General features: G+C 33.1%; 9 protein-coding genes and 1 non-coding gene across 24 annotated transcripts in view; 6 read left to right on the top strand and 4 right to left on the bottom strand.

Annotated features, from left to right (window-relative positions):
• The first annotated feature begins 17,728 nt into the window (after positions 1–17,728).
• LOC7463331 (beta-glucuronosyltransferase GlcAT14B) lies at positions 17,729–21,664 on the top strand. Its single transcript, XM_002313515.4, has 4 exons — positions 17,729–18,588; positions 19,420–19,495; positions 19,940–20,055; positions 20,856–21,664. Exons 1-4 carry the CDS (start codon positions 18,009–18,011, stop codon positions 21,398–21,400), a joined length of 1,317 nt encoding a protein of 438 aa, XP_002313551.2. The 5' UTR covers positions 17,729–18,008; the 3' UTR covers positions 21,401–21,664.
• A 9,856-nt stretch (positions 21,665–31,520) lies between these two features.
• On the bottom strand, positions 31,521–33,243 carry LOC7463332 (protein RGF1 INDUCIBLE TRANSCRIPTION FACTOR 1). The gene is made up of 4 exons (XM_024607979.2): positions 33,105–33,243; positions 32,837–33,013; positions 32,513–32,734; positions 31,521–32,011 (listed from the first exon to the last, which is right to left on the bottom strand). Exons 1-4 carry the CDS (start codon positions 33,105–33,107, stop codon positions 31,796–31,798), a joined length of 618 nt encoding a protein of 205 aa, XP_024463747.2. The 5' UTR covers positions 33,108–33,243; the 3' UTR covers positions 31,521–31,795.
• Positions 33,244–47,664: 14,421 nt separating this feature from the next.
• LOC7496466 (serine carboxypeptidase-like 51) lies at positions 47,665–57,479 on the top strand. Its single transcript, XM_024609103.2, has 13 exons — positions 47,665–48,153; positions 48,248–48,342; positions 48,412–48,519; positions 48,600–48,846; positions 48,938–48,981; positions 49,094–49,161; positions 49,249–49,354; positions 49,447–49,658; positions 49,755–49,824; positions 49,999–50,049; positions 50,480–50,532; positions 50,662–50,797; positions 57,044–57,479. Exons 1-13 carry the CDS (start codon positions 48,000–48,002, stop codon positions 57,170–57,172), a joined length of 1,473 nt encoding a protein of 490 aa, XP_024464871.2. The 5' UTR covers positions 47,665–47,999; the 3' UTR covers positions 57,173–57,479.
• A 1,995-nt stretch (positions 57,480–59,474) lies between these two features.
• LOC7496467 (uncharacterized) lies at positions 59,475–83,266 on the bottom strand. 15 transcript variants are annotated; one of them, XM_024608672.2, is made up of 25 exons: positions 82,734–83,260; positions 80,697–80,864; positions 77,994–78,068; positions 75,671–75,749; positions 75,272–75,336; positions 74,975–75,064; positions 74,753–74,842; positions 74,521–74,607; positions 74,120–74,203; positions 73,210–73,329; positions 72,939–72,967; positions 72,711–72,843; positions 71,503–71,976; positions 70,720–71,249; positions 70,546–70,609; positions 70,332–70,428; positions 70,024–70,196; positions 65,883–66,008; positions 65,080–65,150; positions 61,982–62,044; positions 61,439–61,511; positions 60,388–60,507; positions 60,195–60,272; positions 59,947–59,997; positions 59,475–59,839 (listed from the first exon to the last, which is right to left on the bottom strand). In XM_024608672.2, the coding sequence occupies exons 1-25, from the start codon at positions 83,004–83,006 to the stop codon at positions 59,738–59,740; spliced, it is 3,315 nt and encodes a 1,104-aa protein (XP_024464440.2). In that variant the 5' UTR covers positions 83,007–83,260; the 3' UTR covers positions 59,475–59,737. The 15 variants fall into 15 exon arrangements, 10 of the variants coding, with proteins under 10 accessions (XP_024464440.2, XP_024464441.2, XP_052311728.1 ...); XM_024608673.2 differs by lacking the exon at positions 75,671–75,749 and having other exon boundaries at positions 75,272–75,331; positions 82,734–83,261; XM_052455768.1 differs by lacking the exon at positions 77,994–78,068 and having other exon boundaries at positions 82,734–83,261.
• A 3,756-nt stretch (positions 83,267–87,022) lies between these two features.
• On the bottom strand, positions 87,023–88,258 carry LOC112328672 (uncharacterized). The gene is made up of 4 exons (XM_024593460.2): positions 88,199–88,258; positions 87,920–88,077; positions 87,283–87,798; positions 87,023–87,158 (listed from the first exon to the last, which is right to left on the bottom strand). The coding sequence occupies exons 1-4, from the start codon at positions 88,256–88,258 to the stop codon at positions 87,023–87,025; spliced, it is 870 nt and encodes a 289-aa protein (XP_024449228.2).
• Positions 88,259–91,050: 2,792 nt separating this feature from the next.
• LOC127905763 (uncharacterized) lies at positions 91,051–94,849 on the bottom strand. Its single transcript, XM_052455786.1, has 4 exons — positions 94,576–94,849; positions 93,742–94,392; positions 91,987–93,651; positions 91,051–91,886 (listed from the first exon to the last, which is right to left on the bottom strand). The coding sequence occupies exons 1-4, from the start codon at positions 94,847–94,849 to the stop codon at positions 91,051–91,053; spliced, it is 3,426 nt and encodes a 1,141-aa protein (XP_052311746.1).
• A 19,908-nt stretch (positions 94,850–114,757) lies between these two features.
• LOC7496468 (vacuolar protein sorting-associated protein 41 homolog) lies at positions 114,758–123,012 on the top strand. Its single transcript, XM_002313517.4, has 19 exons — positions 114,758–115,107; positions 115,186–115,458; positions 115,546–115,725; positions 115,871–116,131; positions 116,867–116,999; positions 117,089–117,179; positions 117,632–117,734; positions 118,504–118,607; positions 118,688–118,781; positions 118,869–119,024; positions 119,107–119,169; positions 119,310–119,375; positions 119,779–119,979; positions 120,635–120,712; positions 120,822–120,941; positions 121,045–121,125; positions 121,233–121,318; positions 122,040–122,121; positions 122,211–123,012. Exons 1-19 carry the CDS (start codon positions 114,850–114,852, stop codon positions 122,637–122,639), a joined length of 2,859 nt encoding a protein of 952 aa, XP_002313553.4. The 5' UTR covers positions 114,758–114,849; the 3' UTR covers positions 122,640–123,012.
• A 2,535-nt stretch (positions 123,013–125,547) lies between these two features.
• On the top strand, positions 125,548–128,318 carry LOC7463334 (uncharacterized). Its single transcript, XM_052455785.1, has 9 exons — positions 125,548–125,928; positions 126,055–126,241; positions 126,327–126,460; positions 126,541–126,653; positions 126,759–127,005; positions 127,095–127,250; positions 127,340–127,419; positions 127,520–127,569; positions 128,194–128,318. Exons 1-9 carry the CDS (start codon positions 125,548–125,550, stop codon positions 128,316–128,318), a joined length of 1,473 nt encoding a protein of 490 aa, XP_052311745.1.
• A 5,546-nt stretch (positions 128,319–133,864) lies between these two features.
• Positions 133,865–133,936, top strand: TRNAC-GCA (transfer RNA cysteine (anticodon GCA)). The gene has a single exon. It is a non-coding gene; the product is annotated as a tRNA-Cys (tRNA).
• A 7,395-nt stretch (positions 133,937–141,331) lies between these two features.
• The window catches only part of LOC7463335 (uncharacterized), a 3,490-nt gene continuing 642 nt past the window's right edge, over positions 141,332–144,179 (top strand). Inside the window, exons 1-7 of the mRNA XM_024608385.2 lie at positions 141,332–141,840; positions 141,942–142,128; positions 142,260–142,393; positions 142,504–142,616; positions 142,721–142,964; positions 143,792–143,944; positions 144,055–144,134. Of these exons, the coding sequence (XP_024464153.1) occupies positions 141,433–141,840; positions 141,942–142,128; positions 142,260–142,393; positions 142,504–142,616; positions 142,721–142,964; positions 143,792–143,944; positions 144,055–144,134 (1,319 nt within the window). The 5' untranslated portion in view covers positions 141,332–141,432. The remainder of the gene's footprint in view (positions 141,841–141,941; positions 142,129–142,259; positions 142,394–142,503; positions 142,617–142,720; positions 142,965–143,791; positions 143,945–144,054; positions 144,135–144,179) is intronic.

Raw genomic sequence — 144,179 nt, 5'->3', positions numbered from 1 at the left:
ATTTCAGAAATTTAGCTCCTCTAAGTCAAAGCTTGAAGATTTCATGGAAGTCTATTTCTTCTTTTTTAGGGAAATAGTTATTGAAGTACTTAAATGTAAACTGTCTACTTAAGGGAGGACTATTTTGTAAAATAGAGACTAAGGTTTCCTAGGATATAAAAAGAATGAGAGAAGAGAAGGGGGGCAGCCAGCCAAGAAGAGAAAAACACCCCCTTCCTCTAAGAAACCTGAAATCATGCATTCCTCCTTTTTTTATTAGTTATTCAACAAATATGCAAGGTTAAACTCTTTTTCTTGGTTGCAAGGACACGGAAACCTTCGGATTTCAAGAACTGTGAGTTTATTTTACCTTTTCTTTCCAGTTTGTATGATGAATATGCTTATTCTCCTATGCTTATTCTTCCTATGATTGTTTATTTTAATTGCTAGAGCGGACTCTAAGTTATTATTGTAGACAATCTATTGCTAAGTTTGATATCAAAACCGGAGTTGGGGTATATGAACTTGTGAAGCAACTGAGTTTAATAATTGTGGTGGATCTACGTTATTAATCTTAGGGAGAATATTCTATCAAATCAAACATAGACTGCAGACAGTTATGTTTTCTTGATTAATCAATTTATTTAGCTCTTAAGGTTGCCATTGAATTAAATTACTAGTATGGATACTGTGGTTGTTTGATGGTTAGGGTTAGTTATACAGCGGATCCGTTAACTAACCAATGTTAAGAAGAGATAAATATTCAAAATATAAATTGATGTCTCATTTCCATGATCAGTTCTGATTTCTGTAGGTGGACGTTTACTTGTGACCAAGGTTTGTTCTCTTGATTATTTTCTGATTTTATTTAATTTCGCTTCATAGTTTTCTGTTTTCTTTTACTTTAGCCTAGATAACATCCAAACCCCCCCAAATTGCATATCATCTAGCATAAAAATCTGACTTCAACCTTCCTCGTGGGATCGACCCTTTACTTGCTCAACACTATCTTGTGTGTTGTGTTTTAAGTTAGGGTAATTAATTTATGCGACCGCAACATCGTAACATCAACCCTCTTCTACTAAAAAAGGTGATGAGACTTTCCCCCAAAAGGTTCCAAACCTTAGGGTACAATTAAGATTACTTAGGACACCTTCAAATTAGGCAAATGTACAATGTCCTATATATTAGTGACCTTGGCCAACTCTAAACAACCAGGGAATTTTATGGTCTTATTACCGAAGGCTGGTGATCAGGTCACCAATAAGCCTGTTAAGGGTAATTTCATCATTAATGCCCTCATATGCATGTATGAGTTTGGGTACTCATTTTCCTTATAAAAGTTTGTAAGTGATCTTCCATATTAGGAGGTCCCAAGATTCCAACTCCAACCTCAATTATCCTGGAGGTTGTCTCCTAATGAATAAAGAGAAGGATCTTTATCGAATCTGATTTTGATGTAGAGGTGATCCCTTCGCCCACTAGACTGGTCCTCATGCTTACTAAGTCCTCAAGTCAGGTGCCTTATGCCGTGGGGTTGAAGGACTTCTTCTTGAGGTTAAACCTAGATCGTGCTCTCTCAGGTTTCCCAACCTAAGTTTGGAAGAAATGAGCATAATAAAGACTATTCTTTAAGGGAGGTCTACCCTTGGGCTTGAAGGATTAGAGGTGATGAACACCTTGGACAAACTCCTGACTTTCCCCTCTGATGTTAGAGCGTTGATAAACCCCAGCTACTAACGCTTTAGTTATTACTAGGCACATGGCCTTCCAGGTATGAAGAGTCCTTAAGAAATTTCCCTTTTCTCATGCATTGATTAATTTTCAGAACTTGGATTACATTTTCATTTTTTATTGTTTATAACTTTATGATGTACGCCTATTCAAAAAGTCGATGGTCTAAAGAGAGTAGGGCCACGAAAATAGCTATTAAGAAGTAATGTGCTGATAAAATAGGGGTGCACAGGCTAAGAAAGGAGAATGCTACTCAGAATGCTAAGATAAAAACTCTCAAGGCTGCTTATGCTCAGCTACAAGCGGGAGCTGAAAGCATAGGCCTACCTAGGGGTGATCATTTTTTGTTCGGTTTGGTTTTTACCTATAAAATACAACCAAACTGAAATTTTGTAAAATACAAAAAAAAAAAACAACCAAAATCAGTTCAAACCGACAAGACAGAGGTACGCAGGCTTAGGAAGTAGAATGCTACTCAGAATGCTGAGAAAAAAACTCTCAAGCCTGCTTATGCTCAGCTACAAGGGGGAGCTGAAAGCATAGGCCTACCTAGGGGTGATCATTATCGGTTTGGTTTGGTTTTTACCTATAAAATACAAGCAAACTGAAATTTTGTAAAATAAAAAAAAAAACCAAAACCGGTTCAAACCGACCAATTTCAGTTCGGTTCAGTTAGGTTTTTTATATTAAAAATTAACACCCAATCAACCGGTTTTAATTCGGTTCGGTTTGGTTATTTTATAGTAAAAACCAAAAACAACATTATTTTTTGGGGTTTTTCTGGACTTTTTTAATGGGTTTGGTTTGGTTTTTTTCCAGTTTGGTTTGGTTTATTTTTCTGGTTTGGTTCGATTCGGTTTTTTGATTTCAAGCTTACTAAACCGAAACCGAAACCGAACTGAACTGAATATTTTTTTAAATATTCTAATCGATTTTTTTTCATGGTTCAGTTTTCTTGGTTATTTTTTTCAGGTTTTCTTGGTTTAATCGGTTTTTTAGTTTTTTTGCTCACCCCTAGGCCAACCTCTTGGAGTCTATTAAAGAGAAGTTTGAGGAGGTATACAGTCGGATAGACTCTTTAGAGAGAGAGGTAGCTGAGTTCAAGTAGGTAGTTGTTACCTATTTTTAGGACGGTATATAAATAAAAAAAAATTCAAAAAAGAAAAAAGAAAAGAGAAAATACAAAAAAATCAAAAAATATTTGAAGAAAATAGAAAAATATATATCACTGAGAAGAATATACCAGAATAGCCAGGAAATTGACAAAGACTAGTTGAGGAGGATCAAAATATATAAAATGAAAATTTTAACAACGCATTTTCGATTAATGAAGACCTTATTAGCAAAGAAAATCTAATTTGAGGAAAATTCAAAATTGTATGTTTAAGGACTCAATTTGAATTTTTCAAGGTTTAATTGAATTTCTTGAAGGCTTAATTTTAAGAAAAATTGATTCTTGAAGTCAATTTTGGCTTTTATTGGAAGAAATTAAAGTCTAGGGGTCGAATTGCAATTTTTAAGAGTTAATTTGATCAAATTAGTGGCTTAATTCCATAAATATTAAAGTTTAATGGGTAATTAGGGACTTAATTGAACAAATTAGAAACCGAGGACCCACTTGTAATATGCACAAGACTCTAAATTTTGAAATTATTGCAATCAAGGGCTTAATTAAAAGAAATTTAAAGTTTGAAGGTTGATTAAGGGTCTAATTGAAGAATTTCATGACTAAGGACCAACTTGTTAAAAGCTCGTGACTTCGAGGACTGAAAATATTGAAATCAGAGGCCAAATTGAAGAAAATTAAAAGTTCGATAGTCGTCTGGGGTCCAATTGAACAAATAAAAAACCAAGGATGAAATTGTAAAAGGTGCTCGAATTTAGGGCTGGCAATTAAGTTTGGTGAGAGTGAGATTGCATGAAATTTAGATTTCATAAGGTAATTATGGGTGGAATTAAAAGAAATTGGAAGATTAGGGATTAAATTGAAGTTTACCAAATCCCAAATTAAAAGCCCTAATTTGTAGGGTTTAGCCTAGACAACGTCTCGTTCTGCTATTGTGCATCCCCTTCTTCAGCCGAAGAGGCTAATCGAGCTGTAACATTTAAGCGAATGAACGTAACATCTCCAACCACCTCAGGGTCTCCAACCACCACCATGCGACAGAGGAGGTTTCCTTCCACAAGGTTGTGTCACCTTTACTCAACTTTTATACCTCACCTACCCCATGAAAGTCCTTAACTTCTTGTCCCAAATCGGCCTTGACTGTTTTAGAAAAATTCGACAGTGTTGAATCCAACTTTGGATTGACTGTAAGGAAGCTACATACCACTAAATGAAGTGTGGCTTGTAAGTAGTTGGATAATAATACCTATTTTATAATGTCTATGGTTTGTTTTGCTCCAACAAACCCCCATTGTCCACGATTAATTCATAGAACATGCACCTTTAATTAGCCATTTATGACCAAACTTCAACTACTAAGTTCCCAACAAGAAAGAAAGAAAAAACATTTCTTTGAAAAAAAGATCCTCTATAACCTAGTTTTAAAAAACCACCCAAAATCCACAAGTGGTTTCCCAACCACCTATCTTAAGAGGCTATAAAAAAGTAAAAAAAAAATCACCAGAAAAGGATTGAAGGGAAGAGAGATGAGAATCCAAGGAAGAAATTGTTATTTATTTTGCAAGGTAAACCTCCCAAGTTTGATGAGGGTGGAGCTTAATGAGCACACCCCCTTCCATCCCTTTTTAATTCATGTTATAGCTATTATTTGATAGTTTAATATTCATATTTCTTGCTTTAATATGTTAATGTTTGAATTAAGATGCATTTCTACCTATTTTTAGAGTAATAAGCATATATATGCTTATTTTCAGATAATGCATAGTTTGTCGTGTTATGATTTTTATCTTAATGATGAAAGTTTCTTTTAGATGTTGTTTTGCTAAGATTTGTTTTATTTTGGTTATTTTTAGGATGTTTATTCAATCATTTTGAATGTGTTTTTAGGTCTGAATTTTCTTATTGGTTAAGTATTTTTTTTTTGGGTTATAGTCGTCTTAAGTTTATGTATTTGTAGTCTAGAATGTGTGTTGGATTAATGTTTTTAGCTTATTAGATTTCTAAATGTATTTGTTATGGGGGTTTGAGTATGCACTGTTGCATTTGATTCCTGTGTTTTATGAATTTTTTTTTATGTTCGTAGAAGTTTGTGCAAGTATGTCTAAGTTAGGGCTGCTAAGTTTAGGTCTATTTTCAGGGTTTTATAGCATTTTCTAGGTTTGTACTTTGGTTTGATGCAGTTCCTGGGTTTGTTCTATTTTTTGGGATTGACATTCAAACATTCATTCATTGAACTTTGCCTCAAGTACTAGTTTTATGTTCTGTTTTATTGTGTTTTTGGTATCCAAAGTTTAATGGGTCATCATACGTTTACAATCTAGGTTTTGATTGATCAAAAACATGTGTTTTAGTGCTTTAATCTTAGGTTTTTGTCTTGATGGACCGAAACTTACGAAGACAAGATTGCTCTCTGTGCTTTATAATTGTTGAGTTTGGTCGTTTGATTTTTTATTCTTGCATGATTTGTAAGCTTCTGGTGCCTTTTATTTCACAAGATCTAGCTTGATTTGAAAGTTATGTTTCTGGATTCTCTTTGGTTGTTCTTCATAAAACCATGTGTGTTTGTTTTGGGTTGTGTTTGTGGGCTTGGGCCCCGGGCTAGGAAGCCCAGCCCATGTGACTAGACTGAGTCTATTTTAACCATAAGGGTGTCTTTGGCATGCCCATATTTTCCCAAAAAAAAAAACTTTTTTTTTGTTTTTAAGGCGTGTTTGCCAGATATGACTTAAGGTATTTTTTAAGTCTTTCAATTTTTGGTTAAGGGCGTGTTTGCCAAACACGCCCTACCCTTTTTCCAGTAGTTTTTTTATTTCTTCCTTCCTTCTTTTTTTGCCAAACAAATCGTCAAATAATTTCAAAAAAATCTGAACAAAATTCAAGGATCTTTTATGACTTATTTGTAGGTCCCTCACATTTGTTTTAGCTTTTTTTTTGGTATTTAATATCAAGACAATAAACTTATATTGTAATGTATTGACCCGGTATTAAAATACTTGCTTTTCTTAAAAAAATTCAAATTTCTTATTAAAAAATAAAATAAAATTGTGTGTTTTGTTTGTGTGCATATGGCCAAGAGTTTTAAAAATAGATTATATCTGTATATTTTCTCATATAAAAATATCATCACAAAATAGTTTTGTTATTTTGCATGTATTTTTTGGATTTATTAACTAATTTATTAAAGTCAAGAGAACTTGACTTATATTTCAAAAAATATTTTGTTTCTTTTTAATATATTAGATTACAAACTTATACGTAAGACGTATTCCTGATATTAAATTCATAAACACTAAAAAAATTTATTTTGTTTTCTGTTAGTATCCAAGATTATGAACTTATATGTAATATATATTCCTGATATTGAATAAAAAGACAGTTTCTTTTATTTTTATATTGGCATTAGAACGGTTAGGTTTTTAACCTGATAAGATAAGGATCTCCTTTATGATGAGAACTTTTCTTCAACCTTAGACAAACCAACGATTAGAAAACACAACAATACCTTAGTTTATATTAGGCAAATAAACAATGCAGATTACTTCATGTAAGGTGTATTACGGGTGCTAATATCTTCCTTTTACATAATCAGTCTCCGTACCTGAACTCTGAGACCAATTAGGGTTCCTAGTAGCCAAAATATTAGGTGATGACTGTCATTCCCTTCTTTTATATCGATAAAGGACAAGAAATCCTTGTCTTTTCCACCTTTATCATTCCTAACCATCTCGACCCGAGAGAATGATCACCGTACACATGAGACAGATGTCTTGAGGGGAAAGTTGAGGATGACCAAAGGCGATGCTTATAATCCCTGGTTGAGGATGGAAGCAATGAAGAACTCCTCCTAAGAATTCTATGCTAAGTTTGAAGAGTTTGTCTCTTTGATAGAGACCATAAAGGATATACTTTTCTTGTCAATTCCAACTTGTATTTCTTTAACCTCTCTCGAGGAATACAAGTGGACTTTAGCGAGTCCTTTTCCAATGGCCAAATTCTTGATTTTGAAGACATCTTCCCTATAAGAGCCACTTCAACCAAGGACCATGTCTACCTCGTCAAAGAATTTGAGCATGGATATATGATTGCTTTTATGTTTGCCTTAATGGATTTGCTTTATTATGTAATTGATATTTTAGCTTTTGAAGCCTTGGATTTGACTATAAAGCCTTTATATATGTGATTTTGAATTGTTTATGTTATATTTTCTAAGTATATGCATATTTTTTTTAATATAAACTAAGGTTTTCTCTTTATAGGCCTTTTATTAGCATCAACCGGTCCAATGTCCTATACTTAGAAAAATATATGAGAGATGTTCTTAAGTAACCATTATAGGTCCAACACCCATACTAAAAATAATAAAAGCGATTTTCTTAAAAGCCCATGTTTAGGAAAAAATCAAAATGCAAACTTTCTAAGTTGGTATATGGGTCTAACGCCCATATTATGTTGGTGAGGTTAGCAAGGTAGTCTTTTGGCATTGGCTATGTGATGTGGCAATTATTGTCTCCATGCGTGGGATAAATAAGAACTCTTAGTTGCAGGTATACTTATGATGCTTTTTAGTTTGGCTAGTTATGATGAAGACCCATGTCTTTGGGCATTACTGAGGAGTATATCAAGTGAAGATAACATTGGAGATTGTGAGGACTATTGCCCTTAGAGAGACCACATACCAATATCTCAAAGAACGAGGGACAATGATGAAGACATGATTAAAAAGAAATAAGACATTTATAGATGAAAATATACATTCTTATTCACTATGATACAATTTTAAATTGTCAGAGTGCCAAAATTATGGGAGATTCTTCCCCTTCATATCTTGTAAATGATAAGTGTTCTCCTTAACTACTCTTATTACTTTGAAAGGACCATTTTATTTTAAGGCCAGTTTGCCTCAACTTTCTCTGTTGCTTGTGGTCTCTAGTTTTCTTAGGACCATCCTATTTGTTATGCTGAGTAGTTTTGAGCTAGTAGGTATCATTTCTAACTATACCAATCAGGTGAGACTCCTCTAAGAAATCAAGATTGATCCTAAGACCTCGTTCATTGTCTTATGAGGTATAATGAACAACTCGGTGGCTTGGACATCCAATCTCAGCTAAGATCATTGCTTTAGTCCCATACGTGAGGAGAAAAGGAGTTTTACTAATGGATTGTCTTCTGAGTTGTTCTAAAAGCCCATAAGATTTCATTCGGCAGATTTGCCCATTTTGACATGGCTTCTTTCTTGAGTCTATTTAAAAAAACTATGTTAGTCCATTCATCCTAACTGTTGGTCTAAGGATGTGATACAAAGAAGAACCAATAATCATTATGAAGCCTTTGACAATGTTATCTTATCTTGTGGTTATCAAACTATGTTTTATTGCCTATTATCAAGACTTTGGGAAGCTCAAATTGGCATATAATATTCTTCCAGAAGAATAAAAGTATTTTCTTGATGGTTATTTCTGTTAAGGCCTATGCTCCAATCCATTTAGTAAAATAATTAACAACCATTAAGACAAACTATCTTTTGCTTGTAACTTTACGAAATGGACCTAGGATGTTTATCCCCTATTGTATAAAAGTCCAAAGAGAGGTTATGGCGACCATCTCTATATATGGCTAACGAGAGACTAATACAAACCTCTAACATTAATCACATTTCTTCACTATGTCTGTGGCATGATGGAGTATGGTTGGCTAGTATGAACCTACTCATGTTGTCTAAGCAACAAGAGCTCTGGATCCTGTATGTAAACCACATATACTTTCATGTATCTCTCTTAAAACACAAGTGTTTTCTTCTAGAGATAAGCACTTTAGTAAGGGAGTGGAGGTAGATCATCAATAAAAGACATTATTAATTACACAATAGCCTATGGCATTCCTAGTCACGCATATGGCTTCGTTTCAATTTGAAGGTAACCCCTTAGTAAACATGTAATGCATGATTAAGGTTCTCTAATCTTCCTCAATATTGATGGGAACAACCATTAACTCTTCTTTACCCATACTCGGTTTTTCCAAAACTTCAACTTAAACATTCACAATGAGGTCTACAGGATTGGAATTTTCCAGCTTAGACAGGAGGTATGCATGGTGATTATCTTCCATTGGAATGTGAATGATTGAAATGTTCTTGTCTCCATCTTTCAAATAAGGCTGAACCTTTTGAAGATACTATTGAAAGGTCGACTCTTTAGCTTCATACATTCCTTAGCATTGACAAACCACTAACTAGGAGTCACTATAAGCTTGAAGTGGGTATGCATTCAAGGCGTCTGTAAGGAGTAATCCTGCTAGAAGAGCTTCGTACTCTAATATATTATTTGTAGTTGGGAACTCAAAACAAACTTTATATTCAATTATTTGTTCTTTAAGACTAACAAACACTATCCTAACCTTTTCCATTAATATTGGAAAGACCATTAACATAAAATTCCCAAGTAGGGATCATTAGAGTTTTTTCTTCTAGGGCCTTTGATATAGTAAAAGAAGTTGTGGTTGAAGATGGGGATTTAGATGTCTCTATAAAACCTTTAAAAGAGCATTCAATAATAAGTATTTCAAGGCTTGACCTTTTAATCTCTTCTAGGTTTATATTGAAGGCTATACTCTCTTAATTTAATAGTCCATCTAGCTAGGTGTCTAAACATTTCTGGCTTGCAGAGAATCTGTCACAAAGGTTGATTTGTTAAGATTATAACTTGGCAAGCTTGGAAGTATGGTTTCAGCTTCCTGAAGGCACTTACCAGAGCAAGAGCTATCTTCTCTACTTTCAGATATATTGTTTTGTCATCATAAAGAATATATCTGAAGTAGTAAACTGGATGTTGTATTCATTTATCCTCTCTTACCAGAACAAAGCTCAAAGCTAAATTTGTCACCCCTAAGTAAAAAAAGAGGTTTTCATTCTCCCTTGTTTGAGACAAGATCTTAGGAAATGAAATATGAATTTTAAGCTTCTCTCAAGCCTTCTCACAATCTAAAGTCCACTCAAAGTTAAAGGAGGAGTCCTATTTAGTAAGACTTGAATTTTTTCTGGATTTAGTTCGATTCCCTTGGAGCTAACTAGAAAACCTAAAAATGTTTATTCTTTGATGGCAAAGACACACTTGAAAGGATTAAGTTTCATCTGGTGATGGCTTAATATGAAAAAAACTTCTTCTAGGTCTAGGAGGTGTTGCTTAAATGCCATGCTCTTTACCAACATACCATTAATATATCCCTCTATATTTCTCCCAAGTCAATTCTTAAAAATCTTATTAACTATTCATTGATAAGTAGCTCCAACATTCTTCAGTCTGAATGTCATTTCTCTATATCAATAAGTTCCTCATTTAGTTATGAAGGCTGTTTTTTCCTTATCATCAAGGTGTATGGAGATTTGATGATACCTAGAATTAACATTCAAGGAGCTTAAATATTTAAAACCTGTAGTGGCATCAACTAGACAGTCAATCTTGGAGAAATGATAACTATCTTTTAGGCAAACTTTGTTCAAATTTGTGACGGCTACATATATTTTCCATTTATCATTGCTTTTCTTGACCATCATCATACTCACTAACCAGATATGGTACATCAGTTCTCTAATAAAACTAGTAACCAAAAGTTTATCTACCTCTTGTGTCATTGTTTTATGTCTTTCACCCTTAAAATTCATCTTCTTCTAGTGGATTAGATGAACATTTAAATCAACCTTTAATTGATGAATTACAACTTTTGGACGAATTCTTGGGATGTCAGAGGTGTTTGTTGAAAAAATAAATCTTTTGATATAAAGGAGCTTTGTCAATGACTAGTATTGTGCTAGTGTTAACATTCTTTAGTCCGAATGACATTTCTCTATATCAATAAGTTCCTCATTTAGTTATGAAGGCTGTTTTTCCTTATCGTCAAGGTGCATGGAGATTTGATGATACCCAGAATTAACATTCAAGGAGCTTAAATATTTAAAACCTGTAGTGGCATCAACTAGACAGTCAATCTTGGAGAAATGATAACTATCTTTTGGGCAAACTTTGTTCAAATTTGTGAAGTCCACACATATTCACCATTTATCGTTGCTTTTCTTGACCATCATTATACTCGCTAACCAGATATGGTACATCAATTCTCTAATAAAACTAGCAACCAAAAGTTTATCTACCTCTTGTGTCATTGTTTTATGTCTTTCACCCTTAAAATTCATCTTCTTCTAGTGGATTAGATGAACATTTAAATCAACCTTTAATTGATGAATTACAACTTTTGGACGAATTCTTGGGATGTCAGAGGTGTTTGTTGAAAAAATAAATCTTTTGATATAAAGGAGCTTTGTCAATGACTAGTATTGTGCTAGTGTTAACATTCTTTAGTCCGAATGACATTTCTCTATATCAATAAGTTCCTCATTTAGTTATGAAGGCTGTTTTTCCTTATCGTCAAGGTGCATGGAGATTTGATGATACCCAGAATTAACATTCAAGGAGCTTAAATATTTAAAACCTGTAGTGGCATCAACTAGACAGTCAATCTTGGAGAAATGATAACTATCTTTTGGGCAAACTTTGTTCAAATTTGTGAAGTCCACACATATTCACCATTTATCGTTGCTTTTCTTGACCATCATTATACTCGCTAACCAGATATGGTACATCAATTCTCTAATAAAACTAGCAACCAAAAGTTTATCTACCTCTTGTGTCATTGTTTTATGTCTTTCACCCTTAAAATTCATCTTCTTCTAGTGGATTAGATGAACATTTAAATCAACCTTTAATTGATGAATTACAACTTTTGGACGAATTCTTGGGATGTCAGAGGTGTTTGTTGAAAAAATAAATCTTTTGATATAAAGGAGCTTTGTCAATGACTAGTATTGTGCTAGTGTTAACATTCTTTAGTCCGAATGACATTTCTCTATATCAATAAGTTCCTCATTTAGTTATGAAGGCTGTTTTTCCTTATCGTCAAGGTGCATGGAGATTTGATGATACCCAGAATTAACATTCAAGGAGCTTAAATATTTAAAACCTGTAATGGCATCAACTAGACAGTCAATCTTGGAGAAATGATAACTATCTTTTGGGTAAACTTTGTTCAAATTTGTGAAGTCCACACATATTCACCATTTATCGTTGCTTTTCTTGACCATCATTATACTCGCTAACCAGATATGGTACATCAATTCTCTAATAAAACTAGCAACCAAAAGTTTATCTACCTCTTGTGTCATTGTTTTATGTCTTTCACCCTTAAAATTCATCTTCTTCTAGTGGATTAGATGAACATTTAAATCAACCTTTAATTGATGAATTACAACTTTTGGATGAATTCTTGGGATGTTAGAGGTGTTTGTTGAAAAAATAAATCTTTTGATATAAAGGAGCTTTGTCAATGACTAGTATTGTGCTAGTGTTAGGGTGGAGCCCATTTTCATGACGATTTATTCATTTTCTTCTAGAAGCACATCCCTCAATTCTTCAGTAGCTTCAGTTCAAACCTTTAATTTTTTTTTCAAGGATCTTTGGTGGTTTAATACTAGGAAATTTTTGCCCTTCAAGCAAGTAGAGACATATTTTTTTGAAGTTACCCTCACACTGTATTCACTCTCTTTTGAGTTAGGAATTTTAGTGCTAAGTTCCTAGGGTTAATGATTGCATTAATCTAATGGAGTGGTCTACCTAAAATGGGGTTATAGGTCAATGTCATGTCAATAATCATAAAGGTTTGCAGAAAGGAGACACATTTAAGAGGAATGCCAATGGTGACTAGGATTTCTATGACGCCCTACATTGGCATGCCCAAGCTTTATATCCCAATGAGGAGAGTCTTCACTGGAGTTAGTCTTAAGAGGTGTATCCCCATCCAGGTCATTACTTAATTGGAGAGAATAATGAATGCACTACCATCAACCACTAACACTCGATGTACTTGATGGTTGGAAAGAACTGTAGTGATGACTAGAGCATCTTCGCATAAGAAAGTCATTCCCTTTTCATCTTTAGGGGTGAAGACGATGGGCTTGAGCTATTGGTTTAATAGATGAACAATTATGAGGGCCTACTTCCTATACTTTCTTTTCTCATTATTAGAATCACCTCCTCTAGAGGTACCACTCAAGATCATATTGATTTTGGGTATTGCTGGCATAGATTGACCTGGCTCTTCTCTGTTCCACTCATGGTGAGAATCCCTCTTTAGAAATTGGTTGAGGTAGATTTTAGTTATCAATCTTTCAATCTCTTTCTTTAAGATATAATAATCCTCTATGTCATGTCTTTTGTCTTTGTGGAACAAATATCACTTCCTGGATGTATGGGTATTGGGTGGAGATTTCATGGGTGAAGGATAACGAACAAACTCTTTACCTTTAATAGCCATTAGGACTTCTATAAGGGTAATGTTCAATGGGGTGGTACGCATTTTAAGGTAGCCTAGACATTCTCTGATCAGTCTATTTTAACCTTTCTTAGGGTTACTGTCCATCCTAGGAAAGTGATCCCGCTTGGAAGACCTTTCTGGCTATTTCTTTTTAGAAAAATAGGAAGGACCATGACGTAACACTTTTTCTTTCTCTACCTAAATATGATTTTTCATGGATTGCTTTACTTTCAACAAGCTTCTATTCGGTGAAGCATACAATTCTTTCGATAGAGTTTTTCCTTCACTCCACCGATTAGATCTTTAGAAGCTACAAGCTCAATCAATTCTTCGACCTTAATTCCTCATTAAACCTTTTCAGGTGTGCTTGTGTGGACTCATCACCTACCTGAGTAACCCTAAAGAGTTCAATAGAACTCTTCATTGTTGGAATGCTTGTGTTAAATCATTCCACTAGCTTAGTACATAGATCATTGAAGCTTGTAATAGAGCCTGACTCTAAGTTGTTGTACCCTGCATATACCAACCCCTTAAAGGTTATGTGGAGGATCATACATATGACATGGCTATCCTAGAGAACCAGTTTCAAGCTGCTTCACATATTATATACATGTTTCTTTGAGTTTGTGAGACCATTATAGTTATCCAATGTCATCTTGGTAGAGATGCAATCATTAGGTATACGAGTGTTCAACACTTGTCTTAATAGAAAAAAATCTTGAATTTGATGCGGAAGGGTAAGCCTCTTCTTACATGTATTCCTTTTTAGGTTACTATCCATTCTTTTTTGCGTATAAAGTGATGAGGAACTCTAAGTTTCTAGAGTGATATGACAAGATTTATGGCTAGGCTCCTTCTCATGATGGCCAGATAAATGCCTAGAATATCTGTTGCATGCTCGAGTGCTTATTGGAATGGTTAGATGATCTTTAAGCTGAAAACCTCTTATAGATTCATTCTACCCATATTCCTCGAGGTAGTGTAACTGTCTATGGGCACTAGTACGACCTGGTGTTGTGGAGGTGGTAAGGAGGATGTGAAAGCTAGTTGAGGTGGTACTGAGACTTTTTGAGGTGTGTTTTCTTTTATTTGTTGATTCACCAACACTACTTAGGTGAGAAATTGCACCTAATCAATAAGTTGTTGAAGGGTTGGATGTGCAGAAGTATCTGTTGTGACAGAGAGATCAATTACATATCCCATACAAGAGTGTCTTGATTGTTATCATTAATAATAAATTGGAATCTCAATAAAACAATAGGATAATTAATGGCTTTTTAAAAGTGTTTTCCACAGACGGCGCCAACTGATGATGTCCTAAAATCTAATATGCTCAGGAATAAGGTTATTTGATATTTGGATAATGGTTAATCAGATATTCATGTAAATATTTCCTTTTCCTTTTCCTTTTCCCATAAACTTTAAAATTGATGGTAGAAGTCCTGGCATATGCAAAACAATCCTTATCGATGAGACTTAAAAACCACCCGATAATAAAGTCAGTAACTTTAAGCGAAAATGGTAATAAATGAAAGAAAAAACCTTAAATTTCAACAACAAGAATGTTTGTTCTTGTTTTTATGTGATTAATAGTCTAAGCACTAAGATATATAAGTTTGGAGAATAGAAAAAGTAAACATTTTACCTAGGAGGTTAGGGGGGTATTCATAGCCCCCAAATCTTGTTATCTTTAGGGAGTAGAAGGACCGAAAAGTTATTAGCTTTTGATAACAATAATGAGGGATAAATATTCCTTACACATTATTAATGACGAGTAAATATCCCTTATATATAATTAATAAGATAGAAATATTAAAGGTCATTGGAAAATCTTTTATACACCTACAAGTGTATGGAGATGATTATTTCTAACATGAAATTGTCATATCAATAATCTTAAGATAGAACTCTGTGGTCCTAACATGGATTTTAAAGACTAACTGGTCTGATGTGTAGCCAAACCTATGAGAAATGGGTCTGGCAACTGATCAAACCCATGATGCCTTAGACTCAGCTCATGACTGAACCCAAGTGTGTTGAGTTTGACATCTTGTCAAATCCATGATGACTTGGGCTCGACTCATGATTGAACCCAAGTATGTAAGGTCTAACATCTTGCTAGATTCATGGTGACTTGGATTTAGCTCGTGGTTGAACCCAAATGTGTTAGGTTTGGCATCTTGCTAGACCCACGATGACTTCGGCTCCGTATATGGCTAAACCTAAGTGTATTGGGTCTGGTATCTTACAAGACTATGAAGACTTGGGCTTAATTCATGGCTTACCAAAATGTATTGGATCTGGCATTTTGCCATACCCATGATGACTTGGGCTTAACTCTTAGATGGATCCAAGTGTGTTGGGTCTGGTATCTTGTCGAACCAAGGGTGACATGGGCTCAGCTCATAGCTCCACCCAAGTATATTGGGTTTGACATCTTGCTAAACTTATAATGACTTGGGTTCAACTTATAGTTAAACCTAAGTGTATATGAAAACATGGGTTCAACTTATAATTGGACCTAAGTATGTTGGGTTTGATATCTTGCCAAACCCGTGTTCAATTGGGTTAACACCCTATTATGGGTTTGGGTTCTTTCAAAGCATGGAAATATTGAGTCGAAAATACGAACTCGCCAACCTACATCCTAAATCAAGTTCTTTAACTTGGAAAACTATTTTTCGAAATAGCAACGCGGACTAAGGATGGGAAAAAAACACCACAACTTAAATTTTCATTGTCTGTCAGAATACTTGATAAAATGTATAGTGTGGATATGGTTCCTCAATTCTTAAAGTTTACACTCTAAATTATAGAGAAATAAACTAGGGTTCTCATTCCTAAAGTTACAACTCTTAACTGTAAAGAAAAGTTTCAAAACTTTATAGTTTTTAAAAAATATTTACTTCATAAATTATTTTATGAAAAATAACTTACAAGGCTATTTCAATACAAAAAAAGTTCTAATTAGTAAAATTCAAATTAAATTGAAAGTTCTAATCTAAATTGAAAAGGAATAAAAAACAATTATGAAATAGTATTTGAGTCTGAAAACTAAAGTAACAAGTTTACTAGTTGCCTCTATATAATTAGATATTTAGAATTATTTAACAAAATTTCATTCCGATCAAATGGTTGAATAAAAATTTATACCTATTTTTATAAAATTAAATATTGAACTTGTTCAGAACTTGAAACCTAAAACGTTTTAATAAATTTGAAAGTAAAACAACACAAATAATTATTACAAAAATAATGAAGCAAGTGTTAGATAATAATATAAAACATATCTTGAACCTCACCTAACAATTTAAGTTATTGGGTTGAGATGATTCTTTAACATGGTATCAGAGCCTTGATGACTAAGCGGTCACGAGTTCAAATCTCATCATCTCTATTTATTTGATAAAAAAAATGAAGCACAAAGTAGTGTGAGTTTGTGCAAGTTTCAAGTCCAAAAAACTTTCACTTGAGGATGTGTGTTATAAAATAATATAAATTATATCTTACACTTCACCTAACAATTTAAATTATTGGATAGATATAGTTTTTTAACAATAAATATCCACCTCATAACTATCCTAGAAGTTCAAGAACTCTGAGACTAAGACAAAGGTCGTTCAAATAATTGGAGATACAGGAGTTCAACAAGCAGCAAGGTTCTCAATAGGAGGACTTTCCTTTTCAAGAATCAAAATGGTACACAAACACGTGGCTTTGGTGAATTTTTGTAGAAGAAGTGTGAAATAATGTGTACAAGATACTGAACAAAGAACACCTAGAATATGCTACAAGAACTTGGGAAAAAAACTAATAAATCACTTGGAAAGACGAAGGATTGAAAGATTCTACCAGGCCATTATTTCAAATCAAAATTTAGCATTACGCCATCATTTTATTTTAATGAAACAATGTCAATTGTAACCGGTTAAATTATGGCTTCGGGATAATCGTATGTTTTCCCTATAATTTTTTATATATATTCTAAAGATTTATTGGTGCATAATTTTTTTAATAGATTTTATCTTTTTATTATTTTATCAAGTTATTTTTCATTCCATCCAATTTCATTATCTTGTATATCACATGTCAGGATTTTATGGATCTATGATTAAAAAAGAATTACGCATGAAAAAATTAAATAATGACATGTAAAGAAAACCATTGAATACCAAAAAAACTCAGAGAAATATAGGAAAAGTGGTTGGACTATTTTAAAATATTTATTATATATTTATTTAATATCAAATTTAATCAAATTAAAATTATTTGAAAAATATTACATTTTCTCTCTAATTGAAAAAGAAAAGATAGTTTTTTTAAATAATCTTTAAGGTAATTTATGTTTTTTTGAACTAATTTTAAGATAATTTTAGCAAAATTAAATTAATTATATACAAAACATACAATTCTTTCCCCATCTATTAGGAATTAAGATCCAGCTCTTAAGCTTGGAATCTAAATTAAAAAAAAGAAGAAGAAAGAAGCATGGTGCTCATCGGGTCCCTTTACGATGACAACCGACAAACCCCCCCTCCAGCTAAATACATCTTGTTTATAGATGTGACTGTTATTATATATATATATATATATAAGTGTCTTTTTTAAGAAATTGAATAAAGTGACGGCATTGGTCTTTATGATGAGTCAACCGTCTTTCTTTCATCAACCTTTTTTAAGATTCCGAAATCCTCCCTCCGGTGGCGGTTGGCACACCACGTTTCCACCGCCCCTCCGGTGGTCTTGGTTCTCAATTATACTCCTACAACCACTGCTACTGCAAACTAGTTAAAGTCAACAAAGTTAAAGAATGGAAAACAACAAGTACTTGAAGTTGCTTCTGCAACAAAAGAAACAGAAATGGTTGTTACTGTTAATATTATCTTCAACCATCTTGCTTCTTACTACCATAGCATCATTCTCATCTTCCCCTCAATTGCTATACAAATCACACGGCAACAAATACCATTTCCAGCAGGTTCCACGCTTTGTGGAACCTAAATTGAAAAACTCACCTTCTTCTCCCGTACATAAAGTACCCCGCCTTGCCTACTTAATTTCAGGTTCTGCTGGAGATGGAGTGAGCTTGAAACGGGCTTTAAAAGCACTCTACCATCCGAGGAATCAGTATGCTGTGCATTTGGACTTGGAGGCCACCGCGGAGGAGAGGTTGGAGCTGGCGAGATGGGTGAGTGAGGAGAAGGTTTTCGAGGAGGTGGGAAATGTGAGGGTGGTTGTGAGATCCAATTTGGTAACTTATAGAGGTCTAACTATGGTTAGCAATACGCTTCATGCTGCTGCAATTTTGCTCAAGGATATTGATGATGGGGAATCTTGGGATTGGTTTATCAATTTGAGCGCTTCTGATTATCCTTTGATGACTCAAGATGGTAATAAATGCATAATTTATATTATACAATACTTTGTAATTAATTACTACTTGATTATTAGTAAAGTAGGTTTGGTCCTCCTTTGGAGTCGGTGATTTATATATTATATATATATCTTTGTTCATTTTCTTAAGAGAAGGGGGAAGAACGGAGTACCTAGAAATCCATTTGCTTTAATGGGCATCTCCTAGTTTTTGCTGTCAACAGCAATTCTGCTTGCTAGCTTAGCCACAAACATAAATTCTGTTGTCTTCTTGGCTTGATTATGATGGTCACAGTTCCATGTTAACAGGATCAGTAAGTATTAAATTTGCAACTATCTAGGTGGTGGTACAGTGGTAAAAGCTTGGGATCAAGAGGTTTGTTTCCTAGCCCTGTGGTTGCTCATATGATGGTTATTGGAGGCTTATATGGTCGTTAACTTCAGGGCTCGTGAGATTAGTTGAGATGCGCGCAAGCTGGTCCGGACACCCACGTTAAACTAAAAAAAAAATTTGCATGAGTACATGCCATTTTTAGCAACTGTTCGCACTATTTGCTCTCGTTACTGATTACGTCGATATTTTAGGGTTATGTTTTTTGTTCATATTGGTGAGTTCAAATCATCAGCTAGCGTAGCTATAATAAACAGATTATAGTTTAACTTCATAACTTTGAAACCTGGCGTTGGCAAGGCTTATTCTATTTTACCATGCATTCATTGACATGCAAACAGCTGATTTCATTAAGTTTTTTAGCTATAAAATTTTGGGAAGTTTTAATTGTACTCTGTGCAGGCCCAGATTGATTTCTGATGGCATTAACTTGTGGTTTCTGTTTTCTTCCTCACAGATATTCTTCATACACTCTTTGATATTCCAAGAGACCTTAACTTCATCGAGCATACCAGTGACATTGGATGGAAAAAGTATGTGGTTTATCTGCTCTCTATACCTTTCTCTCTGTTTTCTTTTTGGAATGTTTGCGGCGTGAGATTGGATAAGGATGGAAGAGAGGGGAGGGATAAGGGAGGAGGAATTGGGTGTCCACTTTGTTTGACAACAAGGATGGAGGCCTAAGGAAGGATCAAAAGGATCCTTTCAATCTTTCCCTACTTGTACTTCTAATATGGCGAATTGGCTCCTATAATTTTCCTTTTTTGTAACTCTTAATGCTCTCAACTTCGATGGATTGACTCTCATCCTTCTCCTCCTTTATGTACCAAACAACCAGATGGATGATTCCATCCTCTCTCCTTTCTATCCTTCCACTTTATCCAAACATAGCCTAAGGGAGGGTGCGGAGGGGAGTATTCATCTTCAATTTTGTATTTAAGTTTTTGCTAAAAATTGGATTTTTCTGAACCCTGCAGAGATCAAAGAGCCAAGCCTGTCATAATAGACCCAGGGCTATATAGCCAGCCAAAATCAGAGGTTTTTTGGATCTCGGAGAAAAGGAGGTTGCCAACAGCATATAATTTGTTTACTGGTAAGATATAGAAGAACTAACAAAATATCTTTCAAATCTTTTTTGTCCTAGAAACCAAAGCAGTCTCTCACAATCTTAACAGAAAAAAATAAACATATAAACAGCACAATGTTATTAAGAGTACAGCCTATGTATTTCTCCACCGCTGAGTACTTGGAAACCAGGTCTTTCCTAGATTTTTTCCGATGTATTTGATTAAGAATCTACGAAATGAACTCCTTCGTTCCAGTCTTCCAGAGAAGTCTCATGTTTTGCATCCTGCATCAATGCCCCTTTCCAACTCAAACGTCTCCCGAATATGTTAAACTGATTATAAAATTCAAGTCTGTGGTCTCAACTACATCAACTCTAGAAATCAGAGCTACTTCGTGTAGATGTTGTCTGGTTGTACACTAAATCATGACAATGACTTTTCGTGATATTTTAATTTATCAGGTAAACTAGCTAGCATTCTCCACATTTACAAGTAGCTCGCATTGCAAATTTATGGTAGGCATTAGAAGAGATGATAAACTCCTTACCCCTCTTTGAGTTTTAAATTCTTGGGATCCAGAGCATCGTATTCACTTTCACTCACTCCTGTTAGTATGGAAATTATTTGGATGAGCTTCTGAGTATGTAGAGATTGAATTGAAATGTCATTAAATTGTCAGTTTAAGCTAATAAAGTGTCCAACGTTTTCAAGACTGAACTTGAATTGTACTATGGTACAAGCAATTTAGTTGCAAGAAGCTCATCTATCTGTGTGTATATTTATAGAGAGAGAATTTAAAAATTAGTTGTGGTACTGATTTCCTCAGGTTCTGCTTGGATGATGCTCTCTCGACCTTTTGTGGAGTATTGCCTGTGGGGCTGGGACAACCTCCCAAGGATAGTCCTCATGTACTATGCAAACTTTCTCTCTTCACCTGAGGGGTATTTCCACACTGTAATCTGCAATGCTGATGAGTTCCGAAACACTACTGTTAACCATGACCTTCATTTCATATCTTGGGACAACCCTCCTAAGCAACACCCTCATTTTCTTACAGTAGATGATTATGAGAGCATGGTTGAGAGCAATGTTCCCTTTGCAAGGAAATTTGGCAAGGACGACCCGGTTCTTGACAAGATTGATTCTAACCTTCTGGGACGCAGAGCCGATGGGTTTGTGCCTGGTGGATGGTTCACTGATGAAGGAAATGCAAGTACAGTTCTCCCTCGTATTAATTTAAAGAACACGACTGAGCTTAAGCCTGGCCCTGGTGCTCAGAGGCTCAAGCGCCTGATGAGCAGTTTATTGTTAGCGGATGATTTTGACTCGACACACTGCAAAATGATGCCAGCTGTTTCGAAGATGAAATAGTTACGAAGGCTTTCTTGCCCTTACATAGTTTATGATGATTCCTCTGTTTGATGAGAAATTGCCTGGATATTGCTAATACACCAAATAAGCAGGCTATATGAGAGGAATGGGAACTCTCTCTCTCTCTCTCTCTCTCTCTTGAAACAAGAAAGAAAACCGCCCATATTTAGAAGATTTATTTACAATCTAGTCCATATAGTTTTGAATTAATTACTTAATCCTTATAGTATAAAAAATAATTGAACAATCCTTTGATCATTCTCAGTTTAGCTGTGTCTTTCCCAAAATGCTTTCTTGCTTTGTCAAATTTCTACTTCTTGCACGCTTTTTTTCTTCCTCTTAATTTTTGTTTTTTAATATATATTCTCAAAATAACATAGAATTGATAAATTATAAACAAATTTAAAATCATGATTATTGAATATATAATTTTAATATAGCTTGTGAAGAACGAACAAAGACACTGTTCAAGCATAGGATATTGATAATAGTGCATTAACATAATTAGAAAGCGAAACACTCATATTCATCAATTTTCTCCACATACTTAAGTGATGAAGCAGAGGCAATAATTAATGTCAAATAAAAAAAAGTATGTGTATATCAGAAGAAAGACATTATAATTAGAGGTAATTATTTTCGATTCGGTTCGGTTTTTATTATAAAAAAGTAACTAAACAAAAAAAAAAATTTTAAAAACCAAAACCGGTTCAAACCAACCGGTTTAATCTCTGTATTTGGCTCGGTTTTTTCAGTTTGGCTCGGTTTTAGCTTGGTTTTTTTCTGGTTTGGCTCGGTTTTTTTCCCATTTTTTTCGGTTTGGGTTCGGTTCGGTTCGGTTTTTTCGATTTTAGACTTATAAAACCGAAACCGAACCGGTCAGTTATTTCAAAATTTTAATCGGTTTTTTTTCACTGTTCGGTTTTTTCGGTTATTTTTTTTCTGATTTTCTTGATTTTCTCGATTTTTTTGAATTTTTTGCTCAACTCTAATTATAATGGTGTTTAAAAGCAAACACACAACAATGAGCATGATTCATTAAGTAAATAGTGGAGGTGATAACATGATCCTAAAAATAGAATAGCATAGCACGAGTTTTTTCTAATATGTTACAATTTTTATATTCTACAACACTATTTTGTTGAGAGTATAAGAACATGTAGTTCCATGAATGTTACCGTTTATCTTAAAAAATTCGTAAAATTGATGATAAATGAATTATCTATCATTATCAAATTGAAAAGTCTTAACGATGGATGGATGAACACTAAGTTTGAACCATTTTATGAAATTCATAGAAATAATTAAAGACATCACCTTTAGATTTTATCAAATATAACCGAGTGATATGAATACAATAAAAAAAAATACATATCATAAACTAACAATAATAAAAAATAAATAAAACTAGAGATGGATCCATGCATTCGAATGGACTAATAAAAACTTATTAACGTCTTATTAAAACTAAAAGAATAAGAAAAGCGATGACTATTAGCCAAAACATAAGTGTCACATGAAATAAAAAATACTATAGTTTGAAAACAAATAAATGTTTCAAATTACCAAAAAATACATCTCCTAATTGACGATGCCATAACAATATCTAATTTTTCAAATGATGACCTGAGCCTATAGTAGAAAAATACTTGCTTGAAAAAATATTATTAATATAATCTTAGTTTTAAAATCCAGCCCGGCCCGGCGGGTTGATCCATGACTCGGCCGGAACCGGGCCAAATTAAGAAAAAAACAGGAAAAAAAAAATTTAATGTGACCCGGCAAGATCCGTTAGTCATAAATCAATATATAATACAAGTATATATAGTGCTAAATTTGAGGGCTCGGTAATAGAGATAAGAGCATGAATACGCAAAGGTTTAAATAATTTGGAATCTAGGAAAGAAATAGTCAAACATATCTACATGTAGTAGTGTTATACTTATTATAGCTCTCCCAACAGTTAGGAAAGCAAGTGTCTATATATTATATATGTATTTCGAATTGCTACAATATGAACAACCTCCTTTAGTAAAGTTTGAAGAGACCCATGTAGTCCTCGTACTTATATATTTTTTTAGTTTAACGTGGGTGTCCGGATCAGCTTACGTGTACCTCAACTAATCCCACGGGCCCTGAACTTAACGACCATGTAAGCCTCCAGTGGTCATCATAGGAGCAACCACAGGGCTCGAACCTGAGATCACAGAGGGAACAAACCTCTTGGTCCTAATTCGTTATAGCTATATTAATTTTATTGGAGCATGATATATATTAATTATGACATTGCTCCTCACCTCTGCCTGTAGCAAATGCCCTTTCATGATTAGGGAAGGATTTAGCACGAGGGATTTTACTTCGAACAGGATCATATGTGTCATCCGCCATATGATTAGCTGGCGGTTCCCGTTTATCCTAGATGTGTCTGTTAACTTTTATTTTTGTATATATTAAAAACAAAAATGAAAATCCAAAATAAAATGTCTTTTATGTAAATTTAGTTGATTTTAATAATTTTTGCTATCCTGGTCATTTTTATTAAATTTATGTGTGGTTAAAAATAATCATATAAAAATTGCAAAAACATAATAATATGAAAGTACCGAAAATGCATATCTAGGTTTTGAAACTAGACCGATAATTAAATATAACAGGTGAAAACTGAATTTGAGAATTTTTGGGTCATAATTGAGTTTTGAATAGTAGAAAAAATTGAGAAAATGATTTAATTTGGCTAAATCGAAAGAAGTTGAAAGTTCAAAGACGTGTTTGAAACAAATAGCTAAGATTGAAATCAATTGAATGCATAATTGAAGAAGAAAACCAAAATTGGGAGTTAGATTTGTTAAAATTACATAATTTAAAGAACTAAGGATGAATTTGCAATAAGTGGTTAAATCTAGAGATCTAAATTGATTCAATTAGATATGCAATTAAAAAAAAAGAGGAATTAAGAACAAATTCAGTTGAAATTACAGGAATTTAGAAAACAATGACTAAATTAGAAAGAGGCTAGATTGCGAAGATCAATTTAGGGATTAATTTGAAATCAAATCCAAGATTTAAAGCTCTAATTGAATGAAATTGGAAACAATCAAAAGAGAATGACTGTAATAAAAAGGAGAAAATATTCCAAGGACCAATTGATTATTTATATAACTTCATTTCAGGACTATTTGTTTCATTCCAATTCAATCCAATTAATTCCACTACAGTTCAAATGAATTGAATTAATTCAAACCAACCCATTTAATTTATATTTTTAGTCCAACCGTTTCCAATTGATTCAATTCAGTCCCATGGGTTCATCCAATTAATGCAATGTAGTCCTGAATCCAATTGAATCAAGCAATTTCAGCAATTAAACCCAAATTCCATTCTTTCAATTCAGCTCCTCAATTCTAAAATTCTAGCAAATCAAATCAAGATCCAAATTCCAGCAATCAAAATAAAAAAACCCCAAGTTTCCAAGCATTGAAACTCCAGAACTTCAGTTCCCTCTCTATTTTTAAAACACCAGCACATGAGGACGGGAGGACAAGAACCAAAACCAATAGTAACCATCTTCCTCACCACAATAACACTAGAAAATCCCTTCCATTTCCCACAACACCATCAACAGTAACCATCTCCCTCACATAAACCCAGCCAATGCCCATTTTAAAAACAACAAACCCTTCCACCCATCTGACCCATCACTATAATTGGTCTCTAGATTTTTCCCACACCACCGGTAGATCTTTTCTTCCTAGAAGATCTATAACCTTTCCAGCCATTTTTATGACATTTTTACCCCAAGATCAATATCATACCAAAAAGAAAAGTGATGAATATTTTTATTGTTTCTGCGTTTAACCCTGTTTATGTCAATAATTCTTGTCTATTAATATTTGTGGTGTGAATCAAATATTGTTGGTAATTGTATCTTTATAAAATAATAATAATAATAATAGAAAAAAATGAATAAATAAAAATTATTTAATTTATTGATGTAATTTTTTTTATATGGATATTATATATAATTTGGGTCAGGTCAACGTGATCTCATCAAAGCTCATTAAATAAGAATGACGACTTTCGAGCATGTTTTAGAAACTAATTGCATTAAATGGGTCAAGTCCAATTCAAATGTTACCATCCTTATAGGTCTATACCCACTTTATAAACAACTAAGGGTGTGTTTGGGTGGAAGGTGTGGTAGCTTTTTTTTTAAGGTACACACCACACTTTCTAAAAGCAAAAAATACATGCTTTTTAGTAAGAGGTGTGGTAGCTTTTTGAAAAAAAACAACCACACCTTCCACCCAAACACCCTCTAAGATGACAAGTCTTCTTTTTATCATAGTTATTAAACCCGGATCAGTCTGGCAAGTCGACTTGGGACCCGGTCAACCCAGTGGCTGGACCGTTCCTGGTTAGGCAAAAGAATGGCAAATGTAAAAACCTAGCAAAACCTGTTTGACCCGACTGGTCGACCAATGACCCGAGCAACCCAGGCGAGACCCAGCATATATATATTAACTTTACTAACAGCAAAAGGAAAGAACAATGTGTTCTACCCTAATTTCTTTGAAGTTTGAAAACCAAGAGATCTGGAATCTCAGGAACGTAATCCAAATAGATGAAGCCATTGCTTTCCTAAAATTTTCAAGCCAAGGTAAGAACCATGTATTATTTAATTTTAAATCTTTCTTGCCCTAGCAATTTTCAAGACTCTTCCCATATAGCAATAGATAGGAAAATCATGGGTCATTATAGCAAATAGATAGTTAATTAGTTATGGTGAGAGTCATTAATCATATAAGGAAATGATTAGTGGTTATTGAAGTACAACCTTTTCGATTGGTGAAGCTTAGGATTCCAATGTGTTGCATTGGTTTTTAAACTTGGTTTTGTGAATTCACGGAACAACTTTTGAGTTGTTTAGATATTAGGAAAATCAGTTTATATTTTGCTTTTTTATGTTTGTCAAACAATTGAGAATCTACTCACTGTGGAAGAGGTTGCTTGCAAGCATTTAATTGAATAGAAGTTTTTCCATTAATTAGTATGCATTTCTATGATCTTTATTTATATTTTGCTGCTCATGTTGTTTAAATAATCGAGAGTTTACTATTTATGTTGCAGCCACTAAGTTGAATTGCAAACTAATGTACACATATGCAGTGTTGCAGCTCGTAAAATGATCATTCGTTGTATTAAATTTTTGTATGAGAGTTTTACTGTGTTAGGTAACTGAAATTTTCACACTATATCTTAGGCAAAGCATTCAAATAAGTAAATGGTAAGAAAAATTTTGCTAATTGGAATGGAATATGAGCAGTTTTACACATTCTAATAGATAGAGCAGTTCGACAACAATTCATTTGATTGAAGGTCAGGTCTACCTAGTGGAGCATATTTGTGTACACACAGGATTTAAAACCCATCATTCTCATACTGATTATCTGTTATGATAAATTTCTCTTTATAAGATCAAACTCTTTTTTGCTATTTTAATAAGATAAACTAAATATCTTTTAAGTAGTGTTTGATTTGGTTTATTACAGATCTTAAAAATATCTTCTCAACATGGTAGCACTTCAAATATTGATCCTTCAACTACTTATTCATCCAAACCTTCAATTTCTATGTCAACATCAAGTGGTATAAGAGAAAAAACATATTTGGCATGAGATCATTGTAGAGAAGCTCCTGAACTTGGTATGGAATGTAAGAAAAACAAATTAGTATGTTTATATTATGCCAAAGTTTTTAACGGGTGAGGTCATTAAATTGATTCAAGCAACATTTGGCTGAAACTAAAAGAGAAGTTGAACAATGTCACAAATGTCCTCCGTATGTTTGTCATTAAATGCTTTTGAATCTTCAGGTGAATGTTGAACAGAAAAAAGAGCTAGAGAAATGAAAGCAGATTTCAGTTCATATAGTGCTAAACAAAGAGAGTATGAAGAGATGATGATTAGACAACTAGAAGATGATTGTAAAGGTGATGACGATGATAATGATGATGATGATGCTGAAGTCGATGGTAAGAAGCAAATGTTACCACCGAAGGTTGCCAATAAAGAAAAGAGTAAAATCACTGGTATTGTTAAACAATCGACTATAAGTTCTTGAAAACATAAAGAAAATGCAAAATTAGGGACATTTTATTCCAAGATCAACTCATAGTGCTCAAAAGTCTCTCCAACGTTGTTGGAAAAATGAAGAAGTTATTGAACGATGTGATCTTGCTATAACAAAATGGATGATTGATGCATATGTGTCATTCAATGCTGCTAACTCTATTTACTATCAGCATGCTATAAATGGTATAACAGCCAAAAGACCAATTTTTCATGCTCTTCGTGGTTATTACCTGGCAAAGGTAATTGATGAAGTGAAGATTTTTGTTGAGAGTTATCGAGAAACTTGGAGGAAGACTGGTTGCACATTGATGGCTGATGGATGGACAGATCAAAAGAGGAGAACTTTACTTAATTTCTTAGTATATTGTCCTAAAGGAACTATTTTTTTTTTAAATAATAGATGCATCAGAGACCTTAAAGACTGTTATGTTGTTGTATATGTCGTTTAAAGAGGTTGTTTTATTTATTGGGCCTGAAAATATCGTGCATATGGTGATTGATAATGTTTCTAATTATGTTGCTGCTAGCAAGTTATTGGTGGAAGAATTTCCTTCAATATTTTGGTCTCTTTATGTTGCTCATTGCATCAACCTCATACTCCAAGATGTTGGTAAGTTATATAGTTAGTTTGTTCTGTTGTTGATCATGCTTATAGTATTACAAAGCATATTTATAATCATTGTTATCCATTGCATTTGATGAGGAAGCTCACTAGAGGGAAAGAAATACTTCGGTCAGCTCCTTCTCGCTTTGCTACTAATTTCATTACTTTACAAAACATTTTAGTACACAAAGATAATTTGAGAGTTATGGTGAGATCTAGAGAATGGGTCTCCTCTACTAATGCTAAAGATAGCAAATGAAAAAGGTTTGTTGATAGTGTGTTGAACTCTATATTTTAGGAAGAATGTGCATCAATTGTACGAATGACCGAACCATTAGTTCAAGTTCTACGAATTGTTGGTAGTGATGATGGACCTGTTATGAGATATTTATATGAGGCTATCCATTCTGCAAATGAAGAAATGTTGGGGAGATTTCAAAAGAAAAGGACTAAGGTGCAACCTTTCCTAGACATCATTAACAATAGATGGGATGGACAATTGTAAATGAAGCTTTATATAACGGGATTTTGGTTGAATCATCAATTTCAATATGATGTCAATCTAAGGTGCAACCTTTCCTAGATATCATTAACAATAGATGGGATGGACAATTGTATAAGAAGCTTTATGCAACGGAATTTTGGTTGAATCCTCGATGTCAATATGATGTTAATCTAATGGATAGATATACAAATATTATTTCCAGACTTCTAGATGTTGTTGAGAAGTATGCAAATGGAAATGCAATACTGTTAAGCAAGCTTACAAGTGAAATGAAGTTGTTTAGGAATGCAGAACATGACTTTAGTAAAGTGTCCGCGAGAAATGATCGCACCCTTTTACCTCCAAGTATATTATTATTTTCATATTCAAAGTAATCTTAAAATATTATCTTGACATAATCTTACATATTAATTTTGTATATAGATGAATGATGGGTGTTGTATGGAACTTGTGCTCCAAATCTCCAAAAGCTAGTTATACGAGTTTTAAGTCAAACTTGTAGTTCTTCAAGATGCGAAAGGAATTGGATATTTTTTAGCACATCCATTCTAAGAAGAGAAATCGATTGGAGCATCACAGACTTAATGACCTAGTTTATGTCGATTATAATTTGAGATTAAAAAAAAGTATTTTCTTTTCTCTAATTCTTCAAAAGTTACTTATATTATTAAGTAGCATCATTAATACTTATATTTGGTACCTTAACTTTGATTTTGTAGAAATTATTGGAAAGGACAGACTTATGATCTAATTAATTTTGAGGCATTTTCTAATACTGAAAATTTGGTAGTAGAAGACAATTCATCATCTTTAACAACCGAAGAAGTAGAAATCTTTCACCGTGATTTATCAACCATAACTATTCAAGATACTTTAAATGAAGGTAATATAAGATTTTATCTTTAGTTATAACTTTGTTTGAAAATAAATTATTGTTTAATATGTAATGTTTATTAGTTAATTATGTTTCAATTGTAGATTTGATAAATATAAATGAGATTGAGGATGACTGTGATAATGAAGATATACAGGAGATAAATGAGATTGAGGATGACTGTGATAATGAAGATATACAGGAGCATAATGATGTTTCAATAGACATTAATGAGGTTGGCTCAATTCCATTGACATTTGATTCAAATTTTGCTCTTATGGATACTGAAGAACTTAATGCCTATATTCAACCAAAATAAAAATGTTTTGTGTTAGAAAAAGTGTGGTCATTCCAATGAGGTCTTGTACTTTGCCATTCTTTTTTTTTTTTTAATTCTACTAGTGTTAAGTGTTCAACATATTCTAAAATTTTTTGTTTTTTTTTATCTAGCTGAGGATGTTGATTTATGGATTCTAATGCAAAATGAAATTAGGATATTGATTTATGAATTCTAATGCAAACTGGAGTTTGAATGTTATTACCTTATATCTATTATATTAAATTATTTATCTCTAGAACAACTTGTTATTTTATTATCTTTATCTTTAATATCTTTAAATTATGTTAAAGGTTTGTTTATTTGAAGACAAATGCACCTTCTAATCTATTGATGCTAAATAATTATGTTAGTATATATGTTAATGTGATATTTCTTGTTAATTATGCTAGCATATATGTTAAGGTGATATTTTATGTCAAAACAATCATATTAACGTGTGCCTTGGTTTTTTATTCAGATTGACCCATTAGACCTATGAGCCAGTCATTTTACTACCGAGTTAGGTTTTATAACTATGCTTTTTATAAGGATCGATGTTAAAATCCTATAAAAGACAAGTGTCCTTTTAGGGAACTAATGACAATTTTTTTTTCGTGAATAACCAAAATAATAAGTCTCTTTTTAAAAGGGGCCAATGTCAAGATTTGATTTTTACAAATAACTAAATTAATGAGTTTTCTATTTTTATAGATTGACATCAAACTTTCTACAAAACGATTATATATAAAAATTAAAAATAAGCTAAAAATAACCAGGATAATTAATGGCAAATCACAAAGATAAATTAATAAAAAAACACATAATAAATATAATTTTTTGTATGAAAAAATGTCATAAAAATGATATTGTTTTTTTAAAAAAAATTAAAATTAAAGTTAAAATTGATCAATATAAAACTCTTTACAATCGTTGAAATCAACGAAGTTAAGTAAAGAAATTGACCAATATATAGTGATATATATATTTAAGGGAAGATCGCTTCTTTATTTAAAAGAAAAGGAAATATCAACTCAAACATGCACTAAATCATTTAGTTTAGTTATGGAATAGTGATTTGAATGACAATGCTCTTGTTGAAAATTCCAATTTAAAAAACTTAGTATTTTTGTTTTTTTTGAAGAATATTAAAATCAGTTTACATATTAATTAATACTAAATCTATTTTTTTTTAACAATCTTAAAAACAAACCTATCATATTAGCCAGTATATTAAAAAAAATTAATAAAATTTTCAAAATACTCATCTCAAAGTTCGGATCCAAAAAATAAAAAACAATCATGCCTTTTTAATTGAACTCTTCGTTACAAAATTTAATAGATGATAACAGTTAAAAAGGTAAAGGAGCACCATGTGTACAAAAAAGAAGAAGTAATATTTAATTAAAAAGGAATGAATTACAATAAATACTCTTTTATTATACCAATAGTTTAACACACCCTATTTCCAATCTTTTTGTGTTAAATTCAGCAATATTTATGTTAAATTCTTTCACTTGATTATGGTTTTGGCTTGGAAGCTTTAAATGCCAAAATGTATATGAATTGACCTCCAATTTGGACAAATATTGGGGCCGGGGGTTAAACTCTACAAAGGAATGTATTTTTTCAAAGAAAGAATTTCGTCTAGCATCGTGCATGTGTTCTTGCACCCTTCATGAACTTGTAATTAAAAAAAGCTGAGCTGTGGGTTTTCTTTATATAAAAACGGTTCATGTGGGCACATAACATTTACACCATTGCATGTCCCCGAACATTATTGCTACCATTATTACTGAGCCCCCACCCACTTAATTGTAAACTACAATTATTTTTCTTTGCTAAAACTTTGAAATCCATAATTACTCTAATTTGTTTATCAAATTTTATCTTTCCCCGGCCCATATGCTGGCTTGTGAAGAATGAGCTGGATATAAAAGAGTTTTTAAGCATGCTAATTAATGATTAGGGTCCTAAAGGTGCCCTATGGGGGATGCCTTTTCTCCTTCTTGAAGTAGAATGTGGTGGAATTGGCGTGCTTTTGTACATGTCTTGCTGGCTTCCTTCACGCAATTCTTCTTCTTCCTTTAATGGCAATCTTCTTGCCATTCCATCTCTATTTTCCTCGTTCTTGGTGCTTAAGTTAAAGTTGGTATCTCCACTGTTCTTTATTCCTACAAGCTGGATTAAATACCAAGTTAACTTTTGTTTAAACCATTATCCAAGCAAAATAACAAGTCCATCAGGAACAGGAGACTTTACAAATTAATCTAGCTAGCTCCTTTGCGTAGTACATCTTGTTTTTTTAAATGTTTTTTAAACTGTTTTTTATTTAAAAACATTAAATTAATATTGTTTAAAAGTTTTTTTTTTTTTGATAATTTTAATAGACTGATGTTAAAAATAAAAAGATAAATAAGTATTTCTAAAAAACACATTGAGCTGCTTATTACCAAACATACTTCTCAAATCTTGGTACAACCACAATGTCACTAATTGAAAACTACAAAGTAAAATTATGTGATAATAATTTGGTTTGCAGAGGGTAGAAATCAAATAAGAGATGCAGCTTTTTGGTATAACAACAATTGTCCTAGTTTTAAATGACAATGTGGGACAGTTTTGAAAGGAAAGGGTCGGTAGAAATCTGATGAGAGAAACGAGAAGAAATTAAGTACTGACCTTACATCCCAAAGAACAGAAACGAAAGGGATCCAGAAGACTTCTCCCACAGATTTGGCATAAATGAGAGACTCCTTTACTAGTGCTACTCTTAGGTTGTGGTCTCTCATTAAGGAAAAGAACTCTAGCACTGTTTATAACGTAAGTTTGAACTCCACTAATGTCCAAAACCTTTTGAATCTCAGCAACCCTAACAACATCATGATACGATGACCTTCTGATCTGTTTTCACATATCCCCACACATATATTTTTCAGAGATGTTGCATTCACGCGATGAGAATGGAAACAATAATGACTCGCCGAAACATAAAAGATGAATTACTTGAATAACAGGATGATCTTTGTGCTGAGTTGATCGGCAATAGAAGCAAAAGGAATCGGTGTTGCAATCAAGGCAGAACATGTTGCATTCGCTACGTGGGGCTTCTCTATGCCTGGGGCAAATGGTGAAGAATGCAGCCGACAATAATGATTCAAGCCATGGTGGTACCAACATTTCCTGTATTGAAGCACCCGATATATTAAAACCATCAACTGGGTCAACTATTCATGTGCATAAATTAAAATCAAAATAACTCCATTATGGTTACCATTATCAAGAAGGACCAATGTAGCAATGGAGGCACCAAAAGTAACAAAACGTGTATTCCAGGAAGGGAGAGAGGGTGGTGTGGAGGGTTCAGAGAAAATAAAAGAGATGCTTAAGATATACCGACAAAACAAAGGAAATGGCAAGAGGACAAGGAATGTATGTAAAGGCATGCTAAAACACAAGGTTAATGTAACGGTTGAGATCTACGGGGGTAGGTTAAAAGGGTTATCCTATCGTTGGATTAATAAAATCAAGAAATAATAAAAGGAAAGAATATAGGAGAAATTATTAAAAAAAAAGGGGAGTAATGCTATTTTTTAAGAATGAGTTCTTAAAATGATATGGCAGCCAACGTCGATACGCCACAATTTAAAACACAAAGTTTTTTTTTTTTAAAGCCTAAACCTTATAATTAACCCATCTCAATTATTACACTTTTTGTTTAATTCTATACTACTAGAAAATTAATAAATATAAATAAATAAAATATTTTTGTTGGGAGATTATGGTGGATTTATTTGACTGAATATGTCATCGTAGTATCCATCAGTAAACACCAATAAAAATATTTCCTCAATATATACTAAGAAAATTATAGTGGGAAAATAAAAAATGAAAAAAAAATCCAAGAAGTATGATAACATGTTATTTTTACAGATAAAATTATCAACAAATTTAAAATTTTCCATTAAATCGATCGGTAAATTCGTCTGTAATATTTAATTTACGACCTGACAAGCGACTCTCCTCTCTCTCCCCCCGATTTCTTCTTCATTCTTTATTTTTCTTTGCAACAAACAACACACCCCCCCTAATTTTATCACAAATCAACCCCCACTACAAATTCGGCCACCCCAACACTCAGTTTGTCAACATTCCTGTTTTGATTCAAATTTTATTGATGATTATCCACTTCAAGTAAGCAAGACTACCCCTTTTTTTTTAACTCAATTTTAAAATGTTAATTTTTATAGTATATTTTTATAGTATATGTATTTTGTTTGAGTGTTTACTTATTAATTTTATAGCTTTTTTCCCATATAAATTTGTTGTATGAATATATAATGTATATATTTTAGGGTATGTTTAACATTTTGTAAAATTTTATTTTTTTGTAAATTGATGAAATTTAATTTGAATTTGTGACTTAGGTGTTTTGTGATGAAATAAATAATGTTTTATTTAACAGGTCAATTTTATTATTGAGTTGAGTTTTTTGGTAAATATATAGAAATTTGAATTTATGTAAATAATTGATAATGAATTAGTAGTACTACTAAAATAGTTTGAATAAGTTTGAGTTAAATCAATGTTCTGTTATTTATTTAGTTTACGTAATTAATTAATACATGTTGTCATCAATATTCTAAATAGGTTTCACATAAGTAATTGATAATCATTCATGGATATATCGAGATTCACTTGAAGGATTGCATAAGATGAATTATTGTAATGGGGTTTAGGCTTTTATTAATTATTCACTATCTAATCTGAGAAATATTAGTGGAGGCATTATTAGATATCCATATAATAGGTGTAAAAATAAAATGTTTCTTGATCCAGATGTTGTAACGATGCATCTTCTACAAAAAAAAAATTCATAGAGAGATACCTATGTTGGTTTGTACACGGATAACCATATGTTCCTCACGAGATCATGATAGAAAGGATGGTTGGGTCAACTTCTAGTTCTAGCAATGTACATGAAGTTGTAGATGATAATAGTAATTCTTATAGGAATATGGTTATGGATGCAATTAGAAAGCATCAAGGTTATATCGGTTAATGTCCAATAGTAGATGAAGAATCTAATACAGACGCGACCAAGTTTTTTTATCTTTTTAAAGACTCTGAAGAATCATTATGGGATGAGTGCACAAATCACAACAAATTATTGGTCATTGCATAAGTGTTCACCATAATGGTTCATGAGGTTGGTTATGGCATAATTGTTGAATGAGCAAAAAGCAACCTGAAGAGAATAGGTTAAAAGATAAATTTTATAGTGATAAACCCATGATGAAATTTTATAGGATATCAGAAAATTAACATGTGTCTAAACTTCTACACGTTATACTACCTTGAAAATTCAGAGTTGACTGAGTGCAGAATATGCTGGCATACTCGTTATAAACTCAAAATTGGCAAGGAAAGGATTATTATTGCACATATGAAACTTAGATACTTCTCAATCACACATAGATTGCAAAGGTTATTCATGTCACAAAAAGACTGCTAAGAACATGACATAGCATCATTCACATGATGCAGTGGATGGAGTTATGGTGCACCTTTTTTTATGGTGAAGCCTAGAAATATTTTAATAAGGTGCATTCTCAGTCTGTGGAAATTGTACGATGGAAATATCTTGATTTAAAGCTCGTATAACATTGCGGTAGTGATTTCTTTTCAAAGTACTTTTCGCTAGAAAATACATTGAAATAATGTTTTTTTTTATTTTTTAAATTTTATTTTTGGCATCAACATATTAAAATTTAAGAACACAAAAAAATAATTTGAAACAAAAACAAATGAGTTATGGGTTTAAATAATAAGATAGTGTAATTGTGTAATGTCCTCATTTTCCCAGGAATACTTTCAAATAATTAATTGTATAGTGTGAGGAATTTTATATATATTATCACGAATCCTTCCTACTTAGTAAGGTTTCATACTTCTACAAAATACAACTCCATTGATTTCCAAGACAGTTCACTATTAGTGGTATCGGTTGATCTGTTTGATCAACCAAATTGGACAGTAGTTAGTTTTACTGTTCAATCTTTCAAGTGGTCGATCGGTTCACCCAGTGATCCCAAGTGGCCAATCGATTTACACAAATTAATTTAAAACCTTTTATTTATGTACCAAACTATTTCCCTCATTTCGGGTCACACGATATGATGTTTAACACATGCATCTTAACCTTTCAACACTTGATTCATTTACCCTAGATCTCAACCATTCACAAACAACACTCTCAAATGATATTTTTCCAAACATATAGTTCAACACATACACATAAAGATTTTAAGTTCAGTAATCTTAATGATGTACAATAACACAAGCAAACTTATAATGTTAAAGTATTTAGTGAATAATATGTAACTTACAATCTTAACTTAGAGCAAAATGAATATAAATATGTTTAAGTTAACATTATAATTCTTGAAATATCCTATATAATACAATTTTAATAAATACAATAACAAAATGGTTTCACTACCAAATCAATATCAAAATGAACGTGACTTCACATAAAAGTTAGTCTTTTACTGAGTGTGATGCACATGAAAGTCAACAATATATCAATATAATGTGAGCACATACATCATATATCAATGTTAAAGAAGTCAACTATAACAACCAATTTAACTATTAAATCGTTAAAAACTCCTTACTTGATATCTCTCATTTTCATCTCTTAAGTCTTCACAACATGAGCCATCTAATCCATACAATGATTCAATTTCTAAAACATTATCCATAGTTGTCAACACCCGATAACAAGTTAAAATCATGTTGCTACCAATTTTCTGGTATCATTAACATCCACTTAATGGATGTTAATCAATTGTCAAGCATTGTCAATGCTAAGGTAACCCCCATTAGCATCATTAGCCTCCATAACCCAGAATGGCTAATGCTTTCAATTCATTCAATATAAATATAAACAAAAATTTTTGTTGATATGATAATGCTTCACAACCTGGTAGACAAATCCAACCCATTTCAATCTCACGTAATAAAAAATACATTATTCAAATGTCGACATCAATGAAAACCTATTGAAAACATTAGCTTCCATATCCCAGAATGGTTAATCAAGTTTAGAGATTCTCCATTATTTTCACTTATCATCTATCAATTTACAGTTCATAATTTGCATATATAACAAGATTGCATTTACTACAAGTACGACATACGATAATAGATAATTAGGTTTAGGTCACCTACTAGTCGAACATGAGGTCTCGCTTCTAGCTCTGGACTAAGACCTAGGTGTGATTGTATCTCCTATCAGAACATGATAGTTCATCTTAAACATTCAATTCACTCACCTATATTCAATGTCCAGGAACACAATTATGCTTGATTTATATAACAATGGCCTCATACCAATGCACACCCTAAATCCCTATGTTATCAAACATCTCATGCATCCCAATTAAGCATAGTTCCTTCCTCAAACATTTATTCTCCTACCACTACCTAGGCCAAAACTCTCTCTTATAAAAAAAGAGTTTCATTCTTCTTTCATCTACTTTTAAATCTTTTTTTTACCTAGTGATTAATTTCATACAATAATATGTCTATAAGGTTAAATCATTCTAACATTAATCCCAACCTATAAAACCTTACCCTTCCATAACATGCAAACACTTAACTTTCTTCAATTTGAACCAAAATTGAAATCAATCATAGGAAGGATATTTTACTTCCTTTTTTTTTACCTTTTTATCAAAAGAGATTAAGAAAGATTAGCTAAAGAAAGCTTATCCCTTCTGTAACAGTCTTAATTTCCAGGAAAACACGCAACAGTAATTAATGGAAATTTCAAGAAATGTTTTTTATACAGGTTTCACCAAAATCTCGGCAGAGATTCCCCTATACCGGAAGGTCTCAAGTTATCGATAAAATTATATTACACTTCCAATTTTATTTCACAACCCGATCCAATAATCTTAAATCTCAACCCAATTCATCATCATCAATATAACACGTCTTATTCAATATCATACAATTCAAGTTCACAAAATAATAATGCATAATTGAATTGTTACATAATATCATCATATAAACTATATCTTGCATAATAACGTCATATAATGTAAGTCAAGTGAAGGATTTAATTTCAACTATAAACATGCATGGTTAAATAGGTAGTTAGAATTACAAACATTAGATTGAAGTCATACATCCAAATTTACGGGTTAATATTATATTTTAAGTTTTGGGAGATAAGTATCTTAATTTACAAAATAATTATATGGCTAAAAGCAAAAGGTAACTAAACTAAAATTGCTCCTAACGTGACCCTAGTAAACCTGAAAATAAAAATTAACATGTACATATAATTATAAAAGGTAGTAACAAAAAATAACAACGATAGGTAATAATTTCCATGGCATTTCTTTTGTTACATAAAATTAGACATACCTCTTTTACAACGTATATTTTCCATCTATTACCAATATCCATCTAATATCCTAACCCATTTGCCGAGAATAATTTCATCTTGAAAATCTCAACACAACTCAATGGTTTCGAATACCATCTCCTTATGAATCTATTTTTATTTGATACCAAGATATTCCTCTCTTGGTATCATTAGTTTATCTCATTCTTTCGAGATAACTAATCAATGCTTTCTCTTACATTCTTTGAAGGGTAATTGTTGATACCAATGAATCTTATTAGTATCATTAGTCTTTCAATACCGAGTTAGACTAATCAATTCCATTCAAGTGCCGATATCAATACAAACGATTGATATCATTAACTATTCCTACTCCGGAATAGTTAATCAATTCTTATCCACTATGGTTTAACATCAAAGTTGTCGATGTCAAGAACCCTTAACATCATTAGCCTCCTTACCCGGAGTAGCTAATCACACCAGGAATGGTTGTCAATACCAATGCGATCTATAGATATAATTAACTATTCTCGACCCGAAATAGTTAATCAACTTATCTTTTTCCATTAACCAGGAGTAACCGTGTCGATGTTAGTAATTTGTAATAACATATTAGTCACCTAATTACCCGAGATTGACTAATCAATTTAAGGAATGTCGGCAACAATGAAATCTCATTGATACCATTAGTTATCCAAACTTGGATAGCTATTAATGTCATATGAAATGTCGGTACCAATGAAACTTCATTAATACCATTAGCTATCCAAACCCAGATAGGTAATTATTGTAATCTCAACCTTCTATTCATACCAATCCCCTTTCATTTTTTTTTCTTATTAATATCATAAACATAGACTACCACATTCAAAGCACTAACATGCCCAACAATTTAAAATGAAAGAAAATAAAAAGCATAGGTGTTAGGCACCTATCTCCTGTAAAAGCTTCACTAGTAGTCTCCAACTATTGTCTGGGTCCTGGGCTCCCCCTGCATCAACATGTATACCACGTCTTTACTCATTAGTGTTTATTCATTTTAAATTCAAAATCTATACGAATTTCTCTTTAATCATCTCATTCAATATTACCCCTTTTTTTCTCAAATTTACATCTCACGTTCCCATTAAATCCTTTTTTCTTAGGTTCTTAAATAAGAATGCAAACCAACATCACAATCGACGTAATTTCTCATTTCAGACATTGTTTTGTGTTTCGTCCATAACTAACATTATATAGTTCAGTTTAAGGAATGACTTAATCCCTCAGAAAGCTAAGAAACAGGGTTATAAGTCCACTGAAGGGAGAAGATCCCAGTTCTGCTCCTAAAGCCCTCAAACTACCTATTATCGAGAAGATGGTCAACTCTTCAGTAGGGTCTGTCCCGACCCATCTCGGTTATTAGCGCATAGATGGAGTTGTAAAAATCCCAATTAAGTAAGGGAAACTTCCTTGGATAGCTAACATCCAAGGCTACAATTTATATACAAAGACCTAGTCTAAATTCCCCCATTTTCATGCTCGAATTCTCTTTGGAAGACCAAGAGACAAAACTGTCCAGTTTCATCAACAATTCCATAGCATTCAAACATTACCAATTTAATTTATCCTCATTCAAAATCAATTCCTTGCCATGTTATATACACTATAATGTTTCCAAAGACACCTTCTTAGAACTAGCTTACCTAATTTATCATCATTTTGCAATTTATCACAATTGTAGATAATTTTTTCAATTTCATTACCTTATCCATCAACACTCTTCTTAACCCTCTCTAACACCGTTATCTGAGATTGGGCTGATGGTTGGACCAGTGTCCTAGTTTGGAATTGGTGCCATGTAAATGGGCGACCAATAAAAGCAGTTATTTTTTTTACAAGATTGGTGCGTTGACAAGTGGGAAATTATAGAAATTGATGATAGATGAATTAAAAGAAAATTGTTAGTGTAATGAAAAATTTATTAGATTATCATAATTAATTTATTTATGTTTATTCAAATTAATATGCAGGTTCATCTCAGCAGCATAACCCTTAATTGATGCATGGTTGTTCCCTCTATATAGTCACTTAAATTAATAGGAAAATGGAAGAATTTTCTTTTGGGTTGTATTTAATAATGCTTCTAATTTGTATGTATAAAAGTTATGTAGTACTATTTTGTTGAAATTTTATGTAGTAAATTGAAATTTAAAATTTGCATTATGTTAATGTCTGAATGCAATTATGATAGTTAATTCATAATTATTTCTTATTTTAAAGGAAAAAAAACTTCCTGGGATTTTTTCTCATTTTTAACTTGATGATTGTGTGAATTTTACCTTAAAAGCTTGGGGTGTTACATTAATTGTGCAGTAAAGGTAATTATTATCCATAATTACTCTTACATGGCATGTCTACAACTATACTACCCATGAGGCAAGTTCATGTCAACTAAGGTGTATAAATATCTCAAGTCAATAGGTAACAACAAATAGGCCATGATACAGTACCACACAACAATCATAACATACACTCTTCCTTCCATTTGTTATACATTGTCATAACCCAATTTTAGGTCCACCCTAAAAATATTATCTTCGTCTTAAAAAAATCAAAGAAAAATAATCAAAAAATGAAAAGCAACAAAAAATAAAAAGATGAAAATAAAAACATATTAGCAACTTGGTAGGAGCAGGTTAAGAAGGGTTGTAGACACATTGAAGAACTAGACTGGGATTTTAGACAACATCGAAGCCTAACTGTACCTCATTGTATCCAAGATCAAAAAACAATGTAGATTAAAGGTCAAATTAAATTAGTTTTGGACAAATTTAAAAAAAAAATAAGTATGAGGAGTTAATTAGATTTTTAATAGACCGGTATGATTTAATAATGGGCTCAATTAAAGTTTCAATTAAGTTTAAGAATTAATTTGGGTCAAATAAAAAGATTTAATTAGGTGCAAGGACTTAATTGTACTTCTAATGGTTCAAATCAATTCTATTAGAGATTTAATTGGTGAAAAATTAAGTTTGAAAGCTTAATTTGGGCTTAATTAAGAAGATTGAAATTTTAGAGGACAAGATTTAATATTTTAAGCTCAATTGCGTGAAATTGGAGATAAAATTACAAGAAAATCAAAGTTTAGGGGTTATTTAAGGGCCAAATTGATGAAATTCATGACTAAGGACCTTTTTACTAAAGGTGCAAAAATTCATGGGCTAAATTTGGTTGAAAAAATGGGTGAAATTGAAGAAATTAGAAGTTTAAAGGTCAATTGAAGATAAAATTGAAAATATCTAAAACCAAGGACCAAGATGAAAAACACGCTGGAATTAGGAGGCACTTTTAAAACTTGACAGGGGTGAATTGAATTGATTCCTATAGTAAAAACTCAATTAAGGACATACTTGAACAATTGAAAGTTTAAGGGCTGAAATTAAAAGAGGAAGTTTAAAACATAATTTTACCCTAAACACCAAAACTACGTCATTTTATTTAAATAAAATAGTGTACTTATTGTTTATTAAGGACCAAAATAATGAGACTAGAAGTTAGTGTTAAGGAAAGATAAAATTCAAAATTTATAACAAAGAAATTCATGTATGCTAAAAGAGAAAACCCTAGTAAGATTGGCCACTAAAGGAGTGAAGAGAGAATAGAAATTTACGGATAAACTCTACTAATTAGTGGCTTTGAACAAGTGTTCTAAGAGAAATATATGGGTTGAAACAAAAATTTACAAATGAGTTTCTAGACATATTGTTATATATTGTATTAAAATTTTAAGCCAATCAGACTTTAAAAAGGTCTTGCTATATAGGTCAGTAGATGCAATACATATATTGTTATTTGTGACCTATTGACTTGTGAAATTCTTATTTGAAAATGATTCTTTTCCTAATTGTTACAACTCAATTTTTAACCTATTTGCTTTTAATTTAATTTTCAAAGAGAATAAAAATTAGATATTAAAATACCAAGGATTGATTTTGGTTAAAAGTGTGATTTGTCAACTTGTAGAAAACCAGAGACTATAGTGTGCTTTTGTTATTTTCCCCCTGATCTTTAGTTTGAAAAAGATCATCAAAATATTTTTAGTTCTTTCAATTTTTAAATTTTAAACAAATTTAAATTTGAAAAAAAAAAGATAGAGTTTGTGTTTGTTTGGGACTTTGAAACTTCTATGCAATAAATACAACCGTAAGCCACAAATAACATGGGGGAGCATTGGCCATAAAAAAACACCCCATGCACACCCACACAATACAAAAAAAACTAACCTTATTTTTAGTAAATAAGTCGCCAACCACCTAGAACTCTCTTCTAGCCTTGATTGTCCTCCCTCACAACCCAGCCTACCACACCATACAAGGTCAATCATTACCCCTCACAACCCCTCTCATCTATTTCCCATAACCAACAAACCCATAAAATCATCTCATTGGTCGTCTTCTTCCCTTACTAGACTAGCCTCCTTTCCCTCTAGACTAGCCAACCACCACAGAAACTAGTAGAGAGAGAGAGACGAAACAAGAAAAAATGAACCTGTGAGGAAGAAAATAGAAGCAGATCTGAAAAAAAAATAAAAAATAAAAAATAAAAATAATTATATTATGTGTTGATTTCTTTGTTTTGCAAGCAGCAGTAACACTCATCGTCGATAGGGAAAGGAAGAGGGGGAAAAGTCACTTCAGATCCACCAACTTTCTCAATCGACGACAGCATATGAAACCAAACGCTGACAGTGATGGTGGTGTGTGGAACCCACGCACCGCCATTACTCCCTCATGTTCAATGCATCCCTACAGCTTATGACCTTGTTTGGATATTGTTCAGAAGGTTCTGCAAATTTTGGATGATTTTGTGTGTTTTGATTACATGTAATATGTGTAATTATAAGTGTGTGTAAGTGAATTAGTGAAATATGTGTGTTACATGATTTTTAATTTTTTGCATTTGTTAAAACAAATAACAAAAAAGAGGAAAAAATAAAAATCTCATAAAATTGTTTTTTCTTTATAAATTGCATATGGCCAAGCTAAAAAAAAAAAACATCACTTTGCATTTAGCATAAAAAATACCATGATTAGCATAAGGAAAAAAAAACAAAACAAAGAAATCATTTTGTGTTTGTAGCATTAAAAAAAATGTATTGATTTTGCATCCATTTTTTGGGATTGATAACAAGTTTATCAAGCATGTTAAATGTTTGGCCCAAATATAATGGCCTATTGGGCTTACATATAAAACACCAAAAACTCATCTTTTTTTGAAAGGGTCCAAAACCCACTTCTATAATTCTCGCGGGTCAAATGATCATTTTAAAAACTTAATTTAAAAGTGTTCTAGGAAAGTGGATTTATGACGAGTATCAATAATTTTGGTATTCACTGATGTTAGAGTCAGAAATATCAACTTTGATATTTATTAACACCAGAGTTAAAAATATCAACCATCATATTTATTGACGCTAGAGTAAGAAATATTATAGACAAATTACCGTTGGATCAGACTGGAATTTTTTCAAAATATTTTAAAGGCATTATTTCCTATATGGTTAAAAATTTATAGCAATCAGACACCGAAAAGACTTTACGATAAAGTCCAGAAGCTACTCTGTAAGAATTACATTATTTTCCTAGTTGGTTTAGGATTATTTTTTTCTATTTTATTTAGAAAGTTTTGTTATTTTCCCATTCTTGTTTAGGAATTTTTACGTAGTATGGATAGGGTTATTTAACTTGTATTTAATTTTTTTAGACTTATTTTATTCAAAAATAATATTGTTTGCGTGTGAGGTTGCTCATACTCTTAGTTCTTCATCAACCTCTTCAAGACTTATCAAAGATTAATTGTCTTTGTAGTGTTTTTCCTTATACTTCTAGTTCTTTATTCGTTATAATCAAAGGGTTAGGGTTTTACATTCAGTAACATTGCTTTCTTGGTTCATGTAATCATTAGGTTAGGTTTTCTATCAATCTAATTTTATCTTTCTTGGGTTATTTTTATTTTATTTAAGAGTTCAAGGGTTATTACCTAATAGGTCCACATCACAACATTAATGTTACTATCAACGAATAGCAACAATAGTAGTAGCAACAACAATAAATAACTTGTGAAAAAAGAACAAAAAGACCAAAAGTTTAAGTTGTGACTTCTTTTATTCTATTTTAACCCTCTTTCATACTTAGATCACCTAGATGTCCCTTGCGACAAGCCCAACTGAGCCCAAGATTAAACCAGCCTCGCCCAAAAAAAAAAAAAAGGAAAGGTCAAGCCTGAGGATTCCCCAACCTAACTGGAAGAAGAAAAGGAAGGTTCAAGTTGAACCAAGCTAGAGGCTAGCCCAACCTAATCCAAAAAAAAAAAGGTTTGAGCTTAACTGAGCTTAAAGTTGGCCCAACCTAGTATGAAGATGAAGGGGAAAGGTCTAACCTAATTGTGCCCAAGGATTGTCCAACCTAACCCAAAGAAGAAAGGAAATGGTCAAGCCCAATCAGGCTAAAGGCTAATCCAACCTAACTTGAAGAAGAATGGTTAAGGTCAAACTTAAATGAGCTTGAGGTTGGCCTAACCTAACCCAATAAGAAAAAGGAGAGAAGGAGATAAGAAAAAAAAATCACTAACTAGACCACATAAATGAGGTCCAATCGAGCCCTCTCTTGGTCTTGCCAAGGCCAACACATCAAAACACATAGAGGAGAATAAAGTTGAATTGAGCAGAGAAAAACAAAAGAAATTACGCACAGAAACTGAGGAGATAAAAGGGAAAAAATGAAAAGAAATAAAGAAAGAACGAGCTATTAGAATGCCATTGTGGCTCCTTTATATACACGCATCACGCCACCAAAAATATCCCACTAAGATGACTTAAATAACATCAAGGAATATCATTTTCGGATCTTAGAGCATGCTTCACGCATCACCTCAATACAACAGGATTCCTCACACAATGGCATATTGTGAAACACGTTAAACACTTTCTTTTCTCATTTTTAATCTAGTCCCTAATTCTCCAATAACTCTTCAATTGAATTTTGAATTTCAACCCAACCGAGCCCAGTGAAGGCCTAACCAGAGAGAGAAGAAAGGAATGGGAAAGAAAGAGAGAAAAATGGCCCAACCTTTCCCAAATACAGCCCAACCAAACACAACAAGGGAGAGAAAAAAGTATTGGTACGGTCATGTTAATACCGCCCACACCACATACTGGTTTATAGGGCACTCGCTTTATAAATTGTCAGTGTGGGCGCCTATCTTTCTCGCAATGGCTAGTACAACACCTACCTTGTTCAATACGATATCTATACCAATAGCTCATTGCATAGGTTACCTCCGCAGTAAAGGTAATTGTTACCCATAACTAATCTTACATGGCATGTCTGCAATTCCATTTTCCAAATGCAAATTCATGTCACCTACAATGTGTAAATATCTCAAGTCATTATGTAACAAAATATAGGTCACGATACAGTATTACACACAACAATCACAACACACACTCTTTCTTCCCTTTGTTATACATCATTTTCCTACTTCAGTTCTCTAACTCAAACATCAAGGGGTCTCTTATCCTAATAAGAGATTTATTTTGAAAGAGTTCATGAATCCCAAGCCTAACCAAGAAACAATTCTATAAAGCCTAGTGCACCATATAAGAAAAGATCCAGATCCAAACCAAGATTATTATTTTTTTTTTTTATTATCAACATATAAGGACCATTTCCTACTTTGGTTTACTAAATCAGACATCAAGAGTTTCTTATCCTCAGAAGAGAATTATTTTATAAGAGTTCATGAATTCCAAGCCTAACCAAGAAAAAATTCTCCAAAGCCCAGCGCGCACCATCAAGGAAAGATCCAAACCCAATTCATGATTTATTTATTTTTCTCGGCTAGAACCAAATATATAATATCATATCAAAGACTTATGAAGTATAAAAGGCCCATCCTTTCTTCTCAAAAGTCCCTTTCCGCGCTTCACAGCAAAAAACAACTTCCCCGACACAATCTCTCCACTACACATCATTGATAGCCCATCCTATCTCCTAGAATACGATTTTTAGTCCTATGACTTGTGCTTTATATTTATACATTAGAATCTGTTTTTAATTCAAAACCCACTAGAAATTTTCAGCACCACACACGCAGGCTATCTATTACTTGCAATGTGAAAACAAAATTTCCGCAGAACAATATTCGTTTTCATATAGAAGAAGGCAAAGACTTGTACATCTTAGTCCACAAAATCCACCTAATAAAAGACAAGGTGTCGTTTCTTTTGTTTTTGTGTAACAACCAAAGAATTAGTTTAGACCTGAGTCGTTTCCGTAGGTATGTTCTGAATCCTAAACAATGGGATGCATGGATATGATGAGGTCTCTAAATTATCAATTCAATTCTATAATATCAGCATAAAATATGCGAAATTCTTATTACTCCATGACGTGCGTTCTGGTGAAAACAGTCAAAATGTTAAACATTTTCAAGTTTTTTATGCTAATATTCTCAAGCAATGGTAAGTTTAGAAATATTCTATCCCAAGTAATTTTTCGAAAGATCTCTCATAGTTGAAATTATTTAGAAAGTGATTTAATGAATTATCATAAGATAAGCATTAATTATTATTAATCTATACAAAATTATGGTGATTCACATATATATATATATATATATATATATATATATATATATATATATATATATATATAAGGGTATCTCCAATGAAAAAGGCAGATGAAGAGCTAAAAATAAAAAAACTAATTTTAGTTTTTTTCCCTTGATTTTGCAGCTCCACGGGAATAGTCATGCGAATAGCCAAAATGGTTTTTCTGTTAAAGAAAAATCATTTCTATATATCTATTAAGAGCCAAAAACATTAAAATAAATTATTTAAAAATTTCATATTTCATTTCCACAACTTTTCTCTTCTCAAAAAATCCAAAAGTATTAATGTTAAATATATTAAAGTACAAATTAGTTATTAAAATGGTTTTTTCCTTTCAAGTGCTCATAAAAAAAAATCATATTTACACTATTTAAAAAGCTATATCAATAATTTAGCATTTTTAAATGATTTTTGCCATATTGGAGATGCTCTAAGCAAATTATGGAAAGTAACAATAAGAAGTATAAGCAAGAAAAATGGACAGAGTTTAGTTATATTTTTGCATGGAAAATTTTGATTATTTTAGAATGAAATCGGTATTTAAAGAATTAGATTCTTTTGACCCCATAAAATCAAATTACTTCTACGAATGTTAAATATCAGGAGAGAAAAAATACTCTGATTACTCGTAGAAAAGGAAAAAGGAAAAAGAAAAAAGAAAAGAAACATACCGTGATTTTCTCAAAGAAAACGTAACTTCGCCTGGAGACATTGAGTAATTTGCTGGCATCTGATATTGATATCTAAATTGATTTTTGTTAGCAAAAAATGAAATGGTTTCTGAGCAAGCAAGAGAGAGGTTTTAGATGGTTTGAAAACCCGGTTCATCATGTTAATTTCCGGTTTGACAGCTATGTTTTGGCTACTGTAATGCACACTAGCTACTGTTTTAAGCAACTTGACTTTAAAGATGAAAAAGAGTCTTTTTCTTGATTCCTCATTTTTTGAACACCCTTTTATTGTCTTTAGAAGTTTCTGCTTTTTTGTTATTTCTATTACAGACAACAATTCTTTTGAATCATATTCTTTCCGCTGCATATCTTTATTCTCTTTTACTACATGATTCTGTTCAGTCTGTGAAGTCGGCTTGGTTTCTGGAAATGGGAAAGCTGTGTTTTTTTCTTCTGTCTGTTGTGTTCTTGGTTTCTTTGCTTAATGGAGAAACAGTCACTGCCGCTTCAAGAAAAAAGGTAGCCACTGGTGTAAGAACCCGTGATGGATCAGAAGAATGGGGATATGTAGAAGTTAGACCAAGTAAGCAAACTGTTTCAGTTTTCATTCTTTATATATATATGTATGTATGCTATTAGTAATTGAAAATGTGCCCATCTTGGTTTGTGTTAAACAGGAGCACACATGTTTTGGTGGCTTTATAGGAGTCCTTACAGAGTTGAAGATTCATCCAAACCATGGCCAATCATTCTTTGGTTGCAGGGTGGACCTGTGAGTACCTAATTGCTAATGTTTGGTATCAAAATGCTCCATTAATTAATGTTTGGTTTGACAAAACAGGGAGGATCAGGTGTTGGGATGGGAAATTTTGAAGAAATTGGGCCGCTGGATACCTATCTGAAGCCCCGGAATTCGACATGGTTACAGGTGGCTGATCTGCTCTTTGTGGTAATTCTCATCCACTATCTATATTTTTTTTTTTCAGGATTTCTCTCCTATTTGACTTATTCTTTGAGGGGATTGTTCAGGATAATCCAGTTGGCACAGGATACAGTTTTGTGGAAGAGGGTGATGCAGACTTGTTTGTCAAAACTGATGACGAGGCAGCAAGTGATCTAACTACTCTGTTGGAGAAAGTATTTAACAGGAATGAGAGCCTTCAGAAGAGTCCTTTGTATATTGTAGCAGAGTCTTATGGAGGCAAATTTGCTGTCACCCTTGGTTTATCAGCTCTAAAAGCAATTGAAGCAGGAAAACTGAAACTTATACTTGGAGGTAATCATTAATTTCTTGCCAGCCAATCAATCTTCTGTTAAAGGAACACGATCGAAACAAATTTAATTACAAGCTATTTCTGCACACGCAGGAGTAGCGTTGGGTGACACTTGGATCTCACCAGAAGATTTTGTGGCAAGTTAATTAGTCTTGTTCGTGTATTTCATCTCTTGTGTTAATTAGAGAGAAAAGATTATTTTCCCTGCTGCATTTTTGGATTCTGATATTACAAATTTGAAGTTTCCAGCTTTCATGGGGTCCTCTTCTAAAAGATTTGTCGAGGCTCGACAACAACGGACTTCAGAAGGCAAACAGGTCCAGGCTATTGCCGTGTTCTTAATGAAAACAAATTAAATATTGACAAATTGTCTTAGTATTAACATCTTTTATTTTACAATACAGCCTGGCTGAGAAGATTAGGCAGCAAATCAGCGAAGGTCAGTATGTTGACGCAACAAATTCTTGGTCTGAGCTTGAGGGAGTGATTAGTGCTAACAGCAATTCTGTGGTATTCTTTGTTGTTCTCTTAATTTTCATTTCTTTTATGATCAGAATTCAACAAACAATTTGAATTATATATTTTTGTGGCAATATTCTCAGGATTTCTATAATTTTTTATTGGATTCGGGATCGGACCCTTTATCTCTAACTACAGCTGCGGCTGAATTATCGCAAAAAAATGCAATGAAGAGCTACTCGAGGTATATCAGCTCTCTGAGGTCAGCACTTCCAGGAGGTGGTGTCGGTGATCTTGATAGCATAATGAATGGGGTCATTAAGAGAAAGCTTAAGATAATCCCAGCTAATTTCTCGTATGTTTCCTTCATGCTCAAGTAATTAATTATCATCTAATTAAGAAGTAATTAATCAATCCATCACTGAACAATCTTTTCGGTGTTTAATTACAGATGGGGAGAGCAGTCCTCTAACGTTTTCAACCAGATGGTAGGCGATTTTATGAGACCGAGAATTAATGAGGTGTTGTCCTCATTCTCTTTGTTCAATTACTAGCTAGGTCAAGCTGATTAGATCCCAGAATTTCATGGTTAAGAGTTAAATCAAAGAGTATATCCCCAGCTCATTAAAGAGCTTGATTAGATCCCAGAATTATTATTAAGTTATTTTATTTATTCATCTCCTTGTCTTTTGTAGGTTGATGAACTCCTAGCTAAGGGAGTGAATGTGACTATATACAATGGGCAGGTATGATTTCTCTCCATGCTAGCTAGCATGGACCTTGAGGAATGGTTTAGGGTCCCCATGCATGGTCCACCCATGTGCATCATCCATCCCATGTGCATCATCCATATGTCTATTAATCATTAATGTGAATATTAAAATATCTTGTCTATTTTTTTTTAGTTTAACGTGGGTGTTCGGAACAGCTTGCGCGCACCTCAACTATTATTATTTATTGAGAAGCAAGCTAGTAAAAATTATAATTTAATTAGTCCATGTGCTCTTATGATTTACTCCTTGTTTTTTGAAAAGCATAACATGATGTGCTATTAAAATAATCTAAAAAGAATTAAGGGCTTAACTTTGATTAACAAGTAATTAATTAAGCTAATTAGTATGATGAGTTTTCTCATATTTAAACTAATTAATTTATTTCCTTGCTTGTTATATATAGCTTGATCTCATTTGTTCAACCAAGGGAACCGAAGCATGGGTTGAAAAACTCAAGTAAGAGTGTGCCTTATTTTTCTTTTATTAGATATTATCATTACTGCTTTCCTCCTAGCTCTATATATATATATATATATATATATATAAACTATGCAATCATCAGACTGATAATAATACATTTTTCAGGTGGGAAGGGCTCCATAGTTTTTTGAGCATGAACAGAACTCCTCTTCTTTGCGGTGCAGAAGGACAGCTCACAAAAGGATTTACCAGGTCGTACAAAAACCTGAACTTCTTCTGGATTCTTGGGGCAGGCCACTTTGTAAGTCAAAACTATACCATGCATCCTCCATTATTAATATACTTTAATCAATAATTCTCAAAAAAATTGATTTGTTAACTGTAAGTCCTTAATTATTTAACTTTAAAAAATTAATACCTAAATCTATTTAAAAATAAGAAAAATTATGTGATCATAAATGTGAAATATTGATAATAAGTTAACCTCAAAATTAACATTTTAAGAGATTTTATTTTGTAGAAGGTAAAAATTATAAGAGATAACATAGAAAATTACAAATCTTCATGTACTCATATTTTATTTTCATTAGGAAAAAAATGTGTATAGTTAATTTACTATAATTAAGAAAATCTAAAAGAATGAAACACTAAATTAGACGCAAATACAAATAAATAAATAAATAAAACCAACAACGTGCCAAAAGGTTGAAGGTTAATAATGATGTTTTATTAGCACTACTACATTGAAAGCACTGAGAGGCTATTATGACTTGTAAACTTCGGCCACCCCACTTGCTGAAAGTCACGTGTGACTCAATTATCTGTCATTTCACTTTCATGCACACCACATACTAATTATGGAGTGAGTTAGTGTATCCATGTTGCTTGAAAAGTCATGCTAACCCACCATGGTGGGTGTAGTTGTCCAATGGTTTGAGTTAAAAAATCTTGTACACCAATTTCTTTTGATCTAAACTCAAAATCAAGTTTAAGCCAAATTTATTTTTATCTAGTTTTTTATCAAAAAAAAAAACTCAAATCATTGTTGTTTTTTATTTTGGTTTTCTTAAAAAATAAAAAACCCTGAAACAATGTGGTTTAAAAAAAAAATAATTTGAGTTGATATATCAACCTGCAACTTAACTCATAACTTGAGTCCCGAGCTGGGTCAATCTTGGGTTAGGTCTTATAAGTATGATTCTAAGTTTATCTTTCCACATGCATTTAAAGAACTCAGGTTTCAATCTTTTACTTCCAAGACTTCAAGTCATAACTCCGGTTAAATTTAACTTATTTCCTTTGCTCAATTACATGAATGAAAGCAACTAAAATCATTCTAGTAATCTATAATAAATAAAATTCATGATATGTAACGATAGTATTCTAGGGAGTGTTTTGGTAAGTTAGCCCATTTTAAAAAAAAAAATTAATTTGTAAAATAACACATGAGAAAAAATAATTAGAAATCTAGCACAATTGAGAGAGTCACAGGTGACATTTGCGACACGCGAGTTGCAGATGTCATATGCGACTCCACTGTCCATTTGCGACTCATTTTTCGCAGATGGTATATGCGACTCCTTTAACAGATGCATCCAAGAGCAGTCTACTCTACAATCAACTCCCTACAAAAAAAAAATTAGCAATTTGCAAAATCACAAATAATCAGTTCTTCATCATTAAAACACAATTCACATAAGCAGCACATAATATATTAAATCGCAAATAACAAATGTACACTGACAATTAAGAAAACATAACATTTTATTAAAATTAAACTAACTATACATTTATTCACAATTATCTTAACTTGTAATTATATCTAATAATCTCCTCAACTCATAAAACTCGAGTTCGGGTATGTAATATCCATGTAGGTTTGAGGAGGACCAATATCATCCCACCTCGTGGACAATCCTAGGTATAGTTTTTAAACACAACCTAGTGGTCGACTTGGTATAATGATCGAGTCACAGGTCAGATGGGTTGACCCGGGTTAACAAAAAAAAAAGAATTGGATGATATATTTTATATGTATGTCTTCCTCCTCTCAATCAAATTAATTTCTATCCTACACTAATACTAAGAGAATGGTGCAGGCAAAGCATTAAATATTACAGCTTGAAAATTTCTCATTCATGATATATACACAAGAAAGTCTTCCATGCCATCATGGAAACAACACCCTTTGACTTCATTGCAGACAAATGTAATTTTGTTTCTAAGTTCATTGCCATCATGCTCTATGAATATTTTAAAACCAGAAACGAAAACAGAAAAGACTAGTTTGCCCAAAACTGGGGAGATGCAAATAAAGAACTAATACAGGAATCATGATTCCTAGATGAAAATACTTAATTAAATAATATGCAAAAATTACCAACCTTGGTAATTTAATAACCAGCATGTTGTTTTACTTAGATGAATCAAGCAATAAAAACAGAAAAGATATAAAGTTTACCTGAACGTTTCTGCCAGCAAAAAGAGGTTCTCTAAATGTCTAGTTACTGGTTCACTTAAGCAGTCAGTAAAGAACAGGGATTTGAGAGAGAAGAATGGTTTAGAAAAGAAATAATCAACATGGAAGACTCAACCAATAAAAAAACAAAATATAAATAGTTTACCAGTAAAAATGGGGTTCTCCAAGTGTCTTGTTATAGGTTAGCTTAAGCAATCAGAAAAGAAAAGGGAGCTGAGAGAGAAGAATGGTTTAGAAAAGAATGGTAGCACAAAGAGTGTGGAAGAGATTGAATGTTAATAGTAGGTTTTGCAGCTGCTTCGTTGGCTTAAGCAGACAGATTCGGTTTTCTGTCTTCGACTCTTCAATGAAACGATGATGTTTTGCTTATATATATATATATATATATATATATATATATATATATATATATATTAAAAAACACATTCAGGTCTCATCTGGGTTTACCCGGGTCGACAGGGTTTTTCTGGGCCAAATCCTTGGCTGGTTTTTTCTTAAACCCAGCCCGGTTTCATCCCAGGTCAGTCGGGTCCCAAGTCGACCCGTCGGGCCGAGCCAGGTTTTAAAACTATGGTCCTAGGACGCTCATGGATGGGCCTGGGATGTTTTTAGACAGGTCAACATCCCCAACACTTCCACAATAAGCAATCTCATCTTCCGTTAGTGCTGTTTCAAGACGCTTAATCTCTCTAACCTCTTGAAGTCCGCCACAATATAAATTGAGCTTGGTGTTGGCCACAATATGTCATATCTCATCAACACCTTCACGAATAGTCATTACTATTTTCCGAGCTTCCCGTACCAAGTAATTAATTTATATACATACATTAAGAACCAATTAGTAGTCATCATCCATAATAAAATTATTCTAGTATTTAATAAATGTAAAATATTATTGCATACTAATCGATTCTGTCTCGGATACTCGAAGGCATAGTACATTGAATTATATGAATGTCTCGGGAAATACGACTAGGTCGGTGTAATGAAACGGCATATAATGGATATATACTGTGTCATGTAGGTATCTATGTCAATTGTAAGTTGTCACTCCTCAAAAACACGATCTCTCATAGCATCCCAAAGATCAAGGTAAGATGCATGAATTACCAATCAATTCCCCTTGCGTTTACCCTGACGACTAACACTGTGCAACTCCTTTCTAGTATCAACATAATCCAGTATATGCTAAGATAGTCTAAATTGTCGCATTACCCGATCTGGACAATGCATCTCAACAATATCAAAGCAGTTTAAAGGGACTTGTACTAACCAAATGTCAAATCTCTCACGACATATAGGCAAAGCTTAAAGTATCAAGTTCTTCATATATGGCATCCATATAACCTATCAAAAGATATAAAACAGTTATCTCAAATAATAAATTGAAACTAAATAATTAACTTTAAAATAGCAAAAAAACAATTAATTACATTTGTAATATAGACCAGATGTGATTGTTGTGCGTCCAACTTATCCCGATAAAACTCGTGGATATGATTGGGATTTACTGTAAAATATCTAGCCACACACCATTTAATAAGACAACCCACAAAGTTAGTATATTTCCTTACATTCAATTTATATAAATAACATGTTGACTATAATCAACTATATTTTATTATTACCTGAAACCAATTGAGAGTGGCCTCTAAGTGATAGTGTTAATCATGTTAATACCCTAGCTCTCTGAACACCCGATATGAATATGCTCTCATGTCTAGAATTATGTTAATGAACATTGAAAATTACAAGTTAGTATTTAAAATTTCATTAATTCTAGTAATCAAATAATTTAAAATACATATACCTGAAGAAATAGAAGACACCAGGCAATTTGTCTTCTTTTTTTTAGACATGTTTTGCATAGTTGCTGATATAGATATGCAAGAATGGCTCCCCCCAACTATAATTTGAAATGGCACAAAAATCATCAAGAACCATCAGAAAGTACAATGAAACTGCATTTCCAATAGTACTCGTGAAAATAAATCCTCTAAACATGTGTAATATGTATGCCCGAGCATACATAATAAGCTGGTTTGTTGTCACGTCTACTAAGGGGTATTAAAATTAGCGCCCAACAATGTCAACCTGATGCAGTCGCCCCTATAAGTATTGGCTGGAGGCACTTGTCCTCATAGACAATCACATAACAAATCTATATCAATCAAAACTCTACTGTTGGTCATAGATGTCTTATCTATCAGAAGACCGATCAACATCGCTACATCCTCGAGTGTTGGTGTCACCTCACCAACACGTAGATGGAAGGTGTGCATCTCGCGCCTTTATCACTCCACCAATTCTGCAATCAATGCATGGTCAAGATTTATGCGACGCAACTAACTGATTTTATAAACACCAACCTCAATAAAATACGAATGCACATGTTCATGCAACTCCATCAAGATATGTTGTCTAGGTGTCACTGGATCACCGCCCTAAATATCAAACAACTTAGTTAAATCATCAAAATAAATCTTTAGAATATTTATCTGACCTCATCGCTCCATATATCATTGGAATGATGTTGATCCTGTATAAATAACAGCAACCTATCATCAGGACCTTCATCAGTAACAAGGGTGGCCCTGCCTGTTGACATTTCTAAAAGAGGTTGAACCTTCTTTAGTCCAAACCATGTCTATCTCAAGGTCCTGTATAAAAAAAATTGTTAGCATTTGCAATTAAATTAAAGTTGACATAATTTAAAAAAATAAAAAAATAACATACATTATCTAGTTTCATAAGTTTTTCTATTATAACCCCTTTGACTGCATATATAATATATATTCAATGAATAAGTATATGCAAGCTACAATGACGTATCATACAAAAGTCGAAAATGTGGACTATTTGCATTTTTATATGACAAGTTGGAATAGAATTCATCTACAAATTATACATAGTTCATATTTAATGAAGTGCAACATGAAATTATTTGTGAGCATGGTCGATGATACAATTATCATTTGCCACAAGAATAAGTTGCTTGATTGATGTTAATGTGAGCATGGTCTCACACTTTTCTTGTAACACTAGCTATTAAAGATGTCTCAGATTGAAATATATCACCTTTAAGATAAAAAGAAAAGAGATATCAGGTGTGATCTTGAAGTTTTCGCATCAGTATCTTAGCTAGGACCTTTGAAGACCACAACACATCACGACTTAAAAATTCTTCATTTTTTTCTCTACACTCCACAAAACATTTATTACACCTAAAAAAAATTTATATTGTAGCTGAAACAGGCAAGCGACGAATAGTTTTTAAAACATTATTAAAAACCTCCAACAAGTTTGTGGTCTTGTCATAACGACGACCACCATAATTATAAAATAATGCCCACTTTTCTTTAGGTTCAGCATCTAGTCATGCTCTAATTGCATCATTTGTCTCTAGCAACTTCTCATATAAAATGTCAAACTCCTGTTTAGAAGGGTGTGCACACATCTTATGCAACGTATTTTTCAAGAAAATATTTTTTTACTTTGTGTTTAAATTATTCACAAAGTGTCATGAACAATATCGATGATTGTTAATAGGTTTCGAAAAAATACGTTCCATGGAAATCTTTATCGTCATATGTCTATCTGATATAATACACAACCTAGTTTGTCCCTCAATCATATATCGGCGAAGCAAATCCAAAAATCAACTCCAATTATTGTTCATCTCTTCTTCCATAATAGCAAAACACAACGGAAAAACTCCATTTTTTGACCCCTTTAAGTTCATTTAAGTGTGTTAATTTATTAATTATTTTTTTAAATGTGTCTTTTTTTTATCTATGTTAAAATAAGAAAAAAAAAAAACTCTTATCCCAGGTATGCATTAGTGGTGAAAGTACTAATCATGATGTCAGCAGCATTAGATAGATTGGTGGTAACCACTGTGTGCAAAAAAAGAAAAGAAAAACAGTACACTGACAAACCTTGAGAGGAATAGTACAGACATAGATAATCTTACTTTATCTTAAAGAGGTGATTCATATTTCCAATTCAAACTTCAGAGTGTACGCATAGTTGTTTTTTTTCATCTTCTTTATAATGGCGGGGCTACAGGTACCAGTAGACCAACCCTGCATTGCATTAAAAATGGTGGGGCAAATCACACAGTCACCAGCAGCAGATGCAGCTGCTTCTGCAAAGAAAGACCAGAAGAGCAAGCATGAAATGAGAAAAGTTTGGTGAGAGAGATCGTACACAGTTTGAAGCAACTACAAGCAAAAACTAGTACGCATGGAGAACTACAAAAACAAAGATATTTATATAGATAAAGTGGCTGCTGTTGCAGAGCTTGCTTCGGAGTGCTTCTTTCATGGGAAATAATTTAATTTTCTGGTTTCAATTATTTTTCCACTATTGTTAGTTTTTCAGTTAATTTGAATGTCCATTAGGGGTGTTTAAAAAGAAAGAAAAAACTATTGCTACTAGAAAAAAAAATTTGAAGTGTAGAACTAAATAAAAAATAATTACAAAAAGAGGATTCAGGGCCAAATCGTCCACTTGTTTTTACTTGAGGGACAACAGAAAAATTGAATTTATAAAAAAAGTTGTACATTGATCACATTGTCGGTGACATACTGCTTGATTTTTAAATATAAAAGGCAGAGTTTAAAACAAAAAAAAGGAGACCTTATTCTCTTTTTCTATGTTTTCGACGTTATATTTTGATTGAAAATCTTTCTTACTTGGATAGATTGATTTTTATATAAAATTGGAATTGTGTGATATTTTTATTATAAAAAGTAAATAAAAAACTAGTTGGGTTAATTTAAAATAATCCACAGTTAAATATGTGATCAGAGTTAGAAATATGAGATGAGAATAACCTCATAAAAAATAAACTGAAACAAATAAAAAAATTTAATTTTTAATCAATTTAATGTGAAATGATGAAATTAAAAAATAAAATCAATTAAAAAATAATAATTCGAGTCAACTGAGTTAACTTGTCAAGCTCGTGGTCCGAGTCATGAAATTGAAATAACCTTATAAAAAATAAATTGTAAAAAATTATGAAGTTCAACCTCCCAATAAACCTAATCTTAAAGGATGGAATTGAAATTGAAAAATTAAAAAATTAAATGGCACAAAAAAATAACTTAAGTTAATCCGGGTTAAATTACAAAACTTCTTACCTGATTCATGAGACGGTAATAATTTTATATAAAGAAAATCAAAATAAATTACGAAGTCTAATTCTCAATCAATTCAATGTTGAAGGATGAATTTAAAAAAAAATAATGAGAGAAAAAAAACTCGAGTCAACTCATCAAACATGAGGGATACAGCAAAATCCACTCCTCCTTTAAATTTTTTTTAAATTAAAATTAAAAAAAAAAAACAACTGTTACGTATTGCCTTTTGGCCTTGAATCCTAATTTATACCACAAAGTGAGCTTAATAAACGAAAAGGTGAAAGGAGAGGAGCAGAATTTCACCACCTTCATGCATGGACTTGTTTTCTTACGTGTGAAATTATGATAATAAAAAAAAAATACAATAAATGATAACACCTATCCATTGTATAGGCAATACCAAAAGCAACAGTTCTGCACGTGAAGGGGAATCAGTTGATTGTTTGTAGTTAGTTGAGAAACTGGTTGTTAGTTATAGCTAGTAATCAGCTGTATTGATGTATAAAACAAGCATTGTACAGAAAGCTGGTCATTCAAGAAATAATATAAGAACAATTGCAGAAATTTCATAACTCTCTTCTCTCTAATTCCCTCTTTTCTCCCTCAAATTTCTTTCTAAACTACTGTTTGTTAAGGCAAGTCCTAAACAATTGGTATTAGAGCAACTTTTCAAGGCCAAACAGAGGTTGTTACTACACAAAACAATTAACAATGGTGGAAAACAACCAAGGGAAGGTTTTGAAGAGACTTTACTTGCAAATGGAAGCCATGTTAGCAACCCTCTAATCCTCAAGACCAACCAAGCAAAGAGGCAATGAGGTTCAAAAGAATCATCTTTGGTGATTCTTTCAAGTCCAGGGTTGTTCTAAAATGATTGAACCTTCCAAAGTTATCCATGATCGCAACTTGAAGCATGAGATTTATAAATATGACTTACTTTAGATGTTCCTGCTATTCGGGATTATAATGAAATTTGTTGTGCTTCATGATAAAAATCAAGCTTTCCTCCAAAAACAAGATGCTATTTCAGCTATCAATGCTCTTCAATACTATAAAATTAACGTTTTCTTTTTATACTTTAAAATTGAACACCACCAGAATCCAGAGAAATGGAGCAATCAAACATTGTGGCTGCAAAGTTGACATGCCATTCCTCATGAGTTCTTTCTTCATTTACCTTCTGTTCTACAGTAGAAAACAAAGCAAAGAAAGGGAAGAAAAGACAACTATTGCACAGCATAATAATGCAGCAGTTCAGAGGGCAAAGAATGGGAAGACAAGATTTGCTTTGCATGACAAAACAAGGATCCATAGAAGAGTGGTCGGATGTAGTTGAAACTAAACTCTACCACTACCATAATTTTAAAAGTGTTTGATTAATAAACATAGTTTTACAAGATCCATTATTTCAATTATAACGTGATTCAAAATTACATTTGACATTCCCACATATGGTAAAACCATATATTACACGATATACAACCTAGCATAATCAAGGACATGAGACTCTGCAATATACATTATTCATGTTACAAAAAAGGGAGAAAAAAAAAATGTGGAGTGCAAGATTTTATATACCCAAAACCTAGCATGACTGTTCAAAGTCACACACAGCTCACTCGATTTTCTCTATGACTTCCAACCTGGTTTTCCTCTTCCAACCTTTCATTGTAGCAACGAGGTTGATCAACCCAACAATTTGATTTTTTCTGTATTCCTGAAAAGGAAATGTGCATTTGTGTTATTAATAGACAGATTGAAATAGTAAAAGTATATTGAAAATTATAGAACACTTCCTTAATGCCAGCGCAGAATATTTCTTACCGGGTGAGCTCGAGCCCAGTGGACATACTCAGTTTCTGGAAGATAGTAAGCCTGTATTGGTTGATAGAATGAGAACACCGATTAATAATCTTGATAATGAATATGTTGCCTAGGCATTTCTAACTGAGAGAGGCATTCAAGAAACGAGGCAAATTGGTCAAACTGCAAGCCTCCAACGTCACTATTAAAACATTTCTCCTCCAATATACTTTTGAAGAACTTGTCGGATAGAATATACCAGGTCTTACCTTTATGAAAGTTTCAACCATTTGTAATTTTGGCTTGACATTTACATGGACAAAATGTTGTAGGCCATTGATCAATACCTGAAAGGATTTTAGATAGCACATAAATTTATCACTTCTCAGGAGGTGCAAAAAGAAGTAGGGGCAAAAAGGAAACACAGTTTTTTTTTTTTTTTGGTAACAGCTATGAGAGAACCTGAAGATCTAATGACATAAGGGCTCGTCCTTCATTACTACACCTCTTCACCCGTGATAGACCTTCAATGAGGGTTTCAGCAACAATTTCGAGACCATATTCTAAAAGGCGGTCTTGAACCTAGGAAGATAGAATAGTTTAAACTAATTAGTTATTTACATTTTGAAACATGAAAAGAAACATTTATGTTAGTACAAAATTACAACAGAGTCAGTCACAAGAGTGGAAGTTATTAGTTAAATAATTCTTTTATAGATAAAAGAATATGTTATTAGATAATGAGAAGAAAATAATACAAAAGCAAAGATCGTGAATCATGACAAGATAAAGAAAAGTAAGCAGCAAGAAACAAAACCATGAAAAAAGGCACTGCAGTCCCACTAAATAATTGCTAAAGACACCCCTGTAACTGCCCCTACACTTTGGAAAGAGAGTAATTACTCCATCCAAACAATAAACATAGCACATCCATAAAAGATTAAGGACCTCCCCCTCCCAAAACCCACAAAAACATTTGCAAAAACTCCTCCACTTGCCCACTGCTCACTAAAGAAGGCAAAGAATCCATTCCACATATCCCAAGCCACCTAGTGTTACATAAAAAGTTGACATCATGTCTCCCCACTGCTAAGAAACACAGAACTTAACTATTGTATGTGAAGTGCTCATTAAACATCCATGATTTGCAAGTACTTCATGTTAATATTTTTTTTCCTCCTGCTTAGTATCATCACAACAAGTTTAGAGTACAGGGACACAAGAAAATTATGCCAATTATATCAGGAAAGGTCAATGATTAGGAGGATTGTTAACTGAGTTACTACCAGAAAATTAGCCAGCCTAAGAAACCCATTTATTTATCAGTAGATGTGCACAGACACATGCATTCAAAGTGCTCCTGTATCCAGAATGTAAAACATCATATTCGTTCAGATTTTAATCTACCAAATATTTAGTTAGCAAGAAAACAAATGATGAATTTCTAGTTGTACATTCTGTATTCAAAAATTTTGAGGATGCTGCTCCTCACGAGACGCAGATCAGCCATTACCTCTTTGTGAATACCACCATGTGCAAGCCTCGTTTTATAGTGCTTAAATTCTCCCAACAGTAAATCAACATACCTGTCAATATACCCAAAAGGAGATTATAAAATGAAAGCAGTATATTCTGCTAGATACATAATTATTGTAAAAGTAATCCCTGTCATATTAAATAATTGCAAGGGAAATCATGTCCGCATATATCAAAAATCAAAAGCTAACATAATCAACATGAAGCCCTAATTCCATTGATTAACATGGGTCAAGCTCAAGCATGGGGTGTCACAAAGGAAAAAGCAGAAAGGGAGAGGACTAAGGTCATGACCAAAAAAAAGCTCCAAAGCAATGGGTTATCATCAAACAGAAACTCAACCCTAAGTCAACCAGAGTTGGTGAACAGACCAGTGCATCAAAAACTTCGATTGATAGCACAAATTGCACTACAAATACTAGAAGAAACAAAAGAAAAATGGTATGGAAGTTATGAGATCATAAACTTGAACAATATTAATGAATTGATTATTAATATAAAACGAAAGAATGAAACAAACCCATTGTGCTCTAGCCCAAGCTCTTTTACTTCCCATTTAGCATTAGCAATCCGATCAACATACCTGTAAAGAGTGCTTGGTGTCAAAGATGGTATTAATGACCCAGACAAATATTGTAACTAAAGAAATATTATATATTCTTCAGCTAATTTTTTTTGGCTAATAGGTAACCAAGGTTCATGGAATCTAAATTTTAGGTTGTATTTTACATGGGAAACTGATCATCTTCAACGCCATTTCAGTCACGAAGAAGAGCAGATGAGCAGAAGACTCTTGATCATTATTTCAAATATGGGAATAAGGTTAGATGAAGCTGATGTTATTTGTACCCACATGCCTCTTCATAGCAGCCGGCAGCCATACAGAGACTTTTCCCTCTCATTTCGTTGCCCACAACCTACGCTAACAGTCAATTAGTAGAGTAATTAGGAGGCTAATTGGGCGGAGACTCTTCATAGTTTAGTAGACAATCTGCCCATGTGATGGATGTGATGGAGGTGTAGGAGGGAAGATTTTAACTCTATTTTAGTTTGAGGTAAACAATCAAGGGTGTCGAGTATCTGCAAGTGGGTGGTGTCCTTCAACGACTTGTATAATTTGAATGAGAATTTTATTATTTCTTGAAATAATGGGAACACGCGATGTTTCCACTCAGTTTGCTTAGAGATTGCGGCATAGACGTTTGCAAGTTCTCCTCTCTTTTTTTGGGTTGACCCGGGTCAACCCATCTGACCCGTGACCCGATCATTATACCGGGTCGGGTTTAAAAACTATGCTCAGCAGGGAGATATAAGAAGGAGGTTTTATGAGATGTTCCTATGAATGTTGCACTCCTATTGTTGGGGAGACCTTGATAATTTGATAGGAAAATCAAGCATGGTAGGTTTAAAAATAGATATACAATGAAAAAGGATGGGAAAACATACACACTTGCACCATTTTCAATCACCTAGACAAGTGTATGAAGATCAATTGAAGCTGAAAAAAATAGAAGTCAAGCAGACTGTATTACAAAATAATGATGAGGATGTGAGGCTGAGTGAAATTTGAAGGCTTCAGCCAAAGTAATACATCATCAAATTTGATTATTTTACCTATTAATGAAAAGATTAGTCTTAATGGTAATAAAAAAGTTCAGGTGGTGAAAGACTTATATGCAAAGATACACGGCAAAAGATAGAGAAGAAAAATAAGTAACATGCAAGGCTAATAGAGGGCACAAATTAGTAAGGTTTCAATCAAGAGATTGGGTTTGGATGCATATAAAAAAAAAGGTTTCCTGAACATAGAAATCAAAATTGATGCCTCGAGAAGATAATCATTTTTAGATCATAGAGAGGATTAATGACAATGCCTAAGAAATGGATCAACTAGACGAGTATGATGTTAGTGCTACATTCAATGTTTTTTTATTTCTTTTTATTTGATATAGGTGATGATTCAAGAACGAATCATTTCGAGAAGAGAGGAAATGATGCGATCCAAGCAACACCAAGAAATCCATTAAAAATTCAAGTTGGTCTAGTGACAAGACTTAGGACTAAGAGATTCAAAAAAACTTTTTAATGGACTTCTTCAAAACACATAAGCTAAGGTAGACTTCAAGAAAATATTAAATAATGAAGTACAAGCCTTGTTTGAGTTAATTCATGTTCAACAAGGATTTGTATGTGGGCATTCCGGCATTACAAAAAGATTGGAATAAGAAGATTCAAGTCTACCAGTTTTAACCTTTCTTTCATGTTTTGGTCATAATTGAAGCTACAAAAGAAATTTTAATGTGATTCTAGTTGCATTGGAAAGTAAACATCTATAGTTTTCTAGTAGTATATGGCACGCCTTCTAATTCATTAAGACAATAGAGAACCATATGTTTGAAATTGAGCTTTAATTCTACCAGTAGATTATGAAAACAATATGTCTTATTTAAATTAGTTGGGTTATTGTTTTATTTATCTTTTAGTTATTATTAGACATTTTAAAGATATTAGAGTCATTATTAAATTTTGATTCATTGGATTATTATTATTTATTAAGGATATCCTATTAAACTAAGAATTATTTCTAGTATAAATATTTTTTTTGTAGACACTTTTTAGAGAAAGACTATTTTTAATAAAAACAAATTAGTATTTTTGCTATCTTTTGTGATTGATTGAATTTCCAAACTCTTTAAAAGATTGATCAACTTCATTATGATTTTATACTACTCATCGCATCTTTTTATAGATGTAAGGTGGAAGTGATCATTGCGTATAACTTTAGTTCTTCAAGGTAGGTTCTTATTGAGTGATGTTGCAAACCATTCAAATCTGATTTTAAACATGATAAATATCAAGTATATTTTGTAAGCAATTGTGTGACATAGACAAAACAATTAATACCTGCACGTTTTCACAGCTCACCCGTTTGATGCTGCAATTCCTCCTTTATATTAAATTCAGATTTCATTGTCTCGAATTATGTGCATTCCTCACTCAAGCAATTTTAAAGTGCTCCTTATGAGTTTCAAGACTGCTGCTTCCATTGCCAATAACAAACTGATTAATCTAATCACCAAATACATTAAATATGATATTTAGGTCAATCCGGCCCCTGCTGAAATTTTCATGCCCTGTAAATAGGATTTGCAGATGATCCTGCATCATATTTCCCTTGGCTCCTAATTTTGACTCCATTAACAAGCTGCAATTTTTATTTAATTGGCAGTAGGCCGGTTCCATTTTATGCTATAGGCTGATTTCTTTGACTCAAATCACAACTTCAAGGATTTTTGAGTGCTAATAGGGTTGCCAGTATTATTGTTATGCAAGTTTTATTTGATAGAGGAATTGACTTGCCATTCAAAAGGCTGCTTTGAGGAACCTTTGAGTAGTTTGAAGTACACAAAAGATTAACAGTTCCATCAAATGTAAATGTATCTTAAAACAAGGATAAAAGTCATAAGTTAGTATCTGTAGTGAGAAATTCCATTGGAGATGGCCATGGGCATCTGATAAGGATTCATGGAAATTATTCAGTTCATTAAAGTAGAAGAGCGTGTGATGGTTAAATAAATCTAAAAGGGCTTGATCAACATGATTCAATTCTGGACTTACCCGTTGATATGAAGAAGTAATCTTGCAGTTGTCCTGTGTATGTGCTCTGTAAGATCAGGTACAGAATCCACCTGATAAAAGATAACTTGTCAACAGTAAAGGAATGAAAACATTTGTATCTAAATTAAGGACCAAAAGCACATATTTCATGTAAAGACAAAAACAAGCTGAGAAGAAAAGATAATCTGTGAAGGTTAGGTAAGGGGATATGATTATGGTCCAAACTTTGTTGTTGGACAACTTTACTCATTAGGGTTAAAAGGAAAGGAAAGGAAAAGAGAGAGAGAGTGAGAGAGAGAGTGAGAGAGAGAGAATAAAATGAGTATGCCTGTTCAAGTAATGGGCACGTTGTAAAATAGATGGCATAGGTATGGTAAGAAATGTAGGGTGGAAGCCAATCAAGTCCTCCCTCTCGCTTAACCAACAACAATCTCAAAACTTGGATGTTTCAACTCCACCATTGCTCATTTCCTTTTTGACCTATACAACAACCTAGAAAATGGAACAATCAGAACATGGTGTGCATACATGGATAGGTAAGCAAACTCCCAAGCTCTGGTATTCAATTGGAAAACTGATTTACTTTATGAGATGTCCGATGGTTTTCCTGCTAAATTTGGACATGGAATAATACCTGGACAGGCATATTTCTCTCCTACGGTATCTCATTATGTCAACATAAGAGATACCAAATATCCAATTTAACAACTTCCCATCAATACAGTGTCAAATTAATTTAGCAAGATTTGAAATCATCATGGCTGATAAGATGCTCCACAATGCAGTAAAACAAGGAAATATACCAGTATGACAAAAAAATCTTCCACTATAGCTGGATTATTTTGAAGAAGCATTGACTGAAGATGAGTTTTAGATCTGTGTAATATTTGAGCAACAAGAGATATGGCATCAGCAGCAGCACATCTTTCCTGCAATACAATGGTCATATTATTGTAGGCATTCCTGTTACAGAACAGTTCTTTGGTAAATCCAAACAGCCAAATTTAGTGGATAGCAATTGAGAGCTCATAGTAATCAAGAAGCCACCGCACATTCATTATACTGAAACAAACAAATAAAGTGAGAAGAAAATATATAATTGTGTAGCTATATCTGTTTTCATGCATCACATATATCATACCACTTCATCTGAGCAACCCACCCCCGCCCTCTCTCCACACAAGCATAAACCTAATTTTCCAATTCTGGTTAAAGGAGCACACTGACAAAACATTTAACCAAACCATTGTAATGCAAAATCTGCTTTTGACAAGATCTGTTTTACAAGACTGAATTATAATGTGAACGAAAATAATGGCCATGGGACATCCAGGAGAGTCAAAACTCCAATACACTTGCCAAACATTTTACAACACTAATTTCCTGATACATATATATATTTTTGTATGTATGTAATTTGTAATGCGTATGCTTGACCTTCTCAGCAGGGCCCTATACCTCCAGTGCCAAAGCTAGGACAGAAGGATCAGTTTTCTAAGAGAAAAAATAAATAAAATAAAGGTCCGATGTAAAAGAGGCAGATGATTCTCCCTAAGCACAAGCAGGAAAAAAACGAGTGCCAATCTACTACCTACCATCAAGGGCATATCATGAATACCAAACAAATTATAATCAGCTATTGCATAACCCTGCATTGTTGGGTATCATGACCAGTGATGGTCTTTATGCCTGACTCACACTTCAAAATCAAAACAGTTGCACTGGGCAGAGCAGACTATTGATGTCTACTTTGATGGAGGTTGAGATTGAAGATTGTGGGAGAGAGGAGAGGAAAACAATCAAATAACATGCATTGGGTTACACAATGATCCATGGGTGCTGTGGTTTACAAATGATGTCCTAACACAGCATATAGCATGGATAGGAGTGAGTTCTCAAGCTTTAAGGTTGCAAATCTAAGCTGTAGATAAAATTCTCTAGTATTTTATTAAAAATCTAAATAGTTTGAATCTACATGTTCTCAAAACAAACTACACATACCAATTTATATTAGTTAAACCTAAAATCATTATAGAAAAGGATTTTTAATTAAAACTAAACTAACTAATAAAATCCATCTAGCATTAGGATTCTTAACTAGTAAACCCTAATTAAATTGAAAGTCATAATCTAAATAGGAGAAAGAATCCAAATGCAACAAGGCAAATAAAAACAATCCTGCACAGTAACTTCTGAGCCTTATTTGAAGGCATTCCCGATCTCCAATCATCATGAAATTTTAACACAATAGGAAAGAGGGTATTTAGAATCTTTTTTTTTTAATTTCAGTTCAATCCAACAATCGGATTAAAAGTTATGCTTGACTTACCAAACTGCATCTTAAACTCCTTAAAACCTAAAAATCTTAATCCTTAATGAAATAATACAATAAACATTATTATGCCCCCATGTCAGCCCCTGTGTACTTCCAAAAAACTCACCCTTGAGTTATCTATCAAGAATTGAACTCTTCCACTCTAAAGGAACAAATACTTCGAATATGCATTATAGCCAACATATTCATTAAATAATTTAATTTATGATGATTGTATGCTAAAGAAAAATCCATATTTAATGTTATATTTTTTGTTCCTATGAAGTTCACTTATAGTTCCTTCACACATTCTTTTTTTTTTTTCAAACTTGACTCCATCATCATCTATGACTTCCAATACTTCAACCTTTGTATATAAAGAAACTTCAAGATAATCTTTCAAAATATCTTTAGGAGAATTGTAAGAAATTATCGTGTCCTCCATATTCTTATTTGCAAGATCTTTATAATCACTACAAGATACTAATTTAGAAGTTTTCTTGATTTCTTCTTCAACATTAGTAGATGAAACATTTAACAAGTAGAGTAATATTTGCAATACTATTTTTGTCATTGTTGTGATGTTGAAACTTTTTTTTTCTTTGCTATTCGAGAAGGTTGAACAGAAGACAAATAATAACAATCTATTTGCTTATCTACCCGATATAAAATCTATTCATAATCATCTTATATAAACTCTAAAATTAAAGATTGTCTCAAATCTTGCTAAGATGAAATTAAAAACCTACCAATATGAGTTATAAAGTCTAGAAATTCAAACTACTATTCTCTAACACCATAGTAAGAAAGCTTGTGTTTGACAAGTCCTTCTTTTTTATAATAAGGAATCTTGTTGAAATAAAAGTAAACTTTCAACTCTATCAACCAGATAATATATTTTTTCTTCAAAAATCTTCCATCATAGAAAGGAATCTCATCAAATTCAATAATAGGTACGAGGTTCAACCTGCCTCGAGGTAAGTCTCCAAGCAAGTTCCTCTCCTCTTTGTGATTCATGTTTGCGTCACCCATTAGCCGAGTTAGATCTGTTATGGTTTGCTCTAAACGATTCATTATTTGCTTGTGAGCTAGTGCAAAATGATCTAGTTTCTACTCTCAAGCTCGCATAGCGCCCTGGAGGGCCTCCACTCTTGTAACGTGGAGTGGGTTGCTACCGTCTCTGTCCATCAAAAAGGTCAACCTGCTCTGATACCAATTAACATGGCATATAGCTTAGACAGAAGCTAGGGTTCTCAAGAACTAAAGTTACAGACCTAAGCTGTAGAGAAATTTAGAGAAAACTCTCTAGTATTTTATTAAAAGTCTGAATAGTCTATATCTGAATGTTCTCAAAATAAACTAGACATCCATATTTATATTAGTTAGACCTAAAATCCTTTTAGGAAAGGATTCTTAATTAAAACTTACCTAACTAATAGAATTCATCTAGAATTAAGATTCATAACTGGTAAAATCCTAATTAAATTGAAAGTCCTAATATAACTAGGAAACAATTTCAAATACAACAAGGTAAATAATAACAATCTCACACAATAACTTATAAGCCTTATTTAAAGACCTTCCCAATCTCCGATCATCATGAAATTTTAACCTAACAGGAAACAAGACCTTCAGAATCTTTTGTCAAAATTTAAGCTCGATCCAACAATCGGATTAACAGTTATACTTGATTTATCAAATTACATCTTGGACTCTTCTTAAACTCCTCAAAACCTAAAAATCTTAAACATTAATGAAATAATGCAATAAACATTATTATGCTAAGAATTATGAAGAAATCCCTCCACGTCATGTCCATACCAATATCATAGGCCTTGCTACTGTTAATCTTGATTTATTATTATTATTATTATTGCAAAGTGTTTTAAGAATCTCTTTGCTTTCAAGTGTACTAAGCTAACTTGCTAAAATATTGTCATATAAATGAGGTAAGCACAAAAGAATTTTCTTCATGAAATTAAGAAATATAAATTTTAAAGTATTTGTATTTATCATTTCTAGTTAAATCACAATAGTAATACCATTATGAATGCCAAAATGACCCATGGTACCACAAACGCAAACACAACCATAAAACAACTGCATTTGTGATTCTAAACTAAAAAAGGGAGACAAGATAACAAATGGGAGAAACCAGGCAGAGAAGTGATACAGGGAAGGAAAACAATATCTCTATCCATTTTTATTGTCAATCCCCAATCATCATACAATGGCTCTCGTGAAACTTAAAACATGGATGCTCTTATATAACACCAACAACCATGATAGAACCCTAGAACAAGTTGCAATAAGAATTCTTAAATAGAAAACCAAAACCCAACACTACTAAATAAGAAACAAAATAAAATCCTAATAAAAAATATTCAACAGAAAATAAACCAAAAGGGTACAAAAAATAAAATTTTCTAATAATTGTTAAGAGGCTTGAATAATAAACTAAATGATCAACTATGAATCCTAGAAGTCTTTCTTGGTTTTCCATCATCATTGCTTAGAGATACAAAAATTTGCATAATTCAAGTAATCTTGTGTAGGTGGACACAAAGGATTGGAAATATCTCTCTATTCAGAAAAACTTTATTTTTCCAAGACAGTTGATGCATAAATACCTTGAGACCAAAGGATGTGGCTAGCAAATGATTTGAAGGACTAGCAGGTGTTACATCTCCATGAATATGTGTGCTCGAAGATGTGGGTGAAGAGGATGAAACAGGGGTCAGCTGGGGTTTTATCCATTGGTCACAATCTTGTGTAATTCTGGATATGGCTGTCTTCAGCCGATCTGCATAACATAGATATGAATTATGAGTACGCATTAGCTCAAAATAGTAGCAGCTATGATTAGGGGTGAATGAATGAATCAGAATTGATCAGCATAGGACAGGATGGAGGATTAAAGGAAAAAAGGAACCCTTACATTTGAGAGAGTCAGATTTTCCACTTGAATTAGAGGTCTGCTGAGCAAATGTTTCAAACACAAAATAGAAGAAAATCTCAAATAACTGGCATATACCCTGCAAAAATATACTGAATCAGGAAAAACAATTTAGAGAAGAAAAAAATGCCATTAGATTTTTAAGTTAAAATAAATAGAGGATAAGGAAACAAGAAATGCAGACAAAATAACATACCTTAAAAACCTCAACATTTACTATTTCTAGTTTCTGCATGAACCTTGCATATTTGTCCATTGACCTGACATCCACAAATAAACACAGTTCAGTAAAGCACAGTTATGCATAGCTGCAGATTATAACATCTACGTACAAATAGCTATCAGTTAACAGAACAAAATGGCATTCCACCTGAGAAGACAAAGAGATGATCCTGTCTGTGCAGATATTTCATCAGTTTTACAATGTGAAGAGTTACTTTTAGGAGCTTTTGGTTTTGAAATTCGACTTGGGAGTTGACTGTCCTCATCGATGAAGTCTGCAAGTAGATCTTCATTTTCATCTTCTGAAACGGGCATTCCATTTTTATGACTTGCACCATTACCTTGGGGAGACACCGTATCATTTGCATGTTCATCATATTCAACGGCGGTTGCCCCATTAAGCAGGGAAGAACTGTGACCATCTACTGAAGTGGGGATTAATTTTGGCGAAAATGGATTTCCACTTCTAATCCAAGAGGAAAATCCACTTTTCTTGCTATTGGCATCAACAGATTTCACTGATTTGTTAGAATGATGCAATTTTGCATTAGAGGAGTTATCATGAGATGGAACTATCAGGGCTGCCCCATCACCAACAAGCCCAGCAAAACTAATTGCTTGTACAGTATCTGGTGGCAATTTCAGCCAACTTTCCTTTTCCAATACCATTTTGAGTGCCTGAAAAAAAAAATCTGAATATTAAAATTCTCATTATGTTTCAAAACGCAGATATTCAAAATTTAGATAAGAAAAAATTTATTAGAATCACAAAAAAGTTATGCTATTGTGCCAGGACAATAAATAAGAAGTGAATTTATTGACAGAAAACTTCACGCTGTGAAACGTGAAAGTATCACGCAACAAACAGATGAGGGGTACAAGCAAAGAAAACTAAAATTGTATGACAAACTAACCCTGGCAAACAACTTACATGAATATTTTGCCGATGAAATGCCAGCAAATAATTCTCGCATACAGCCTTCAACTTCTGTCTGAACTCAATTGCTTCAACTCCACAGAAGGCTTCCCCAGCCAAGATGAATACATTCAAATCATCATAATTTTTCAAGAATTGGTGCACACTCATAGAGCTAAAAACTGCAGAAGAAAGCAATACTGATACTCTGCTTGTTGTAAGCTGCCAAAGATTCTTTCGTCCTCTCTGAAGAGTTTGTGAAACAAATGTTGTCGCCTCTTTTCGCAGATGATACCAAGGGGATTCACTGCTTGGTGCTTCACCACCATTACTTTTAGTTTCATCTACATCAAAATTGCAATCTTGATACATAGAAGTTGTTGTAGATTCCTCGATAGAAGATGAACCAAGCATTCCATCTACAGATTGAGGAGATCCATTACTTCCTAAGGAATCTTGCTTCATATCAGATGTTTGAAATACCAAATCCTGAAAAACATTGAACAATTTTTTAGGTTAAAAATAGAGAAACAATCACATGAAAATGAAGACATAACTGATGTTAAATAACCAATGTTAGTTATAACAACTACATAAGAGATACAAAAGGATGTCTTTTAATTAAAACAGATTAAAAGAGGAGGAAACTTGTCTGTGGTGATCTTGGAAAGCTTTCAAACGCACACTGCTTTTATTATCCCCCACGATTTCAATTGACAGAAGAAATAAAATTTCATGATTTAAGAAGCTATAAGCTGGCATAAAAGATCTACATTTAGATGGTTTAGCTTCATTTCATGTAAGAAATCTACGTAGTCCAAAATGAATGTGCCTCATCTAAGATTGGTAACAGTGTTGCCATAAAATGTTTCGTCAAAATGAGAAAACAAAAACAAATTATTAATTATTAAAAATAACTAAAAAACAACACTATAGATACAGAAACAACGCCCAAAGCATTAACAGTTCAAGATGATCCATTAAGTTAAATGACGCCCAACAACTGTTTCAATGCCAATTAAGAAACATATTTAAGCAATCATCCAAAGTTTACAAACAAGAAATGGCTAAAGCATAAATAGGAAAAGAGAGTTTAAAGGTACAAAATTTAACCATCAAAGTTTGCAATCGCTGACCTTGTTGTGGAGAGAACTGAAAACATCCCAGAAAAAAGTAGGGAAAATAAAAACAGAAACAGGGAAGAGATAGAACTTAAGTCTTACCTTACTCTCCAGTTGGAAGTTCATTATTTCATGATAGGAACACATCAACCTGAATAAGATAGCTAATGTTCTCAATAAACACGTCCTGAACTTAGATTCAGGTATCTGATGGCATAGATCACTGTAGGTAAGTCTGGATGTAATGAAAAAAATGTTATGTAAATTATAAAAATAATTGAGGGTTATGATGAATTCAATACCAGCACAATTAAAGTGAAAAGAAAGTACCTATTGTTCTGCATCTGTATTTCCAGGTCCTGCATAAGTTAATCAGTGATCTGAGTAAAGATGTAAAGGAAGGAGAATTTTAAGGGGAAAACCCTGAAGAAAAGTTGAAAATTTAAAAACCTCAAAGCATGCATTATTAAATGCACACAAGTGTGCGTGTGAGAGAGAGGATTTTAGACTTGAAACTCGTAACTGAGCTATGTATATCTTGTCCACTACTTCCAATTCTCAGAAGCTATTGTCAAGCATAAAATCTTAATTATGAGTGTACCTCATGTACAATAATCTTCAACACAGAGTGGGATTCCGATAAAACTTCCTGCATGAAGAAGCTCTGCAACTTTTCAGCAAGACCAGAGATATCTCCAATTAAAGCATATGCATCAACTACCTGTTCAAATTGTAACAATCAATCATTTGAATCCACAAATTTTTCACACAAAACTCCAAGTAGTTATATTGATTCTTTGAGTGCAATTTGCCAAGGTAACATACTGTGACTACTCATGTTTACTATAGATAAATAATGAGGATTGTGAGAAAATGTAAAACAAGAAGAACCTAATATGCAAGTGGGGGAGGAAACAAAAGTTTTTTGTAATACTACCAATCCATAAGTTGTTGAAAGAATTCCTTGTTCAGGTGCATAAGAGCTGGTTCAAAACTCAAATACCTAATGTCTGGTAGAAATAGAATCAAATGTTAACCCGAAAAAAGGACAGGGGAGTGGTTAGATAAGAACTAGAGTAAGCTATCATAGAGTAAGCTATCATTTCTTTCTTACTCAATGGTCTAATGGTTATGCAAGTGGAGTTGACCCCTTTAGAGAAATCCCCAGCTGGACAGGAGTAGTGAAATCCATTCCTCAGTCTCAGATACAATTCCCCGGAAACTTTAACAGCTAAACCATCAGTTTCCAGTTGACAGAGGAAACGATGTCCCAAATCCAGAATGATAGTTACATTAATAATACACGTGATATTATATAAAACTCATCTTATGAAAAAATATGCTACAATGAGAAAGATAAAAACAACATTAAGCATTGAATAAAACAAACCAACTTATACAATATAATTACATGAAACAATTCAAGAAAACAGAAATTTTAACAATTATATGCATGTGGAAATTGGAGTAAGAAAAATATCCTTTTCACAACAAAAGATCAATATACTGACTGTTATGTAACTCTCCTCCTTGAACTCCTCGCACACTCCCAGCAAAAGTGCATCCAGCTTTTGAAGGGTTCTCCCCAACCAAACCTGTATGAAAATCAAAACAGTTACAAGAATAGGGAAAAGCTACTCAAGTAGAATTGTTTTTCACCAATGTGAGCTTCTACTAACAATAAACGTGCAAGACAAACAATAAAATGGTGAAACAATGAAGCATGATAAAGAAAATAGGGAAATATCAACAGTGAACTTGGATTTCTTGATAAATGCATTATTTAAGACAAAACAGAGACTAATTCGGTTTGGATAGTAGATGTATTTTTTTTCAGACTAGCATAAAAAAATGTACTACCAAAGCTTGATGGAGAATAATAGATGTATGTTTAACTCATATTTATATTCACCTCAACCCCACGGCTCATCTCCTGTATTGCTGAAAGCCCTGAGAAACTGTCTAATAGCTGCAAATACTCAGATAGGACTTGGAACGCCTGGGAAAATAAACAGAATTTAGTATGATTCTCTTTGACACAATAAACAAGAAAATAGACCACATTTTGTTAGAAAAGAAGGAAGTTGAAGAGCTAAAGGCCATAATACCATAAGACATCACTAGCCAAAGATACAGTGACCAACCTTGCAGTAATTTCCTTCTTCAACCAGGGATTCAAGTGCTATTTGCATGTCTAATGCACGACGAAGCTCAGTTAATACTGGAAGCATGTCCTGAAATAGGAAAGGACAACTTATATCTACCAAATGGAGCTCAAAGCATCAACTTCTTCGGATTGAAAAAATAAATATGAAAAATGAAATGTTCAAATGTTATTCCTAGGGTCTCCAGGAAGATGAACATACCAGGAGAGCTTGTTTCTTTTTGGAATTAGAATTCACTACAAGATCCCTTGAAACCTCATTCATTGATGAAGTCAGGTGCCTTCTACCATTCTGCAAAACAAAATAAAGGAAATCCTGATCCAGAAAGAGAAGCAATGCTGACAGTGATGAGACGTTGATGACAATAGCATCCTCAAAACTACAAATTACATGCCCATGGGCATGCACATCATGAATTAAAAAAAATATATATGCATTTCTTACGAGTATCATTCTTGACTAAGGCTCGTTAACCACGTAAGGAAAACAAATGCTTACCATGCAGATGACATTTGCAACCTTTAAATCTTTCTCTACTTCCCTCACCAAATTCATCCCCTTCACTGGCCAAAAGCAATTATAAATGTCTCATTCAAAAGCAGGTCTCTCTATTTGTTCAATATAAATGCATGGACAAGGGAAATTACTATAAAAACAAACCTACCTATCAGAAATAAATTAATGACAAGGGAAATTATTACTTGTTCATATCAACACTGAAAACGTTTAATGCAAAAGTGGGAAAGGAGTTTAACAAGGATGAAGAATGCAAACCTTGTCAAGACAACTCTGAGTTAGATATGTTACAATTAATAAATGTACATGCAAGAACATTAGTTGATCAAAAGAAATATCAGCAAAATGTTCTCTTCTAAATGAAATCTAATAAGACCTCACCCATTACTTCATGATGCTCCATAACATGATGGGATAAACGTTCTGCTACTCTATCTAGTTGAGCTATTCTAAGAGTGGCCTACAAAAAGAAGAATCCATGTCAAATTGCAGTCAATTAATTGGAGAAAAATATTTGAGAAAACAATGTTGTGTGATGATGAAGTGCATCAACATATTTTATGCAGTAGTTTAGACCGGTAATGAGCTTTAAACATGAACAGGCAGCTATGGTGTGTACAAGAGTATGGAATTCTGTGAATCTGTAAGGGAAAAGAAAAAAATCAAAGCCATAAAACTGATGAATAAAAGCATAAACTCCATCATCAAACTCTCAACAATATTATACTTGTCCTTGAGTTGTATAAACTTTATGTACTTTGCACAAAAGCAAAGAAAGAATGGTCATAGTAACTTCCTATCAGGAGAACTAGTTCACTGAATGGAATCAGACTAATTCTGTACTTGTGCACACACTTTCAATCACATTCTTTTAGGTAAATATCTAAGAGTTGGAAATCACAATTTATTATTATCCCCTAAAGGATTTGAATGAGTGTTCTATAACTTTAGAGTATTTGCAGTAGTTTAATTGAACTGAACTGGAGGTAATTATTAGTTCAGTTCAATTTCAGTAGTTTATGGGATGTGGAATAAGCATCAAACAGTGAAGGTAATTATGGCAGAAGCAACTTAAAGCAATGACAGTGGTGGCAAATGGCAGTGGGTGACAGCAGTGTTGGTAGCAACCTTAAGAACAAGAGAGCTAGCATTAGCTGATGTTAGTCATCTCCATTTTAGTTATTATCTCTGTTATCACCATTTTGTCACCACTTACCTCTCCTAGTACCACCACATTGCATCCACTGTCATTGCTGACACCACCATAATCATGATGTCTTTCTGCCACCACCATCACAGCCATTATAGCTGTGGTGGTAGCAGTACCGATGGCAATAATGGTGGCAGCGAGAGGCACGGAAACAAATGTGGTGAAGTGGCAAGGGCCAACTGTGGCGGGAATGGTGATAATGGAAGTGGCAATAGTGGAGAATAGGACTCAAACATATATATATATATATATACCTCTCAATTTTTAGCAGGGATTCATTTTTTTTTCTTTTAATTAAGGATTTTGAATTCCATGAAAAGTGAAAGTCAAAAATATTTAGATAAGAATTGATGAATTCCCAGAAATTCAAAATTTGTGGCTGCAGGTTCCCCTTTACTTATCCCACTTTAGGTTCCATGCACCAGAAATCAAACTAATGTAAACTCAATTAGTGCATTTGACTAGGGATTGGTTATCATGCATATGAAGCATCCAAAAAGCATAAATAACATGGCAAGGCATGCCCCTGGTCTCATCCATTAAATGAAACGCTCCCCTTTGGGTGCCCGAATACCAGAAATAAAACTCATGAAAAACTGGGCAATGTATTAGACATTATAGTTCACTATGAAGTCATCATCACATTATTGATGGGTTCACAATAAAGCAACAAGCATAGGGAAACTAGTTGAAGATCAGCAAAGAACACTTAAAATTTTAGGCTTGTCTACAAAGTAGGTTGCTTATAATGTATGTGTGTTAGAAGATCAATAAGCATGATGAACATAAGAAAATCCAACCACATATTATCTGCCCAAAAAATATTGACAAATCATCAAAATTCAGGTACTTTGGGCCAAACTGAACACCAAAGTTAACAAATCATATTTTACACGTATAGTCTCAAATATTTCCTCTTTTAGACAAGGAAAAGTAGATAATAGTTACAAATGAATGTGGGAGCTGGGAGAATATAAAATCCTCCAAACTAGCAAGAAGATCAAGAACAAAACTCACAATGTAGAGTCCTTATGTCATTCTAGAGTGCCCAAATCCTCAGAGAATATCATCAGTAAAAAGTACCAAACACAATGTGTATACTTCAACATTATAAGCCTCCCTTTTGCATATAGGTCCAGGGATAGTTATCTTAAGTGAACCCCACATATATGTTATAGGAATATAATCAAAGAGTACTGGATATTTCTCTTCCAATTATGTACAAGTGATGAATACAACACGACAGACACAATTGCATGGTGCAATTTACATGCAACTTTTGGACCATCTTATTTTAGTGAATATTCATATTTTCATGATTCATTAAATCCATCAGTTTTCTCATGTAGAACATATAATAATGACATTATAATCATACATACCATGAGATACTACAAAAGACCATCTAATTATGGTGCAACATTCAGTACACACATCATGGCAATACATGCAAACAGAGTAAAATATCAATTCTATTTTTCTAGAAAGAAGTACCTGTTCCTCAAAATACATTAATTCGTTTTCTTCAGATGGAACATGCTCTAGAATATGCCTAACTGGATCAAAATCCTGCACATGATGATACCCAGCAGCCTTTTAGTAAATCAGCTCAACTTTTAGCTCGATTCATAAGCAACTACTCATATTCTAAGAAGCAGAAATAAAATCAGAAAGTTTCACAATAGTGTAAAGGGTACATTTTCATATGTTTGTCACACAACTCACAGCAAAAGATATTATTTTTTATAAACGAATATTATATTGACTGGCTGAAAAGAACTACAAAATCATGTTGGATGGTGACTCATTTTCCAAATCATGAAAACAAAAAAAATTAAAAAAATAATATATATATATCATAAAAGAGTAGCCCAATCCCATTATCAGCTAAGGCAATTCACCCAGATATAACAAAGCATGAAATGAAGAGTAGAGAGAAAAGCTACCCATCCCACAACAATTCTCCCTGTGAACTGATTCCTAGAAGTTCTAACATTTCTCTCCAACCACATACGCCATAAGACTGCATAAATGGCACATTCCCACAAACTCTTAAAATTTTACCTTCCCACAAAACCCAAAAAAGTGATCAACATAGAAATTTTAACCATAGCATTCTCATAGTTTGAGACAAATGGTGGTTTCATTCTTAAGAATTCCATGCTTAGAGTTACATGTAATCCCTCTTAAGTTGCAGCATTGACACCTACAAAACAACTTGCCAAGAAAATTATGGAAACATCTTTCGCTCATTAATGTGAGCACGTGCAACTTGATCATTATGTAGGATTACACAAAAGAATATGGCATTGCCTCATCAAATGGTTGCCAGTCAAATAAAGAGCTACCATAATGGCCATGCTATTCTCAACATGAGCAGTCATTAACAAGATAATTTTATGGTGATACAAGTTCGGATAAACACGCCCCTGCTGGCACCTTCTTTAGTTTGGTCTTTCTTCCTTGCTAATAGAAAAGAAACTTGATGGAACTGGTCTATAAAGAGCATCACTTCTAGCTCTTCAAAGAACCCCTGCCCCTGGATTTTATGGCATCTGAACCACTGCAACTAGCAAAACCTGAGGTATCTCTCTTGTGGCCAGACAGTGAGTAATTCATAGAGACTCCACTATATTTACACATACAATGCTACCTTCCACAAGACTTATATGAGGCCAAAAACCCATACATTTGCTTGTATCTAGTTCAATTAGTCAATAATGCACCTCTTTTATTTTTTGGTTCACCTACAATTTGACAAATAAGAGCCAGCATCAAAGGCTAATCAATCAGTTAAGAGGGTGCATATTGTGCCAGCATGTCAATGTTTGATCTTTGTCATCTAACAGGTTTTTCTCTCAGTGTTTCCAAATATTGAAAATCAAAAATTGGCATTCTCTCTTAAATTTATGAAACAAAAAGTTAATTGATCCTCTCCCTTAAAAGTCCCAAAAAACATACAAAAAATTTCTCACAAACAAATTCCATCTTGAATCACCACTGCTTCATCAGTCTTTGTCAATACGCCAATTTCACCATCAACCACTCATGTCTACTGATCTCAAATCCAACCAACATCAAAAAACATAGCAAGATCCAAACACCTAACCAATAACCAATTGATTCAGGAGCAAAATGACCAGCAAATTACCATGGAATTTGAAGACCAAATGTGAACTTTTTTAATCACAAGAAGAGCTATCCAATCTCACCATCCTTAAAATAAACCTCACCATTCAATTTGACAAAGTGATTAACTCTACAACATCCACTAGTGTGTGTGTGTAGAGAGAGAGAGAGAGAGAGAGAGTTGGCCTCTAAAAGCTCTAAGTTTGAAGTGGTATTTTTTTATCAGGCAGTTATTGCAGTCTATGATGTGCTTAAAAAGTTCCGCAAGTTTGCTATAAAAAGTGATACACAAGGAAAGAGAAGGTTCCTTTAGCTTGTTTATAACCAAACAATAAATGTGATTCCAGTGGTTGGAAAAATGAGAAGTTTTGAAGCTTCGGGGTTCAAAGTCTTACAAGTGATGAATTATTGTGTGACAATTTTTTTTTTCAACATTTCAATAGTGTCTCGATGCAGCAAGAAATTCAATTGTTTTCCTTCCAATTGTGCTCTTCTCAATCGTAAGTCATGCAATTGTTTACTTGACAATTATCTTCTGACATTAGATTAAAAGAGAAGGGAGAAATAAAATGAGCCAGGTTATGTGGTCCTAACAGAAATTCTAACAGCACTTATGGACAATGAATTGATGACTTGTTTGACCAGCATTTACAAATTGCCGTTAAATTGTCCTAAGTAATAAAAGTGATTTGATCAGCATTTACCAAATTGCTGTTAAATTTTCCCAGGTAATAAAGTGATTTTTTCAAAAGATTCAACTAGACATAATTGTGTTTTGCTTTTGAACCAAGGGAATATTACAAAGACCTCCTGGTTTTAGGAAATTACTAGACTAGCCAATAGTTTGAGCATTTAATACCATGATTGATTACACTCTATCACAAATATAAAAAAAAAAATGAAAGCACATCATGAAAATGCGAAGTAAAATAACTTGTGATGTTCTACCAATAAGTCTTTTGCTAAGAATAAACTATAGAAAGCATTCTCAAACAGATAAACCATTTTCAAGAAAACATTATTGACATACCACATAAAAACAGGATAAAATTAAAAGCAAGTAGAAACCTCTTCATAGAAGTCTTCCTCCAGCTCCTCCACCATGTGACCTTGTATTCTGCTTCCGTATATTGATCGTAGTTCTTCAGAACTTGAAGGAAGATTAAACCGCTGATGAGGAGGCATTCCTGCAAGCACACGAGCAGCAGCAGCAGCTGCTGCAGCTCGGGCTGGAACCTGAAAGGGAAATGAGAATCAAAATCTGCCTAAGTAATCTCCACAACCCTGTGCATGAGAGTCACACCAGCTAAGAGTTAAGCCATGCGTAAGTATGAATTTGCACAGCTTTAGCAATCTGAATGAAAGAACTCCAGATTAACAGTGAGGATAAGTAAATGACAGAGACTGTTACTATATCTGTTCCAAAAAAATAATAGTCTATGTGAGCAGTTCGAGAGATGGAAAGCCAATCACTCGCTGGAGTAAAATTTAATGACCAGCTCAAGATTGAACCAAAGAAGCCTCTTACTGGTGATGTGGCACTAAATCTCAGAAACTAAAGATTCATGTCATAAACAATTGTATATCTTTGAATGAAAGAGGGAATTTTCAACGGTATAGCTCTAGCTCATAATCGTAATTGGGGCTACTGGATGGGTGTTTACAATACATGTTGAATAACCATTGATGCAGAAAATTCAGAGTTTTACCAATTTGCCACCAGACTTCCACAGGAGAGTTGGTTAAGGAAAAGTTGAAAGACAGAGAGAGAAATAGACCTTTACCACTAGCATTCAACCAGGTCCCTATTACTTTCACTTTTCTTTCTCTACTGTTTTTTTTCAATATGAAAACTACTAGATAGAACCCATAAACTCCTGTTCCAAAGATCTGAAGACTTTCTATCAGGCTCCTCGCACAATAGTCAGAAAATAACTAGAGGAATCAGATCAAAACTACGCTGTAATCAGTACAGAAGTGGATACATCTCCATTTCCATACTTTGACTAACCTTATAAGCATCCAAAGAACCCATGTCCTTCAAAACATGCTCCCACAGCATTAAAGTAAAAATGGTAAAGATCCATTCAGCTACACTTTTATAAAGGAAAATTCTACTGATCAAGATTTCATCCCTTTTTCCAAGATTGTCAGTGGTCAACACACTCCGAAACACCAGTTCCTAAAAAGAACAAAAAAGAAGAGAAGGGGAAAAAACAAGCTTGGAAGGAGCAACTGCCTTCCAATTTCCAAATAGCTTCCATCAAAAGGCAGTGCTGTCAACCCCCAGCACACCCCCCGCCCCCCAAATAAAAAAAAAACTCCTGTGACAAGAGCATGATTAAAACAGCCATTTCAAGACTACCTCCAATGAACACCATCTTTTTCATGAATCTCCAATGCATCAAAAGCATGACAAGAGAAGTAGCATGAATTCCAAAATCCCAATCTTGGCATTTTGAATAGAAAGTACTCCCATGAACAGCACTAGCTACTTTTAGAATTAACTATAAAAACATTAATATCATTAACTAACAAGTAGACCCAAAAATAACTCAGATCCCTAACAAACAAGAAGACTGGAGAATCAGTCCTCTGCTAGTGACATGCCACACCAAGAATCAACCTAAAAGAGCAAAATTTCCACTGCTCACATCAAGCCTCAGAGGCAGCATAAAGTCTTTCAACCATTTCTGATAAATCTCCATTACTCACATCAGGCTCCACCCAAAATTTGGCAACAATGACCTTCCACGTCTAACAATATCTCTCTCCACCATGGATCCAGTAAATACCAGTCAAAAGGATGAGACATTTGCCTGCCAACCCCAATTTACTAATAGGAAGTTTAGCAATGCCCCATTCAATTCCACTAAGAGGAACTGGACACACGTGTCAGGTTAACAAGCTTTCTTCCTATAAAAAAATTCCTACTTTTTTTTATTCTTTTACAAAGTTCAAGATTGCATTTGCTAGGGTTCACAAATCGCTATTAAATCAAAAACATTGAACTTAGAATTAGTATTAATTAATCAAATTAGCAAATGCAAACAGCATTAATTTAAAAAATAATAATAATAATAATAACGCTACATATATACATACCTCCGGGCGATCAACGGTGGGAGGCAAAAGACCAAGAGATCTAGCAGAGCGAACAGAGCTCAAAATCTTCTCGCCAACTTTTGATAAATCCATTCCGCCGCTGTCTCCTCCTCCGCCTCCGCCTCCGCCTCCGCCTTGCAACAACAAAAAGGGGACCAAAAAGAACAATCTAGAACTCTCAAATCCAAAACGAACACCTTCTTCTCCTAAATCAGCATTTAACAAAAACGGGTTCCCGAATACGCTACCGAATGGGAACAGATTCGGCTGCATTTTAACTCCAAACTCTGAGATCTACCCTTACTACTACGACAACAATAACAGTACCCATTTAAATTAAACACTCTATTTATTTATTTATTTTTTCTCTTTCGATTCCATTTTATTTTTTTGGATTTGAGACTGAATTCGGATTTGATGCTTTCCAGTTTCTAAACTCCGTTATAGTTATTTACTAGATTGACTGCCCGCGCTTTGCTGCGGGCGATTTTTGTTTATGAATAAGGTATTATTTTTTTACCGGAATAAAAATAACATCCATGAAAAATAATAATTGTTAGGCTAAAGAGAACTACAGCCAGGTCTAATATTAAATATCTGATAATATAAATTAAAACATAATCTAATGGTGTGAGGGAATCACTGTTTCCCCACACACATTTCACTGTGGATTACAACAATAATCCACAGTCATTCTTTCTCATTTTTCTTTTTCTTTTTTTTTTTGTTTGTAACTTTTCTAACTTTTCCCCTTTTTTTTTTGTTTTTTTTCTTTTTTTTTCAACTTTTTTTTCAACTTTTCTAATTTTTTTTTATTATTTTTTTTTTCCAAAATTATTTTTGTTGATTTTACTTTTTAAATATTGACCTGGTTAAAATTTTTACTTTGTAATTTTTTCTTGAAAATACTGTGGATTGCTTTGATGTTTTTCCACATAGTTTTTCTATTTTATTTTTTTATTTTTCAAAATTATATTTTTTATTGTTTTTTTAATATGGAGCTGATTGAAAATTTAGTTTTGTAATTGTTTTTCTTTAAAACATTGTTTATTGCTACAATGTTTCTCCGCATGGTTTTTCTTAATGATTTTCTCTAAAATTATCTTTTTTTATTTTATTTTTTAATATTGAGCTGGTTAAAAATTACAGTTACAATATGTGAGGAAAACACTTTAACTTTCCTCGAAAATTACTGCTGGTTGCTACAGTGTTTTTTCCCACATGGTTTTTTTTTCTGTTTTCGTTATGTTTTTCCCTAAAATTATCTTTGTCAATTTTATTTTTTAAATATTAAGCTGGTTAAGAATTGTAATTACAAGTAAATACAAGTTTTTCCTCAAAAAACACTATGGATTGATATAGTTTTTCCTCACATTTTTTTTCCAGTTTCTTTTGTGTTTTCTTTTTTTATAATTTTTTTTCCAAAATCATTTTCATCGATTTTATTTTTTTAAATATTGAGTTGGTTAAAATTTAACTTTGTAATAAATCTTAATCATGTGGGGAAAGTATTGTAGCTTTGCTCATAAAACATTGTGGATTGCTACAGTGTCTCTCCGCATAGTTTTTTGCTGTTATAATTTTTTTCAAATTATCTTTTTCAATTTTATTTTTTTAATATTGAGTTGTTTGTGAATTACAATTACAAGTCATTACAAATAAGGCTAAATCATGTGAGGAAGCACTGTAGCTTTCATCACAAAACACTGTGAATTGCTACAGTGTTTCCAACATGATTTTTTCCCTCTTTTTAGTGTTGGTTTTGTTATTTTTTTGTTAAATTATCTCTGTTGATTTTTTTTTTAATATTGAATCGATTAAGAATTTAGCTTTATTTTTTAAAAAAAACACTGTAAATTGTTTTAATGTTTTCTCATGTGATTTTTTTATAATTTTTTTCAAAATTATATTTGTCAATTTTTTTTTAATATTGAGTTGGTTAAGAATTATAATTACAATAAAACTAAATCATATGAGGAAAGTGTTGTAGTTTTTCTCACAAAACACTGTGGATTACTATAATATTTCTCTGAATAGTTTTTTAGTTTATTTTATTGGGAAAAACGCTATAGTTTTCCTCACAAAACATTGTCAATTGCTGCAACATTTTTTCTCATGGGTTTTTTTTCCTTCCAAAATTATCTTTATTGATTTTTTTTAATATTAAGTTGGTAGAGAATTTAGCTTTGTTTTTTTTTTTTTTGCTTTTTATTAACTGAAAAGCTAAATCATGTGGCGAAAGCACTGTATCTTTCCTCACAAAACACTGTAGATTGCTACAAATTATTTTGTTCAGTCTCTAAGTTTTTAATCACCAACACAACTTTTTTTTTCCTTCATGAAATATTTGCTCCATCATACCTTTAATTTTTATTACTTATCTAGCGTTGGTTCACAATTATAACACCATCAAATGCATTTGTTTTATAAGCCCGCGGCAGCGCGCGGGCAAGTCATCTCGTAAAGTTATAAATAACATCAAAATATAAATAAATTGATAGATTGTTGGGCACTGAAAAGGCAGTGTTGTTTACAAATTATATTAAAATTAAAGAGGCAACAATTATCTTATTGTTTTAGAGAAATTGCTAGTCCTCTGATGGTAAAACAATGAAATAAATTATGTCAAAAACAAAAAAAGGAAAGGATGTGTGAAAGGTGTGTGCTACAGGCATGTGTAATATAAAATAACATATAAGAATAATTTGTAAAATAAAAGAAAAAAAGTTTGTTATAATTTGATTTGATGCTTTAGCTAATGTTTTTTTTTACATGTTAAATAGCATGCACAAAAATATTTTTGGTTTTTATGGAATTTAAGGTTGAAAATTTTGTCCACATTTATAAATTATATGAAGTTAAATGCGTGGATGGGGTAAGAAAATAAAAATTTAGCATATTTATTTTTTACATATCTTATTGCTACACATCTTATTTTTATCGTTATACTAATATGTGTTGAGGAAATCAGATCGCATGATCACTAATAAAGATAAGAAAAAAAAAAAAGCAAAGAACAATATAACAACCTTTGACAGAACATGAAAAAGCCTTAAATCCAAGATCACAAAGTTTCAAATCAGCAATGAGCATAAGTTTAACAAAGACAGATTGACATAACCCAAAAGAGCGTATCAGGCAAGAAAAAAATCAACAATACAGTCAAAGCAAAGCAAAGTTGATAAAGAAGAGTAAAATGCAAGCTCCACATGCAACAACATCGACAACATGTTCATGGGCCAAACTAAAGCTTGCAAGCATAATGAACCAATGATAGAAAAGAAAAAAAAATGAACACACTTAGAGTCGCTGGGTTTTACTGCGGGTGATATATGTTGGAAAGAAGTGTTTGGTAGGTAATGATGAAGTGAATTGAAGCCAAGTCTAGTATTAAAGGTTTGATAACATAGATTAAGTTATAAACAACATCAAAAGTGGAAATAAGCTGCCAGATTGCTGAGCACTTAAAGAACATTGTTATTTGTAAATTATATCAAAATTACAAAGGCAGCAGTCATCTTCTTGCTGTAGAAATCAAAATCCAAGCTATTCGTAGAGAAATTGCTAGTTTTCCTGCGATATAAACACAATAAAATAAATTATGTAAAGACAATAAATCCAAGTCATTGTTGTCTATATTTTTTGGACAAGTTAAGTAGCTTTCACAAAAATGTTTTCTGTTTTATTGTTTTGTGTTATAGATGCAATTAAAGGTTGAAAATTTTGTCAACATTTGTGTATTAGATGAAGTTAAATGTGTGAAGCAAGATATAAAAGTTGATCATGTTTTTTATTTCACATTACTGTATAAACAGTTTATGTAGCCATTATAAAACCTTTATTAAAGCCCTTTTGATTTCAAGTTCTACAGTATTCACCTAGAAAGTAATCATATCTGCTACAATTGTTTAAATAACATATGCACATATATAATTGTAATGGTTTCTTTTTTATTTGAGTATTTATTGTGTGCATATAATAATTATATTTTTTTTTAACATCATATTCTTGTTAATATACATATATCCTTTACTAATTCATTGGTTTTAATGAAAATTATTAATATTGATACATAAATTAGCCAGGGGATGATTTTTTCTGTTTTAAGAATTGTATTCAATGTTAAAATTAGCATGTAAAGAAGAGAACTCATGAATTACAGGCTGTGAAGTGAAGAGAAATAGGTAAATGCAAAATAATAAAAGACAAATAGAATTAGAAAATAAATAACAAATAAAAGGCATGTTGGACAAACTAGACAATGATTTATAAGAATATGAGGTTAAAAATCAAACCTTTGAGGATGATGAGGATGTTGTCCGTTGTTTTTTCAAAGATGGAAGTGAGTGATCAAATGTCTCAGATGTAGCTATGTTTCCCAGGTTTCCTTGGGCTTCAATTGCTTTGCCATGCTCATCTCCATAACTATTATAATAAAAGGAGTTGAAGAGATGCATGGCAGAAGAATCATAAGTTAAGAACCATGTAATCTAGCATGTGTCAAGGACAAAAAAAAGTGTAAAGAAAATGTGGGGAAATGTAAACTTGCCTAAGTTGTTGTGTTGTAGCTTCAAAATCAAGTGCACGTCGTGCTTCACAGTTTATGCTTTTTTTCTTGTTTGGTGATATGTTTTGAGGTGGTGTCTCCAAAGAATCAGGAGCAATCCTGAGTTGTGTGACAGTATTTTGTGGAGTTGATGGAGGTATGAGAACCCGTTTCATAGAGCTTAATGGAGTAGATGTCTTGGATGTAGTAGATGATTTAGCTTCTATATTTGGTGTTTCTAGAGGATGGATGCTCTTATTTGTGGCGTCGTCAAATATATTAGTAATGATAATCTCACATCTGTTGGTGGTGGATTTGAAAGCACCAAATCGAAGCTGAAAAATCATGTTTTTGTTTAACTTTGTTGGCATGGCAGGAGGAATAACTGAGGGATCCATAAATTTTTTATCATAGACATAATGGTGGGCTGATGATCCAAAAAAGTTCTCAGCAGTTTTTCCAAATAGAAGGAAATTAGTGACATCTTCTCCATTTGTAACAATGCATTTTAAACGAAACCTATGATATAAAATTGATGACATGTTCGTTAATAAGAAGTGTATGATAATGTATCTGAGGAACATAATTTTTTTTATTTAACAACTTAATATTGCTTTAGTTGTGAGATTAGATGAGTAACCATGGAACTGGAAGAGAGGTGATAGCATCATGATCCATGCATGTGTAATTGTTTTCGCCCCCACTAAGTTTTTTGTTGCATTTTGGACAACTTGGATACCACCAGCCATTGGGAAAATCAAAGTCAACAATCAAAGCTTGACAGGTGAATCTTAGATGCTGGTAATAGAAAGGAAGTATATGTTACTGGGGTGTGGTTAAATGAAATTAAAAAAACTAATTATATGAAGAAGGTAAAGCATGTCATCAAAGCCAATAATAAAAGGGTTTAAAAAATAACCTTATGCTCGTAAGGATTAATGCAAAGAATCTCATGTATTGTTTTCCTATTTTCTTTCATTTGTTCCTCTATTGATAAAACAACATTGGATGATGAAGGGAGTTGTTGTATTTCAACAGGTAGTTGTGCAAAGCTCCATGTACAATTGATTCAAAAAGATGGTGAAAAAATAATTAGTTAGAAAAAAATTGATAATGGTAAAGCATAAGAGAGATGGTTGATGTTGGAATAACTTACAAATGTTTATATGCTAAGCATTCTGGTATGTCTGGACTGAAGTACCAAAGAGTGGCAGCTGTACTGTTAAGATTTGGTTTTCCTTGTGAACAAAAGAGTTTTTTTTTTAATAAAATGAAAGAGGAAGTAGTTGGATCAGAATGACAATTAAAATCTTAAAGTTTTTATTTGTAGAAAAAAAAATTAAATGGAAGTTAAAATTACCCTTAAATTATGTGACACGAAATCCAGCAAATGCAATGATAACTGGAGATGGTAGGTTATGAAGAGCGAGTTCATCAAAATCTCTGGCACTATCACCCCAAAGAGTTATGCGAAGCTCCTCACCACTTTGAAAGAAAACACAGAACAAATTTGATCAATAAGCTTGATAAAAGTAAGGTAATTTGCATTTAATTTTTTAACTCACTGAATGTTCTCAAGCATGAATTCTCTCTTATTTTCGAGTGTCTGTCCATGAACCATAACTTGTTCGAGTGGCTGCAATGCTTTAAGTCTTCCAAGGACATCTTAAAAAATAGGAATGAATGTTTTTAAGCGATGTTATCAAGTTGAGTTTAATAATAGAAATGTTTTATAATAGGCGAAATGAATGAAGTAGATAGTAAACTTGTAAGAATTCTGGAGCCTTTTGACTTGGTCAGAATATGCGCATAGTCAACAAAATTGAAGTAGTATCTAGGAACGTGAGGTGTAATAGCTTCAATGCCTGTAATTTTTGTGTTAGATTTGAGATCAATTACAGCATCATGGGCAACAACTGTGTTTACTGCTCTATTTTCATAAGTATAGAATCCTTTGATTTCATAATGATTTCCTTCAATAATTGTTGCTTCAAATGTTGGGAGATCTCTTGTTTTAGCTAAAGCTTGAATAGCTCCACCCTATATATATATATATAAAAAAAAGATTAATGTTGGAATGAAAAAAATAATTGTTCATCATGCCAACAACCAAATGCATTAGAATATTTAATACAATATGCAATAAGGTTTAGAATTTTGAATGCAATATGTAATAAGGTTTTGTAAATTATTTAAAGAAGAGTTTTGATGCCATTGGAAGTCATGTATTGTTACCACTGGAACATTAAGTTAAAAGATTGGTTTTAATAATGAATTTAAGAGATTTTGTCTTACTATTTCTTAGAATGTGTAAATTAGTTGTCACGTATACAATCTATTAATTTGAAGGAAGATTTTCTAAGTTAACAAAAGTGTCTTGAGGTGAAGGTAAAACATTATTTCTAGCAGGATGCACATATATTATAATTAATTATTGTAGACATTGTATAAATGAAAGATGTATATAGAAGATGCATAGAATAAAAGATAAATGTACTTCTTGGTTGCTTCTCAATACTTGTGTATAATTGAGTGTAATATACCTGGTAAGCCGTGGTGCTAGTATGGAATTGTAACTGAAATTTTCATGGTGAATTGTTGTAGTTAACAGTGAATGCATCATAAAATTTCTCAAACTCTTATAATAAATCATGTCAAGTAATAGAATATATGAAACTTGCCTGACTTGTATAAAATTTTCTATGGATTATATAAAGTAAACGCAATGCTTGGGGCTTGTCTGGTTTTTTAAGCAAGTAGAAAACAAAGTTGATTGTAAATTATAAATGGATGCTAAAAATTTGTTATGTTAATTTTTTTTTACAATTTCAATATTGAAAAAGTTTTTTTAATAAGTTGAATAAGCAATTATTGGTTTAGTAGTGAACTTAACTATAATACTATAGTAACGAATTAAAAATGAAAGGAAACTTGGTTTTCCATGGGGAATTTTAAGAGCAAATAAACACCTCTAGTTAAGTAAAAAAAATGTTAAATTGCCAAAGTAAAGAAAATATTCAGAAATGAATGGATATCTATTATTCAAACATTTAAATATATAGAAAATAAGATTCATTAATGGTTATATTTTCATGATAAATTATACCTGATTGTCAACAAAAACACAATTAAAACTGCTTGGCTGACCATTAAATTTAGCAATCCAAACTTGATAGGCCCTAGCTCGTAATGAAGGGTAAAAGTTGTATTTTTTAATCTCTTTTATAGGTAGAGCCATTGTCCTACAAATGATTAATAAAAAAAATATTAGGAGCAATGATAAAAACAGCAAAGCTAATATTAATCAAAAGAATGACATGTATTGCAAATATTTAATTTAAAATGAATGGGGAAAAACAACAAATGGAAACATGCCTATATTAAAAATGATAAATAGAATAATTTTTTTCTTTTGTAAAAAGCATCACCTTAGAAAAGAAAAAAAGACAGGGAGCAAAAGATTGACAAATAAATAACATGTGATTCCGAGAGATTAAGATACTGATAGAGAGCTAAGAACATCTTTATACACAATGTTTTTCGCATAGATTGAATGATTTTCTTCAGTATCGCATGTGATAATCTTTAGTCCTTGTCTTGATGTAACCCGTGAAAGAGCAACATACAATTGTCCATGAGTGAAAACCTGATCCTTGAGAAAAACCCCGACAACTTTCAACGATTGTCCTTGACTTTTATTTATTGTCATAGCATAACACGATCTTATAGGAAATTGTCTTCGTTTAATTGTGAATGGACATTTTGCATCATTTATTGGAAAAACAATCCTGGAATAAATACACGATTGCCAATAAAAGAGCCTGTTATTATTTGAGCTTCCATGACCCTCTCAGCAAGTTGCGTAACAATAAGTCTTGTTCCATTACATAAATCAGCTGATAAATTAAGATTGCGTAAAAGCATTATTGGTGTGCCAATTCTCAAGGAAATTGTGTGGGATGGCACTCCATTGAACTCAAGTTGATTGATAAATTCAACAGGATACAAAATATTTGCATTATCACCATCACTCGATGTTTTGCAAACAGTATCAGTACTTAGGTAAATCCGCTTCATCCCTGGCAACATGTTTAAAATAAAATCATTGATTTCAGAAACTGTAGCATTTCTTGGAGTTATAATTGCTCTCTCTCTAAAATAGCATGGATCAATATTGATTTCACAAATAGAGGGATACACTGCTGAAACAATTGCTAATATGGGGTTAGATCCAGCTTCAACCAAAAGATCTTGCGGTATTTTAACCATGGATGCATCATAATCATCTGGGAATAGAGCATCTTGTTGAGTTGCATCACCAATTGCAAGAATCCAGTTGGCAAAAATAGCAAGTTCTTTTTTTTTATCATTTGAAAGACCATTGGATGATAGCCTCATATTCTTTGTAAGAGTGAGAACTTTAAATTTAGACCACAAAATAGAGTTGCAAAGAGATGCATGAACAATGTCTTCCTTTGTTCCTCCAGGAATAACATGTAAAATTTGTCTAAAATGTCCTCCTAACAAAATTGATTTCCCACCGAATGGTTTATCATTGGGCAAGTCGTTACCATTTGTCAGGACATTACGAAGCGAACGATCTAATGCTTCAAAGCAACACCGATTATTCATTGGAGCCTCATCCCATACAATTAGAGAGGTCATTTCTAGAAGTCGTGCAAGATCAGTTTTTTTTTTTAATCTCACATGATGAAGTATCAGAAACAGTAAGGGGGATCTTAAATCTTGAATGAGTTGTACGACCACCAGGAAGCAAAAGTGATGCGATATCCGATGATGCAACAACAAGGACAATTAAACCATCTGATCTCAACCGATTAATTATTGTATGCCACAAAAATGTTTTCCCAGTTCCTCCATGGCCATGAACAAAAATTAATTCTTGTCTTTTTTCAAGGACAGATTTAACAACACAATCATAAACATTCAATTGACATTGATTCAGTTGTGGGAAAGCTGATGGATATTGACATATAAGATCTGCAACATCGTAGTTAAGTTCTTCTCTCAAAAGTTTATTCTTTATTTCTGACAATAAATGCCCATCAGGCATTGGAAGCTTGTGTTTTTCAAGAGATGTGCCAGCAACATTGAAGAGAAGCTCAAGCTTATATAGAACATAGTTTTTAAGCTCATCATCGAATAATTTAAGATTAGGCATGGCAAAGCTGGATTTGAAACGGGTGATAATATCATCATACATTGAACGCCAGAATTTATTGAACAAAACTTCTGGATCAGCAACATCATAAAAAAGAATAACACTGACAAAGAGATTCCTAATTTGAGGAGATGTTGCAGTAGCCATGGCCTCACAGAAGACGTCTTCCCATTCTTTATCATCTCCTAAAAGTCCCAAGGTCTTGCAAGCAAGTTGAAATGTTGGATGCACAACACCCGAAACATTTTTTAGATAATCAAAGGTCAGCGCTCCTCTTACATGGTTAAGGAGTAGTCTTAGAAAATAGAGTTCTCTTGAAGCAGGGTGAACATATGTTAATCGACCAAGAATAAAACCTTTTGATCTTGGAATCCATTCTTTTTTACCAGGATCCCAAATATATTTATGTGGAAATTCTGAGTAGTAAAGCTGACGTGCTTCATGATCAATTCTATTCCGTGTGAACCATTCTGTGAGCATTGTTTTTTCAATACCTGGTTTTTTAAGTATTGATGGTAGACTTTCATTTCCAGAGTAAACAACATTTTGATGCAATGGCAAATGGATTTGAAGTCGCTCAACAGAAGGTGATCTTGAATGTATTGGAAATTGTAGAAGATGCCAGACCGCTTCATATGGGCATATAAAACGATAATTCATATATGCATGGATCTCATCAACACGATCTTTTTCAACAACAACTCTACATCTGTCAGAGCCCTTGCTTACGTACTTAAAAAGATACTTAATTAACATTGATTGACAATAGATCTCAATATTTATGTGGGCATTGTATCGTAATAAGAGTTCCCTATTATATGGAACAACATATCTGTTATTGAGCTGAATGCCATTTTTTATAACAAAATTGTCTTTAAGATCACGATGTCTGTAATAAACAAAGCCATTATCATCAAAAACAGTTTGCATCTTGAATTTTTTCGGGAATCTTTTTGAGCAAACTCCCTCGTTCATACACTGAGATTTTGGATTTGCAAGATCACATGGACCATGCATCATGAATTTTGAAACAATTTCATAGCATTTTGGATCTGTAAATTTGTCAGGGATTTCAACTGAAACAATGGAATCAACATCTTCGGGTGAACGACATTTAAAATTCGAGTGTAGCCAGATCAATATATGAGTGTGTGGCAAACCCCTCTTTTGAAATTCAATTGCACAAACATCTACAAAATAAAAGGAAAACTAAGACAAACAATCATAATAAGAATAGAAAGTTGAAATGTTTAGAAGAAATGAGATAAAAGATAAGGGACCTGCAATTGTCTGACCAAAAGGCTTGCCTGATTTTATGAAGGCTAACATATCAATAACCTTCAATCTAAAAACACGTGTAATGATATCAGGCTTGTCTTCATGTTTGTAAATTCGACCTTTTGTAAGCTCCATTCGTATCTCAGGCCAACTAACATTACATGTGAATGTAATAAATAGGTCAGGATTTCCATAGGCTCTACATATAGCCATTGCATCCTGATAATTATTGATCATATAACGTGGGCTACCAGTTAAAGAAGATGGAACAATGATTTTCCCAGTTGAGAAACCTTCAACATCCCCATTAAGCACAGCTTCATGGATACCTCTATAAACTTTTGTACGTAAATCTTTTTGATTAGCTCTGATATAATCAAGACGATCTTCTTCAACATTAACAAATGCATCAACCAAGAATTGGTGGTACAAACGACCTCCTTTAATGATGGTATTATCGCACCCAGGCCTTTCATTGATAAGGTAAGCATAATAAGCTCGCATCGGAACTCTTGACCTTTTCCTTGTTTTTTCATGTCCATGATCAGCAAACATAATATTACAGGAGTAGCCGTCTTCACCATAAGGAAACAAAAGTGGATACTGTAATGCCATGAATTTTGGATGTAATTTTGAGATTCTTTTTAAAGAACCTGAAAAGCATTCAATAATTATATCTCGTTTAGAGAAAAAATCTCCAATATCTCCAACAACTAATCCACCAATGTCATGTGATGTAGGATCATCATATTGGCGTGAATCATGGTTTCAATTTTCAAGTAAGCGAAGTTTATAATCAACAGATTGAATATTTTGAGTTTTGTCTCTAGCTTTACGAAACAATTTGGCAAGCTCGTTTGTTTCATCAAGCATTCTTAAAAGATCCACAACAATATTCTCATCAAGAGATGATGATTTGGAGTCTCTTGTGAATGGTAAAAGTCTATTTGCAACTTCGTGAGTAGTGTCAAACACATAAAGCTGTGCAAACTTTGGTGATTCTCCATTAACAGGTAAGAGGAAGCCCATCAAATGATGACAATGACCACTTATCTTGAACACATATGGAGCTGGTTGATCATTAACAGAAGTATCAATCTTTGCGCCCATTGATGTGAAAGCAAACATAGAGTTATAAGCTCGTATATTGTCCCGAAATTTTTTTGAGGCAGAGCAATTGTTGGGATCAAGAAGAAAATCAAGAATTGAAGGAGTTGGTTGCATAGCTGGAAGGGAAACTCGACCATTAAGGCAACAAAGTGAGAAAGATGGATTCTTTTTGGATGAACATACAAGACGTTCTTGGAGCCAAAAAAGCGCATTACAATGGCGACATGTAAAAGTCTTATCACCAAAGTCAACATACTCGTATGTTTCCCCTAGAAATTATAAAGAAAATGTAAGATAATGAAAAAAATAAGAACATGGATGATATAAGGTATACAAAACGAATGATAGTTGGGGAAATTTAAAGGTAAACTCACTTTTTCATTTTTTTTGGTATTCAGATTGGCCAACCAATAGGCTTAGATAAGCAATTGGTCCATGTGTGGTGTTAGTCTCAAAGCTAGTATTGTTATTGATATTTTCATCGATGGGCAATCCATAATCAAAATGTGCCTGACTTGTTGATGCTATTGATGAAGAGGTACTATTATTCGAGATTGAACAATTTGCTTGTAAGGAAGTAGAACATGATGCACCATCATCAGTTGTATGTAAAAGCGAGTGATCACTGATTAGATGATCAGAGTTGTATGGTGTTGCTTGCGTTAATGAAAAATTTTTGTCACCCAAATTTCCTTCACTATAAATATGGATTGTTGAGTTGTATGGTGAAGAAACAACAGGCCCAACATCATGGAATGGTTGAAATCTTTGTCGTTTGCTAGTCATAAAGTCGTTGCTTCTAAAAGTTAAAAGATAAATTTAAATTGTCAAAAATAGTCAATCAAGGCAATTTTAATAACATGGTAAGAATTGAGAATATAAATGGAAAAGAAATAAAAATTCCATGAAAGAATAAGAAATCGAACAGAATGTTAAAAACAGAAAAGAATACAATGAGAAACAGAGTATAAGAGAGTTTGGTTCACACTAGTTTTTGCAGTCAATCCACTAATATTCAAAGAACACGATGGCTCCTTTTAAAGGTTTTACAAGATAACTGAAATGAAATAAATAACCACGATTTTACAGCACCTGCAATCGTGGGAGTTAATTATTTTGAACGTGCAACGTTACTTCCTTCATAACAGGAACCATTATGCAAGTGAAGCAATAAACAAGGAAGACTGAAGAAAATCCTAACAACTTAAAGAAAACGTCAACTTTAACATCCTCCCTTAGACTAAATACCATTATTTAGTCTATTGCTGGATAAGAACAAACACCCAACATATCTCGCAGCTTTAAGAAAACATCAAGTTTCAAAGGTTTTGTAAGAATGTCTGCAATTTGCTCATAAGTTGAACACTAAACCAACTCCACAATTCCTTCCCTTGTAAGATCACGGAGAAAGTGAAAGCGAATATCAATGTGCTTGCTACGACCATGCAGAACTGGATTTTTTGAGAGCTTAATGGCTGATACGTTGTCACAATATACCACTGTAGATTTGCTTTGATCATGACATAGTTCTTTTAGAACTCTCCTTAACCAGACAACTTGACAAGCATTATATGCTGCAGAAATAAACTCAGCCTCAGTGGTGGAAAGGGTAACCACTGGCTGTTTTTTCGAAGACCAGGACACAGCACCGGAGCTCATTAGAAATACATACCCCGAAGTGCTCTTTCTATCATTTTGATCCCCTGCGTAATCGCTATCAGTGTATCCCAAAAGCTCCTGATTTCCTTCTTTCTTGTAGAACACCCCGAGGCTACTGGTTCCCTTTACATATCGCAAGACTCTCTTTGCTGCCTGTAGATGCATTTCAGTGGGATGTTCCATGTATCTACTGATCAGACTCACAACAAATGTTATATCAGGACGTGTGGCTGTCAAATACATAAGACTGCCAACTATTTGTTTGTAGAGTGTGCTGTCAATCCTTACTCCATCTTCATCCTTGCTGAGTTTATGCCCAGGAACAACTGGATTTTTCACTGGATTGCATTGATCCATTTTGAACCTGTCAAGCACCTCCTGTGCGTATTTTCGTTGTCCAATGAAAACACCATCTGGTCGTTGCAACACCTCAATGCCAAGGAAATACTTCATCTTTCCAAGATCAGTCATCTCAAATTCATTCATCATGGATTGTTTGAAATCTTTGAACATAGCTGCATCATTTCCAGTAAATATAAGGTCATCAACGTAAAGACAAACAAATAATGTTGTACCTCCATCCGTTGTTTTGATGAACAAAGTATGTTCATAGGGGCATTTTTTGAAACCTGCACTTAAGAAATAAGTCTCTATACGGCTGTACCAAGCTCTAGGAGCTTGTTTAAGACCATACAAGGCTTTCTTAAGTTTGTACACCTTGTATTCATGGCCTGTTTTCTCATAGCCAGGAGGTTGGGTGACAAACACTTCTTCATTCAGTTCTCCGTTTAGAAAAGCAGACTTGACGTCTAGTTGATAGATTATCCAACCTTTCTGAGCAGCAAGCGAAATCACAACTCGAATGGTGTCTAGCCTAGCAACTGGTGCAAATACCTCAGCATAATCTACTCCATACTGTTGGCTGTAACCTTTTGCAACGAGTCTTGCCTTGTACTTATCTACTTCTCCTTTCTCATTGAGTTTTGTCTTGTAAACCCACTTGACACCGATAACTCTGCTGCCAATTGGTAACTCTGTCAGTTCCCAAGTATTATTTCTTTTTATGGCTTCAATTTCCGAGTTCATGGCCTGCCTCCATTTCACATTCTTCACTGCATCTTCAAAAGAAATTGGATCACTGTCAACAGACAATGCCAAATAAGCAAAGTTGGAGACTTCTTCCTCAGAGAGACCTTGTCCACTTTCATAGTCTTGCATCCATGTTGGTGGTCTTCGTTGTCTGAAATCATGAGGTGAGTTCTCATTAGTTTCCTCATGAGATGAGTCATCCTGAGCAGCAGCAGCACCATGATCAACATGATCCATTTCTTCGTTTTGAGCTGCAAAACCATGATCAATTGTTTCGTTTTGAGCTGCAAAACCATGATCAGTTGTTTCACTGCCCTCACTTTCTTCAGTGTTGTTAGCTTCAGATTCCTCTTCATTGGCACCAACACCTGTGCCCTCTCCTTTATCTTGTTCCCACACAAGATCAGATACAATTTCTTTGTTATAACAAACCTCCCAATCCCAACGTTGATCTTCTTCAAAAACAACATCTCTGCTTATAATTATTTTATGAGAAATAGGATCAAATAATCTGTAAGCTTTTGACTCGTCACTTACCCCAAAGAATATACATTTTCGGCTCTTGTTGTCAAGTTTCACTCTTTTGTTATCAGGGACATGAACGTGAGATATACATCCAAAAACTCTGAAATGACTTACTGATGGTTTGATGCCACTCCAGGCCTCTTCTGGGGTCTTACTTCTCACAGCAAACGTGGGACTTCTATTGAGAATATGCACAGTCTAGTTAACTGCTTCAGGCCAAAATGTGTTTGGAACCTGCTTCCCAGAAAGCATGCAACGTACCATATTCATAATTGTTTGATTCTTCCTCTCGGCAACACCGTTCTGCTGGGGTGTGTATGCAGCTGTTAGCTGTCTTCGAATCCCATTCACACCACAAAAATTAGTGAAGTCTTGTGATGTGAATTCTCCTCCACGATCGGTACGTAGTGCTTTGATGCATGCTTCTGCTTCTTTTTCAACCTTAGCTTTATAGTGTTTAAAAACAACAAAGGCTTCACTCTTTTCAACCAAAAAATACACCCAAGTTTTTCGACTGAAATCATCTATGAAAGTGAGGAGATACCTCTTTTTGCTGGTTGACATTGGATTGATTGGCCCGCAGATATCAGCATGTACTAGCTGAAGAATACTTGATGCCCTCCATGTGCTGACCTTTGGAAATGGATCTCTTCGTTGTTTGCCCACTAAGCAATCTTCACAGACTTTAGAAGGGATGCTAAATTGTTGTGGCATGCCCTCTACCATCCTTTTCTGTTGAAGAACCTGGAGACCAGTCCAACCTAGGTGCCCATATCGACAATGCCAAAGATGAGATTGGTCTGTGATAAGGGAGACAAAACACTTTTGTTCCTTGGACTCATATTTAGCAATGAGAATGAACATTTTGTTATGTGACATGGCAGTTTCGATGATTAAGCCCCTATTTGGATGAAAAATCTTACAGGTTCCATGTTGCATGAGAACTGCAAAACCTTTCTCTTGTAGCTGCCCAATGCTCAGTAGATTGTTCTTCAGGTCGGGCACATAAAACACCTCAGTAATCACGTGCATAATTCCATCTATCTCCATTCGAATACTGCCCTTTCCTTGTACTTGTAAGCTTGCATCATTTCCCAGTTTAACTGAGTCTTTGAATTCTTCATTAAAAACATCAAACAACTCCTTTTTACCACACATATGGTTGCTGCACCCTGAATCCAGAAACCATATTCATTCACCTCTGACTTGTTTATCATCCACGTACGCCATAAGTAACATTTCTTCACTGGTCTCAACAAAATATGTCTTCTTCTCCTTCTTGGTACATTCCCATTGAAAATGGCCAAGTCCATGACAATTGTAACACTCAATCATGGATTTGTCAAAAACAGACCGGCCTCGTCCTCTTCCTCTTCCTCTTCCACGACTCCAATGTCTTCCTCCTGGTTGAACTGCATTTGTAACTTGTAGTGCTTGTTCATCCAACGTATGCCTGCTCATCCGTTGTTCATGAACGAGCAAACTGCTTTGAAGCTCGTCAATGGACAAAACATCAATATTATTTGATTCCTCAATTGAGCACACAACATAATCAAATTTTGGAGTCATGGATCTTAAGATCTTCTCAATAACTACCACATCATTCATCTGTTCTCCATGAATTCTCATCTTGTTAATAATAGTGAGAGTTCGTGCAAAATAATCATTCACTGATTCTCCCATTTTCATGTGAAGTACCTCAAACTCTTTGCGAAGAGCTTGCAGCTGGGCACGTTTGACTCTGGCTGTGCCATGATACTTCTGTTTCAAGGAGTCCCAAATGTCTTTCGAAGTGTCTTTCTTCAAAATTGTCTCCAATATTGATCGATCAATGGCTTGAAATAGGTAGTTCTTCACCTTCAGATCCTTTAGCCTATGATCTTCGATTGTCTTTCTTTGTTCTTCTGTAGGATCCATCCCTTCTGCTGCTGCAGGGATCCCAGTCGCTACCAAACTCCAGTATTCCTTGGATCGCAAGAAGTTCTCCATGAGCATGCTCCAATGATCATAATGCCCGTCAAACTTAGGAATGGCTGGCTGCACAAAGCTACTTTCACTCGCCATGAACTTCACTCACTGGACTTATGTTTCTTAAAACTTTTGATCAAACCCCGTGTGGAGGCTCTGATACCAAATGTTAAAAACAGAAAAGAATACAATGAGAAACAGAGTATAAGAGAGTTTGGTTCACACTAGTTTTTGCAGTCAATCCACTAATATTCAAAGAACACGATGGCTCCTTTTAAAGGTTTTACAAGATAACTGAAATGAAATAAATAACCACGATTTTACAGCACCTGCAATCGTGGGAGTTAATTATTTTGAACGTGCAACGTTACTTCCTTCATAACAGGAACCGTTATGCAAGTGAAGCAATAAACAAGGAAGACTGAAGAAAATCCTAACAACTTAAAGAAAACGTCAACTTTAACACAGAAAACCTAATCATGAAATAGAGGAAACATGAACACATGAAAAAATTCGCATTGATTTGAAAAAAATGACGCATAGAATGAAAAAGACAAATATAGCAATAAAGAAAGCATACAAAATCAGGCCAAGTTTGAAAATAAAGGTGCACCTATAGCTCCAGTGAGACAGTAAAAATGTGGTGTTTAAGCTTCCTATAACGTGAAGATAGTTGAACAACAATTGAAATAACAGGCCTGCAATAAATGGTGAAAAATAGAAAGTCATGAAGCAAATTTGAATTTGAGAGGTGGACAATAACAACAATAAAAAAAATACATGTGACAACAAAAATCGCAAGCAAACAATTATAAAAAATATGTTCATTATGCTGTAAAATTCAGAGTTTATGTAATGGAAAGAAACAAATGCAATAATAAGGAAAGTGTGTGGCATTTGTTGCAATAAACAAAGGTGGTACGAAATGAACTTTTTTTTTCCTCTTCAAATTCTTATTGTAAACCAATTTAGCCACAAGTTATATGCAATTCAATTCAAAGCAAAAAATGTGTTCATTATACCGCAAAATTTAGAGTTGTTGCAATAGAAAGAAGGAAATGCAACAAAATAAAGAAAGTCAGTGGAACTTGTTGCAATAAACAAAGGTGCTACGAAATGAACAAACTTTTTTCTCATAAAATTCTTGCTGTAAACCAATTTAGTCACTAATTATATGCAATGGAATTAAAAGCATTAATTCAGTCACCAATTACATGTTCAAACTAAAATCATGGGAATGAACAATATAATTTTAACAAAGAAAATTTTCTTCATGCATTATTGAAAACAAAATTAGCCAGTCATTATATGTAATTGAATGAAAAAGCCTTGACATGAGCAATGTATATTGTTGTGGAGAAAATAGAAGCTAGAGATAGAAAAATTCAGTGACAAAGTTGCAGGGAAAAAACATGTCAAGTTTGAAAATAAAAATGTAGCTATAACTTTAGTGAGACAGGAAAAATATGGTGTTTAAGCTCCTTGCAACCTAGAGATAGTTTAACACCAATTGAAATAACATGCCTGTAACATACGGTGAAAAATAGAAAGTCACCAAGGAAATTTGAACTTTAGAGATGGACAATAACAACAATTGAAAAGGATATGTGATCATGAAAATCAAAAGTAAATAATTATGAAAAATGTGTTCAGTCAACTGCAAAAATAATAGTTGTTGAAATGGAAAGAAGCAAATGCAACAATAAAGAAAATGCAACAATAAAGAAAGTAAGAAGAATTTGTTGCAATAAACAAAGGTGATACCAAATAAACAATTTTTTTGACCAAAATCTTGCTGCAAACAAATTCAACGACTAATTATATGCAATCCACTTCAAAGCGACAATTCAGGCACCAATCACATGCAACTGAAATTGATTAAAGTCATGGCAATTAACAGCATAATTTCATAAAGAGAATTTTCTTTATGCAAGTGTTGTTGAAAACAAAAGTAGCCAACAATTACATGTAACTAAATTGAAAGATCTTGATATGAGCAATGTATATTCGTTGAGAGAAAATAAAACCCAATAAAACAATAATGGTTAAGCACAAAGATGTAAGACATTTTAGGCACTAATCATATGTACTAGAATTTGAAACGATAATTCAATTACTAATTATATATAATTTAATTCAAAGGCCAAGGGAAAAAAAATGTCAAAAATTCTTCATCCAACATGCAACATCTTAAATAACCATGTCAAACCAATGTTTCCAAGCACAGAAGTAATAACCTTGATTGCTTTAATTATTTCATTAGTTAACCTACCAATTAACATCCAAATGGAAAAATCTTCAACATACTGTTATTTTTTATTCTTAAGCATCTTTCATTTTGGAATGCATCTTTTTAATTAACCTCTAACATGAGTTCAATCAGCTCTTCTTTAAAACACATATCACTAAGCATGAGTTCAAGCAATACCTTTTAGAAAAAAAAACATATATCAGCAAGCATATATTTTGCAGCAAAGAAAAACAATACCCCAATTTCAAGCTATCATTCAAACAAAGAATAAACATTGATTAATTCAACTTAAGCTCCTTGTACAACAAAAAAGATATTTTAAAAAAATTAGCAGAAAACAGCTTGAAAGAAAGAACAAAACAACTAAAAACCAGAACACTGTCTAATAAAAAAAAGAGGCATGAAAATACCTTATTAAACATTGCTTGAAAATGGATAGCAAAACCAATAGCCTACACAATTAAACATTTTGAGAAGGTCCACAAAAGATAAAGCAACTTGTAAAACAAATATTTTCAGATGCATAAATCCACTAATCAGCCAAATTAACACCTAAAATTCAGATGGAAAAAAATCACAAACAAATTGTTTTTCTTATATCTCAAGCACCAATGAACTTCAATTTTTTTAACAGGGAACAAAACAACGTGAACTCTAACAATAATACTAAGAGAAAAAAAAAGGCACCAAACAATGGTACAAATGATTCTTCAATAAAAGCAAAAAAATTAAAGACAACTAAAATGAGCTAAATCTTTAAAAACAGTAAATGACAATGAACAAATTTGGCTTTCACATTAAAGGAAAAGGTTGGAAATAAGCATTGAGATGTCTAAACAACCCTCTCTGTACCAAGTTAAAAACTTGCAACCTAAATTGATTTGAAACTAAAGCTGAGGAAAAGCAGAGAATGACCTGAAAAAACTGACCTCTATCCTAGCAGAACATTGGGAAAAAATTAGGAACCAATACACCCAAACCTAGACCACCACGACAAATAGATACCACTAGGGGTGTTCAAAAAAACAGAGTAACCGAGAAAACCGAGAAAACCGATGGAAAATTAACCGAAAAAACCGAACCGAGATGAAAAACCGATTAAACCGATTACTAAAACTAGAAATCTTTCCGGTTCGGTTCGGTTTCGGTTTTAAAACTAAAACCGGTGAACCGAACCGAAACAACAATAAAATAAAGGAGGTATAAATACTGCACAAAGCCTAACCCTAATAACTTAACACAAAGCCGCCAGAGACAATTTTTCTCTTCTTCCTTTCCCTTTCATCCACTCTACCTCCTGCATCTCCTTCTCTAACCTAACCCTAATAATATAACACAAAGCCGCCGCCCAGACCACATACAACTTTTCTCTTCTTCCTTTCCCTTTCATCCACTTTGCCTCTTGCATCTGTCTCTTCTCTAGCCGAACAAAAGCTCACATCTCCATCTCCTTGGCTTCTCTCTTTACTTTTACGCAAGGCGTCGCGATCCTCCTCCTCTATACTTGCAGCAGAAGGAGAGGGCTCCTTCATTAGAGAAAAAACAGCAAGGTAAAGTTTAACCCTATGCTAATTCTGGCCTTTGTGTGCTTGTAACATCTGTTTCAAACTTTTATGCTTCGATTATGTTAAAATCTTGTTTTCTCATTTCTGTGTTATCTGGTTAAAATCTTGTTTCATTCAAGTTAATTTGGGATTTTATGGTTGTCCATTCTTGGTAATAAATTTAATGTTTTCTCATTTCTGTGTGCTTTGATTATGTTACTGGTGTGGGCTTTGATTCTGTTATTTGCGTTACTGGTGTTGACTGTGCAGGCTTTTCTGGGGTTCTTGGTTTGTTTCTGTGGTATCTATGAGAGAGTTCTTTAGTTGTGATTTGCTCTCTGCTTGATTGGTTTCTTCAGCTGAACATTGTAAATTTTTAAAAGCTGAACATCAGTTTGCTTTAAATTTTAAAGCTTAATTTAATGAAAGGCTAAGTCAATTTAACAAAAAAAAAAAAAACTCATATATGATGGGATTAGGTTTCCCGGTTTTTTCCTAAAAAAACCAGATTTAACCGAACCAGACTGGTTCGGTTTGAACCGGTTTCCGGTCCGGTTCGGTTAATTTTTTAGAAAAATACTGTAATTCGGTTCGGTTGGTTTTTTAGGTCTAAACCAAACCGAACCGAACCGTGAACACCCCTAGATACCACATACAATATCAAAACATGCTCTCGCAATGTTAGAAAAACCATGTTTCCAGCCTAAAATGAGACAAAACTATGAGTTAATTAAATAGTGCAAACATGAAGCAACCCAAGGCTTTGTGCGAACATAGTGCAGAAAAGGAATATTGTTATTAGATAATGTATGCACTATGTTGTTCATGTTGCAAAGGAATGAGATAACACAATACAACTCACACATTACCCAGCAAACTGGAAAAAATAAACATGGAACCCATTCAAAGGCATACAGATAAGATGCTAGGAAAAGCAAAAAAAAACACAAATAAAACTGCAGAGGCAAATTAAAACAATAAAGGGAATTGTAGTTACTGAAATGAAAAAACATCAATCCCAATGAAAGCCCTTGCCAATTAAAAAGACCACATGGATTAAAGTAAAGAACTCTCAACTATAAAAAACATGGACCCAAAATCTTTAAAAAATTGCATGGACAAAGTAATATTTAAATAATGATGGGTTCCAATATAGAGTTGGTATTTTTATATAATGATGGGTTACATTAATCTTGTATGGATAAAGCAATATTTAAATCACAAACATGTATTTATTTGGTATATGTGATTTTACAACCTATGGAGCACAATCTTTTGTTGGTGAAAATGGATGATCATGACATGTACTTGTTTTTTTTTTCTTTATTTTAATATATCTCTAACACTTCATTAATATAAATTTTTTGAGACATTGATTTAATATAAAAATGGTGAGATTATGAGGAAAAATTAACATAAAAATCATTTTCAAAGAGGTTCACCTAGCCCAAAAAACTTAAGCTTTAAATTATGCATAACCAATCACTGTCCTTTAATTTTTCCAGCACTTGAAATATCAGAGAACTTTAAGTTATGCCTAGCCATTCATTTTCCTTTAATTTTTCCAGCACTTGAAATATCAAAGCAACCTAACACAATTACTTTCCTTTTTTCCTTTAAGAGCAATTACATTACACTGAGCTAAAAGTACTCTATTTGCCTTCCTCCCATCAAACTTTTATCAAAATATGGCTGGTCAGCGTGATGCAAGAGCTGATCATGATGTGTTCTGTGATTTTTCAAGTTTGATGGCCCAATTCAAAATAGGAGAGGAACAGGGAGAGAAACTACATGATTGAAACACAATCCATGCATGTACTGAGGTTCTTTTATGAACGTGGAAAAAATTCAAGAACATCCAATTTTTTTGACAAAACCAACAAATCCAACTCAGAATCAACATGCAGCAGGCAATCGTCATGAAATATCCCAACAAAACCAAAACCATAATCAAGCATCCAAATGATAGCAAAATATAAATGCAGGAAAACACATAACAACCACATAATCAAGTTAGGGATTGAGACTTAGTTGTTGCTGTTCCTCTTTGCTATACAGTAAAATTGAGTGGAAAATTCTGATATATACATAGCAATATGATGATCCAATCTATTATAAGGTGCCAAGGATTGAGACTTAGTTGTTGATGTTCCTCTTTGCTATACAGTAAAAATGAGTGGAAAATTCCGATATATACATAGCAATATGATAATCCAGTCTATTATAAGGTGCTTAAGGAAATTTCAGGCTCTTGTGTATTCACACTTCATGAACGATATGATTAATGAAAGACATGAAAAATAATGTAAACAAACCAGCTAAGTGATGAGGTTGATATGCATAGCCAAACATCAAAACAACCTCTCTAGCGATGAACTGTCCGCAATAGAAGATTAAAAACTTCGAAAACTGGCAGACGCAAAACGCAAACTGAAAAAAAAACATGACAAACCAGCGCCTCAAAAAATATAGCAATAGCAAAAAAGAAAAAGAAGAAGAAAACAACAAACTTCAAGCAATTGAAACCTAAAAAGATTAGGGAACCAAGACATAAAAATAACCAAACAAATACAGCTGCCAGACAATGTAAAAGGTCTTCATAAATCCTGAATTAAAATCATGCTATCCAATCACAAAAAACAACATTTAAGTTCCTAAAAAAAACTAATAAAACAAACAGGAATTCAACAAAGCCTAAGAAACTTGAAGTGCATAGACAACCAACATGGACAGAACAAAGATCCTTGCCAATTGAAGCACTGTAGCAACCACTAGATCCCAAGCACACTCTGCAGTAAGACAAACACACACCAAAGATAGCATCAGCAACATATGAAAATGGAACTAGAACACATACCTACCAACACCCAAAAAAACCCAAATTACAGAGCATGAAAAAAGACCAACCAAATTAAGACAATTAGAGTTTTGAGAAATGTTCCAAGAAAAAAAAAACATACGTTGCAAAAGAAACCATACAAACTTTTTGTGCCTTTTAAGAGAGATGGAAGAAAATCTTTTTTAAAAAAAAAAACCGCTCAAACCTGCAACAACCCTTTTACATAAATCAAAAGCAAGGTTAAAAAGTGTAGAACAATGAAGACAATCTTAGAAAGCCTATATTAACATAAAAGGCACTAACCAAACCTCAGACACAATCCAAAAACAGAATCGAGTGATCATTTATAAAGAAAAAAAAAGCTAAAAGACCCATAAATCAAGGGAACCAAATATGAGAATAATAAAAGAAAAATGTTTATATCGTCACAAAGCATACAAATGCATCACTACACCAAAATGTGTCGATGAATTAAAACTCGAACAAATACAAGAAAAATAGAGCGAACATGTTGTAAATCCTCAAACAGCAACCCGAGTAATTCTTAAAAAGGAGCGAACATATATGAAGAAGCCGACACATGCAAACAAAAAGTAGCATAAAAAGACTATACAATTACAGAGGAGAAATCATATCATCCAATAAACTAAACAACAACAAAGTTTAAAGAAGATACAGAGCACTAAAACAGAAACCAAGCATTGCAAAAGACACTGCAAAGCCTTAAACAACAAATCTGGACAACACAGGAGCCTTAACAAACCAAGGCACAACAATAGCAATGAAGACAATGAAAATTGACCAAAACAAAGGCAAAGAGCACCCTAACCATCAACTGTAAAATAGGCAAAAAAGAACAAAGTATCAATAATGTCAAGCAACTGAAACATAGCTGAGGCCAACAACCCTAATAGGAAAAAAAAAGCAGTGCTAGCCCAGGAAAAAAAAAGAAACCAAAGCCCCAACAAAGACACAATAAAATCAAAATGCGAGTCCAATTTGATACAAAGAACCATAAACATGTAACCAACAACAAACCCAGAAAGGCTGAACAATTTCAGAAGAGAATTAATATTTTTTAACAGACCAAACAGCAACAAAGTTTAAAAAGAAAATAGAGCACTCAAACTGGAACTAAGCAAAGCAAAAGACACTACAAGGCTATAAACAACTAACCTGGACAGCACAGGGACCCTAGCAAATCCAAGCACAGCAGCAGCAGCAACCAAGCCAATGAAATGACACAAAACAAAGGCAACAAAGACCCTAATAACCAGCTGCAAAACAGGCACAAAAGAAATAAAGCATTAACACGGACCAATCAACCCAATAGAATCCCTCAAAATAAAGAGCTTATAAAAAAAAACACTAAAAGTCTCAACAGAGACATAATAAAATTGAAATATGAATCCAAGCTAACCACACTGTTGTTTTCTTCAAATCAAAACAGAATCAAACAACCTAACAACCAACCATGAAGACTGGTAAATTGAGAAAACAAAATCAATAACCATGTTAAATCCCCAAGATAGCTAAATAGTTCCTTCCATTTGCACGGACAATCAACACCAAGGTTGTTAAAATCGCGATTTAACTCGTAAAATCGTACGATTTTACGAGTCAATGTAGGCTTTACGTGCTAAATCGTTTATAAAACTCGAAAATAAGTAAAATCGGATTAAATCGAGTAAAATCGTTAAAATCGGGTAAAATCGCATAAAATCACATTTTTACCATCGATTTAACGATTTTACCCGCAGAAAATAAATTACAATTGCTTTTACAGGTGTCGACTAATATTGGCGGTGTCGACTGCCTATCAGCATTTGGTACAGTGCAGTGTACGTGTAGCACGAGAAACAACGAAACAGCATGTACTAATGTACTTGTTCATTGTTACTGTTTCCTTGTTATTTTAAATTATTTTTTGCATAAGTTAGACGGATCCTGTCATTTTTCATGTCTCTTCTGCCTTGTTCTAGCATGTTGGGCAACTTACCCCTTCTAACATGTTGTTCGATGAATCTCTGTCAAGTATCAACTCTAAATAATTTGGGGCTGCAGTTTAGTTAGATTAAATTGAGTGTAGATCTTGACAGTAAGAGAGAGTTGTCGATTGCAATTTACTCTACTTCTTTATAATATAACATTGCTTTATATTTGTTTTAGCGGTTTACCTGTTGTTTTTTTAAAAATTAACTTTTTTAAAATTAATTTTATTTTGATATTTTGATATTTTTTAATGTGTTAATATAAAAAATAAAATTTTAAATATATATATATATATATATATATATATATATTATTTTAAATGTTAAAATATTTGATAAAAATCTTATAAATTTGAATTGTTTATTTAGGTTCATACAAAATGAAGAAATCGCGATGAAGTTGGTTTTAGTTTACATGACACACTAGCAGATTGTTTGTTTTAAGTTTGTTAATTATTAGTTAATGAAAAGTTATTTAAATTATGTATGAATTTTTATTTGAACCATGTATTTTAAGATGCTTGAACTATGTATAAATTTTTATTTGAAGCATGAATTTTTTTAATGTATTTTAAAATTCCTTACGATTTTACGATTTTACGATCCGTTTTTACGATCCGAGTTTGTTTTGCATTTTCCGTGCCGTGTTAAAATCGCGATTTTAACAACCTTGATCAACACCTCAAAACCTCTGAAATAATTTTTTTTTCATACCAGCCCATAATTCCAGAACCCAAGCAAAGACAAAAGAAACAAAGCATCAACACAAACCAACCCACCTCAAAACAAACACTTAAACCAACTGCAAACCCAAAACAAAACAGGCAGCTAACACACATATAGTAACAAAGGCATGCAAGAGCAAAACAACACTACAAATCTCTTGAATACATCACAAAATGCATGCTCCATAGTCATCAAAACAGAAACCTAGCTATAATAAATGACCAAAAAACACAAATTGAATTTGATAAAACACAAAGATAATGCCAACATACAGGTAATATACCTGGCAAGCACAGAGTTTCTTTCCAATTGTAGAACAACAATCACTGCTATAATTTTCCACCAAAAAAAGAGGTGAAGATCCCCAATAGCAGCAAAAAAAAAAGGTTAAATAACCACCAATAACCCTTGACAATCAAAGAAGGCAACTAAAGAACAGAGCAAGCAAACACAGACTAAAAAAGGCACTAAAAGCTCTAAAAGTGAACCAAGAAACAAAACAGACATTTTGAATGCCACTATATACACACTCTGCACCCCTAGAAGAAAGAGACGACACCAATGATGTTAAGAAAAGAAAATAGTACAACAAAATGATGAATGCCCCACACGACCCTAGTTAGAATCCACACACAAAAATTCCTAGATTTAAGCAAACAATAAAGAAATCACAATCAGAAACCTAACCAAACCAAAGCAGAGCACAAATCATCTGAAAAATCCCCAAAATCAAACAAATAGTACACAAATCATAATTAGAAACCTAACAAAATCAGAGCAGAGGAAAAAAAACTTATCTCCCATAAACCAAACACGTCCAATCCAACAGAACCAGAACAATACCCTCCTAAACAACTAGCAGGCAACCTGGTACAACCACATTTATTTAATACCAAATCCTGCAACACCCATGCCAAGCCCTGCAACACCCACCGATTATAAAAATAAAAGGCCCCAAATCCTGCAACACCCAACAATTTTAAAAAATCAAAGGCCCCAAATGTTGCAACAGTCAATAATCTAAAAAAATCAAAGCCTCACCAAGAACCCAAGCCAAGCCAAGCCAAAACCAATCTAAACTCACCAGCTCAGCTAACATAGACGTTTCTTCTCCTGAGAAGAACCACAGATGAAAAAAAATAGCTCAAAGATGTTAAAGCTGCACATAAAGCCATCAAAACTCGCATAGCCATGCTACGCCAACAAAGAAATGCTCACACTCTCCCAAGAAAGGAGCATGTAAGCAAATCTCTAGATAGCCTTGCATTGCACCAGAAGACCACAAAGAAGCAAATCTGAACATTGATGGTTCTGGGTTAGGAGATAAAAGGGTTACACAATGGTGCTTGCAAAGTGGATCTAAAACTATGAACTTGTTCCTTGGTTTATCTCTAAGGCATTCTCTGGTGCAAAAAGAAAGAAACGGGAAGCTGTAACTTGTTGAAAAAAGACAGGGAGAAATATGGCAGGGAGCTTGCCACGTAGCCACCAAAACTAACAAAAGAAAAAAAGCCCAGAACTTATCACGAGAATGAATAAAACTCTCCCCGATAAATACTTTGAATCCACAGTAAAAACAGCACAGGAATCCATTGTGTGAATAAAACTCTCCCCCATAAATGCTTTGAATCCACAGTAAAAACAGCACAGGAATCCACAATGATTTTAGACACAATGCATAGGGATTCACTGAGCAGCTTTAGTTTTTTTTAATTATATTATATGTTAACGAGTAGTAATTTTTCCTTTATAGACTTCTTTTTGTAGGTGTGACTGACTTTTGAAAAATATTATTTCTCACGCTCATGGCGGGGTGATTTCTATAGTGTTTTTGAAGTAATTATAAATTATAGTATCATCGGGCTAGGATTCACAATGGCTGGCCAAGTTAGGCTTTTTTAGATTTAGCTCCTTTGTTTGATAGACAATTATAAATTGTTATATATTTGTTTATTATTATAAAACTTAATTAATAAAAAATATTTTTTAGTCAAAAAATTAATTTTGTTTCCAGAAAAAGTGTTTTTTTATTTTACCAAAAAATATTTTCTAGAAGTTGTAAAAATATTTAAAAATATTTTGTTATTTGTTGATTATATCAAATTTAGTCCTCAATGTTTTTATTGTTATATATTTTGTTTCAATTTTTTTCTCTAAGAATTTAATTTTTATATCAACTTTGGTTCGTATTTTTTTTATTATTTGTTTTTCTTTTATTTTTTTAAATAAATTTTTTTATCTATCACATTTAATTTTTATTTTTTTATTGCAACTTATTTTATTTGAAATAACTTTTGAAATTAAATTTTTTTCTCAATTTTATCCTCTTTTAATTTTTTTTATCTGTCAGATTTTGTCTTTGTTCTTTTAATTGTTTTTTGTCTTATTTAAAATAATTTATAAAATTAATTTTTTTAATTGTATCATTCTTCAATTTTTTACCTATCAAGTTTGATTTTTATTCTTTTAATAAATTTTAAAAAAGATTAAAAATTTATTTTCAACCTTATTTTCCATGACATAGCCAAACATTGAAAAGTATTTTCCAATTTATTTTTCATGACATTATCAAACATAAAAAAAAATACTTTCTATGAAAACAATTTTTTTAAAAAAAATACTTTTCGACAATCAAATAAAGCGTATACTTTATTTATTATTGTTTTATTATTATTTAATATTTAAAGAAATTGAATTTTATATATATATATAACCAGTATGGTGCAACTCATAATCAATGATGTACCTCAAATATTTGAGTACCCTTCGTATTACTCTCTAATGATCTATAGTTGGATAACTTTAAAAATTTACTTAGTTTGCTAACTAAATAAGCAATACGAAATCTTGTTCAATTTATAACATACATCAAGTTCTTAATTATCTAGGAATATTCTAATTGTTCTATTTTTTCACCTTGATATTTTAACAGATAGACACTTATGTCCATTGATATTCTCATAATATTATTAACCCGTTAAAAAATTTGTCAAGAACATTCTTAACATTATAAGATTAGAACAATATTAATCAATCAGACATTCAAGAAATATTATTCATAGTATGACATCTACAATACCTAAGTTTTTTATGTCAAACTTGTTTAGTTGATATTTTTTTATTAGACTTAATCATGTTATCATTACTGCTTAAAATAAGCATATCATCCACATAAATATATACAATGACATAACATTTATATGTGTTTTTAATATAAACACATTTACCAACTTTGTTGATTTTCAATTTATTTGACAATATAACTTTGATAATTTTTTTTCATATTATTGTTTAGGTGCTTGTTTTAAACCAAATAATGATTTGACTAGTTTACAAACTTTCTTTTCTTACTAATTGACAACAAACCCTTCAGGTTGTTCCATGTAAACCTCCTCATAAAGGTCATTATTTTAAGATAGTTTTTTTTTTTTTTTACATCTATTTGATGTATTTCAAGCCTCTTAATAGTTGCGATGACTATTAATATTTGTATAGAAGTTATTAAAACTTTATTGTTGTTCAAACTCTTAACAATAAATGTAACTTTATATCTATTAATAGTGTCATCAACTTTCATATTTCTTTTAAATATCCATTTATGGCCTAATAGTTTACTTTTGGGAGGAAGATCCACTGGTTCTTGTTATAAACCAATTTTGACCTATTGACTTTTAATTTAATTTTACATGGATTAAATTTTAAAATTAAAGACCAGGGATTTATTTTGATGAAAAGTATGATTTGTCAACTTGTGGAAAAACTAGGGACTATAACGTGTTTTGTCATTATCTCCTTATCATCAAGATAATGATAATTATCTTTTTTTTTTAATTTAATTTTTAATCAAATTCAAATTTCAAAAAATATATATTTATAATTTTATTTTCCCATTAGCGGAAGATGAGATTACTTATTGTGGAAGTGTTGAGGATGTTGGTCCGTCCACGATCGTCCCTGGCCCGTCCAGTAGCGTCATAGGTCCATCCACGAGCTGAGATGATATTAATTATTCTCAAATCTACATGGATATTACAGACCCGACCTCGAGTTGGATGAGATGAGAAGATTATTATATATAATTCCGTATTATTATATGTTATGATAGTTATGGATAAATGTATAGTTAATTTAATTTTAATAAAATGTTATGTTGTTTTAAATGTCAGTGTATATTTGTTATTTATAATTTAATATATTATATACTACTTATGTGAATTGTATTTTAATGGTGAAAAATTGATTATTTGTGGTCCTCAAGGGGCGTAGCGTGATGACAAAGGGCTTGAGATCTGCACAACAGGTCTCGAGTTCGAGTCAGAGCGTGCACCTCTTGTAAGAGCCTGGGACAGCCGGGGTTTTACTCGCTCACCTGGGCCCACAAAGTGCACTTTTCAGGGGATGAGGTTTCCTCGAATCCAAAAAAAAAAAAAAAAAATTGATTATTTGTGATGGTGTAAAATGAATTCCTATTTTTCTTTAGTAGGGAGATGATAACAAAATAGACTGTCCTTCCACCCTCTGCGTAAAAACATTATAGATAGAATCTATGAAACTTTCAACTATACTAAAATTATAATTATTTTTATTCCTGTATTATTTTATTAATTAATTTTTTTGAATGTGCTAACTTACACATAAAATTAAAGGAAAACCCCAAATAGAAGGGGCATTTTTTACTCCAGACGGAAACGACTGCAGTCCGTGCCGAGTTGAAAAAATAAAATAAAAATAGGAAACAGTAGACAGGTGGCGTCCATAATTCGTCACCACTTCTTTGTCGATTTGTCAATTAATAATCAAACTAGATTTAATTATCAGCTAGTCTTTGTAGTCTTATTTAACAAACAATTTGATCCTTGTAGTCTTAAAAGTAATCAATTGATCATTAGACTAAATTCAACAACAGAAATCAATTAAAAAATTGGTATAAATTCAACGTTTTTAGCATGAGAAATAAGCAAAGAGTCTAACTTTTCCATTAAATTAAGATCCTCTCTCATTTTCCATTGTGTTATGTTTTCTCATTTTAATTCAATATAAATTAATAAACTCAAATTAAATGAAAATGATTTAATACGTGTTTAAAATGAAAATAATTTAATTTATCATGTTTTTATTCATCTTATAAAAAACAGATCATCGATTTCAAAACTAACATGAACTGTTATGTTCTCTTAGAAACATGAGAGAGGATCCAAATCCCAAACAATAGAGGTTTAATAATCATTTGTTAAAATAAAGGGACTAGTTAAATTACGTCTTGTAAATTATAGGGCCAAGGTATAATTTACTCTTTAACTACCACTACCACCATCAACCCAACCCAACCCAAACACACAGATCTCTCTGTCTCCATCATTTCTTCCTTCCTTTCTTTTATCTACCAAACACACCCTACAATCCTCCAAATGACTCCAATTACGTCGGAGAATGGCGTTGACGGCGATGACGAGCGAGAAGAAGACGATGAGGAAGACGAAGAACAAGAAGAAGAAGAAGAAGAAGAACAAGAAGAGGAACCGAGACTCAAGTACCAAAGAATGGGAGGTAGCATACCTACCCTTTTATCCAGTGATGCGGCGTCGTGTATAGCTGTTGCCGAACGTATGATCGCTCTTGGAACTCTCGACGGCACCGTTCACATCCTCGATTTCCTCGGCAACCAGGTGACACCTCACTCTATCGCTTTCTCTCTGTATCTTTCGAGACAATTGCTTATTAATTTGTCAAATTTCTGCATTTAGGTTAAGGAATTTGCGGCACATACTGCGGTGGTTAATGATCTTAGCTTTGATGTGGAAGGAGAATATATAGGAAGTTGTTCAGATGATGGCACTGTTGTAATTAATAGTCTTTTCACCGACGAGAAGGTTTTGAGGTTTGAATATCATCGGCCGATGAGGGCAATCGCTTTAGACCCTGGATATTCTAGAAAAACATCTAAAAGATTTGTTGCTGGTGGGTTAGCTGGTCAATTGTGTTTTAATTCCAAAAAATGGCTAGGCTACCGCGACCAGGTATGGACTAGTATGAGTATCGTGTACCTGGTTGAGAGTCTGGTTTTTGTTATTGAATGCTGCTGTGAATTTATTTGTTGCAATTAGGTTTTGCACTCTGGTGAAGGTCCAATACATGCTGTGAAGTGGAGAACGAGTCTCATTGCGTGGGCTAACGATGCGGGTGTGAAAGTTTATGATGCCGCTAATGATCAAAGAATAACTTTTATTGAAAGACCGCGGGGGAGTCCGCGTCCTGAGCTTTTGCTCCCTCATTTGGTTTGGCAGGTTAGTTAAAATGTTGACCCTGTAAGTTGATTGAATACTTTCAACTGTTCTTTTCATTGTGTTTATTATATTTTTGAATCTAGTGGTTTCAAAATTAACAACAATGTTTTTGCTCTCTGGCTTTGTGGCATCCCATCACATCCAGGATGATACTCTCTTGGTTATTGGGTGGGGGACGTTTGTGAAAATAGCATCGATAAGAGCTAATGAGCAAAAGGGTGCCAATGGGACATATAGGCATGTTCCAATGTCTAGTATGAACCAGGTGGATATTGTGGCTTCTTTTCAAACCACCTATTATATTTCAGGAATTGCTCCGTTTGGTGATTCTTTGGTTGTTCTAGCTTACATTCCTGTTGAAGAAGATGGAGAGAAGGAATGTAGTAGCACCATTTCATCAAGACAGGTATCTTCTCTTTAATTCTATGTGGACTTTATTGAATTATGAACTCTGATCCATATCTTAGTTCATCTCTTGCAGATAAAAAATGAATCTTGATAGCAATTTATTATGAAATTAGGTCTTCACCTGTTTAGATCCATGACAACAGTAAAAAAACATTTATGGAGAAATACACACTGCTTATGTGTACGTGTATTCCTGAGGTCTTTATTCTAGTCTGGGGTCATTTTATCTTCAAGCTTTTACAGTTTTTTTAAGGTTCATGATTTTGCTACATCTTTTTAAACATCATAAATTCAAATTTTAGTATTTTACATCTTGAAAATGCTAGCAATCTGAACCATTTTTTATGTCATGGAGTTGTGCACTTCCATGGGCTTGAGGGTTCTGCTTTTTTTTGTCTTCTTCCTTTTCTTTTTTACAATTACTTGTTTCAGGACAAGGCATGGGTTTTATGTTTCTTGTAGATATTATATCTGTTTAGCAGTTTTTATTAATTGATCTTGTTCTCTTCAGAACCTAATCTTTGGTTTTCGGTGCTTGCTTCTATGTTTGCTGTATTTCATTTATGTTGTTAGCATGCTTATGAATGGATTGTTGACAATGACATGTTTCTTCCCAGTGTGATTTAGCTCCTTTCTGCAAATATTTTAGTTTTAAAACATGAAAACCTGTTTGCAAGTCACTTTTGTGGAAATAGGTAGAAACTGTATTTGCTCAATTATCTATTTTAATCAGGGCAATGCACAGAGACCAGAAGTACGTGTAGTTACATGGAATAATGATGAACTTGCAACAGATGCCCTACCTGTACATCGTTTTGAGCATTACAAGGCGAAGGACTATTCCCTTGCTCATGCTCCTTTCTCAGGTTAACATATTGGATTATTTGAAATTCATGGTCTTTTATACCAGAGGACTACATTTGAATAGCTTCAATACTTTTTCATGTGAAAGCAGGTAGCAGCTATGCTGGTGGTCAATGGGCTGCTGGCGATGAACCATTATACTATATCGTATCCCCAAAGGATGTGGTGATTGCAAAGCCTAGGTTATCATTGATTCTTTCTCATATTTTAGCTTTTGAAGAGAGTCATTTTATTTCCTTGCTTGTGCTATGAGCTTGTAGGTATTGATGGTTCCGATGGTGTTCTAAATTAATTTTAGAACACCTTTCAGTTCTAAATGATTCTTGCTGTCTTTTCAAGAATAGGCAGTTTGGATTTTATCCTGAATTATTCTCTTCTGTAATGTATCAACAGTGTTGTGAGTGCCTAGTTCGTTCTTTTAACTCATTTAACTCACCCATTCACCCTTCCAAATTGACACCTTATGATTCAAAGCATGAGCTTATCATGAGCATTATGTGTTAAGCATCTAAGCTTGGATTTATCAAAACAATCTGAAGTTCCACAACTTCCCCAATCCACCAGCCTGGGCATGTGTTTGTTTTTGTTTTCTCTTTTGGTTTTCAAGAGAACTTAATTTATTTTTCTATGTTAGGGATACTGAAGATCATATTGCATGGCTTCTAGAACATGGTTGGCATGAAAAAGCATTAGAAGCAGTTGAAGCAGGTCAGGGCAGGAGTCAACTCATTGATGAGGTATTTTGGTTTATTTATCTGTTAGACAACGTTAAAAGATTTAGAGGTTTGCCATGTCTCGTACAACAAATACAACGCATAACTTCTTTTATAATTAAATAAATGACAACATTTTGTTGATCTTGATTGTAGAGGAAGACCTTTTTGCTACAGTACAGAAACTAAATTTTTTCATTGTTGTCTCTCTTTAAGTACACCTTTATGAATTAGCAATTTCTGCATAAAATTTGGTGTTGCTTTTTAAAAATACAGATCTGTCTCCCCTCTCCTCTTCCTTATCAGCGCACAAATGATCAAATGAGTTTTGTTTCATTTTTCTTTATGGTTATAAATCTAGTTTTTTAATTTTCCTCTGCATGTGCTCGTAAGTTTCAATAGTCACACGTTGCGTGATAATGCTAAGCATTCAGTTTATTTGTGCTTGGTTTCCAGGAATTTAAAGATTGGAAGCACAATATTGATTGATGCATGCATAGTAAACAGTTCTTCTGGATAATGGTTTCTTCAATTTGTGTGGTATTTGAACTCTTAAGCATTGTGATGCCCTGTCTTACCCACTCATTTCTTTTCGTCAATATGTTCTTTCAGTTTTAGGTTATAAAGCTTTCATGCTGCAGTTGCATGTAATGATTATCTTTCATTTTAGAAAAAGAAGCATGCGGGGTAGATATCTTCTTGTTAATTTGTTTTTTGTCTTATGTGGTCCTTCTCTGAGATCCATGTTATTTTGAAGTGAGTAATGGCTTAAATTTTTATGCTATAAGCACAGGTGGGATCCAATTATCTTGATCATTTGATTGTGGAAAGGAAATATGGTGAAGCTGCATCTTTGTGTCCCAAATTGTTGCGAGGGTCTGCTTCTGCTTGGGAGAGGTAAGATTTAAGAAAAGCAACTAATTTGATATCTTCTCTGCATTCCTTGTTAATAACTGACTAGAGGCTTCCTTTTGCAGATGGGTTTTCCATTTTGCTCATTTGCGTCAGCTTCCTGTGTTGGTCCCATACATGCCAACAGAAAACCCAAGACTTCGTGATACTGCCTATGAGGTTAGCGGAATGAAAATAACTTCATGCAGTTCCTTTCATAACTTCTCTATTGCATTGGCTCATGATCTAGGTATTTTTGATGCACAGGTTGCTCTTGTAGCTCTGGCAACAAATCCGTCTTTTCATAAAGATCTCCTGGCAACTGTCAAATCTTGGCCACCTGTGATTTATTCTGCATTGCCTGTTATATCTGCCATAGATTCTCAGCTAAATACTTCTTCAATGACTGATGCACTCAAGGAGGTTGGTCAGAGAACTGGTGTGTGCTGTTGATTTCTGAAATTTGATGTTGCATGTCACTAATCACAACTCCTTTTGATATCAGGCACTAGCAGAGTTATATGTAATCGATGGGCAATATGAGAAAGCCTTTTCACTTTATGCTGATGTAAGTATGTTCCTGTGAATATGCACACAAACAAAGCAGTGGTTTTGTCTGCTTAAAATGATTCAGGAAACAAGGTGTTGCATTAATTTTATTTGACATATTTTTCTTATTTGTTTTCTTTGTTGGCTTTCACCTTTCAGCTTATGAAGCCGGATATATTTGATTTCATTGAAAAACACGACTTAAATGATGCCATCCGCGAAAAGGTATGACTGCATGATAAGGTGAAGCAGCTATTGTATGTTTTGTTTTTGTGGTTTTCCTACTCTGTTGTCATTGTTATGTAAGATCAGATTTGTATCTCCATTTGAAATGTTGGGTTTGAGCCTAAATTTTTGTCTCCAAAAACAACCTTTTAGATATTTACTATATGCCTGTAGTCCTGCTGACATTTTGACTGTCACGAATATGTATTGCAAGTTAATTGACCTCAAAGGAGCCTTATTATTGATATTTTGAATCTGAAATTTTTATGCTTTCTGCATATTATTGCAAAAATTGATGGTTTTTCTTTTTGCTTTCTAGCTTTTTTAATTATTCAACCTGTTCTTATTTCATCATGTGATTGACTCACTCTTAATTCTTTTGCTTGTGCTTGTTCAATTACAGGTTGTCCAACTGATGATGCTTGATTGCAAGCGTGCAGTTCCTCTATTGATCCAGAACAAGGACTTAATTTCTCCTCCTGATGTTGTCTCCAAACTGTTGAATGCCAGCAATAAGTGTGATTCAAAATATTTCTTACATTTATATCTTCATGCATTATTTGAAGCAAATCCACATGTTGGAAAGGATTTTCATGATATGCAGGTATGGAGAAGGCTGGCTATTTATTTTTGACACTATTTCTTTTTCTATCTATAATGTGTTAAACTCAATGAATAGTTCCTTCTGTGAAGGTTTCGGTTTCTTTTACAGTTTTACTAGTAGTAGTAGGAAAGGACATGATAATCTTGAATGCTGTGACCTTAGTGTCAAAATTGAAGTGACATGAACAAAGACATTCACTCATTCTTATTACAGTGATTTATACATTGTGACATGCCATGAAAATGTGTTGTGGATGTCATTGATGCAAGTAAGCTGTACATGGCACCTTGTCACAATATCATTTTTGTCTTAGCTGTTCTATCTGCCAATTTGAATTTAAGTGCCATCATGATCAAGTCACTCTTGTCAAAAATGAGCTACATTTTCCGCAACTCTGCATCTTGTTGTGAAGCTTCAGTTTAGTAAAGGTCATGTTTTTATTCTTTCTTAAGCTACAAGATCCATTTTTAATTGCTGAGAGGAGCCATGACAGGGGTTTCTCCCAAACGATTCATCCCATTCCAATTGCTGACAAAAATGTTAATGTCTCAGCATTTGGTCTTATTTTTAGCTGCTCGATATGTAATGATTGACATGTCTGTGCAGTCTGCAATATGTAATGATTGATGTGACCTTTTTATTTTTATCGAGACAGGTAGAACTTTATGCAGATTATGATCTGAAAATGCTACTTCCTTTTCTCCGGAGCAGCCAACATTACACCCTCGAGAAGGTTTGAATAGACAATAAACTGTCAATTATGATGTTTTATGTCAATGGATGTCAATTCTTCCTGTAGTTATTTACTAATGAATTGATCAGTTGAACTCTTCACATCTCAGGCATATGACATTTGTGTCAAAAGAGATCTGTTAAGAGAGCAAGTCTTCATACTTGGAAGAATGGGAAACTCAAAAAAGGCCCTAACTGTCATCATAAACAAATTAGGGGACATTGAAGAGGTATTTATTGTATTTGGCTTGAAACCATCAGATGTTCTATTTCTTTTTTGTTTTTTGTTGCGAGTATTGGCAGCAATAAGAAAAAACATTATTGTGGCTGCAGGCTGTAGAATTTGTAACTATGCAGCATGATGATGATCTTTGGGAAGAATTAATTAGGCAATGTCTTCACAAACCTGAAATGGTACGTTTAGGACTTGTTCTACTGATTGCTGTTGTTCTTCACACATTCTGTCATGCAAAATATCTATATGTTTGTTGAGTTTCCTTCTCTTTTCTGCAACTTGGCAGGTAGGGGTATTGTTGGAGCACACCGTTGGCAATCTTGATCCTCTATACATTGTAAATATGGTCCCCAATGGCTTGGAAATACCTCAGTTAGTGCACCTGATAACTTGTTTTGTTCAATTTCTCATTCAATCCTCCCCTTCTCTTAAATGAAAGTTTTGCAATCTAGCTGTTTTGAAAAACAAGGACAACATCTAACTTGCATTGTAATCCAAGGTATTTTAAAGTAAATTACCCATGGCTTAGAATCAATGAGGCTAGCTTGCAAATAACCTTATTGAGAAGATACAAGAAGGGCCATAATTGAAGTCTAAATTGTTGTCTGAAGTCGGTCACCAAAAACAGATTGACAGAAGGCATTATACATGACTAAACCTGCAAACACATGATCTCCATGTCTCCTACGGAACACTGATTCCTGATGACCCCGCCTAATAAAATCCAATATGAAATAGCCTGCCCCAAGTTAGCGAGTCTTCTAAGTAGGATTTAAGGAACCATAGTCCTAATTAAATGAGAATACTTTCTATTCTCCCTTTTGGATGCAAAATTCATTATGATTGATCAGTGTTACATATAAAATAGCCTAGATACTTTTTAAAGCTGCAATAGTTTTTATTTAGCATTAAGAACCGAGTTCTGAGCCAACTACACAAAGGAAGCTGTATATTTGCTCATGTTTGATGATAGACTGATTTCCTATTAGCTTCCTTGTAGTCTGTTTTGGTATGGAAATGCTAATTAGATTATGCTTCAAGATGACACTGTTCATCATGTGTAATTCTTAACTATATACAATGTTGCTTTCAGGCTTAGGGATCGTCTTGTCAAAATTATCACTGATTACAGAACTGAAACGTCTCTGAGACATGGGTGCAATGATATTCTCAAGGTATCATGCTTCATGTACCTTTCCTTTTCATCTGAATAGAACAATTTTTTCTACTTGCTAACATTCTGATTCTGTTTTGAGACATACAGACTGATTGTGTAAATCTCTTGATCAAATATTACAAAGAAGCAAGACGGGCTCTTTGCTTAAGCAATGAAGAAGAAGCTCGAGTGAAAAGGGATGGCAGAGGGGATTCTCAAGCAATTTGGAGAACAGTAGGTGCAAGAGCCATGGAGGTTAAGTCAAAAACTAGGGGAGACACAAGATGTTGCATGTGCTTTGATCCCTTCTCTATACTAGATGTATCGGTTGTCGTATTCTTTTGCTGTCATGCTTATCACATGTCTTGTCTTATGGATTCCATGCATACTGTAAGTGGAAAAAAAGGGAGTGGAGCCACTTCCAGGATGTCAGAATATGACTATGATAACAATGATGAGGATGACTACGATGAGGAAAACAACGATTCTGGTGTGATTCGGTTGAGATGCATCTTATGTACTACTGCTGCAGGTTGAGATAGTAATGGGTCACCTATAGTTTTTTTCTGTTCCTTTTCTCTTTCCTTTTTTGCTCCGGGTGGGTGGTGGGGGTGAGGTGGTGTTGTGGTAGTGGTTGTGAGTCTTAGCTTTATTTTTCGTGGCGGTCATTTCTTATTTTATTTTTTTCCTGTTCATATATATCACATGTTGTGCTATTCATCAATTGTTCAATTTTGGCTGAGCTAGGTTTTTGTCAATTGATTTATCATATGGATTGTAGTTATTTTCGGGAAAAGTTTAAATTATTATTTTTTTGGCTGTTTTGTGGAGATTTCAATGTATGCACATTTGCTGCTTTTGTTTTTCAATTGTATTATTAAATTTGTATAAAAGATTGAAATTGGATGAATCCGTGACTCTTTTTATATGGCTCCATTGCGTGATCTTTCACACTTGAGATTTAAAAAGAGAGGAACCCAATCTTGAGTGGTTCTTTGTTCATCTTGGTGTGTAAAAATCTCATTTAACAGGTAATTAGGGCACATAAACCTCGCCTGCTTTTGAAAGATCATTAAAACACCAGTGTCACAACAAGATTGCGAATTCTTGATTGGAAAGGTCTGGGAATAAGCTGCTCGGTAATGTTGTAATAATAAGATTGCGAATTCTTGATTGGAAAGGTCTGGGAATAAGCTGCGCGGTAATAATGGAGTAAACAAAATCACAAAATCTGAAGACAAGAAACTACAGAATATCACCACCAGTAAACCTGATACCTAATGATTTCAACTGGTGAAAATGGCAAAATCGTTGTCATTTCTTCTGTTGTTTGTGTCAATTCTTCTTAGTACTGCTGTTCATCATGACGTTAATTCTTAACTATATACAATATCATTGCTTTCAGGCTTAGGGATTGTCTTGTCAAAATTATCACTGATTACAGAACTGAAACGTCTCTAAAACATGGGTGCAATGATATTCTCAAGATATCATGCTTCATGTACCTTCCTTTTCATCTGAATAGAACAATTTTGTAGGTGATGCTCCCAACCAAGTAAACCTGATACCATATATTAATGGAAAGACACGGATCTTTCCCTCTCATATCAAAATTCATTATATAGATTCAATTATGGTCAAAACAGTAGCTAAAATAAAAAAATGACAGGTTTGAATTTTTTTATTCTAATCTTTTTGTAATGTTTGGATATTTTCCAACAAGCCCTTCTTGAATATGAATAAAATTAATCAAGACTTGTTGTTTATTTTTTACTATTCTTTTGAAGTCCACCTTAATTTATGTATCTCGAAAAAGTTCATTAATTATCTCCTTGAATCTCTTTCCTCTCAGTCTTATAACTGCAACAATAAAACTTCTAATGGATTTCTTGATATTGAAGCTAGGATGACATTGCATTGCCTCTTGGATCGCAGAGTACAATGCTAAACTTGCCTCTAAGATTGAAAACAACGTTGGCTAACTCATACTAAGTTCTGGTTTTTTTTTCAAGGGACTGCTAATATATGTATGATCCAACAAATTGGAACTATAATGATACAAATAACAGAATCAAAATTCATTGTAAATTCAACTTTCGTGAATACTACTAAACTGGGTCGTTAAATAAACTCTATTGGCGCAGAAGAGAAGCTTAAAACCAGATGTTTTATTCTGTAACCAAAACCGTATATTCCCTAATAAGATTGTATTTTCAACTTCAGGTTTCTGATGATTTATGTTGGTGTATTAAAGTTAATGAATGTAATTCCAGTTTAGTAAAATAAAAAAAGTTCAGTGACGACTATGCTAAATGGTGCCCACATGTCTGAAGTCTGTGGATAGAAGATTCGTATCATGGCAAACTACTTTCCACTACTTGGGTATCGATAGTCCTAAGCTGGTTCCACAAGGCCGAAGTCATAGATACCCTTGCATGTATTTTTTTATTAACATAAGTGTTTGAGTTAGTTTGCATGTACCTCGACTAATCTTATGGATCCTGAAATTAATGACCATGTAAATCTTCTGACTCTGAGAGAATTCAAACTCGTGACCATTAGAGAGCAAATTCAAAATCTGACTCCGAGAGAATTCAAACTCGTGACTATTTAAGAGCAAATTCAAAGTCTGACCAGTTGAGCTCTGTCATGTGGTTGATTCCCTTGCATTTTGGATTAGTGGATGCTAACCCTGCTAGTACTAAGTACTAACCAGTGAAAATATTTACTATCACAACTCTTGGAATTGGTCAAAATCTAATTTTTGAATTTCGTGAGAAAACTGTATCGGATACAGGACACAAACTTCAGCAATAAGACAACAACACTTCATTCGGAGTAGACAGACCACTTTCCTTAGTTTAAACAATGTTAACGGCGGACTTCGATGCAAATTTGGTTCCCTTTCTCTTTTGTTCTTCCCTTCTAGCTTTACTTGCAGTCATTCAGTTCAACAGTAAACTGGCAAGATCAATCCATTTTAATCTCTTGTGCCTCAGGTCTACCTAAGAAGATGACATGATACTTTTACGTAACCTGTAAGAATTAGTCATTTGTTCTGTAACTTCTACCCCCAATTAAAATCATGGAAAATTTTGTCCTATGATGAATCTAAAGTTAAAGATAGAAGTCTAACTTATTTTTATAATATATTATTCTTGTTACGATGTGCTATGTATGTGATTGTCGAGTCCACATGAACCTGTAATAGTACAGCCATTTTCCAATCACTGTTGCTGCGGAATATTTATTTTGTGCCAAATGTCAAGTAATGAATGAATTCTTTTCAGGTTACATAGTTGTTCTCCGGCAAACTACAAAGTTGCCACATAAGAGGCAACTTTGGAAATCCCGAACATAGTTTAGCTGAACTGAGCTAAGGAGGGAAAACCGAATGTTGAAGCTATATAACCTGATAGCAGTGACTAAATATTTGTAGCTCAAAATGGAAGGGCCATCATGTCAGCTGTTGCTGGGGTTTCTGATGCTCACAACAATATGTGCATCGGCAGCACATCTTAGGACCACAATGAGGTTTGGTGGGATGAGATGGTACGAGGAGAGCAGTATGGCCTCCGTTAATGCGATCTCACCAGAATTTGAAGTCCATAACTACACGCAGTCATTGGATCATTTCAACTTTAAACCAGAAAGTTATGCTACTTTTCAGCAGAGATACATATTGAATTACAAGTACTGGGGTGGGGCAAATACCAGCTCACCCATCTTTGTTTATCTAGGCGCAGAGATAGATGTAACACAAAATCTTGATTTGTCAATTGTTGATCTTGCTGCTCGTTTTAAAGGTTTGCTGTTGTATATAGAGGTAATTAGTAAGCTTCATGAACTAGGTTGCTCAAATAATTATTATTATAGAAATTTATTTATATATATACACGCATTACTCTCATTACAGAATTGCAATAAGAAATGGTAATATTTCCTATTACAGCATCGCTATTATGGAGTCTCAATGCCTTTTGGATCAGAAGATGAAGCATTCCAAAATTCCAGTACCTTTGGATACTTGAGTTCTGAACAAGCATTGGCGGATTACGCGCAGGTGATAGTAGATGTTAAGAAGGATCTGTCGGCAGAAAACTGTCCTGCTATTGCAGTAGGAGGATCATATGGTGGAAGTAAGTAAGACGCTTAGACTTCAGATATCTGTTATCAATAAATTACTGTCCTGAAGGCTGATCTTTTGCTAAATATATTATACAGTGCTTGCATCGTGGTTTCGTCTAAAATATCCTCATATCGTCATCGGTTCTTTGGCATCATCCGCTCCAATACTCTACTTCGATGATATCACACCACAAAATGGATATCATGTTATTGTTTCAAAAGATTTCAGAGTACGAAATTAATCCAGTAATATTGAAAAAATTAGATCTATCAATATTTCTAATGATGCTTATATGACCACTGGCTATAGGATACCAGTGAGAGTTGTTACAACACGATACAGCAGTCCTGGGCTGAGATTGATCGAGTTGCTTCTGAAACAAACGGGCTTCTAAATCTGAGCAATATCTTCACCACCTGTAGGTAAAGAATAAGATACATCTTATGCACCTCTAAACTCAGCCGCCCCAACGCTTCCTGGAATTTTATTCTGATATGGACCTTGTTTTGTTCCATTCTATGTTCAAGTCCTTTGAACTCTTCAAAAGATCTCAAGGTCTATACAGAGATCGCATACATGTGGGCGGCTCAGCTAGACAACCCTCCATCATATCCAGTCAATAAAATATGCAGTGCCATAGATGGAGCACCATCTGGAACTGATATTCTTGGTAGAGTTGCTGCTGGGGTCAATGCTAGTGTTTTTGGGAATTCATGCCATAGTGCATCTGGTTCAGGATTGAGCAGAAAGAGTGCATCGGCATGGGAATGGCAGGTGCTTGTAAATCCTTCATGCTTTCAATCCAGTGTTTCTTGCGCAATTTTGTTTTCATTCACTCCACAAAGTTCTTCTGCATCTTTCAGACATGTACGGAGATGGTATTCCCAATGGGATATGGTGAAAATGAGACAATGTTCCAATCAGATCCTTTCGATATAAACAACTACACCAAAGAATGTGTTGATGTATTCGGTATCAAGCCAAGGCCTCATTGGATCACAACTGAATTCGGTGGACACGTAAGCTTTTCCTTCCGAAATTCAGAACATAAACCTATCTTTTATCTCAGCAACAAATTAATATGTCACTGTTCCAAAAATCTTTTCAGGACATAAAAACTGTACTAGGAAATTTTGCAAGCAACATCATTTTCTCAAATGGACTCCGAGACCCATGGAGTGCTGGAGGGTGAGGAATCAAACTTTGATCCCTTTTTACTTAGCCATATTGCGAATTTACTTTTTTCTAATTCATTCATTCGTTCCTTTTTATATATACTCACCTGCAGAGTTTTGGAGGACATATCAGATAGTGTTGTTGCTTTATATACAGAACAAGGTACGTTGTATTAGTAAATTGTTTGGGTATGGAAAAAGTAAAATTAATTGATTCAGAAGAATGAAGATATTGTTTCTTAGATGTTTATTTATCCTATATAAAGAGATACAACTATTTTCTCTAAACCTTTAAAAGAAAAGATTAAAAATAATGACAAAGAAAAGAATTTTTTTTCTTTGTATAATAACAGGTATGTATAAACTTAAAATATTATAATGAAATTATATAATTATTAATAAAATTATATGACTCTTATATTTTTAATTAAATTGAATAACTACTATTTAGTTTTATCCCAACAATCACAAATATCAAAATTAATTATAAAAAAAAAATCTTAAAATTAATTATAAAATTAAAAGAAATAAACTCAAAAAATAATTAATTTCACTGACAAATTAAATTTTAAATGTTAAATGTCACCTTTTGATATTATAAATATTTATTTAATAACTTTAGAAAACCACTAAAAAAACACATTTACAATAATTTCCACTTAATTTATTATATAATAGAAACTATACATCTTTTTTTTTTTTCTTTTTCATTCACTTACAAACTACTCCATACTTCTTTTGTTCTGCGGAAAGTGTCTGAATTTCATTGTTTTATTTTGGCGATTAGGATCCCATTGTTTGGATCTTTATCCTCCTACTTCGAGCGATCCTGACTGGCTGCTAGCATTACGGGACAAAGAGAACAAAATTATTGCATATTGGCTTGCCGAGTACTATACCAAGCTTAATTAGCAATAAATAGGATCTGCAATAAAAGTGTTAAGGAGTCTGTTTTTCCTTAGTTTTAGGTTTGCTTTTACTGTAATTTTAGGTTTGTATTATGTGGTTGTTAATATGATGATTATTAAAGGTTTACATAATTATTAATTTCAGAACCTGTAAAATTAATCGAGATACATATAATTTAGCCTAGATATCTACATTAATAATAATAAAAAAAAAGTGGCCACAAAACAATTTTTATTTTACCTTTTCTTTTTTTTTAATTTTCTTAAGCAAGAATGTATCATCAGTTCCGTTCTTCTTTTTGATAAAACTAGAACAATGGCATTAAAAGGCCAAGCTGCTGCTGAGAGACAAAGAGCTCAGCCTGTCCTGTAACATGTACGGATATTAAATAGCAATATCTTACAAAACCAAAACATTACAGAATAAAAAGGAAAAAGAAAGAGTATGGAATATGCTTTCTAACAATGATATGAGCACCACTCCAAAAGAATCTTTAAAGCATCAGCAGTATTATCTAAATTAAAATATATAATTATATATTTAAAGAATCTTTAATTATATAATTAAAATATATAATTATTATATAATATAACTTGTTTTGTATTCAAATATATTTTCTAGCTATATTATCTAAATTAAAATATTACACGCACCAGTATATCAAATTAATAAAACTTTATATTATATATTAATATATCCTGATATATTATTTTGTGTATGAATATATTAGTAATTTATTATTTTCTAGTAATATTATATTTTAAAGTATTTTATAAATATATTATTATTATTGTTTATAGATATAAGAATAATAAAATATTATACTACTTTAATTTTTGAGTCCTTTTTTGAAAAGTGTTTTCCTCTCTTTTAACTCAGAAAACACTTTTTATTATCTAAAACTTATGCTTTTCTTTAATGGAAAAATGAATTATCTTGAACAGTTTTTACAATGTAGCTAATGCCTTGTTTATTTTTAGGAAAACAAATTCCTGAAACCATTTTTCTTATTTTTTCATGTTTGATAACCATACGGAAAGTTAGTAAAAAAAAAGTTAATTCCAATTAAAAAAAAAATAACTTTCATCACAGGAAAGTGTTTTCCTTTTGATAACAAAAGGAAAACACTTTCCTTTCTTTACATAAAACACATCTTCTCAAATCCCTGTCTCTCTGTCTCTTTCCGAAAACAATTGAAGCAGGAACAATTGAAGTATATCTCTGGAACAATTGAAGCATATTCCTCTTATTTTAGGTATTTTTTCCCCCTCAAATATCTCTCTATTATTTCCTTTATGTTTTTATCTTCTTCGTTTAGATTTGTAAGAATTATGGTATAAATCCTTTGATCTTGTTTAATTTGTTGTGTCTGGTCCGAACAAAACTCTATGTTTTTCTGTGTTTTTTTCCATGCTGTTCAAACAAACCATGATAAATCTGTTACCTGTCATATTTTTTCCATGACATAGTTTTCTTCTTCATCTTACCTCGTCACATTCAGCTAGTTCACAGAAACTAAACAAACCAAATTCATCAAACAAGCCATAAAAAACATATTTTTTTCCATGACATAGTTTTCTTCTTCATCTTACTCACATTCAGCTAGTTCACCTTTGTAACCAAACAAATCAAAAAAACTCACAGATAACAAAATCTCTAAACTTCCCCATCAAAAAGCAGTCCCTACCCTGTTTCCCCGTCCCCGGATCCAGCCACCTATCCACTCCCCTCTTAAAAAAAGACTCTTGTTTCCATAACATAATTAAAGGACTTTTCAGCAAACAAACGAAGTCTAAATATAAAAAAGTCATAAAATTACTCTTCAGAGCTTTCATTTTGAGAATAGTACTTGCCTGATTGAACATGAGACACCCCATAAGAAACCCAAACAAGAAAAAGCTCGACACAATACCTTCAAAGTGTTGTAGCAGAATAAGATGAGATGACTAGCAATATACACTCCCTTCCTAGTTCTTTTATGTAATGCTGTAGAGGAGTTTAGTTCTTAGTAGGATTAGTTCGAGTATAAGGTGGGTGGTAAGGTAGTGTTATGTCTAATAATTCTCGGGGTATTAATGCGTTTTGGAGGAGATATCAGACTGCTTCCGTAGCACTTTGAGTTTGGGTACAAGACTTGAAAATTAGGGGAGGATGGCACGACAGGGACACTTAAATACCCATAAATCCAGAGTTACTGGTCGAAATCAATTTGTTTATTCTTATTTCAATGTAAAATTTCTCTCTTGTCCAAATGAATGTTATGTATCTATAATAGTCCAGCAATTTGTTGTTTTTTTTTTTTTTGATGTTCTGGAAACTTTCCAAGAACTTTTGTGAGCCAATGCCAGTCAGTGAATGACTTGCTTTGAGGTTTATATAGTTGTCTTCACCAATACATGCTGCACAAGAAGTACATTTTATGGCTTAGTAAAGCCCGGACATAGTACAACAAGATTATAGTGCTTAAGGCAAGAAACCTACCGCTGAAGATCACTTGCTATTTATTAACCTGATAGAAACGGTGATCTAAGGGCTTATAGCTCAAAATAGAGTGGTCTTGTTTCAACCTTTTCTGGGCTTATGATTTTTACAACAATATAAGCTTCTGCAACACATCCTAGCTAGGACCGCATATGGATTTGATGGGATGCGAGAGTATTCAGGCAGTAGAGCGTCCTTGTTAATATCTTGCCCAGATTTGCAGTGTATATTAATTGTTATCAAATAGTTTGCATATGAGGTGTATAAACAAAGAGAATTTTATTTTATATTGGAAAGGTAAAATGTTTTGTTGTTTATTATAATGTAAGGAACATCAAATCAATACATTTAAATATTAGAAAGAAGATTTGGAGGGAAATTCATATCCACTTAATAATAGAACATAGAAATGTACTTATATTTCCCTTATCCATTTCATTTATCATAGCGTCACTTGACACTTGGGTATTTGATATTATATAAAATAATTAAATTTTTTTATTTTCAGAATTAATTATTAATTATGCATGGTACCTTCTGCCAAGCTATTTAGTTAATTTATTTGAAAAGTTATTGTTTTGAATTCTATAGACACATATGAAGAGGTGTGCCTTTAAATCATAGTTATTAAACCCGGCCCGGGGGTTGACCCGGTTAAGGGGCCGGGTCCTGGGTTTCATGGGTCAACCCGGGTCAACCCGGAAAAATTAAAAAAAAATTAAAGTTTTAATATTTCATATGAAAAAATCCATGTAAATATAGATTATTCATATTATGAAGTTTAAAAAAATATTTTAAAAAGTTTTTTATCCTACATTAAAAAGATATTATGTAAAGCTTTTAAGTTAAAGTATTTAAACTAAAAAAGTTTTTTATCTCACATTGAAAAAACATAACTTTTTTCTTGGAAACATAGAGTATATATATTAATGGGTTTCAAATCCTACATTGAAAAAACATAACTTTTTTCATGGGAACATAGAGTATATATATGAAAGGGTTTCAAATCTCACATTGAAAAGATAATATATTATCCTTTTAAGTTGAAGTATTTAAACCAAAAGATTTTTTATTCCATATTGAAAAAACATGATTTTTTTCTTGGGAATATAGAGTATATATACTAATGGGTTTCAAATCCCACATTGAAAAAACATGGTTTTTTTCATGGGAACATAGAGTATATATATGAAAGGGCTTCAAATCCTACATTGAAAAGATATCATGTTATCCTTTTAAGTTGAAGTATTTAAACCAAAAGGTTTTTTATCCCACATTGAAAAAACATGGTTTTTTTCATGGGAACATAGTGTATATATATGAAAGGGTTTCAAATCCCACATTGAAAAGATACTATGTTATCCTTTTAAGTTAAAGTATTTAAACCAAAAGGTTTTTTATCCCATATTGAAAAAACATGGTTTTTTTTCATGGGAACATAGTGTATATATATGAAAGGGCTTCAAATCCCACATTGAAAAGATACTATGTTATCCTTTTAAGTTAAATATTTAAACCAAAATGTTTTTATCCCACATTGAAAAAAACATGGTTTTTTTCATGGGAACATAGAGTATATATACTAATGAGTTTCAAATCCCACATTTGAAAAAAAAAAAAAAAACCAGGTCTTGTCCGGGTTCGCCCGGGTCACCCGGGTTCCGGGTCGACCCGCCGGGTCGCCCGGGTTTGGCCGAGTTGTTGCCACAGTCGGTCTTTTATTAAACCCAGACCGGTCCAGCCACCGGGTCGACCCGCCGGGCCAGGCCGGGTTTAATAACAGTGCTTTAAATTCCACAAACATATTGGTTTGAAAAGATGTTATTTTTCTTATAAATATCGGTTTCATATTGGCAGAAATTAATTAGAAAACAATCTTATTCTCTACCTATTTTTTCCTTACAAATTCTCTATTTACGTTTATCAAAACAAAAACAAAAATTCTTAAGAAACTTATAGAAATTGTTGTTTATAAATTCGTTGTATGTTGAAGGTATATTACTTTAACCCTATAACAAATATAGTGAGGGCAGTTAATACTTTAAAAATAATAATCTGCATGCCTCAAAGTCTGTTTTCTATACCCATTAACATAACAATAATTACACTCGGTGATGGATCATTTAAAAAATAAACTTGAAAGTTATGCTACTTTCTAGTAGAGAAACAACATAATAAAGATAGTAAAAGGAGCATGAATTTGGGGGAATCAGGGATGAAATTGAAGAAATTAGAAGTTTGAAGGTCAATCAGGGATGGAATTGAAAATATCTGAGACAAATGACAAAATTAACAAAGGCACTGAACTCATAGAGTTATTTTAAGATTTGGCAGGGGTGAAGTTGAATTGATTCTTAGAATCAAAATTCAATTGAAAACTTGATTGAATAAATCGGAAGATTGATGACTGAAATTAAAATAGAAGATTTTAAACTTAAATTAATCCTAAACGCCAAAACAACACCGTTTTATTTAAATAAAAGGTGCATTTTGGTGTTGTTTTGACTAAAATGATGTGTTTTGAATCAAATTTGATAAAAAAAAGTAATAAAAAAAAAGTGTCAAACGACATGTCGTATGACATTGTTCATCATCTTCAACCTTTTATACTTAAAAAGTTATCCGGGCGACTGCTTTTCAAAGACATTTAATGCACCATCTCTCCATCTAAATATCTTTTTTTATTATATAATTTTTTTTAATCTCTTTGATCTCTTGTTCCATCAAAAATAAAATATTTAAATTTACCAATTGCTAATCATATGTCGAAGGGTAATCTAGGAAAAAAATTAAATCTTTATGGAATGGAAAGGTATATAAATGAACTTGTTGGCCAGCAAAAAATTTAATAGAACTTACTCAATCCTTTTCTATCTCGAAAAATTAAATTTGTTGATGATTTCTGTTTCTTACTGCAATGAAGTTTGCGTATAGAAAGCACTACCGAAATAGTTGAATCAATGTTAGAAACGATCCAGGTTCAGATTCAATTATCAAAAATTCTTTTCTTTTAATAAATTATAATATAGTTTGGTATAATATATTTGGTAACGTGAAATATGAAAATTGGGTCCTTAGCTCAGTGGTAGAGCATTTGACTGCAGATCAAGAGGTCACCGGTTCGAACCCGGTAGGGCCCTTGTGATTTTGTTTCCCCTGGAAACCAATTTAGTCCTTTTGTTTGTGCTAATATGTCAAAGCCGTCCCTGTTTCAAATTTATCCCCAGGTGGACTAGATTGCAAATAAATTTTGAAGAGCTTATCCTATATTGTTTACAATCCTATCGACAAGTGTAGGGGCTTCATGGAAGTGTTTTTTAAGGGATTGGTTTATCAATTTAACATAAATAGAGGGGCTAAATTGGTGAGCTTTCTTGTTTAATGCTGTAAGACAGTGTACTGCAGATGCACGTGCTTTTTGGCAATATGGAATCTGGTGGCTTGCCTCTCTTTTCCCCCCCTTACAAACTTAATGAAACTAGTAACATTTGAACCTTTATTACAAATAAGTACACTTTTATTCTTAGAATTTTAATCTCTAGAAATAATGCTAATTATTGGACAGTGACATGTTTGAACAATAAATAAATAAATAAATAAATAAAAAAGTCTGCACGTGTTCCTCAACCAAAAAGAAAAGCAGGTATTAATTGTGTGGAATATCATTTGTAGCTGTTCCCTAAAGCTGGAAAAGAGACGCTGTGTTTTCAATTCATGTTTGTCTTTGGAATGGAATAATGATATGTGTTACACGCGGCTTTTATTTTGGACCACGCGTGAGTGTGAATGTCTTCTAGCTTTTCCCGCAATTGAAAGCTATCAAAGGATGCGGACACTAACGCTATTTATCTTCATATCCCTCCTTAATTTTCATATTAGCATTAAAATAATTTAAAAATATAAAAAATATATTAATATTAATTTAAAATAAAAAAATTTTAAATTTTTTTAAATTTTTTTAAAACACAAAAACAAACAGGTCTTTTATATATATTGCAGGAATATTCCTCCCCTCTAACCCTTCTTGGCAAACTAAAATATTAAACCCTTCTTTTCTGTAACTGCACGAAGAAAGACAGGTGTTGTTTTTGAATATTAAATTCTTTGTCTTCAGATTAAAATGTTTCGTTGCTTGACGCAAATGATTTGATTGTAAAATCCCAACAACTTAATTTTTAAAGGATACATCTTTTTAAAAATCAACTAACTAAAAAAATAAAGATACTAAAATATCTCTACAAATACCTGGACCGAAGCTCTAGAATGCCTTGAGGAAAAATCAGAGTAAAATTTCCTAGTGTGAAAGCAAATTAATTGTTGGGGACTGCTAGATACCTTTTTCTTTTTGAAAAATATGCCTTTGGTTGTTCTAGGAACTGGAGTGAAAAGATTTCTGGTCACAAAGTTGAACCCCGACAGGCTTTTGTTTTGTGGGGTGCGGTCAGCGGTGCCGTGCTCTTGGTGGCGCAATATACTTTGCAAGCTTCATGATTCCGATTCCATCGTGTGAGGGACACCACTCTTGACTGTATCCTGCATCTATAGTGCCCTCTGCAGACGACGCTCCAAAAAGCTTCCACCACAACTGTACCCCCCGTTTCCTTGTGTAGCTAATTACTTTCATACTTCATTTTTGAGGTGTTATCACTTTTCAACAAGCTTTGAGGTGTTTGACTGATAAATGTTGGGCATGACCACGGAATTGATGCCTTCCGCGTGTTGTTGTTACTTGATTCATGTAGAATGCACAAAGACAGCTAATTATGGTCACTAATCTCAGTGACAGCTAATTAGATTATACAGTACAAGGAATGCAATGCCAGCTTTATTTTCCAAATTCTTTAAATCCTAAGATCATACAGCCGGAGTTGTTACACAATCTATATATGTGTTCGATATAGATTACTAGATCGAATATAACATTATAGATTTAATTATGTACACAAATATTCTCTTGAACATGCACTTATCAATATTTATCAAGTTTGTATTTAAAGGAAAGCTATATATTGAATCATATAACAAAAGTTTCGTTGAGAAACATATGATATGTTGATATGAAATATGAATTAAATGAAATATAATTGATTGGATAGTAATACAGTGGAAACACCTATTTTTCATATTCGAACTTATTATTTAAACATGTCAATGTTAAAAAATATAGATCCTCTAAACTCACTCTAATAAAAAAAGAGTTATTGTATTACCAGATTTAACAATTTTACCGACAAATTTTTTTATATGTATTTACACTAGCAGTCTTCTGTCGGTATTTACACTGGTAGTCTGTCAGCATGTGTGTTACCGACGGACTCAAGGACAGAAAACAGTCCATTGAAAAAACTCTCATCAATAATTTATGGACTGTCGATGAGTCCGTTGGTAATAAATATACCGATGGATTTACAGATAGATAAAGCGCGTAAAAAAAATTTACCCGCTTCATGCCGTCTGTATACCATCGGTAAATATAGCATATCACCGACATAATACCTTCTGTAATTTCATTGGTGCGTTAACAATAATAGCGACATTTGTAATAAATCTTTTCCAACTCTCTAAAATATACCGATGGTCTAGTTCCGTCGGTAACCCCATCAGTAATAGCGACATTTGCAATAATTCTTTTCTAACTCTCTGGAATATACTGACGAAGTTGTGCCTTCAGTAACATCGTCAGTAATATTTTAAAAATATTTTTTTAAAAAATAAATATTGAACAGAAAAAGAAAAAAGAAAAAATTAATATAAAAATCAAATTTTATTACAAATTTAAATATTTGTACGTTCAAATACAATAAATTTAAAATAGAGACAACGCCAGAGGAAGAGGAGGAGGCTGGTTGTCGTTAGGACAATAGGGCCAATTAGAAATACACATGAACAACCCATCCGTGATCTCATCTCTATTACCAATTAGTGGAGTTCTTCATAATCAGCAGTGAGTCGTTCATATTTATCATTAAGATGGGTTGTTTGATCTTGTACCCGTTGGTCTAACATCGCCATGAACTCCGAAGTTTGAATGCCCGGAATCGATTGCGAGCATCCATCTGTCGAAGCACTACAGGTCATCCGCAAGTTCTCGACCGTAGTATTAGAGAGTCCGTACACCTAATTTCTATCTGGCCCACCAGGCGATCTTGCCTCTAACCATAAATCTGGATATGTCGAAGGATTGTTCCCGTATCTCTCTTTCAACTAGTTGTTATATGTATCTTGAAAAGAAAAAAGTAAATTAATCAAATTCAAGGAAATAATAATTTAAGAAAAAAATGATTCAAAACCAACATATCACAAAGTGCTGAGCTCGGCTATCAATGAACCGTTGCACCTCTTTTTGGCGGTCATCACTCTGCACAAACGTTTCAACAAAAAGCTCTATCGGGCTTGGCTCGTGTCCAATAACCATAGCCTGTAGTAAAAAATATTATCAGTTAAATATATTTTAAAAAAATAGATGTAATAAAAAAATCCGACCATTCGCTTTGCATGTGAAACGAACAGAACAAAGTTGCTGGTGTGCGTGGTAACATAATCATGAACACGTCGATTCCGATTCATAAAATTATCAAGAACACAAAATTGAACAAAAATAATGACAAAAAAAATAATGCAAAAAAAAAAACACAAAAAAATAAGAAATAGGAATGAAAAATTCTTACCTTAATGGTGTGCTTTATTTTGTCTCTTAATTTAAAAAAGAAAAAAGAAAAAAGAAAAAGAAAAAAAGGCATTGTTAATAAACCCAAAATAAAAAAGAAAAATGAAGAAAGACAACATATCTTAGGATGAGAAGAGAAGATAATGCTTGATCACGGGTGAGAAGGAGAGAGAAGAGAAGAGAAGGAGAGAGAAACAACTATGTGAAAGAAGAAGAAAGAAGAAGAATGAAGCCCCAATCTGTCATGATTCCAGTCTTTTATTTTAGTTTTTACCGATGGGATTGCCTACGAGCAATTAAATATTAATATTTTTAATAATTCCGTTGGTGATTCTGTTTGTAAAGTCAAATAAAATTTTTTAACTTGCATAAAAATGTTTTGAAAACCCCTCCAAATATTATTGAAGACTTTTTATTTCATCGGTGATTCCGTTAGGAAAAAAAGTGAACAATCAAAAGATCATTAATTATCACCGTATTGAGAAATGAATAGTTCTCATAGTCTCTGGAATATACAGACGGACAAATTTATGTAGGTATACTTGTATGTAATGAACATATTGAACAGTGCCAGGGTGAAGGGTAACAGTTCCCACTTCCCATGGTCTGTTGAATATACCAACAGACACATTCTATTAGTATACCCATATGTAATGAACACCATGAATAATACAAGGGTGAAGGGACATAGTTCCCATGGTCTCTGGAATATACCGACGGACATATTCCGTTGGTATACCCATATGTAATGAACACCGTGAATAATGCTAGGGGTGAAGGGGAATAATTTTCATGGTCTTTGGAATATACCGATGAATACATTCTTTCAGTATATCTGTATGTAATGTACAGTTTATTGATATTTTTATTGGTGTAAAACAATGTATGATGTCAAATTTTATTTGTATTCTTTATCCATCCATTATGCAAATATTTAAATTCATAAATGCACACACAACACAATAACACAGTTCACATCATAGTAATAAAATAAATATTTGCTTGTCATTCAATAATAAATTAACATCATTGTCATTACATTGAAATGAATTTCGTTCATAAATATTACATTATAGTTTATGGCATTACTCATTCGTGTTGTGCAAATTAATCAGAATTATCTTTTTTTTCGTCAATTGACTCATCCTCATATCCATCACAATCTTGTACATTGATTTTGTTGCTATCATCTTTATCGACGTGTGTATGTCCACTGGACCATTTTATAAGCTGGAAAATCATTAATAGTCCATATCAAAGTTACCTTAATTAGAAAATTTTGTTTCCTTGATATATCATAAATCAAAGCCTCAGATGATCACAACTGCTTCAACTCATCAATCAACGGTCGAAGACAAACATCTATATTTTGACCTGAACTATTAGGACCAGGTATGACCATAGATAAAAACATGAACTCCAGCCTCATACGTATCCCTGGTGACAAGTTATAAATCGTGAGTATCATCGACCAACAAAAATAAGAAGCAACAAATAACCTGAATGGATTAAATCCGTTTGTAGATAACCCAAGACGCACATTCTTTGTCTCCATCGAAAATTGAAGATGTACATTATTAAAGTGTTTCTAGGCTTCACCATTGAAAGAGTGTACCATCACTCTATCCACCATATCATGTGATTGGTGCTATGTCATATGCTCAACAGTCTTTGGTGACATGAATAACTTCTACAATCTAGGTGTGATTGGAAAGTATCTAAGTTTTATGTGTACGACAAGAGTCCTTCCCCTATCAGTCATATGCTTATAACAAGAATGCCCACATGTTTTGCACTCTGTCAACTCTGCATTTTCAAAATAGTACAACATGCAGAGTTTGGACACATGTCAATTTTCTGGTATTCTACACCGAGAAATTTCATCATGGACTTAGCAGCATAAAACTTCTTCTTTCAGCATGTTCCTTTTAGGTAAAATGCTTCTCGCCCATTCAATAATTTTGTCATAATCGACCTCACTCAACCCATGATCTGACTTGATGTTGAACACCTATACAACAACTAATAATTTATTGTGATTTGTGCAACCATCCCATAATGGTTCGTCAAAATCTTTCAAAAGATAAAAAACCCTAGCTGCTTTTGCATTAGATTCTTTATCCATGATTGGAAATTGACCGACATGACCTTGATTCATTCTCATCGCATCCACAACAATATTCCTATAAGAATTACTATTGTCAAAAAACCATGCACGTTGCTATAGCTAAAAGTTAACCCAACCATCATTTCTACCATGATATTGTGAGGAACATATGGTTTTTCGAGTGCATACCAACACAAGTATTTCTCCATGAACTCTTTTTGCAGAAGGTGCATCATTACAACATCTGGAACAATAAACTTCTTATTTTTACACCTCTTGCATAAACATCTAATACTCCATCCACTAATATTTCTCAGATTAGATAGTGCGTAATTAATAAAATTCTGGACCCCATTACAATAATCTATCATCCGCAACCCTTGGGGTGAATCTCTATACATTTATGAATGATCATCCATTACTTTTATCAAACCTACATAAAATAATAATGGCAACATGTATTAATGAACTACGTTAACTAATTAATTTGTAAAAATATTGATTTAGCTCAAACTTATTCAATCTATTTTAATAGTACTTTTAATTCATTATCAATTATCTACATAAATTCAAATTTCTACACATTTATCAAAAATTTCAACTTGGCAATAAAATTGATAAAATATAAAATGAACTCGTTAAATAAACCATTATTTATTTCACCTCAAAACACCCAAGTAAAACATTTGACATAAGTTTCATCAATTTATAAACAAATATAATTTTATAAAATCTAAAAGAAATCCTAACATGTACAAATCATAAATCCATACAACAAATTTATATGAGAAAAAACTATAAAACAAGTAAACACTCAAACAAAATACATATACTACAAAAAATATGCAAAAAAATCAACATTTTAAAATTGAGTTCAAATAAAAAAGGGTAGATTTGCTTACTTAAAGTGGAGAATCCTCAATAAAATTTGAATCAGAACATAGATACTGACAAACTGAGTGTTGTGGTGGCCATATTTGTTGTGAGAGGTTGAATTGTGTTGAGATTGGGAGGAAGGGGTGGCTGTTTGTTGCAAGAAACAAAACATAAGGAAAAAGGAGAAATAGAGGAGGGAGAGAGAATGGTCGATCGTCAGGTCATAAATTAAATATCACTGATGACATTACTGATAGAATTATTCCCTCAGTAACTCCGTTGGTTATTTTATTGGTAAAAATATTACGTTACTGTATGATTTATCTTTTTGAATTTTACTGTAATACCCTCCGTCATTTCCTCGATATAATTTTTCTTTCGGTATTTACCAATGGATACAAGGATTGAAAATTATATCGGTAAAGATCATCACAATATATTGATGGAATTTTTCTGTTGATATTTTTATTTATATTTGTTAATTTTCTAGTTTTGTTGAATCTTGAATTACACAATAAATAACTCTTTTTCGTTACATATTAGCTAAAGAAATTGTAGTTCATTGGTACTATAATTACTACAGTACCGAAGAAAATCAATAAATTATATCCGTTTGTGATATCTATTGTGTTTGTCTACGTGGTCAACAACGTTTTAAACTACGGCAGATATTTTTTAATGGCCAATCATGGTTTGAAACGTGGTTAGCCGTGTAGATAATGTTCTTATATTTATAATGGGGGTTGTTGAATTAATAAAACCTGGATTCTCATTAAAATTAGCATTATGAAATATTTTGTGGAAGCTTCAAAGCTTAATCATTGCAATTATTGTGATCCATGAGTGCAATAAAGCATAAGCGTGTAATAAGTCTAAAGTTGTCTCAAAGTAAATGGGATTTTATTTTTTAAGGATGTCCCTGTTACAAAGCTTTAAATCACCTGAGAGACCTCAACAAAAAACCTAGCTAACTAGCCACTAGACAAATGCATCGTGCCATGGTGTTTCAAAGCCTATTTCTTCTTCCACTTCTCTTACTGTTTTCCTTAACCACTGCAACTGCAAAACGGCTTCATACTATTCCAAGACTTAGTCCAATAGGACCGAGAGTTTGGCTGGACCACCCTGATCAAATTTTGGGTGAATCTGTTCGAGAAGATTTTGAAACCTTTTTTTACAACCAAACACTTGATCACTTCAACTATAGACCTGAAAGCTATGACACATTTCTACAACGTTATTTGATCAATTCTAAGTATTGGGGTGGTGCCAATGCTAGTGCACCAATCTTAGTATATCTTGGCGCAGAAGCACCCATTGATGGAGATCTTGATGCAGTTGGATTTCTCGTTGATACCGCTGTTGAATTCAATTCTCTCTTGGTATATGTTGAGGTACGGATATATTCTTTTCACTTATAAATGTTGTTTTTGGTACATAGAAATATGCTTAATAATTGGTGATAATAAAGATTTTTATACATTAATGTCATCAGCATAGATATTATGGAAAATCAATTCCATTTGGATCAAGGGAAGAAGCCTTGAAGAATGCAAGCACGCTAGGATATTTCAACTCAGCTCAAGCTATAGCAGACTATGCAGCAATAATCATTCACATAAAGAAAACATTACAGGCTAAAGATTCTCCGGTTATCGTCATTGGAGGATCATATGGTGGAAGTAGGTGGCTACGTACTATATTCTCCAAGAATACCACAACAATTAATATTGAAGAATACTTTGATTTATTTACTATTTTTTATCATCATCATCATCATTTAACTCCTTAAAATTTTTCCCATGTTAACTAGTGCTGGCTTCATGGTTTCGGCTTAAATACCCTCATATAGCCCTTGGAGCTCTTGCCTCATCAGCACCGGTTCTTTATTTTGATGATATTACGCCACAATATGGATACTATGCTCTTGTCAGCAAGGATTTTAGAGTAATACATTTTGAGTTTTCATCTTTAATTTCGTTTGATTTCATTTTCTTGTTTAAAGAAGATGAATAATGTTTTAATAAAATGTTAAATATGTGGTGTTGGGTGTGCAGGGAGCCAGTGAGACTTGCTACCAGACTATACGAGAGTCATGGGAAGAAATTGATGAAGTTGCTTCAAAACCAGATGGTCTCTCAATCCTCAGCAAGAAATTTAAGACTTGCAAGTAATAATAGTTACTCTTTTTAATTAATTAAAAGCTTGTTAAAGTTAATTAATATTCGATGCAATTTTGCATGCTAAAAACCTTGGTAAATATCGTTGATGCAGTCCCTTGACAGACGCCAGTGAGCTCAAGAACCACCTGGACTCCATGTACGCTAATGCTGCTCAGTACAATAAACCACCAACATATCCGGTTAACAAGGTCTGTGGGGGCATAGATGGATGTGGTTTTGGGGATGATCTTCTTGGCAGAGTATTTGGTGGTCTTGTTGCTTATAAAGGAAATAGGTCATGCTACGTCAATGAACCCACTAACCAATCTGAAACATCTGTGGGCTGGAGATGGCAGGTACAGTATATATATATATAATTACTCCTTACATACTTCACGATAGCTGTTTAGATGAAGATGGGGATGTTGTTGTTTACAATGATCATGGCCCATTCTTATCTTTATATGATAATTGCACAGCTGACTAATCCAAGCCAAAAGGTTGGGCTGCGCGCGTGCGTGTTGAGTGTGAAATATATATATATATATATGGATAAAAAGGGGTACAAGATCTTCGAATGGTTCTTAAAGCAACACTATATGGTGATTCTTATATTAAGTTTGGCGATGTTGGTTAGGAAAGTGATCAGAAACTATTAATTAAGCCTTAAAATAATCTTGTCATTAATTAAGTTATACGTGCTTTACAAGAAAGATTCAACAGAAAATTGGATTACAATAATTGAATTAAGTACGAAATTTTATACTACTCTAATTAATAATGACTACCAATAGATATTTCCAGTGACAAACTACAGTAAAAATACTTGGGGGGCTGAGGAAGCCGAAGAGCTTTAGGCACAAATTAATGGATTAAAAATCAAGGGGATGTAAATGGAATTTCTTAAGTTTCGAGGGATAAAAACTAGGATATATATGAAAATTTTAAAAAGTTTAGAGGTGGTTGTGGCCACTCATAGTCCCTCACTTGTGGCCACCTTTAAGGGGAAAAAAAACAAATATTGATATAAAAAAAGTAACTTTCAATAATTTTTTTGAAATTTAAAAATAAAATTTTTAAATCTTAAATTTTATCTTTGCATGTACCTTCAATGGAATGATATAAAATCTAACTTAATTAGTCTTAAAAATTTTAATTTTGACAAATTAAATTTTATATTTAGACATGTAGTGAGATGGTGATGCCTATTGGTTATGGGAATGACTCCATGTTTCCACCCGATCCTTTTGATTTGAAAGCCTACATAGAAGATTGCAAGAGTTTATATGATGTTACACCTCGTTTTCATTGGGTCACTACCTATTACGGAGGCCATGTAAGCTTTCTTTAGTTTCTCTAGCTTAATTCGTGAATTTTTTATATTTTTTTTTTGTTATTTTACCACAAATTTTAAATCATTCTTTACTTATTTTCTTTTAAATGTAGAGTATAAGACTGATTCTTCAAAGGTTTGCTAGCAATATCATTTTCTCCAATGGGCTAAGAGATCCTTATAGTAGTGGAGGGTAAGTAACAAGCAAATTTGGGAAAAGACATAAGTCAATGATTTT

The sequence above is a fragment of the Populus trichocarpa genome, chromosome 9, assembly GCF_000002775.5.
Source record: "Populus trichocarpa isolate Nisqually-1 chromosome 9, P.trichocarpa_v4.1, whole genome shotgun sequence".
Taxonomy (NCBI): domain Eukaryota; kingdom Viridiplantae; phylum Streptophyta; class Magnoliopsida; order Malpighiales; family Salicaceae; genus Populus; species Populus trichocarpa.
Note: the sequence above shows the minus strand (reverse complement) of the source record. Positions and strands in the feature narration are given on the sequence as shown.

What these genes read in the sequence shown, in the direction of transcription:
- LOC7463331 (XM_002313515.4), top strand. Translation starts at nt 18,009, where the DNA reads ATGGAAAACAACAAGTACTTGAAGTTGCTTCTGCAACAAAAGAAACAG. An exon ending in TCCTTTGATGACTCAAGATG is followed by an intron (nt 18,589 to 19,419) that starts GTAATAAATGCA and finishes TCTTCCTCACAG; the next exon opens with ATATTCTTCATACACTCTTT. An exon ending in AGCATATAATTTGTTTACTG is followed by an intron (nt 20,056 to 20,855) that starts GTAAGATATAGA and finishes TGATTTCCTCAG; the next exon opens with GTTCTGCTTGGATGATGCTC.
- LOC7463332 (XM_024607979.2), bottom strand. An exon ending in AAGATCATCCTGTTATTCAA is followed by an intron (nt 32,735 to 32,836) that starts GTAATTCATCTT and finishes ATGTGAAAACAG; the next exon opens with ATCAGAAGGTCATCGTATCA. An exon ending in TCTGTTCTTTGGGATGTAAG is followed by an intron (nt 32,012 to 32,512) that starts GTCAGTACTTAA and finishes TATTTAATCCAG; the next exon opens with CTTGTAGGAATAAAGAACAG.
- LOC7496466 (XM_024609103.2), top strand. Translation starts at nt 48,000, where the DNA reads ATGGGAAAGCTGTGTTTTTTTCTTCTGTCTGTTGTGTTCTTGGTTTCT. An exon ending in TCTCACCAGAAGATTTTGTG is followed by an intron (nt 48,982 to 49,093) that starts GCAAGTTAATTA and finishes TGAAGTTTCCAG; the next exon opens with CTTTCATGGGGTCCTCTTCT. An exon ending in TTCTTGGGGCAGGCCACTTT is followed by an intron (nt 50,798 to 57,043) that starts GTAAGTCAAAAC and finishes GCGGGGCTACAG; the next exon opens with GTACCAGTAGACCAACCCTG.
- LOC7496467 (XM_024608672.2), bottom strand. Translation starts at nt 83,006, where the DNA reads ATGCAGCCGAATCTGTTCCCATTCGGTAGCGTATTCGGGAACCCGTTT. An exon ending in TTGCAAATGTCATCTGCATG is followed by an intron (nt 75,065 to 75,271) that starts GTAAGCATTTGT and finishes TTTGTTTTGCAG; the next exon opens with AATGGTAGAAGGCACCTGAC. An exon ending in TTCATCGGCAAAATATTCAT is followed by an intron (nt 71,250 to 71,502) that starts GTAAGTTGTTTG and finishes TTTTTTTTTCAG; the next exon opens with GCACTCAAAATGGTATTGGA.
- LOC112328672 (XM_024593460.2), bottom strand. Translation starts at nt 88,258, where the DNA reads ATGAAAGAAAATAGGAAAACAATACATGAGATTCTTTGCATTAATCCT. An exon ending in TTAATCCTTACGAGCATAAG is followed by an intron (nt 88,078 to 88,198) that starts GTTATTTTTTAA and finishes TTCTATTACCAG; the next exon opens with CATCTAAGATTCACCTGTCA. An exon ending in GCTACAACACAACAACTTAG is followed by an intron (nt 87,159 to 87,282) that starts GCAAGTTTACAT and finishes TTATTATAATAG; the next exon opens with TTATGGAGATGAGCATGGCA.
- LOC127905763 (XM_052455786.1), bottom strand. Translation starts at nt 94,849, where the DNA reads ATGGGCGCAAAGATTGATACTTCTGTTAATGATCAACCAGCTCCATAT. An exon ending in CGAGCTTGCCAAATTGTTTC is followed by an intron (nt 94,393 to 94,575) that starts GTAAAGCTAGAG and finishes AATGCTTTTCAG; the next exon opens with GTTCTTTAAAAAGAATCTCA. An exon ending in TGTTTCTGATACTTCATCAT is followed by an intron (nt 91,887 to 91,986) that starts GTGAGATTAAAA and finishes GTTGCTTTGAAG; the next exon opens with CATTAGATCGTTCGCTTCGT.
- LOC7496468 (XM_002313517.4), top strand. Translation starts at nt 114,850, where the DNA reads ATGACTCCAATTACGTCGGAGAATGGCGTTGACGGCGATGACGAGCGA. An exon ending in TCCCTCATTTGGTTTGGCAG is followed by an intron (nt 115,726 to 115,870) that starts GTTAGTTAAAAT and finishes CATCACATCCAG; the next exon opens with GATGATACTCTCTTGGTTAT. An exon ending in TGACTGATGCACTCAAGGAG is followed by an intron (nt 119,025 to 119,106) that starts GTTGGTCAGAGA and finishes TTTTGATATCAG; the next exon opens with GCACTAGCAGAGTTATATGT.
- LOC7463334 (XM_052455785.1), top strand. Translation starts at nt 125,548, where the DNA reads ATGGAAGGGCCATCATGTCAGCTGTTGCTGGGGTTTCTGATGCTCACA. An exon ending in AATATCTTCACCACCTGTAG is followed by an intron (nt 126,654 to 126,758) that starts GTAAAGAATAAG and finishes TCTATGTTCAAG; the next exon opens with TCCTTTGAACTCTTCAAAAG. An exon ending in TGCTTTATATACAGAACAAG is followed by an intron (nt 127,570 to 128,193) that starts GTACGTTGTATT and finishes TTTGGCGATTAG; the next exon opens with GATCCCATTGTTTGGATCTT.